The sequence below is a fragment of the Pseudoliparis swirei genome, chromosome 2 (assembly GCF_029220125.1).
Source record: "Pseudoliparis swirei isolate HS2019 ecotype Mariana Trench chromosome 2, NWPU_hadal_v1, whole genome shotgun sequence".
NCBI lineage: Eukaryota > Metazoa > Chordata > Actinopteri > Perciformes > Liparidae > Pseudoliparis > Pseudoliparis swirei.
Window position 1 is genome coordinate 17,245,743 of NC_079389.1, and position 121,896 is coordinate 17,367,638.

General features: G+C 41.8%; 4 protein-coding genes across 11 annotated transcripts; 3 read left to right on the plus strand and 1 right to left on the minus strand.

The window, feature by feature from the left end:
• Positions 1 to 19,732: 19,732 nt before the first annotated feature.
• Positions 19,733 to 29,698, plus strand: esd (esterase D/formylglutathione hydrolase). 3 transcript variants are annotated; one of them, XM_056436929.1, is made up of 9 exons: positions 19,733 to 19,820; positions 20,528 to 20,602; positions 20,730 to 20,818; positions 21,485 to 21,583; positions 21,874 to 21,998; positions 22,076 to 22,195; positions 22,624 to 22,722; positions 28,355 to 28,522; positions 29,341 to 29,698. In XM_056436929.1, exons 2-9 carry the CDS (start codon positions 20,535 to 20,537, stop codon positions 29,419 to 29,421), a joined length of 849 nt encoding a protein of 282 aa, XP_056292904.1. In that variant the 5' UTR covers positions 19,733 to 19,820; positions 20,528 to 20,534; the 3' UTR covers positions 29,422 to 29,698. The 3 variants fall into 3 exon arrangements, with proteins under 3 accessions (XP_056292904.1, XP_056292896.1, XP_056292888.1); XM_056436921.1 differs by having other exon boundaries at positions 19,739 to 19,820; positions 20,471 to 20,602; XM_056436913.1 differs by lacking the exons at positions 19,733 to 19,820; positions 20,528 to 20,602; positions 20,730 to 20,818; ... (2 more) ...; positions 22,076 to 22,195; positions 22,624 to 22,722 and adding exons at positions 25,355 to 25,496; positions 25,610 to 25,698; positions 26,367 to 26,465; ... (1 more) ...; positions 26,962 to 27,081; positions 27,512 to 27,610.
• Positions 29,699 to 31,232: 1,534 nt separating this feature from the next.
• lrch1 (leucine-rich repeats and calponin homology (CH) domain containing 1) lies at positions 31,233 to 96,869 on the minus strand. Of its 6 annotated transcripts, none has more exons than XM_056425169.1 (20): positions 96,485 to 96,869; positions 74,995 to 75,139; positions 70,740 to 70,866; positions 70,246 to 70,351; positions 66,111 to 66,247; positions 65,031 to 65,161; positions 61,590 to 61,677; positions 60,187 to 60,292; positions 59,333 to 59,445; positions 58,048 to 58,118; positions 57,661 to 57,747; positions 57,248 to 57,325; positions 57,025 to 57,061; positions 56,203 to 56,319; positions 53,913 to 53,985; positions 52,331 to 52,453; positions 45,964 to 46,073; positions 43,100 to 43,237; positions 42,887 to 42,964; positions 31,233 to 35,325 (listed from the first exon to the last, which is right to left on the minus strand). In XM_056425169.1, exons 1-20 carry the CDS (start codon positions 96,708 to 96,710, stop codon positions 35,212 to 35,214), a joined length of 2,205 nt encoding a protein of 734 aa, XP_056281144.1. In that variant the 5' UTR covers positions 96,711 to 96,869; the 3' UTR covers positions 31,233 to 35,211. The 6 variants fall into 6 exon arrangements, with proteins under 6 accessions (XP_056281144.1, XP_056281160.1, XP_056281116.1 ...); XM_056425141.1 differs by lacking the exon at positions 31,233 to 35,325 and adding an exon at positions 36,074 to 39,684; XM_056425185.1 differs by lacking the exon at positions 52,331 to 52,453.
• Positions 96,870 to 99,905: 3,036 nt separating this feature from the next.
• On the plus strand, positions 99,906 to 113,087 carry rubcnl (rubicon like autophagy enhancer). The gene is made up of 18 exons (XM_056427615.1): positions 99,906 to 99,926; positions 101,210 to 101,319; positions 101,391 to 101,554; positions 103,204 to 103,597; positions 104,190 to 104,465; positions 105,422 to 105,590; positions 106,418 to 106,799; positions 108,038 to 108,086; positions 108,191 to 108,296; positions 108,467 to 108,603; positions 108,705 to 108,769; positions 108,936 to 108,975; positions 109,156 to 109,233; positions 109,746 to 109,866; positions 110,390 to 110,451; positions 111,201 to 111,354; positions 112,200 to 112,290; positions 112,531 to 113,087. Coding segments are annotated over exons 2-18 (2,418 nt in total). The 5' UTR covers positions 99,906 to 99,926; positions 101,210 to 101,317; the 3' UTR covers positions 112,659 to 113,087.
• A 2,594-nt stretch (positions 113,088 to 115,681) lies between these two features.
• On the plus strand, positions 115,682 to 119,907 carry LOC130202254 (trace amine-associated receptor 13c-like). The gene is made up of 4 exons (XM_056427627.1): positions 115,682 to 115,851; positions 116,239 to 117,014; positions 118,999 to 119,022; positions 119,816 to 119,907. The coding sequence occupies exons 1-4, from the start codon at positions 115,682 to 115,684 to the stop codon at positions 119,905 to 119,907; spliced, it is 1,062 nt and encodes a 353-aa protein (XP_056283602.1).
• The last annotated feature ends 1,989 nt before the right edge of the window (positions 119,908 to 121,896 follow it).

Below are 121,896 nucleotides of genomic sequence, written 5' to 3' on the forward strand. Positions count from 1 at the left end.
CAAGGTGCATTGATGAAAACATGTGCGATGCCACACAGCGATCATACGTTCATTTCGAGAGAAAACAGGCGCTCCTGATCAGACCAGTTTGCCAGACCATTGAATCCATTTCTTCTAACTCCGTTGCGCAAGTCTATTTCATTTTAAATGTGCTAAATACCTCAATGTCAATGCAACACATGTGTATTGAAACGACACGGAGCTGACTGTCTCCATCTGTCCCCTACGTAGTGAATCATTTTCTCGTGACTGCACAGATCCCTGCTGAACAGCAACAGTCTGTCAGTACGGGCTGGGTAAAAAAAGTGAGAGCACAGTGGGGTCAACGTCGTCGGAGAGCTTTTCTCTCATCTTGTTCTCACTTATTGTGGCTGGAGCATTGAACTGACACATATATTTTTATTTATTTGTGTTCATTCTGAGAGCCTCATCCTTGAGTGGCACATAATCCATCTCTCTTTGGCACATAACGCACAAAGAGCTGCAGACACTAACATCACTGTTAGTTTAAACTGATGTCGACACGCCGCCCTCAGCTGCTGCACTTCGGTTCGCTGGTGTCACGCCATTATTCCTAAACCCAGGACTGAAGGCCCGAAACAAAGACGTTGCCAGTCACAATATGTTTTGTTTCTTATATGGCGAAGGCCTGAGCTGCCCGACTTTGCCTCTGATTGGCTAAAGGCCTTTTCAAGCCAGCTGTGAAAAAGGGGAACATTGTACATTTTTCGCATTCACATTTTTCTTACCAAGGCTGACACAATTATTCACTTTCTGTGCATTCCATCCAAAAAAAAAATCCCAACTGACAATTATCAAGTTGTTTTTACTCCAATAATCCCCATACGATCTGCCCCCTGGGGACAGACTTGTTGTTTCACGTGTGCAAGAGTCACATTGTCGTGGCATTTCCTGTATGAAGCATGCCATTGTAACTGGCCAGTCCCTTGATGTTGTAGCTTCCACCACTTTAGGCAGTTTGGTTGTATTCACTCCGTGTTTTGCACGATATTACTATAATTTGGAATTATTTTTTCTCATGTTAAATGAAAAATACACTTCATTAACCCGTTAACTGTTGGACAATAACAACACTTCTAACCTCTCTTTACTTGCTGTGCACTCACTTCTGTCCTTTTGTGCTTTTTCTGTTGTTGTTTTGCATTTGACAAGAGCTGTCAATAGAAGCAAAGCATCATGGGAATCTCAAAGACAAAGAACAAGCCAAATTGAGCTAATTATTATTGACCCGCTGTTGTTAAAAAAGCCTAAAATTGCTCTTGCCTGCCTTCTTTGACGCACTCCCAACACATTTGAACACACAGCTTTAATTGCCTTCCTGGCATTTGAAAACTTTACTTTTTGCAGCTTCTGGATTCAGAAAAATTAACATTTCTTAAAGGAAGAAACAATTTCAACAGCAGCCATACTCTTTGATAAATCAACTCATAACAGCTGTGACATTTCCAAACTCCAAGCAGCATTTAGGCTCTAAATCACAGACCCTCAACATTTTAGAGGGTCTGTGATATACGTTCATAAGAGATCACTATCTACTAATCATGTCTAAAACCATCTGAGGTCAACATCGGCAAGCTTCCTCATATTAAAATGAAGATATACTGTACTTTCCCAATATATTTTTTCTTTATAAAAAAAATGTCAGTTTCTTTCAATGAAATTCTCAATATTATGCATTTTACACAGGCGTGTCGTGGATAGCCTAACAATACAGTAACTTGGTGTTATGAGTATTAATTTCAATTATTTAAACCGCGTGTCTTTGTATCTTATTTGGTTTTATTGTCGCACCTTATTGGACCATCTTTTTAATTTTCACATTTCTCTAAGTATATGTTGTATTTTTTTAATGCTTTTAAATTTAATATTATGTCAATTACAGTACCGGAGGGAGAAAATAAGCCTGGTATGCTGAGTATGTGACAAATAAACTTGAAGAAGCCACACATGACTTATAGAGCTGAGTTCAAACTGCTACGTTACACAATGGGGGCAAAACATCGGGCCACATACATGGCAGGCTACTGAATCTTTTAAAACAGATTCACCAGGCGACCTAAGCTGAATGTTTAAATTGGATTATTGTTTTATTACATGTTTTATTACAACACACACACGCACACACACACACCGGGGACTTGGAGGCAAGATAACAACATAAAGTGTCTTTTAATAAAATGGATATGGAAAAGGGGGGATGGGTGTATAAAGTCAACAAATCATTCCTCCCGGTCGGAGTCTTTGGCCTTCGGTCTCAAGCCTGAGGTGAGAGGTGAGAGGTGAGAGGTGAGAGCAGAGAGCAGAGGGGAGAGGGGAGAGAGTGTTCGGTAACCTCCTGTCCGATGCGGCTCCTCTCCTGAGGTTCCACCGATCCTTGCCGTCTCCTGTTCAGTCTGCTCTTCTCTGATGCTTTCAGAGTGCAGAGAATATATGGTCCCTCTAATCACCTGATGGGCTGCAGGCAGTGCCGTGGGCCGTGGGCCTGGGCCTTCAGTGAGGTCCTACACAGTCCCACCCGAATTAATCCACCTCTTATTACTATCATTATGATGCCATAGCTCTAGACACTATACAGTTAGACAGAGACGCAGTATAACCAGGCGTTGCGTCACCTTAAAATTGACATTTTTATTCAGAGAATTGCAGGGGAAGAGTACAATACAGTCCAGTTCAACTAATAGGCAAGAACATAGTCGAGTGCAACAGACTTATATTAATATTCGTCTTCTATCCATTTCTGGTCCACAAACTTTAAACTTTAAGTCCAACTTTTTTTTACAGTGTGTTCACTAAACAGCGCATTGTCACCCAAAGCAGTTTCACCGTGATGATGAAGATGAAAGGTCCTGTTTACCCAAACACATGACACAATAATGAGTCTTTTCAATATGTCCCTCTTGTTCTTCACCTTTTCATTGTGCAGATCGGTTGCCCTGCGCGCTTGTTCGTTGATCTGTAGATCCACTCGGGTGTCCACAAAAGTTTTCAAAGCACCGATGCTTGTAAGTGCCGAGCCGTACTTTGGTGTCTCGTTGCTGCCTTGGTTAGACAACTCAAGTTTGCAAAGCCAGTGTGGCTCCCAACACCAAATCGATCACTTGCAAATAACAGGCATTCCCAGCAGTCCGGTGTGCAGAGCTTCTCGGAGCCTGAGCCGTTGATATCGCTCGTAGTTGGAACTTTGAAAGTGGCGAACGAACCTCTTCCCCGCCTGTGACGGGCTTTGTAGCGTCGGCGTCGGTCTTAAAGTTCGTCTTGAGAATGGCCTTATAATGATATCCTCGACCAAATGGATATCTTCTTCTCCTGCTTCCGCCATTGTGGGTTGAACAAACAGCTTAGTAGTACGCAAATTAATTCGTTTATCAAATTCAGTTTCCTAGTTCTGAGGTTCTGCATATACCTGCCCATAGGCCCCGCCTCTCAATATTGGTAATCCAATCAAAAGACGTGCACTCGGCCTGCTAGCTGGCTCCTGTGCCGGTTCCGGGGCCTTCTAGAAGGCCTACAGGAGCCAACTCTAAAGCTGATTGGTTGACACAACATTGTCATTCCCATTCACTTGAAGCTACCAGCGCCCGCAATGTTGATTCTGAAGGCCTAAGGGCAGATGTTAGCCCCCTGGCAACACACGATGGCTGAATATGATTGGATAAAAGATCTAACATAAAGACCAGCCCTCCAAATCTCAACCTGGGGCTGGAAGCAGTGCAACCAAGAGGAAAGCTATGAAATGAAGAGTATAACTCTTATTCTGGGGAATAATTTAATACATATTTGTGGGAACATTTATTTAAAAAAATTAATAGATTCTGATGATGTTTAGGCCAGCAGAGAAGGCCTTGCTGGCCCTGACGGCCCACCACTGGCTGCAGGTGTGACCACTCCATGTGCCCATTGGCACCGGGAAGTACAGGTGCTCCCGCAACCTGAGTTTATTAGGGATCCGCCCCGGCGCCCCCTGTCCTCTGTCTGCTCGGCTTTTTCCCCTAGTTTGACACACACACACACACACATACACACACATACACACACACACACACGCGTGCACACGCACACACACACTTTAAGAGTGATCTTAATAACTGCGTCATGCACTCTCTGTGCAGGCAATGTACCAAATGTTAACTTCAATAGGATCAAAACGTAGAAAAAAAGCCCAAAAAGAGAGAATAACTCAGACCCAACAGCTGGCCAGTCAATTTGCAACAAGAGAGACGAAGTGAAAAGGAGATCTTCTGCTTCTAGGTCGCTGAGCTTTTACCTCAAATGGCTGTCTGCGCCTGCTGTGTATGTCTGGACTGTTATGTCTGACTAATGGTTACACAGAGAGCAAAACTGTTTCCAAAGAAAAGACTGAACTTCTTACGAAACCGGTCTAAATAACACTGCCAGTAGGAGCAAGATTGTGCTGGGGATTAGCAGAACAGAAAAAAGCTCTTAATTTAAAATGGAAAAGGGGTCCAACTGGAGTTCTGTTTCATTAATCGATGTGCAGCACAACATCTAAACCTGCAAACTGACATTTAAAACACACGTGAAGGCGGGACACGCACGCAGCAGACATCTCGGGTGTCGGCGGTGGAGGACCATCGCACAGGTGGAGAGCCTCGGTCTGCTGGTGGAGGCTTGGTGTGCAGAGCGAGATGTGCGCCTCACAGACTCCTTCACGTTCTTCCAAGAGGTCGTTCATGCCTCGGGGCGGTCCTCCTCGCCGCCTGTCACATTTCTGGGGCAGCACACGAACACTCGCGCACAGTTTTAGGAGCGTACATGACATTAGAGACACTGTGGCCGGCCTCTCAGCTCCCACACATCGCACATCTGTTCCCGGATTAATTTACCGAAGCACCTCTCGTTGCTGGGTTACGAATTATGGCAGATATTGAAGAATATTTGATATCATTTTGTTTCTTTTAGACTGAGCCAGAGCCAAACTAACTCACAGCCCATCGTAGCTTCATATATTCCACCAAACGTGTGCTATTGATATTCTCATCCATCTGTAACTTCAAACTCTTTGAAAGACAAGTGTTGTTGCAGCTGTTCTTCACCCTCCATATTATTCTCTGTATCTCCTCATTCTCTCAATTACCTTCAAACACTGAAGCAACCTGCACCTGTATGGCATCATCTGCTGCACTGCTGGGAGAGAAAAAATGGCACGTTTCATGTGGAGGGGGAAGACATCAATATCAGTGCAGCAGAATAATCAGATTAATTTACACATGTGTAAACAAATGAGCCTTTTTATACGAGTGTGACCAACTGATTATTGTAATTAATGTGATCAGAGTTATCTACAGATCTGTAACAGTTTAGCTCCACGCCTTCCTTTTTGTAATAGTTGTTTTCATCCTGTCACACCATCTCGTCAGTCCAACTCCCCTCACCTGCCTCTGATCACTCCCTCGTTAGTCCCTCATTCCCTTCACCTGGTCCTCACGCCCTTCTCACCTGCAGCCCATCCCCTCATTAGTCCCTCACTATTTAGCTCCCTCACTTCCACTTGTCCTCTGCCAGATTGTCTTGTGTTTTCGTGCCAAGTTCTCAGCGTTATTAGAGTATATTCCTGACCTGCCTGTTCTGACCTCTGATTCTCTGCCCCGCCCCTTTTTGGACTTGTTTGCTTCTTCGACTGATCTCCCGGTTTTGACCCAGCCTGTTTCCAACCAAAGACAATATTCTTTGTTTGTTGTTTGTTGGGTCCACTCTAATAGCGTCGTGACAAGATCAGAATCAGAATCAGGTTTTATTGGCCAAGTAAGTTTACACAAACAAGGAATTTGGCTTGGTAAAGTGACTCTGTGTGCTTACACAAAATATACATTACAACACAATACAAAAACAAAACAGTGCAATGGTTTAAGAAAGTATATACAGGATACTATATACAATGACTGTATACAGTAGCTGTGAAACAGTAGTGCAAGAACAAGTGGAGAGTGCGAGAAGGATGTGTTGTTGGTATTCGTGGGTTAAGTAAGAATGACAAAGGGCTTCATGAAAAGAGAGTCCAGGCCAAGTTCACTGACATGAAATAAACTCTGAAAAATATACTGTAATCAAAAATATAATTATATTCATCAAGAGAGTTTTTAAAGCCTTTTTTTATCCGCTTTCTAAGGCCCCGGACCGTACGAGTCGACCTTTGCATTAATAAGCCCAGTGCTATCATTTTCATTTCCAAAGAACCTCTTGCCCCCCTTCATGCATCGTCATTCGTCACCGTGCAGTTCAGAAGATTACATCGGTGCATAAATAGATTTGGGATGAGACGGGAAACATTGAAAAATAATAACTGCCGTCTGATAACAACAGATTGCTACTTGCATTAAATGAGTAAATCAGTCGACTTCGCACAGGAGTTTAAAACACGAGTTAACACGAATCAAACACACCGTTGACTTTGGGGTCAAGTGTAATCAGGACTGCGGGGTCTTTGATGCATCCTTAAGAGGAGCATTTATGTACAGCCCCCAACATGTTTTGCAATCAGCACCCCATTGGTATCCCTACTCACCGTGAATATAAATACAACTTTATGTCACATGTAAATAGTCAGCAGCCTAAAGTACAGCACCACACACATTTGAAATAAACTCAACCTTGTAAGTTTATTTAGGACACAAATATTGAAATATTTAAAAAGAAGTGAAAGCATAACAACTCCGCGGTAGAGAGCCTGTGGCCCTCAGCAGCTGGACGTCAGTGTTGTTAATATTCACGCTACATCAGGTGAGCTTGAGCCTCTGAAGCTGAATGACACTCTGTGTGGCTGATGAACTATCTTTCAGTTCAGTGACATTTATTCCTGTCGCTTCAGTTTACATCTGCTACATTTCAGACTCGGTGTCGCCAGCCATAAATCTACCAGACTTCCCTGTAGCCTACAGTATGGGCTTTTTCCAAACGCACATTTTAATAAACAACCACCTCCTCAGTTCGCTTTTAAAGTGCCTCCTCAGTGCACACACACACACACACATCCAGTCACACACACACACACACTTTACAGCTACATCAAGGAACTTTAATTGTGAGTTTATTTTGCTGCAGTTCTGAAGGTGTGGTGTTTCTGAGTCCCTTTAGAAGACCTCTCATGTTACTGCAGCAGGGTCTGGCCCGCACAGTCCTGGTTCTGGATCTCATGGTCCTGGGCCTCCAGCGTTGTGGCGCTGGCCGCTGCTTCGGCTGCGAGACCCGATCCGGGTCCAACCGAGCCAAGCTGGTCGATGCTGCAGTCTGAGCTGACGGAGGTTCTGGTGAACCTGCAGGATTCCGTCAGCCTTGGAATGAACTATTTAGACGGTGACGATCGGGGGCGACGTCTAAATCACCTGGTAACCCATGCAACCCTTGGGGAGTCATTTGAGGCAGCCAGGGTTCAACTCTGACTCTCTCTCTCTCTTTCTCTCTCATGTGCTCTGACATTCTCTAGAAGCACTAAAATTAGAGGCAATAAAATCGCTAAAAATGTTCTGGAAAAAAAAGGAAATTGCCAATGTCCTTGCTGATGGTCTTATTTATTTATGAAGGTCGTCTCCACATTTAGAGAAAGTTCATCACACCTTGACAGGAGCCTAAGAAATCTGTAAGTTTTGTTCGTGATATATTTAAACATTTTGACCTAAATTGTTGTTCTCCATTAGTTTGTTTATTTCGCCTTGGAGCGACACACAGAGGGGACCACTGAAGGTATCCTCTTGTATCTGCTTAACTTTCCCCTCCGTGATCATCACATTACCAAATGACATCAATTAAATTAGTTCACACAGAAACATAAAGTATCCATCAAAACTGCCAATCAATTATAACAATAAACAAGTACTAACAATACTCTCTCTGAGTCACAGTTTATGGCAGCAGTTCACAGCATCAAACTTAATGAATTACCATTTTATTCTCTCCTGCTGTTCTGACAGACGGCGCACACTCTGAGCCAGAGAGGGAGCTGTCAATCAAGCAATTAGAGAAAGAGTGTGTGTGTGTGTGTGTGTGTGTGTGTTTGAGTGTGTAGCCATCTGCACTATCGACTGTGTATCCTAAATCCTCACTGTGTGTGTGTGTGTGTGGTACAGTGGATCTACAGATCTGCAGACACACTCGCTGCTATCTGGAAGTCGTGATGTGGCGTTGGGCTGCCATGGCAACACCTGCTGTCCCTCTGTTCCTGACTGACGTTGATTGGCGCTGATTGGCTGCCCAAATCCCATCAGACGAGCAGGAAGTCGCCGTAATTGGCTGCGACGCGAGAGCCGAGGGAGGCAGGTGGGGCTCTGCTTTCAGTGACCGACGCAAAGGTCAGCCTGCTTATTGGATGTGTGTGTGTTCTGTTGTATTTCTATCTCTGTGAGGACCGACAGTGAGGACATGTTGTGTGCTAAGAGGGGTTAGGACTTGTTTTAGGGCTACGGTTTGGAAACACATCATGTCTGAGGGTCCTGACAAGTACGTACATGCATGTGTGTCCATGCTCTCCGGACTCAAACTGAAATATCTCAACAGCTACTGGATGGATTGAGATGATATGTGGCTCAGACATTCACGTTCTCCTCAGGTTGAATTGTTTTAACCTTGCTGACTTTTTATATTTAGCCTTAAATGATACTATAATTATATTGCCTGTTGTGAATCAATCTATTGTCCCATAACGCCAGTGTTGCCAGGTCCGCGGTTTTCCCGCGGAATTAGGCTACTTTTGAAGTGTTGCCGCGGGTTGAATTTTGTGTCCGCTGGTTCGGGTAGACCTATTTTGCATGCAAATTACATGAATATCTTTAAATAAAAATCCATATTTAAAATGAAATAATTCATTTATACCCAAATCCTACCAAACTGACTCCAGATCAGCACGTACAGGCCGACACATCCGCGCACACAGTTGAGCACACTCTCACTAGCAGTGGGTCACTTTCCTATCTCAGGGGGGCATTATGAAGGAGTTATGGGCATATTTTGAGTTCTGATATTGGGCTGGTTTTTGGGCTGGTTTTATTGGCCATTGGGCTGGTTTTGGGCTGGTTTTGATTGGCCATTGGGCTTGTTTTGTCACACAGACCTGGCAACCCTGCATACGTCTCACCTGAACCAGCTTTCACATCCACTCTGTGGCAGATTTATACATCTATAACATATCATGCAATCCAACACAGCAGTTCAGCAATGAATTTGACCTTTACAAAGATAACAATATTCAGAAAGGTATTCATTTCACTATATGTTTAATATTGAGGCTGTAGTTAATTTGAACTCGACTACATGATATCCAGAGGAGATGAGTATTAGAAACATATTTCACCACACCACCTCCAATTACGGCTTCAGTAACAAACATATGGCGGAGCTTTGGTCTCCTAATCCTCTCCTCCGTAAACTCTCCAGCTGAAGCTAAATTAACCATCAGAAGCCATTTTGTTCTCCTCCCAAGAAGAATCCAGCTGAATATAAATGGGGAACGGCGAAAGGTCAGGAAAGGTCAGCGCTCTATTGATGATGCCATGTCCCAATTTTGCAGCGTGTCAGAGACTGCCTCCAGTCAGCTTTAAAATACGTGAGAGCTGGAAGCAGAAAAAGGGCGAAACAGGAGGAAATAATTCATAAAAGACGATGAAAAAAAGAAACACAGAAGCATTTAATAATGAAAAGGAGAAGACACACATTCAGACAATGGCTCCTGAAAATTCTGTTTTGATTGAATCTCTGTCACAAATCCTTTTTAAATCAGAAGCGAGTGACCACGTCAGTCACTCACGAGGCATGTTTCAGCCCAGCGTTGGGAGGAACAGACTGAGAAGCTGTCAGAGGCAGACTGGTGGAAACTTGAGTTAAATGATCCCCAGAAGTTAACAGACTTTTTCTTTCCCATTCCCACCTTGTCCACTGAAGCGTGGCGCCGCCCGGACGTTTATCTCCCCGCAGTGACTCCCTGGAATTCACGACCACCCCGGAGGAGGCTGGAAAACATCCACGTTAATGTACTTTGAAGCCACGGCGCTCTCTGATAACACTTTGTACTATGTTTACCTTCGCATTCAAAATGCGGAAGGTTATGTTTTGATCGCCGTGTATTTATTTATTTATTTGTATGCGTGTTATTCGCATAACAAAAAAAGTTTTAAACCGAATCGCATGAAATTTGGTGGGATGATTGGTTATTATCCGGGGACCATTTGATTAGATTTTGGGATCGATCGGGTCAAAGGTCAAGGTCATGAAAAGGTAAACATCTTCTGGAATCGCATGAAATTTGGTGGGATGATTGGTTATTATCCGGGGGCCATTTCATTAGATTTTGGGATCAATCGGGTCAAAGTCATGGAAAGGTCAAAATCTTCTTTTTACCATAGCGGTTAATTTCTATCCAATTGGCATGCAACTAATGCCAACATGTTCATAATTCAATGCCCAATCTTGTGATATGCGAAGGTATGCGCTCTACCGAGTGCCCATTCTAGTTAAAGGATGAGTTTGACATTTTGAGGTTCACTTTCTGGCCCGAGAGTTAGATGAGAGCATTTTAGTTTAGTGCTATCGAGCTTCTCGTGATCCAGCGTATTTCCCAAAATGTCAAACTATTCCTTTTCGATAACAACCGGTTTAAAATGAACACGACGGAGGTTGTTGATGAAGGGAATTCATCTGATGGAGGGACATCAACAGGTTTTCAGGGGAAGATTGAGGTTGTAAGGTTGAGGTACTTTGAATTGATCCTTTAAATGGATTAGGATTCTTATAATTGCACATTTAAAAACAAAATGATAATAAATAATAGTTTTTAAAAAACACCCTTGTTAATGAAATTCTAAATATCTATGCCATTTTTCTAAATAAAAGTAAAATCTAGGTTTAATAATTGATGCTTGAAGAACATCGTCTGTACAGTTTCAGATCAGCTTGTGTACTTTGACACATCATTCCCATAATGTCATGATAATGTTAATCTGCAGCAAAAGTCTTTCATCGTTGTAGAGGACGGCGGTGGCGGCAGCTGAATGCTCGACATTGAGTCCTGCTTCATCAGGACCTTGTTTGTATCTTCAAGATGAGTCAGAAGAAGGAAACCCTCCCAGCAAATAAGAGATGGCAAAGACCGGAGCCAAATGAGGTGGAAATTAACTTCTTTATTTACAGTCAGTATTTCTCTTCAGAATCTTCCACACTTCCCAGAAACCAGTCACACACTGCGAAGCTGGCGGTCACATGTGTTTTCACACCTGTGGCTCATAAACTTCAGAGACGATCTATTACACCGAGTGACAAGAAGGAATTTTCTCTGAGCCGATGTTCGGAAATAAACGTGGACCGAGGGCTTTTTATTTCACGTGAGGAAAACCACGTCCGCATGGACCGTTTCCAGCAAACTGATCCTGAACCCTGAAGCCTCCACCAGTTCAATGGCAGGGAGCCACCGCCGAGGCCTGGAGTGAGCATCTCTTCTGCAATAGTGCTGCAATTATAGAATACACAACTCATTGTTTAAATAGTTGTACTCTCAGAGCCAATACTCTGAATTACTGATATAACTCACAGGGACTGACACTTCCCGAGGATATCATTATATCTGATGTATCCAGAATAAATGTCTAACCTGTGGATAATACGTGTTTAGAGTTTTCCTCAGTTTTAAAGTAATCCAGTGATAGTTGTCTGTTCCATCCAACAAATAATTCAGCATAGTTTTAATAGTCTGTCAAAAATGTTCCCACTTCATCATTTCATCCTGCTAGATGTTTGAGAGAAATTGGCACAATTAGTATATGAATCCTTGAGCGGTGGACAAAGAGGCAGGTCGCAGTGACTTTGATGTTTGACCATCAGGGGCTCCGTCTCTAAAGTCTGTTTTAAGTGCAGATATATGTTCACGACCTCGTGAGACCACGTGGTCCTCCTGGCACGGAGACAACTGTGAGTGATGCTCTATGTGCATGGACTATTTATTTTTGTTACGAAGCAATAAAGACGGGTTCACTTTGCTTCAGGATCTGAAATTGGAAGCAAGAATACCAACTAGAAATCACCCTGTGATAAAATCCCACCAAGGGTAGAAAGTGGCTTTCATTTTGATCTCAACACACACGTTTGGTTTCGTGACTGCGTCTCGCGGTAATAACATCTGTCCATATACAGACAGAAATATATATACACCTGGCAAAGTACTCAGAAATCTAGCCGCCTCCACAGTGCTGTGCGTGCGTCTGTACTCATAATGACACACACACACACACACACACACAGGCTCTCAAGGGGAAAACCAGAGCGGCCACAATGTCACGGTTGTTAATAAATTCGAGAAAGCTGCGTCGCGAAACAAAACATTGCTTGTCTTTTACAGGAGAAAGTGCTCCCAGCTGGAGATCCCACATGCATGCTGATTTATTTATCAAACACTAACAACCTGGGATGTGAAGATGACTCGCTGTTGACTCAACATCTGTGTTTCACATGGAGGAAACAATCAATAGGGAAATGTCCCTTGTTCAACTCCACGGTGCAGATGTTTCATCATCTGTTGGAGTCGCTCCTTCCTTTCATTACTGTGAGAACCATCACACACTTCTACTTATTGAGTCCACGAGCTGGATAGCAATCTACTAACAGAGTGTTGTACCTCTTTTAGCCCCGACGACAGTTTTCTGTTGTGTTCCACATGTCGGAAGGAGAAAACTGCAGCGCCCAAATGATTTTCTGTGAAAACACACAAAGACGGACCGCAGATGTCTCTGCTCGGCTCGTGTGGTTCACCTCCAGCGACAACTCAGCATGGCTCTTAATATCCGAAGCAACAGAGGCTCTGAGTGTCTCAAAGGGTTGTAGGTGTGAGAAAACTTGAGTGATCTTGACATAAGAAAAGAGCATAATATGAGATGAAAATGAGATATTTCTCTCAATTTATATTTTTATGCTAAGCATGCAAATTATTGTCAAAATCTGATAGACATAGATATATATTGATATCTTTATATTGATGATGATCTAATATCCTTTTAAGACCCTTGGGCTTACGAGGATATCATTCGTATTAAATGGTTGAAAATGAATGAATGAATGAGTTTATTTCTTTCGATCAGCAAAATATACAACCACTAGTAATTTTGAAAAAGGAAGAAAGATAAATGTGGCTGACCGAAAGAGTTAAGGCTGAAGCTATCTCGCTCATAAGTGTATATAAAACAAAAACAAAACAAAACAAACAAACTAGAAATTCAAGCATTTGTCCCCATAATCCGTTACGTCTTATGCTTTATCAATACCGTCAAGTCTAAACTTTTTTTTGAATTGCATCAGATTTTTACTTTTTTTGATGCCATTAGTTCAATTATTCTGTTTAGAATCTATTGATCTAATAATTTATCTATAAACAAAATCTTTTCAGTTACTAAGAGGCACTTTTAACTGGTTATGAAGCTGTCTCAATGTAATACTCTTTGTGACCGACATAAGCAAACGAGTCCATCAGCAATGAGCTCGTCGCAGGAGAACCAGGACCAGGACTGAGCAGGGCACACTGGCAGATCCTGCTGCAGTCAAATTAGACTTTAAAGAGTTTTACCCAAAAAGGGACTGGAAGCTCGAGATCTCTTTGGACCGGCAACATCCTCAACATTAAAATTCCTCGCAGTAGCTTTAAACGTGTTATCTTTTCTTTATGAGGGATATCATTTTGGGATTGGACAGATATCGTCTGGCCAAAGTAATGAAGCAGTTTAAGATCGGCGGATCTTCAGTCACACTCATTTAGCTTTGACAGGAATAACATGGCGAGCTGCTGCGTGAGGCGGAGAAACCCTGACAGAATTATTTATGAACTCATACAAAAGCACGCTCTCCTTAGCAGAGCTCAGCCATTCACCCCAACTTATCCCTGTGCATGTGTGTGTGTGTGCGTGCGTGTGTGTGTGTGGTTGTTGCTTCACTAGACTCTGGGTAAGGAGTTAAAAATAATCAGTTGACTTTAATTGATGAAACTGTCATGAACTGGTGTTACACCACTTCATCATATGAACATATTTTACTTAAACCACACTTTACTTAATTCTAATTAAAAGTCCTGCTTGTGTGATCAAGGTGTCAAAAGTACAGCGGCGTAAGAAATATTCAGATCTTTTACAGAAGTTAAAGTAGCGATACCACACGATGGAAATGTTGAATTATTAGTGAAAGTCCTGCTTTCAAATTTCCACTCAAAGCAGAATCTGATGGTGATTGTAACAGTTCAGCTCCACATCTTCCTTTTTATTAGTTGTTTTACTATCATGTCATTCCAGATCCTGCTTCCCATCTTGTTAGTCCAACTCCCTTCACCTGTTCTCTCACCTGCCTCTGGTCACTCCCACCTCGTCAGTCCCTCATTCCCTTCACCTGGTCCTCATGCCCGTCTCACCTGTTGCCCATTCCCTCGTTAGTCTCTGTCTACTTAGGTCCCCCCCACTTGCGTTTGTCCTCTGCCATATTGTCTTGTGTTCTCCAGCCCAAGCCCTCGTGTGTTACTTGATTAACCAATATATTTCTTAGTGTTATGTTTTGGATTATATTCTGAGTAAAGATAATTATTTGCAGTGCTGTCGCCGGAGTTGTTCTTTTGGGTCCATCCTAATCCCCGTGACAGGTGAGAGTGAGAATTGACCAATCCAAAGAGGATCCTCAACACGCATCAGAACGCTGATGACTTATTGATTCCTCGGTATTGATCAGCACAGGCACATCTGATCCTGTTGGGTGTTAAATGCTCAGATAATTCTTTCTCAGTCTCCTGCTGATCAACCATCGCTACATTAGAAGCATCAATACTCTATGGTTAAAAGAGAGCTTAAATTGAGGGAGAAATGGAAGAAAGCTCATTAAGAGGGATCTCTCTCTGAGAAAAGAGATGTGACGAGATGAGTGTTCAGAGTAACACAATAATGAAACGACAACATAAACAATCCATGTTACAAAGTCATCTTTTGCCCCCAGCCAGCTCGCTGAGAATGGCAGTGAATTAGTGAGACCACGAGGTGTGGGAGCTCTCCTGAGAGGACGAGATCAACCAGCTGCACAGCCGGTTCAAACCTGTTCAATCTGACCTGAGTCGACTGAAGAGGGCCTGAAATGTCTTCCTTGGGTATTTAACGCCTGATTGCACCGTTGTGGTTCAATAATGATCGAGGATGAGTTCACTTTTCTGGACCAGAAATTAAATTCACCGTTAACAGAATTCTCTCCTGCCACGCAACACTGTGAGGATATCAAGTACACAGGAGTTTGAATAATTAAATTCTTGTATTTTGGGGGCCAAGACTATTATAGAGTGTAGATAAAACATTAGGTGATTTTTACTAAAATACCCATTGTTGAAGGAAAGATGAAAAGACATCCATATAACAGCTGATTCCATCCATTTGAATGGTTGTGTATAGGTTCATGCATCTTATTCCGTAAGCGATTTCTACCTCTGTGTTCCTCTTAATTAAAAAGTCTTCAGAGATCACAAAAGGGAAGAAAAGTGGAATTCAATTAGTGAACTGGCTGTAATTGCAATGTAAAAACCTGCAGGATTCATATTAGATGATACAAGGTGTACATTTATTCCAAAGCCAGATGAGAGGGCAAATGTAAAACTCTGGCTCCCGCTGGTAAAGTGATAGCATGTTATTTGATTAACATGGAAACATGTAATTAACAAGGCTGAGCTCAGAAAGGAGCAGCTATCCATTTACCATTCGCTCCGATCTGATGATGCACGCTGCATTAAAGGCTTCGTCACTTTATGAGACGCTACATCCTTCCCCAGGCCAGTAAATCATGGGGCGTATGCTCTCGCTCCAGTTCTGGGTTTATCTCAGCTTTCTCTTTCATTTTCTTCTGTGACTCAGAGCAGTCGTGGAACGATGCCAAAGCAGGTTCAGGTTCGAAACCAGATCCAAGAGTTCAGCCCGGCTGTGCCCCGGCAGCATTAATAATGGCCTTTTTACTCATGGAGGGGGCCACCGGAATAATGACTTAATTATTAGAATTAATAAATGGACTATTTTAGTAAGAAAAAGCCATTACGATTTGAATAATTAACTATTTTCTTAGACTAGTTGCGAAAAAGCTCAAATAACGTTTCCTTTCCCCCAGTCGCTTGTTGCACTGACACTGGATTAAAGGGATCTGATAATAAAATATTGATATTGTATAAAACAGAACAATGGCGGCTGTAGCTCAGTGGGGTAAGGGGGTCGTCCTGCAACCCCAATGTTGTCGGTTCGATCCCCGCTCTCCCCATTAGTTGCAAGTCGAAGTGCCCTTGAGCAAGGCACTGAACCCCCAGTTGCTTCCCCAATACATTTTGTTGCATGTATACCTGTACTCTGTGCAATAACAATAGATTGAATCCAATCCAATAACAGTCGTGTCCAAAGAGTGGGTCGGGACCCAGAGGAGGGACGCAGGAAATCTCATTGGGGTCGCTAAATTCAATTGAAGAATTTCTTTGAGTCTTTTATCTAACATTTATTTCACCGTTTGAGCCTCATGAAGGATGAAGGTCCATCTGTTATCCGTCTGGATAATATAAGGTGATTGTTGTACAAGTGGTGCGGAACATTAATTTACACACAACTCCGCCTAATATGAATTGTCACAAGAGTTTGCCATTATTTTTTTTAAATGATTCCCAGGAAATAAAGTTTGGGAGACAGTAATATACGCATGAATACTGTGTCCCCCAATGTCCATTAATGTCTGAGTTGCTCCAGCGTTTGCTCAGTTAATTAGAAAATGACCTTTAATAATTAATATTCTCATTAGACACCTGTGTCCACAGAGCTTGGTGTTCAGTGATGAGGCGCTGACTCCAGATGGCCTCGAGAAACCCAGACGGACATGTCAAACAGGAAAACTACATTTTAGTGATCGTAAAATAATCAACTCTTACTTTAAAAAGTCATTCTGTGGGGAAAATGCGAAATGTCTTCTGACAAACTGTTTTCAGAGAGACTTCTGGATTATGTGGCTGGCATTCAAAAAGAGAGGAATTCCTGTTAAAACATATTTAAAGTATTAGTGACTAATAACTGATGTCAGTTCCTCATTGATTATTAAAGGACACATTATCCCGAAATACTTCTCCTGCGTTTTCTCTCTCCTCACATACAAATTATCCATAAATATTTAAATAGGACATATGATCCTCGTGGGGAAAGACAATTATATCATATTTAATGCTGCTTATTTTATTTAAAGATGAAGCAACAAGTGATAATAGGACAATTGTTGAGATCGTAAGCACAGAAGTAATGTTCTGTGTGAGGGGAAATCATGTTATTCTTTTATAATAATTGTGGAACTTCTCAGACTCAGATTTGACTTTCATCCTGTTAAACTGTCAGCCGGAACATGAAGTTCTCAAAGAATCACTTATTTCCACATAAAGTGGAGGTCGACTGGGATAAATTTGACAAATCTGAGTCTTTTTCACTCTTTCAGCTCACTTGATACACGAATAAAATAAAATATGAATCACATAAGCCCCGCGTGTGCGTGTCCAGTGCCAACGCATGTCATGTCTGTCACACCCTCGGAGCATCGGCGGCAGTCGGCAGCTCAACTTGCTCGGATGAATAAATCTGCATTAACATTCACGAGAAACAGCGCTGTTAAATTACTGTGAAATATGTATTCGAAAGGGGGAAAGCCTCAAATCCCCAGAATGAACTGCAACAAATGATGTGGCAAAACATCTAAATGGTTGATTCTCTACAGAAAATTCATTCTGTCATAATATTAGAAGAAAAAAAAGGGATTGTGTGATGACAAATAAAGCATGATATCACAATAAAGTCCAAGCGTTACAAGAAAAGCTACGTTTTAGACTTGATACTCGACATATTATTAATTTATTCTCATTATTCCAACTTTATTAATGAAATAGGACTGTTTTAAAAATACTTCAACACTTGTATATTTTTTGAATACAATTATATTAATTCAATATTAATGAACCATCAATTATTGTAGAGCTTATTTGTCAGCAGCTCAGTCCCGCAGTCGGAGAGGTCAGAGGTCAGCTACAGACAAGCAATTGTAAATGTTGCTTAAAGGTAGAGCGTCTAGCATATAGGGTGATTTATTGGCAGAAAACGAATATAATATTAAAACGTATGTTATACTTTTTTGTATAGTTAACTGTAAACAAGAATCTTTGTGTTTTCATTACCCTAGAATGAGCCGTTCATATAAAGTGATTTTGTTTGGTGCACGGGAGAAGTTACAGTTAAAATCTGCAACCTCATCGCTCGACGCTGCCAAATCCTACACACTGCACCTTAAGTGCACCTCAGGGGTTGTTGATTTAAATGAGTACAGGAATGCACACACACACACACACACACACACACGTTGAGTTTGAGGACAGTGGCTTCAAACATTGAGGGCCTTCCACGGCTGCCTGAGAGATATAAATGATGAGCAGGAGAACAGTAATGTGTGACAAATTAATTTATAAATGGAAGCTTCCCAGCACACATGGGTGCATGGCTGCAGGCAGCATGAGCATAATCACGTTGAGAGCATGGAGAGTATTGAGGATGCTGAGTGAATTTAATCTCATTTTTTTTTTTTTGGAGTTTGTTGTGGTGGATGATTTGAAACGGTCTAATTTAGGAAGCAGCTGCAAAGACGGACAGGACACAAGTATTGGTGTGCTGTGTTTGTATTAATAATACATAATTTACAATCCAAGTTGTGTGTACACAGCGAAGGGGATGAAGACTGCTGAGGAGGCTGATAATATGGGGACCAACACACATAGATAAATGAAGACAGGCTTTATTTCAGAGAAATGGGGCTTTTTTAAAGAATGTAAACATACAGGAGGACATGTATTAAAAAATAGTGTGAATGTTTTGCTTGCTTTACTTCACACAAAGCTGGCTACTTCTTTTAAAAAGGGGTTGCCAATGGTTACGGGTGTCCATTTGTGAGGACAGACGGCTTCAAGCAAGGTTGATAAGAAATGGTAAACATGATGGCTAAATGGCAAATCTGATTTGCAAACCTTTTAGCAATTCAGTAAGACGTTTTACATTATGTATTTTACAGAGAATCTTATGCTCGGCTTCTGGTCATATTGAGGCTTGTCTTCTTTATTCTCTGTCATGCTCACACTGAGTGTTCGCAAGTCATGTTTTTGTTTTTCACTATAGTGGAAGAAGTTATCAGATCTTTTGCAGAGGTAAAAGTAGAAATACAAGAAAAATCCTGCTTTCAAAACATCTTCTTGAATAACATTATTTGCCTAATTATTTATTTAATGCTGATGGTAAATATTTGCGTCACGGTAATAGAAACAAAATCTGTCATCTGTATTTTGATTTATATATATATATATATATATCGGCATACCTACACACAGAGAGTGAAACAAATAGATGCCCTTTTTTTTCATAGAAATATATCATACAATTATTATCCACCTATTTGTTTTTCTATTTGTAACTTTTAACCCTATTCTAAATCAATCACTATTTTATAAATATAATAAATGACATGGTAATATTAATATTAATTTTAAATGCAATATGATATTATAATTGTCCAATTAATTAATTTAAAAAAAAGAAATATATAGCATCTTTCTACTAAACACCTCCGCCATCTATCGTCCGGACGTCCACGTTACGTCGAGACGTAAAGTGTGGAGGGGAGGCCCGCGTGACGTCATCACGTTCACCCTGACGTTGTTTGGACTCTTGTCACTTGACGCCGCTTCTGCGCCTGGTGGGGAGTTAGCTAACCAAAGCGAGCACACGCTTCAGCCCGACACTGGTTTAAAGGTACGCGCAGAATAAGTATGCTTCTAGTTTGAGTATTTGGTAAAAAGCTTTAACGTCTCGCAGACACTCGTAAATAAGCGCTAACAGGACGCGAGCTAACTTAACGTGCTAATCTGTGCACGCCCCCACCACCAACACCACCACTGAAAAGGGGCACGACGCCAAACTCCCCTTACGCTTAACTATTTTTAAAATGTCTACTTGTGAATAAGGTACAAAAGTGGTTACGATTAAAAAAAAACATGTTTTGGGTTATTCGGCATAAATGAATCTTGTGAAACGTTTTTTGAATTGATGGTTGTTTCTGTGGACGTCACCGTGGCTCAACGTCAATATCTCTAATCGATAAGTTTCTTTATTTGCAAGGTCCACTTCACTCTCACCAACTTAACTTTGCTATGTGTACATGTAGCTGTGTTACAGCTGCCGTGTGTCCATATGTATGGTGGTATTCAGCTGTGAAGAATAAACTAATTTACTCGCACAAGTACTGTTATTAAGTTACCTGTAAAGATCCCGTGTTTACAGTTATCTCAAAGTGTTTACACGTAATGAGTTGTTAAATAGGATGAAACAACTAAACTGCAAGACACGTGTTCTTGGTATTTTTAAACAAGATAAAATACTCAGTATTTGTTGTTTTATTCTAGGTCACAACATATGCACTGTGTCAAAAGAAGACTATTGCCATTCTGCTTTTACTACAGATCCAAAATGGCTCACACACAAGTGTCCTCCAACAAGTGCGCTGGTGGCTTCCAGAAGGTTTTCGAACATGACAGGTGAGATCTGTGTGCTAGAAGCTCAAAAGTCCAAGTTTACACACACACACGCACACACGCACACACACGCACACACACACTCCTATGAAGGTATGCATTCCTGTGTGTCTGTGTTCCCTCCATGCAGCACGGAGCTCAAGTGTAAGATGAAGTTCGCAGTCTATCTGCCTCCCAAGGCTGAGACCGACAAGTGTCCCGTCCTGTACTGGCTCTCTGGTGAGTGAGAAGCCTCCAGTCAGAGCTGCACTGGTATCACATGGCATCTTAAAGCCTGTTTTTAAATCCCATGAAAGAAAAGAAAAAACTCTTCGTCCAACTCGATACGCTCTAACTTCTTGAGTATCTCTAAAAACACATCACCAATATATAACAACACGGTTAAAAAAACAGCTCAGTTATTTCCCAAAACAGCTGGTCCCTGTAGGTTTTATCAAAAATGAGGGGGAAACTATTTTCAGTGTTGGATTATTCCGCATTTGGTGGTGTAGTGAGTCGTTGTTGCAGCATGACTGTATAAGATAAGATGGTCCTGCACTGGGGAAATGTTCCAGATCGCAGCAGCAAAGGGTTAAAGTGCACACGAGACATAGTCAAATAAAAATCAAGTGATATATATATAAAAAAACTAATGTGTTGAGTCGAAATACACAACTATGTGTGTGTGTGTGTGTTCATGGTCGCATGTGCAGCAGTGAGAATCATTGATGTTTTTAATATTTAACTTTTACAACAATTGATCAGTTAATCAATAATCTTGATTGTTGGTGTATTTGTCTTTTCATGAGATTTATTAACGATAGCAGATGATAGGAAATCACCAGACTCTGTATTTTATCTTTCTGTTGACTCCTCATCATCATCAGTTCTCCTGTGTTTCTGCAGGTCTGACGTGTACGGAGCAGAACTTCATCACCAAAGCGGGCGCTCAGGTGGCGGCTGCGGAGCACGGCATCATCATCGTGGCACCGGACACCAGTCCACGTACGAACACACACACACACTGGCCGTAAAACACACACACACACCGTTTGTTTGGACCCAAATAGGATATTTAAAAAGCTTGAATCTGCTCAGAGTATCAATATCCACCCCATAGATGATGGAATAGTGAACTAACTGAATTACTACATTGTGTTATTCTGCAGCCTTATGCTGAATAGTTCATGCATGTTTCCCTCCGGTTTAGAGAACATTATTCATCGCATGTTGCCGTACCTCAGAGGTTTCGGTGGTTTCCTGTCCACACGTCATTGTTTCCCAACATGCATCAGGGGGCTGTAACATCGAGGGCGAGGATGAAAGCTGGGATTTTGGCACCGGAGCTGGTTTCTACGTCGACGCCACGCAGGACCCCTGGAAGACCAACTACCGCATGTACTCCTACATCACCGAGGAGGTGCGTTGGCGTCACCGGGAAAACGGACGTCTCAATTTATCATTCCGCTCATTACTTTTCTTGATGATTTCTCTCAGCTCCCCAAATTAATCAACGCCAACTTCCCGACCGACCCAGACAAGATGTCCATCAGCGGTCACTCCATGGGCGGCCACGGGGCGCTCATCTGTGCCCTGAAGAACCCTGGGAAATACAAGGTATTGTATATATGGATCTGTGTACCACAAGATTACTGACTTCATTATTATCAACCGTCTTCCAACGAAACCTTTATTTACAGTAAACGTTTCAGGTAAAAATATCAACAGTATACGATTGTATTAGTCAGTGAATTAATTAAATACACTTTATACACACACCACTGTATTGATTCACTGCTACAGTTCATCCTCAGTGTGAACCTTTCTCCACAGCAGTTATCAATACACTATGTATTGATAAATATTACATAATAATAATAATTAAAAAAAAAAAAATATATATATATAAAACTAAAGCAATTTATTTTTTGGGAACAAAATATCTATTTCTGTCTTCTAGTAAATGTCTCTGTAAGTATCTTTCGAGCGATGCATGTATTTGTCCGTGTCCCGGTGCTCGGCCAGTGAAGCTGCTGTTCCCTCAGGCGGTGTCGGCCTTCGCTCCCATCTGTAACCCGGTGCAGTGTCCCTGGGGACAGAAGGCCTTCTCTGGGTACCTGGGCCCCGACAGGGCCGCCTGGGAGGTGAGAGCCCTGCAGACGGTATTAGTTTCTAAATCAAGTACCAAAAGTAAAAGGACTCATAGTGCAGATTATTCCAGTTCATATTGGATTATAATCATTGATGCATGTATGTGTCTATTACCTTCATGTTTACGACATGGACTGCACACATTTCACCAAGCGGTCAATGTTTTGTCTTTATACATAAAATTATTTTATAATTTCTTATTATTTAATTATTAATCTGAATCTGAAGGAACTAAGAGTGTAAAATAAATGTATTGAATCAGAATCAGAATCAGAAACAGGTTTATTGCCAAAGAATGAATGTTTTCACAAACAAACGAGGAATTTTTTTTGGTGGAAGGTGCAACATTTGGACATGACAAACAACAATCAACGCAAGGAGGGAGGGGGAGTGGGAGGAAGAGGGAGGAGGAGGAAGAGGAAGGAGCGGGAAGAAGGAGGAGAGAGGAAGGTGGAAGAAGAGGTGGTAGTCCTGGGGGTGACAGTCAGTCAGTCCCGGGGTCCATTGATGAGCCCGACCGCCGTCGGAAAAAGCTATTGGTGTGGCGGGAGGTCGGGTCATGATGGACTGCAGCCTCCTCCCGAGGAGGGACTCGAACAGGAGTGTCCAGGGTGGGAGGGTCACGACAATCTTTCTGGCCCGCTTCAGTGACCTGGAAGTGAACAGGACCTGGAGGAAGGCAGATTGCAACCGATAACCCTCTCGGCCGAGCCGGATGATGCTCTGCAGCCTGCGCTTGTCTTTGGCTGTGGCTGCAGGGTGCCAGGCGGTGATGGAGGAGCAGATGATGGACTCAACGATGGCCGTGTAGAACTGTACCATCATCTTCCTGGCAGGTTGAATTTCCTCAGCTGCCTCAGGAAGAACATCCTCTGCTGGGCCTTCTTGGAGATGGAGCCGATGTTCAGCTCCCACTTGAGGTCCTGGGAGATGATGGAGCCCAGGAAGCGGTAGGACTCCACAGCGTCGGGGAGTCACACAGGATGAGAGGGCGGGTGGGGCTGCATTCCTCCTGAAATCCACAACCATCTCCACTGTCTTCAGAGCGTTGAGCTCCAGGTTGTTCTGGCTGCACCAGGTCACCAGGTGGTCAGTCTCCCACCTGTAGGCGGTCTCGTCCCGCCAGAGATGAGTCCAATGAGGGTGGTGTCATCCGCGAACTTTAGGAGCTTGACGGACTGGTGACTGGAGGTGCAGCTGTTGGTGTACAGGAGAACAGCAGAGGAGAGAACACAGCCTTGGGGAACCCGTGCTGGTGGTCCGGGAGCCTGAGACGTGTTTCCCAGCCTCACGTGCTGCTTCCTGTCGGTCAGGAAGTCTGTGATCCACCTGCAGGTGGAGTCGGGCACGTGCAGCTGGGAGAGCTTGTCCTGCAGCAGGGACGGATGATGGAATTGAAGGCAGAGCTGAAGTCCACAAACAGGATCCTGCGTGGGTTCCTCGGGAGTCCAGATGCTGGAGGATGTAGTGAAGGGCCATGTTGACTGCATCGTCTGCAGACCTGTTGGCTCTGTGGCGAACTGCAGGGGTCCAGGAGTGGGTCGGTGATGGTCTTGAGGTGTGACAGGACCAAGCGTTCAAAGGACTTCATGACCACAGAGGTCAGGGCGACGGCCTGTAGTCATTGAGTCCTGTGATCTTGGGTTTTTGGGACGGGGATGATGGTGGAGGCCTTGAAGCAGGCTGGAACGTGGCATGTCTCCAGGGAGGTGTTGAAGATGTCGGTGAACACCGGAGACAGCTGGTCGGCACAGTGCTTCAGGGTGGAGGGGGAGACGGAGTCCGGGCCCGCTGCTTTGGGGTTCTGCTTTTTAAACAGCCTGTTGACGGATCTCTCCAGGATGACGAGGGGCGTCGCTGAGTTGATGGAGGGTGCTCCAGAGGTGTGAGCCCCTGATGGGCTGGGGGAGGTGGGCTGATGGTCTGTGGCTTGTTGGTGGGGCTGTGGGGGATGGTCTCAGGACTGCTCCATTGTCTTTCAAAGCGGCAGTAGAACTCATTTAGCTCATCTGCCAGAAGCACATTGTTCATGGAGTGGGGTGATTTGGGCTTGAAGTTGGTGATCTGCCTGAGCCCTCTCCAGACAGCAGCAGAGTCGTTTGCTGAGAGCCGCTGTTGCAGTTTCTCAGAGTACAGTCGCTTAGCATCTCTCACCGCCTTGCTAAACCTGTATTTGGAGTCTGTGTACAGTTATCTCAAAGTGTTTACACGTAATGAGTTGTTAACCCTTGTGTTGCCTTAGGGTCATTTTGATTGAATCAATTACACCCTCCCCCCGCCTTTGGGTCATTTTGACCCGATTCAATGTTTCACCCTCCTGTTACCTTTATATTTACTAACATATTTTACCCTTTGGGTTCAATTTGACGCCAGCAATTAAAACCTCCAGAAAATTATTAGAATTAATATTGTTTTCCAAGTTTAAGTGTGAGGCACTTTATGTTTGTTTGTTGACTACCGAAAGAACACCGACATTAAACATTGAATGGGGTCAAATTAATCCGAAGGCGGGGGGAGGGTGTAATATTGATTCGTCAAAATTAATTAAATAGGATGAAACAACTAAACTGCAAGACACGTGTTCTTGGTATTTTTAAATAAGATACAATACTCAGTATTTGTTGTTTTATTCTAGGTCACAACATATGCACTGTGTCAAAAGAAGACTATTGCCATTCTGCTTTTACTACAGATCCAAAATGGCTCACACACAAGTGTCCTCCAACAAGTGCGCTGGTGGCTTCCAGAAGGTTTTCGAACATGACAGGTGAGATCTGTGTGCTAGAAGCTCAAAAGTCCAAGTTTACACACACACACACACACACACACACACTCCTATGAAGGTATGCATTCCTGTGTGTCTGTGTTCCCTCCATGCAGCACGGAGCTCAAGTGTAAGATGAAGTTCGCAGTCTATCTGCCTCCCAAGGCTGAGACCGACAAGTGTCCCGTCCTGTACTGGCTCTCTGGTGAGTGAGAAGCCTCCAGTCAGAGCTGCACTGGTATCACATGGCATCTTAAAGCCTGTTTTTTTAATCCCATGAAAGGAAAGAAAAAGCTCTTAGTCCAACTCGATACGCTCTAACTTCTTGAGTCTATCTTTAAAAACACATCACCAATATATAACAACACGGTTAAAAAAACAGCTCAGTTATTTCCCAAAACAGCTGGTCCCTGTAGGTTTTATCAAAAATGAGGGGGAAACTATTTTCAGTGTTGGATTAATCCGCATTTGGTGTAGTGAGTCGTTGTTGCAGCATGACTGTATAAGATAAGATGGTCCTGCACTGGGGAAATGTTCCAGATCGCAGCAGCAAAGGGTTAAAGTGCACACGAGACAGTCAAATAAAAATCAAGTGATATATATATATAAAAAAACTAATGTGTTGAGTCGAAATACACAACTATGTGTGTGTGTGTGTGTTCATGGTTGCATGTTGTGCAGCAGTGAGAATCATTGATGTTTTTAATATTTAACTTTTACAACAATTGATCAGTTAGTCAATAATCTGATTGTTGGTGTATTTGTCTTTTCATGAGATTTATTAACGATAGCAGATGATAGGAAATCACCAGACTCTGTATTTTATCTTTCTGTTGACTCCTCATCATCATCAGTTCTCCTGTGTTTCTGCAGGTCTGACGTGTACGGAGCAGAACTTCATCACCAAAGCGGGCGCTCAGGTGGCGGCTGCGGAGCACGGCATCATCATCGTGGCACCGGACACCAGTCCACGTACGAACACACACACACACACGCTCTCCTTTACCTGAACACAGGTGCTGTTTGTTTGGACCCAAATAGGATATTTAAAAAGCTTGAATCTGCTCAGAGTATCAATATCCACCCCATAGATGATGGAATAGTGAACTAACTGAATTACTACATTGTGTTATTCTGCAGCCTTATGCTGAATAGTTCATGCATGTTTCCCTCAGGCTTAGAGAACATTTTTCATCGCATGTTGCCGTACCTCAGAGGTTTCGGTGGTTTCCTGTCCACACGTCATTGTTTCCCAACATGCATCAGGGGGCTGTAACATCGAGGGCGAGGATGAAAGCTGGGATTTTGGCACCGGAGCTGGTTTCTACGTCGACGCCACGCAGGACCCCTGGAAGACCAACTACCGCATGTACTCCTACATCACCGAGGAGGTGCGTTGGCGTCACCGGGAAAACGGACGTCTCAATTTATCATTCCGCTCATTACTTTTCTTGATGATTTCTCTCAGCTCCCCAAATTAATCAACGCCAACTTCCCGACCGACCCAGACAAGATGTCCATCAGCGGTCACTCCATGGGCGGCCACGGGGCGCTCATCTGTGCCCTGAAGAACCCTGGGAAATACAAGGTATTGCATACATGGATCTGTGTACCACAAGATTACTGACTTCATTATTATCAACCGTCTTCCAACGAAACCTTTATTTACAGTAAACGTTTCAGGTAAAAATATCAACAGTATACGATTGTATTAGTCAGTGAATTAATTAAATACACTTTATACACACACCACTGTATTGATTCACTGCTACAGTTCATCCTCAGTGTGAACCTTTCTCCACAGCAGTTATCAATACACTATGTATTGATAAATATTACATAAAAATAATAATTAAAAAAATATATATATATATATATAAAACTAAAGCAATTTATTTTTTGGGAACAAAATATCTATTTCTGTCTTCTAGTAAATGTCTGTGTGTAAGTTTCTTTCGAGCGATGCATGTATTTGTCCGTGTCCCGGTGCTCGGCCAGTGAAGCTGCTGTTCCCTCAGGCGGTGTCGGCCTTCGCTCCCATCTGTAACCCGGTGCAGTGTCCCTGGGGACAGAAGGCCTTCTCTGGGTACCTGGGCCCCGACAGGACCGCCTGGGAGGTGAGAGCCCTGCAGACGGTATTAGTTTCTAAATCAAGTACCAAAAGTAAAAGGACTCATAGTGCAGATTATTCCAGTTCATATTGGATTATAATCATTGATGCATGTATGTGTCTATTACCTTCATGTTTACGACATGGACTGCACACATTTCACCAAGCGGTCAATGTTTTGTCTTTATACATAAAATTATTTTATAATTTCTTATTATTTAATTATTAATCTGAATCTGAAGGAACTAAGAGTGTAAAATAAATGTATTGGAGTGAAACGCAGAGGAGAGGAGTAGAAGTATGATAAAATAGAAAGTACAATGTTGAGGTTATTTTACTTAAGTACAGTACTTGAGTACATCTTCTGTTACTTTCAACCAAAAAATAAGTATCTATATATATATATATAGATACATATTAATATATGTATATACATATATAAATATTATATATACTTATTTTTTCACATTTTTTTAACTTATCTTTAAGTCTATATCTGTGTTCACTACAAACTAAATGTTGTTTTCCATTATGTTCATAAATCTCAGCGACAGACTTTTCCAAAACTTGGACAAATACAACCAACTTTATAAAATACAATTTTATTTTCCTCAAGGGAATTTGTTGCGCCGCTGTTTTCGGTGCAAACAGTTGAAACGTTTCACTTTCTGTTTGTGAAAGTGTGAACGGGTTTCAAACCACGCGAGTGCTCCCGCTTCCTGTTCTCAGCGCCCCTCTCGCTCTCTTCTAGGCGTACGACGCGACCGCGCTGGCGTCGGCGTACTCCGGTCCTCCGCTCGACATCCTCATCGATCAGGGCCGTGACGACCAGTTCCTGTCGGCCAGCCAGCTGCTGCCCGACAACCTGATCGCCGTCTGCTCCGAGAAGAAGATCCCCGTCGTCTTCAGACTGCAGCCGGTCGGTTCCTTTAGTCGTCCACTCTCACACTTCATGACTCATTTAAACACGCGTCTGCTGCATGCCGGGTAAAGCAGGTAGTCATAGTTACGGCTGTCGCTTTATTTACCATATTAATCACAGTGGTTTAAACTTATAGGTGAATCATTTTTATTAATGTAAGTTAGGACAAAGTAATGTTTAAATCCTCAGTTGGTCTGCAGAATAAAGCGTATTCATTATTAGAAACATGACAGTTTAAACAATCTGAGAAATATGACCTACAAATAAACCTATAAAAGAAATGGTAGTTCCACAGGGTCTCGACATTATTTTTTATAGTAAATGTGCTTATAATCTGTTTATTCAGTACAAATACGTTTTACCTTTGACCTTAAACATTAATTCAATTGCAGATTGAAGAAGAAAAAATGTCTAATCGCAAAACAAAATAGAAGAAAAACTATATAAATAACTATACATAGCTCATCTAAAAGAATAGACTCTGAAAAGGTAATTAGGCTGAAGAAAATGAATAAAACAATCAGTCACAATGCAGATGAACTGTTGATTGTAGTTTTGTGAAGAACATATTTATCAGCTTTATGCAAGCTTTAACAAATATTGGGCAAGTAAAATCTGTATTTTGTCTAAAAGCAAACAATATGCAATTAACTATGAAATAAAAGCAACTATTCAAAGTACACCAGCTGCAAAATGTTTAATTATACCCCCCCCCAACAAATATGCTAATTTCCTTCTGATGTTTTTTGGTAGTTTGGTTGCGTTGTGACCTTGAAGTCGTGTTGTGACCTTGAAGTCGCGTGTCGCTCCCGCAGGGCTACGACCACAGCTTCTTCTTCATCTACTCCTTCATGAACGACCACATGAAGCACCACGCCAAGTTCCTCAACGCCTGAGGAGAGGAACGCCCGGCTCACGCTGACCCCGCTGACCTGACATCAACCACGAGCCGCGCTTCTCTCCCGGCAGAATTTAGTACAATGACGTCATCTAGTCCCTGGAAACGATTCTGATATTCGGATTCCTTTGTACCTTCTTGTCTGGACGGCACTGACCTAAAGTCTGTTGTGGATGATTGAGAAAGGTTTCCTACGACCCCCGACCGTCACATGTGGATTTTGTTCAGTTTGTTATCAGTCAGCTGTATTTTTAAGAATAAAGTCCTCAGTTATTCATGTTGGTGTTTTTTTCTTATTGAAGTTTGTCGACCTAAAAAAAAAATCTCCACATCACGTCCTCCATCAGAATAAATGTTTTATCATAATGCTGCATCAGCAGTTATTCAGGCACGTCTCCTATGAAGTCGTTCCAGGAACATAAAGTCATTCAGTGTTATACATTCCTGTTATGTTCGTTTCTTACATACAGCCGTGATGTTCCCGGGTCAATTTGACCCGGTTAATGTTGAATCATCCAAAAGTGGTCAGAAACCAAAAAACTCTAGTTTGTACCTCATCACCAACAACATTACTAACAATTAAATCAGTTTTTAATGGAATTGAGTTATTTACCCCTCCATAGATCAGAGTTCAATCAGGAGCACTCACTTGTTTTAATGAAAAATACATGTTCAAACTATTTTTTAGGTACATTGAAAAAATCTAAATCTAAATTGCATTAGTCTACCATAACATGTATTTTCTCCTAAATTTTATTTGCATTTTGTAAGTTTTTTTTTCTTCATGGGGGGGATGTAGATAGAGATGAGACACCTGTGCTGTTCAGGGTCATGACCCGCCCACTAAAAATCAAGCCAAATGAGTCATACAGGATTTGTATTGAAAGTAAACATTAGTTTTGTTTATTTTTAGTGTTAAGATGGGTGGGTTAGGGTTAGGGTGTGTGTCTCTCCCAGTCAGACAGACAGTCTATAAGAACTATACTACATATTTATTGGTTGAGACATGAAAGAAACCCTCACATTAGTGTCCCATGTCCAATAAAGGTGTATTGAGGGGGAAAGTTAGAAGATAAACATTATTTGTTCTGTAATGTGTGCTTCTCATGTCGGGTGATGGGCACACAGCAGGATAGAGATGGTTCCCATAACAACCACCTGATTCTTTTGTTTGAAGTTTGAAATGTGTACAACTTTATATATGGGGTTGTGAACGGGGTGTGTGTGTGTGTGTGCTGATATGTGTGTTTGTCTGCGCGTGTGTGTGTTGAAACTTGGTGGGAGGGAGTAAGAAAGACTGTCCTACAATTACAAAGAAATAAATAGTCTAAACGTGACTCTTTTGGTGACTTTTAGCCTTCACTTTCAAGCTGGGTCAAATTGACCCGGGAACATCATCTCTGTTATATAAACCTGCAGGGGGGGGTTGCAAATACATGATATTTTTTTTTATTTTTTTTAAATGTTGATTACACTAAATAAGGTAAGCAGAAGAAGTTTTATACAGAAAAAGTACTTAGAAGTATTTTTCCTAGATTTTCAAACGGGTCAATTTGACCCGCAACATAACAGGAGGGTTAAACATTCCTGTTTGTTCATCTTGTCTTGATAGCAAATTATATTTGTATGCTATGCTCTGACTTTGGAGGTGTGTGTGTGTGGCGCTTCATTGAAAGGTTTTCCTGGTTTTTAGTGGTCTGATGGAAATATTTGACTTAAATAATGAATAAATAAGTGAAAGTCAAATCATTTTAGTTTTGACATCCACATCCTTTGTGCATAAAGTATTTCCGGTCAGTGATTGCATGAGACAGTTGAGGTCTTTACTGATAGTGATGAGAAATACAGTGCATTATTTACAGTATTCACAGCAGTTAAGGCGACATTAAAGGGACAGTTCATGCATTTACATTTGAGTTGCTGTACAACAAATTACACAAAAGGTTCACAAAGAGTTACAAAAGGGTATGTTACATCAGCCACATAAAAAATAAAATGTCCTCCCAGTCAGAAAAGTACAAAAATGTGAGAATATTTATATACAAAATAAGAGACATTAAAAACAACACTGCTTCAGCAGGTTCAATTCACCATTTACACAATTTACACCAGCGTCACTTTTTTAATTCTCTGTTCTCTCATTTCAGATTTAAGGTGATTCAAGATTCTCCCAGTTGCCAAAACAAAGATATAAATATAGAAGTTTAAAGTGCAGATTCTGTCGGGGAAGCAGTTTTAATGCTTTCCCCCCCCAAAACGAATGTGATGTAATGAGTACAAAACTGTGCATATGAAATTTAATTATTATGAAGAAATGTGTCATTACGAACAAGCACATGCAAATCATGATTACTAAAATCATCCATGTTCTTTGACATTATACTCCTGACTTATGTTAGACTGTTTCCAGCAGGAGTTTTTCATTAAATCAAAATTATTTAACGTTGCGTATATTTAAGAAATATTAGGAAGACAGTTTGTTGCTCTACTTCTATACTACACGTTTTAGTCACGTGGCAAAAATAAATAAAAGCTGATATAATGTACATAAAACATTTGTATCATTAGATGATGATCATAGTGTAGAAATACGTGAACATTTATTCATTTTGTAATCATACATGTGATATTCTGGTTTAATCAGATGTTAATGTTAAAGTTTGCTCTTTTCTGGTGAAATATACATTACATAAGGAAATGGACAAATACATAACTGATCTTTTTTTTCTTCTTTTCTTTTTTACATTAAATCAACATCAGGAAATCCTTGTGATAAAAGAATATGTACACAGGCTATAGTACATTTAAATAAAAAAACATTTAGTTTTATCACGAGAGTAAATGTTTGTTTTGGCAACCGTCGAATCGATCCAGTGGAAACATTTATTTTTATAATTATTTTTTACTGCTGAATCTTCATGTCGCTCAAGCTTTGGGTAGAAAGCTGCAATCACATGTACGGACAACACAAGACTGGTATTCACTCATTCACACGGGCCTGCTGGTGCCAAGACACTGGTTGTGGTTTTATTATGGCATTTAGGAAGAAACACGATCTGATCCCAGACCTGCCGACAGGATTTAAAGGGGCAGTACGTGAATCCAGAACATCTCAAGGTGTCATTATGACACTGGTCCCAAAGTTTGGAATCAGTATTATATTGCTGTCCTTCTTCTTTCCTTCAATGACAACTCTTTAAAAATAATAGAAGATATATCATTAGAGCTGAGACATCAAATGTTTTATTTGCACTTGAAATGGTTTGGGACATAATTAAATGATTGAAGATAAAGTCCCCACACTGCTGCGTGACAGCGGAGAACAACAAATACTAATCTGCCGGTGATCACTATGGTAACAGAGGCAGCTCTTGGCCTTTGCCAGCGCCTACAACGCCATCCGGAATGAGGAAGTATGTCATATTAATATTTCTCAATGGGAGAAAGAGAGACCAAATAATGTAGGAGACATGCAACATTGTCGTTTTAAGTTATAGAAAGATATCTATATATTTTTTAAACCATGAAAGAAATACATTTAGAGTTCCGGATTCTCTCGCTCCATTGGTCAGCGAGCGTTTTGCCTGATGAACAGACCGGCTGCTCTCAGAAACCTAGTATGACTACGATCAACTTTATAATCCTGATAATCCTGCTATGTTTATTTCAAGCGAGTCTCAGTTCAACTAATTTTCATATTGTGAATCAACCAGCTTTCAGAGTCACTCAAATTAAAAGTGTCGTCTGAAGATGAAGCGGCATTTACTGCCCGCTAGCGGTCAACTCGGCGAACGCAGATTAAAGAAAGACCAAAACATCTGCCAGAGATTTACAGATGAAACATCTTCAGCTGTAGTTCCACAACCACGTACTGCCCCCCCAACAACTCTTGGTGTCGATCGTGATCCGCATGAACACACGAGCCACGACAACTAGCAACTACCACACACACACACACACACACAAGTGGACTGAAGCCTCAAGTGTCGTGAACCCGAACCGACTCGGAGTCACAGGACCTCTGATCTCCGGCAGCGGCAGCAGCAGCTCCGGCCTGACCCTCAGAGGTTTGGACCAACTCACAGGCGGTGAGAACAATAAAGACAAATTCATCCTCTGCATTAAAACTAATCGCTGATCAGTTGTTGTTTTTTCTCCATCTCCTTGAACCAATGCAGACGGTCTGAGCCGGAGGTGCGGCTGCATGAGATCTCATCCTCGCTGCCTAAAATTCTAACACACAACTCTGATATTTATCAAGTGTCTCGCTGTTTGGAAGCCGATCGATATTTAGATTTAGATGATTCGGGGGTTTCCGCTTGAGGAGCGTTTAGTGACTTTCTTTTCACGAGCGCCTCGTGCGTCTTGAACTGAATCTCACAAAATAAAGTAGTTTCACTGAATAACTTCTGGAGATGCGTTCAGTGAACACAGATTAACAACACGGTAAAAACAGAGAACATTAAATACAAATATCACCCTGTATTTGTGAGATCAGAGATACTTGATAAACACAGATTAGTGCCCCAGACTCAGACCTGGTTCAGGGACATGCAGAGAGCTCCACAGAGTCAGCAAAAACTTTTAGAAAACAGACAAAATTATACCTAAAATATATTAGAGAAAATATTTTTGGCATATTTCTTTTTTGAAAGTGTACAACAACTCAAACAACTTATCTCAGCTTCTCTTTATATTATAAATATCTTTATGTTTAAATACAAATTGTGATTAAAAGTTGCCTCGCTATCGTTAAAACTATAACATTTTGGTTTTACTCACACAAACCCTCCAAGAGATCCATAATCTGATAACTGATGTTTTGTAAAATCAGAGAAACCTGCGTGAACAGTTGGAGCAACTTTCAGATTGGCAGCTCCACCAACTGGAAATCTAATTTGTAATTAAATAACACATAAAAAAAAAAAAATGTCCCTGCACCTGTTTTTGTACAAACGTTTTAGGGCCACGGTTGCTCAGAAAATTATAAAATCACAATTTTTGTTCTGAAAATACTACGAGAATCAAGTCAGTTACAAAATAACAAAAATCCTACTGGGGAAGTCATAACTTGACAAGAATAAAGCCACATCTTGCAGTTCAGCTTTATTCTGAAAATAGTATGACTGTCCAATAAAATTAATAATGAATTCCTCTCTAAAAAATGTCTTAAAAGCAATTTCAAGAAAGAAAAAAAAGTATTATTTTGAGTCTTTACTTTTAAATAAGAATGTGTTTTCAATTATTTTACAAAATCTCAATATTTTAATTTCGAATCATCTTGTAATATTCTTTTACGCAAAATATTGTAACTTAATTCGATAAGTGTCCGGTCAATGTGGCCCTAATACTTTGTAATATGTGTTGGTACAACCAGTGGAAGAGAGAAAATACATTAGTCTTCTCCCTTTAAAAAAAACTAATCCTAGAGTTGTATTTATGCCCTTCAGTTGACTGTTAATCTAAAGAAATGGAGGAAATCAGTGTTAATTACAACAAATCTCCCGTGACACTAATCGGAAACAAACGGTGAGCGATCAGCTGGACCCAGTCAGGTGATGGTGCAGGTGGATTCCTCCACCAGTCTATCCGCGTGGCATCACACTGACTCCGCCCAGCAGTTCCCTCTCATGAATTAGTAAATAAATCTTTAGTTCCTGGAACACCATTTTGTATCCTTGAATCTAATAAAACCACTCTGTCACTGAGAAGGACCGCAGCTCAAAGTGAGGCTTTGATCCAGGGGAGCGCTTGATGTACGTGTCAGTCAGGGGAAGCTCCGGCCACCTCACGTCAGCAGGGTGTGTCTGGAGAACGGCTCCTCCAACAGAGCCTGCACCATTATGCACAGCCTCCCCAGGCCTTTCTCCTCCAGGATGTGGTGAGGGAGACACAGTTTGTCCTGGGAGACCAGAGGAGGACAGAGAGGAGGAGGCGCAGGAGCAGACGTAGGAGCAGAGAAGAGACACAAAGGATTTAGACACGGAACAGAAGCTACACACATTCTGTCAAAAACATGTACGATGGAGATCACAAGCCCACACTCAGTGGCTCCAGGAGGTAGCCAGAGCCCACTCAGTGGCTCCAGGAGGTAGGCATAGCCCACACTCATGCCTCCAGGAGGTAGTCATAGCCCACACTGGGTCTACCACTACCAGTTACTCAGCTTGTCCTGCATATTTGACTTTTATCGACCAAATGTATGTTTTACTTTCTAGATTACTGTCAGTTTTGGTTTATTTGGAGGATAAATAGCTCACACTTCAGACAGGTGTCATGACAGTGGACCGAAGTATGAATGAAGTTTCATATTTAGGCCTCGTGATAACAGAGGCCGTTTTATCACACGTAAAATAACCTGCAAATGTTTCAATGTTTAAACTTAAAGTTGATGTGCAGAGGTATTCAAAACCTAAGATTAAAGGAAAACTAATTATGCTTTAGAGTAAGAAGAGTTAGATAATTATGAATCTACAGTTAGCTTAGCATAAAGACAAATACAGAAATCTGTCCACCAGAACCTCTAAAGTTCCCTCATCATCTGGTTTCTTTGATCTGGAACTCGTAGTTTGGATTTTTCAGAATCGCTGCCGGACTTCTTCAGCTGGATCTCAGACAATGACTCCGTCGAACAGACAGCATCCCTAAACGGCATTTATTACCTTTATTTTAACAGTCAAATATACATTAAGTCATAAAAATAATCCTCCTCATACATGAAATCCATTCACATAATCAGCACAAAGGAAACCATAAACAAAGGAACCAGCAGCAACTGCCATAATTAATTCACAGAAAATGAAATGTAATAGCATAAAGTAACACTTTATGAGTTACTCATCTTACACGGGTTTATGTCGAATACTCATTTTATGATAAATATTAGGCATCAAAGACTAAAGGTCAACTACGTCTGCGATCGTTCAGTTTCTGTGAATTAATCCAGCAGCCAATCAGCTGCTCTCATGGCCAGGACCAGTTGGGTTTTCTATTAAGTTGCAGTGGGCGACAGCAAAAATCCACATTCCTCAGTTTTTAATTCCTCTAAACATCACAAACTGGCCTTAGATTGATAATCTACCCTCAAGATAAACTGCTTAAAACGATTAATATGCGCGTCTAACGTCATGGATCTCCTCGTGTCTGTAGCCCTTCACATGTTTCCACAAACAGTCACGTTGCATATCAGGATACAGAAGAGGTGGAAACTCAGAAAGCAGGAGAAGGATAAAGAAATGTAGAACATTAAATTCACATTTTTCTTAAGTTTCAAAACATCATATACTCAAATAGTGTTAAAATAACAATTCACATTCAAATTAAGACCCCAAATAACAACTAACTGATTTAAACAACCATTCATGAATATAATATGGCTTCCGTCAACTCAGATTAGTGCCAGACGCTCTTTGTGTCGCTCGACTTGTGAACCAATCAGAACCGTGTGCTGATGATGCAGCCCGGCCACTCTGACGCAGGAGAAACAGCCATGAAACACTAGTTCGAGGCATCAGATCTCGTTTTAGATGTCTCGTGTTCAAAGGTAAACAAGTGCTGTGGAGGCACAGAAACAGCAGAAACAACGTGTTTGGGGCCCGTCTTACAGAGCATTCTTATTCATGTTTAATTTCTGATTTAAAGGTTGCTGAACCACCTGACACGTTGAGTTTGTTTCTGCTGTGTCGGTGGATTTTTGTGGCCGAGTCGTGCAAACGTGCTTCTGGATAACTAGCAGATTTCTGCTGAGCTCAGCAGCTCCAGAACCGGAGTCAGATCCCCTCAGACCTCCTGAAGCTCTGAATCAGAGACCTGCTGTGCTCTCTGCTTTGTCCTAAAATACCTTTGTAGCATGTTTTCTGTCCTATGAAGCTATGGTAAAACTTTAATTGTGTTCTTTGTGCAAAATGTGTACAAATGCAAATAGATGCAATTCATCCGGGTTTTTTCTATTTTATGAAACCAGTGTTTGCCGATCTTTCTGCATAATGGGGAGAAACTGATCTTATTGACTTGAATAGATGATCCTGTGCATGTAAACATCGCCACTCTCCCCATAAACTTTGATGAAAATGCAGTGTGTTATATTTAAGGAACAGCTACACGAACCAGTTGCTTTATCAGACTTGCTTTTGGTGGTTGTGAAGAACACTTTCGGTCCTCATAATTTTCCACATTGCAGCGAACCGAAAGGGAAGTGAAGCGAAAAATAAGTCACGAAATCCTTCATGAACCCAAAAGATATCAGGCGCTCTGGTATTTTTTACGCGAGTGGTCTGGTCAAGACCTTTGTCCACTGGACCTCCGTGATGGTGCCAACTGGCTGACCACTGAGTTCCCTTTGTCACGGTTTTCTTCCAACATGGTGCTCAGCGGATAAGAAGAAGAGTTTTCCTGCTCCACCGAAACCCTCTCAGTGCGGCACAGATTAGAATAGCTTTGCCGTCCCGCCTCTGTCATAAGTTTCGGGTCAAATTTATTGCAAAGACAGAAGAAAAAAAAAGAGAGAGCTGATTTTAGTCAAGCAACAACAAACATCAAAGAAGGAGGAGCTGATGCTGCATTCGTATCACAGGGGATGTGGGATATGGTGGTTTAAAGATGTTATACGATTATAATATTGAATGGGATCATTCAAAGGGATGAAGTCATGACAGAAGTGTTGCTGTGGGCTTTAGTTTTGTTGTTGGTTTTGTGTTTATCGCCAAATGTCAAAGAGCAACAACAACAACCTCCCATGAGCAACGACTGTCTGGTGCGGCCTGTGTATATATGGGTGCCTGTGTATGTCTGTATATATATATACAGGACTGTCTCAGAAAATTAGAATATTGTGATGAAGTTCTTTATTTTCTGTAATGCAATTAAAAAAACAAAAATGTCATGCATTCTGGATTCATTACAAATCAACTGAAATATTGCAAGCCTTTTATTCTTTTAATATTGCCGATTATGGTTTACAGCTTAAGAAAACTAAAATATCCTATCTCTAAATATTAGAATATCATGAAAAAGTATACTAGTAGGGTATTAAACAAATCACTTGAATTGTCTAATTAACTCGAAACACCTGCAAGGGTTTCCTGAGCCTTGACAAACACTCAGCTGTTATAAATCTTTTTTTTTACTTGGTCTGAGGAAATATTAAAATTTTATGAGATAGGATTTTAGAGTTTTCTTAAGCTGTAAGCCATAATCAGCAATATTAAAAGAATAAAAGGCTTGCAATATTTCAGTTGATTTGTAATGAATCCAGAATGCATGACATTTTTGTTTTTTTAATTGCATTACAGAAAATAAAGAACTTTATCACAATATTCTAATTTTCTGAGACAGTCCTGTATATGGGTGCCTATGCCTGTGTATGTATGGGTGCCTGTGTCGTACATACAGAATACAGCACAATAATCGCACTGTCATGTCGAGTTTTTCAAGAGAAATACTGTTGATTGATATCATCGATGGATCAAACGGAGGTCTCTTCACTTCAGTTCAGAGTTCTCACAAAGTACAAGAACAAAAGCTCATCAAAACCTACAAGCAGTGTTAGATGTGAAGTTCACAGCTCAGTTAAAGTCACCTCTGCTGCTGACAGTCTAATCCTCCTCAGTGTGACCTTTCAAATGAAATCTGATTATAATCTGGTTTTGTTCTCACTGCAATTGTCATTCCGCACACAAACATTTCAAAATTACTCTTGAGAAAAATAAGCATTGTATTCAATCTGAGAAGAGTAACAAATATGTTTGCTACTCCAAACTTGCTTTTGGGTGTCGTAGCTGTATAACGCACGTGTGGACTTATAGGAAATGATGATGGGCTTTACTCCACGTAGTTTATTTATTTCTAGTTTATTTTGGGGCGTGATGTTTCCCATGTGACATGAATGCAGCAACAACAACAAAAACATAGGAGTAAGTGGCCTGGGCAGAAAGAGTGGCAGGTGACTGACAGGTGGCTGTTGTCACGGTTACGTTAGCTCGCTCCAACTATAGGCCACAAACAGCAGCACTAGGCAGAGGACGTGAAGCAGGCTCGAGCCAATAAGGTCCCAGATTTGCCAGGCGGGAGGCGGAGTTTGAGTGGTGACAGAAACAAATGAGGGAGTCTCTGACACCCCGAAGGAGGCGGGGCTTGGAGTTGAGATTGCCTCTTCCCGCTTCCTGTTTGGAGAGGTTGTGTCCAACGCAACGAGCGTCTGAACTGTGGCGCAAACTGGCTGCAGGCGGCACTGGATGATGTCATAGGGCGAACAGAGGGAAGACTAGCGTCCCCATTGGGAAGATGGAGGAAAGTAAATGTAGGAAAGGAAGGAGGGAGGGAAAAGGGTAGAAGGTGGGAATGAAACAAGGGAGGAGAGAAGGGAAGGAGGAATAGAAAGAGGTGGAAACAAGGGAATAAGAGATGAAGGTGATGAGGAGGAAAAAAGGAAAAAGAGAGAAAATTAAGTAGGGAAAAAAGTTGGAGGTGAAGAAAAGTTTAAATAAAAGTTACGGCAAGAGAGAAGAGGTGAAATGTTTACAAACAAATGAGACGTCAGGGAGAAAAAAAGATGAGAGACGGGTGAAATATTCTCCAAGGAAGAACCAAAAACCAAGTGGAGTAAAATGGAGATGGAAACAATAGAGGAGGCAATTCAAGGAGCAAAGAAGGAAACAATATTTAAAAAATGTATATGAGAGGTGAAAAAAAGAGAGGAATGCGTAAAAGAGAAACCATCATACCAGAAGTTCAGAGGCAAACAGTTATGTTAAAAACAAATTATGCGAAAGAGGGAAAGTCGACAAAGAGGAGGGAGGAGGGGGGGAGGGGGGGTGAGGAAGAGGATGTGGTGCGATCCAGCCGGAAAGTAAAAAAGAGAAAGAAAAGGCAGGAGGTTAACACAGAGGTCAAAGGTCACAGACAAGAGTGTGAGCTGGTGAGGCGGGAGCAGGCAGGGGTTACCGTGACAAGGAGCAGGGATGCTTACTGAGAGGATGGAGAACAGTTTGACCTCCCCTCCCGCCCAGTAAGCAGGCCATGGGGCAGAGTGGGTGAAGTGGCTGATGGGAGAGCCAGTGCAGCAGGCCAGCACAGAAGCTATAATTAGCACGTTAGCTTGCATAATTGTGGCAATTAAAAGCATTCGCTAGTTTGCAAACGTCCACACAGAGACAGGAGAGTCAGCAAGCAGCAGCAGCAGAGATGGAGGTCAAAGGTCAACAAGTCAGTTCAGATCAACAACTACAAAAAAAGGGACGACCAAAACAAAAACAGTTTGAAAACAAAGATTATAGACTGCGGTTTTAAAGATGAAACACAAAACTACAAACAAATATAATTCGATGATCACAATTAAAGCCACAAAACAACATGTAATTTGAAATCCCGATGATGTGGATCGTTCCATCACAGTCTGCCATTTACCAATAAAAATGCATTTTTTCTCTGTTGGCTGTAACACTAACTTTTACTACCTGTAAATGATATACTGTTGACAAATATATCGTGTTGTTTTTATATGAAGATACACTTGTTTATTGATCTCTTTATATCTGTACTTGTTGTTTTACCATTCAGCTCCTGTATGTCTATTTTTCTTTGAGAACATATATTTGGCCAATAAAGCAGATTCTGATTCTGTAAATACTTCCTTGTCAAAAAGCTGGACACTGAGATTATTACGTATTTTAGTCCCAGTTAAAACGGCATCTGTCCCAGAATACACCGGTCAGAGCATGTGGACGAAAACGGGACAAATGTGTTGCGTCAATGTTTTCCTTCGACGGTCTGCATGCTAAAACATCTCTAGTGTCGCTCTGACATTTAAAATCACAATGTTATATGTGCAGCTCCCCACTACACACACACGTTTACTTTCTCTCACACACACACACACACACACACACATACACACACTGGAGGAAGCTGAAGCCACAGGCAGCGATGACAGCGATGATGACAAAAGGAGGCAGATAGGAACACTAAACCAGTCATGGGAGAACTCCGAGTGGTTCTCGTGTTCTAATTCAGAGACGGAAACATAGTTTGGGGTGTAGAAGACATTTTGTAAAATTGTAGATTTTAAAATGAATGTAAATTAGGATTACATTTTTGTTGTTGTATTAGTAATATTTGAAATCAAGTCTTCAGGCTTCTGATCAGGTGACCAAATGTCTGCTGATAAAAACATGGAATCATCAGACTTCCTCCCAGATCTGGTTTAGTTTACTGTCGTCATCAGTGTCCTGCAACAATCCTCAAATTCAGTTTTCACCTCACTTTGAATGTGACGTCAATCACTGCCAACGTTAATTATTACTATGACTACTCATTTCCCCTCAGACTTAGACACTGTTCAAGAGCCTGAGGAGATTATATATATATATATAGATATATATCTATATCGATATATATCTATATATATACACTACCGTTCAAAAGTTTGGGGTCACTTAGAAATGTCTTTATTTTTCAAAGAAAAGCACTGTTTTTTCAATAAAGATAACATTAATCAAAAATACACACTATACATTGTTAATGTGGTAAATGACTATTCTAGGTGGAAGTGTCTGGTTTCTAATGAAATATCTCCAGAGGTGTATAGAGGCCCATTTCCATCAACTATCACTCCAGTGTTCTAATGGTACATTGTGTTTGCTAATCGCCTTAGAAGATTAATATCTGATTAGAAAACCCTTGTGCAATTATGTTAGCACAGCTGAAAACAGTTATGCTGGTGATATAAGCTATACAACTGGCCTTCCTTTGAGCTTGAAGTTTGAAGAACAAAATTAATACTTCAAATATTAATCATTATTTCTAACCTTGTCTATGTCTTGACTATATTTTCTATTCAATTTTCAATTCATTTGATAAATAAAAGTGAGTTTTCATGGAAGACACGAAATTGTCTGGATGACCCCAAACTTTTGAACGGTAGTGTATATATATCTATAGATATAGATATATATCAATGATCGGTCAACGGAAGCCAAAACATGTTGACGACGAAATGCAACTGTTGTATTACGGGGGAGGGGGAGGTTTCTCTGATGAACTGGGGGTGTTTTCAGGTCGGGGGTTGCTACTTCAAATCCCAGCACTGCCCAGTTTGTAAATAAATGATGACTAGGTGTGCCACAAGTCTCGATTGATCAATAAACTGGACAAACAACAACAAACTGGGTACAGACCAGTGTGTAACATCTGTGGCATTTATTCCTTAATTATCAACTCTGCTGCATCAAGCCTCCACAACGGGCCGTCGAAGGCCGACACTGTGTTGAATCAGCAGGGCAAACTCCACTAACTCACTTCCTGTTGCTTCTAGCACCATCGTGCACTTGTCATGCAACCGTCTCCAATAACACCAGCAGACAAGTTTTAAGAGAAGATCGGCCTGAAGTGAGCAGTAACTTGAAAGCGACCCCCAGTTCAGAGAGCACCAACGGAGTGGGAGCCTGGTTATTGTATAAATGTCTTACCTCTGACAGACCGATCTTTCTGCAGGCGTCCAGGAAGTTCTCCACATTTCTCCGACACTTGGCCATGCTGAGTTTGGGCTGGAAGTCATAAAGTCACACAAAGACACGCTGATAAAGAAGTTGAAATCAGAAGTAAGAAACCAGAAGATCCAGACTGTGATATGTTAAGAGTATCATGAATGTTCATCTCAGGGGTCAGAGGTCAGGACGCACCACTGCAGGCGAGGGGACGTGGATGCTGCCGACAGAGCGCGGGCGAATGTGATTGGCCAGATGGCAGAGCACGACTCCGTCCATCAGAGACGACCCGAGGTCTTCAGGGAGGACGACCTTCAGCCTGCTCTCGATGCTCTGAGGAGGAAACGACTGATGTGAGCAGGTGTGTGAGGGGTTAAAAACCCAAAGGACCGCTGCCTCCCCAGGGTGTCTACAGGAATAAACCAGTGAAATTTAAGACTTTTTTTTTTTTTTTAAAGTCCGTCTAAAATTAAAACCCTAAACTCACGGTCTGAAGATACATTAATCATTAATTAATTAATAAAGTAAACACACTGATGTGTGTGTTCAAAAAAAAGTATAAGTGTAATGCAAAAGATAACACAACACAAAATGTCATTGCTGTTGTAATATATTTATTAATACACATTTTTCAGAACATTTCCCATGAATGTCTATCTATAAAATCAAGTAAATATATTTTTTTACAAACACGTGCATAGTTCCTTTGAAAAAAAAAAAAATATAAAATAAATAAAAATAACATTTCCAGCTGCTTTAAAATGCAAACATATTAGAATATGTGTGTGTGTGTGTGTGTGAGAGTGTGGAGTGGAGTTTTCTCTCATGTCTCTATGTGGGATGTGTGTGTGTAGGTCATCTACCTCTCCTGAGAGCTTTTTGTCTATAAGAAAAAGGAAAATTTTTCAAAAACAATGAATATACAAACAAAACTTCCCACATTTTGTTCCCCCCTCTGGAAAAAAAAAAAAAAAAGGCAGAAAAAGCCAGACATTAGCCACCATCTCTCACCACTTCAGATTAATAAGACTTCATAATTATGAATGAAATAAAACTATTTTTTTAAAAAAATTTAACGTGAGCCATCCCTTGAGATGAACAACATGAGCACGTAGACATATTGACAGACTCACTCTATCCATACTAAAATATTCTTAATTTTTCTAATTAATGTATGACTACTAAGTGCCATCGCTGTTATTATTAACATATGACAGATAGCAACTATAGCAAACACATACTCATATACACAAGAGGTTAATATATATATATATATATATGTATGACTTACTTACTTTGGCCCTAGAGAAACATGTGTCATGCTGAGCTCCACAGGATCCTGGGACTGGGATGTCATTTCACCAAGAGCACATGAAGTCCAGCTGTCTGTCGGGGTGGTCTGTCAAGAGTCTCGTGGAACAGAAGAAGAAACGCACGCAGCATTGGACTTGGAGATGGCCTCTTTGAGCATGTTGCAAGGCGCTGGTCTCCCTCAGGTGTTGAAGCTGTGTTGTTGCTAGCGTGCCGCTTGACGGCGTGAGCTATGACGGCCCGCAGCGCTGGCAGCGCGGCTGGACTGTCTCAGTTCTGCGGCTGCTTGCTCTCTCTCGGAGATTCCAAGTGCTGGAAAATCTCCCCCGCTGACGCTTTGTCACCATCATTTCCACCAAGACCAAAGTCTCCTTCACTTCAGACCAGAAAAGAAGTTTGCATCCTGCCGTGTTTCTAAATAAGTCTTCTTCAAGTTCTTGTTGAACTCGGGCCGGGCGGGAGTGGAGCCTTGAGGGGCCCGTTTGGGCCGAGACAGGAGAGAGTGGCCCGCGACCAAGGCAAACACACCCAAAACACGGGGAAATAGAATGAATTTGATACAATGACCTGGCCTTAAAATCACATCACAATCAAAAATTATTCTTTTAAGACTTAATATTTTATTTTAATTTAATTAATTTTAAGAAAAGATTTTTACTTTTTTAAGTTTATTTTTCCCCTCCCTCTACGTGATCATCAGTTCTTGCTTTTAGTAACAGGAAGTGCACTCACGCACGTTAAGAAAATGTGTGACTTTGCTACAAAGCACTTCTCCATGTGTGCATTGCATTGTGGGGCGGCGCCAGGCACGTGCACAGATAGAGCCCTAGTGGTGCTCAAGCTCCTCCCCTTTTGCCCTGGATGAGAAAAGTGGCCTTTTTGCTGGAGCCCACTTTCTTCATTAATCAGTATTTAAGAATAAAAGTTACTCTCTCTGTCATCATCTCCCCCCAAATGTGTTTTAATATCCGACGGGGCATTTATTTGAGTTCTTGTGAGAATTTCGCCCCGACATGCTCCGCGGCGCTCACGACTGTGTCTGTGCACGTGCCTGGGCGGCGGCCATTATTAGTCCACTGAAATGTGTTTAAAAGGAGGCTAGTAGTAGTAGTAGTAGTGGTAGTAGTTAGTGGTGGAAAATAACCAAATATGTTTACCAAAGTAATCTGCTTAAGTAAAACGTTGAGGTATTTGTACTTGAGTACTGTATTTCCATTATATGCAACTTTATACATCTACTACATATAAATGTGTTAAATTGAGCTCCACCGTTACCAGCTGGAACATTAAAGTGACCAACACAATAATGCATCAACGGTTTAATTCAATAACATATATATATATATATATATATAAATATATAATTCTAATTTGGGCCACTCTGCATAATAAACACTTTTACTTTTGGAATTTTAACTTCAAATTGAATATTTTAAATCAAGTTTTGAATGCTGGACTTTTACTTTAGTATTGTTAATTTGTTACACTGTAGTTTTAACACTGGAGAGTCGAGTACTTCTTTCACCAATGTTGGTAGTGAAGACAAATAAACTGTTAAACATTAAAGTGGAGAATAGAATTGGGATGCAGTCAATGTTTACAACCTCCAGAGTGTGTAATCATTTGTGAGTGGTCTTCATAACTGATTGCAGTGGTGGACAGTGCTACACAATGAAGACCCGGCTAGTAAAAGACAACACAACTGCCCTTTAATCGCACACACTAACGATTGATAAACTGCGTCTCACATCTCGCAGCTGCTCCGTGAGCTCCAGCTCCTCTCGCAGCTGATCCATCTTTCTTCTCATGGTGAACTGAGGATCGACGGACTCCAGACTCTTGTGACTCCGCAGGAACACTGAAGCAAAGACAGGAAGAAGAAGACGGCAGCGTGAGTCTCGCACCGCAGCAACAAAGGACACATTCACACAGTAACGCAGCATCTCGGACCAACAGCAGATGCATCGAGCATTTGTGACATTTCATCTGCTTGTATTGATTGATGTAGGAAGCTTACGTAAGCGAAACATTCACACGCACTCATGCAGCTCAGTCCACCGGGAGCGGTCATGTGGAGGGAGTCCGTCTCCCCGAGAGAACACGCCGCACGCTCACGGACTGACCGTACGTTAAAAGCTCGGTGCCCAGACACTTGTCTTTGATGATAGCAGCTGTCAAATGATTCTGATGGTGTGTGTCCATCGATAAATCTGATGCTTTTAAGTGTGGCTAACACCAGCTCCTAAAACTCACATGGTGGTGGAGGATGTCTCCAGACATTATATTTGTAAACCAGTACAAACTTTAAGTGCAAGTATCTTCAGCAAAACGCATGAAAGTAGACTTTATGAAACCAATTTGTTTTCCTGCTCAGTGTAGTCAAGTATTACGTACAACATTCTCCTCTGAAGGAAAGTGGAAGTATAAAGTACCTAATGTACACAATACAGTACTTATGTAAATAAATGAAAAACACATCAAATGAACTTCAGTGCTTGAATCTTTCATCTCCTCCTCCTGTCCTGCATTCCAAACACACATCTTCCTTTTACAGCCGAACGCAGCTGAACACGGCTGGTATCTGTGCAGTTCCACTGACTGACCACCAGGGGGAGCTACCGGCTCTTTACTCCCAGCTCCGTCTGTTGTTGTGAAGAGCAGAAGACATGAAGTCTGCAGGATGTCTTAACACCACACGCCTGTCCGGCCCACACTACTCACAGCCCTGGGGCCGAATTTAGCACTTCACTAAACTACAGACGTCTTAAAACACGCACACTCTAAACATGATCTAAAGCCAGCAAAGAAAAGGAGAAAGATAAAGAAGGGCACATACTTGTATCTCTCGTTTTATCTGAGGTCAAGTCATTTTACAAGCTGCTGAAGTCCTCCTCTTCATATTTCCGTACTCCTCCCCGCTCTAAATGTCGCTCTCTCCCAGCACTCCAGTTTGAGGCTGCAGCATCTCGTTTCTGGGTCTCCTCCTCCGACGAGTTATTAAAAGATTTTTGGAGGATATTTTTAAAACCCTGCATGAAAGGGTGCAAGTCTTTTTGCTGTCTGTTGTGCAGATTATTCCTGGGCTTCTAAATGGGAGTCTGCTTCTTTCACAAGATCAGTCAGCCGGTAGTCAAACTAAATGTTCAGCTCGGGTCTGCATCCCCGCAGTTTGTTAAAAACTGCACTCAGGCGAAGCTTCTTTCTAGTGCTGCCAACGTGTGGTGACATGTGGCGTTCACGTTCTTTCCTCACATTCAGAGTACAACTGGCCACTACTGCCCACACCGGGCTGATGCCTCCGACTGGCTCTCTACAGCAATACCACTAAGACTTATGGGTATCGTAGTATTCAGAGCGAGTTCGTAAAAATCTGCATCCAGAGCAAAATGTTGCCACTGCTGAGGCCACGCACTGGAAGAAGCAGTTTTTTATTCAAGCAATTTAGAAATAATTTGAACTACACTGATTATTTATACAAAGATAGCACCAGCAGGTTAAACATCTTTAAATATATATATATATATATGTGTGAGTTTTGTGTGTCTATCGCACAAAATAAAATAATGAAAAAAAGTACTCAGAGCTGTAGCTGAGGGGATACTTTACAGCAGTGGTCACCAACCTTTTTGAGCCCAAGATCACTGACCTCCACCTTCATGACCGGCAAGATCTACCTATTGAGGCGTTGAGAGAAAACGACGGTCCAGACTGGACTTATGACTTGAGGCTTTTTATTTGGCCTAATTCTAATTGAATGAAATCAAAACACATTGGTCCAGCTTTCAAATTGATGAGACCAGGAACACAGAATTTAAGTGCAATATAAAAAGTAAGATATTTCACAATATGAACAAGAAAAAACACATTTCAATAAGCAGCTGGATGAACTACCAATATAAATGTTGTATTTATTTACATTACAACACGACACTGACAACATGATCAGTCAGTGCAACTCATGTAAGTTCAGCTCTCATCATAATGCCATCAAGTCATGTGACTCCAGTCAGTGTGATGGGAGTGACTGAACTCTGTCTGTGAGCTTGTAGTTAGTTCATAAGCACAGACAGACAGTCTGAGGCCGTCTGTGAGCTGCTGTCAGTAATCCAGCTCCTGGTCTTTGACAACTTCACTGACGAGTTTTTCGGGGCAAATGTGGTATTCATGAAAGTTTTATCATCTGGGACTGGTTCTGAAGTCAGCCATTTGGTGAATACATTCACATCAGCTCTAAAGACATCCTCAGATTTAAATAATTATAATAATAATAAATATGAGAATCACCATTTGTGACTCATGCATCTTTTTCAAATAATAGAATAAATATAATTGCAATCACTTTCAAGTAAACCAGATTGCTCCATCAGACAAGAAAAAAAGCTCAATGTTGAGCTTTTGTTTGAAAGGACAAAAAAGAAAAGCCAACTCACGGAGGTAAGAACTGGCAAGTCTCGAATCTCGGTGGTTCCGCATGCGCGTAACCGCTGTAACGTAAACATTTACAATAATAATTACAACATATATATATATATATGTGTGTCCTTGTACTTTGAACTGTGTAATATGTAAAATAATGAATAAAGGTCTTTCTGCATTTCCCGCTGCGCCTCACTGTGGTACGCTCCTTCTTTCGGGAGCACAGCTGACTACACGGCTGTCAGAGAACCCAGGCGTTCATTAAATTCAAAATGGTCTGGAATCTTTCGATCTTTTCCAGTCAGAGAAAAAAACAGAAGACAAAGACACAAAAATGTAGAACGAGGAACAATGTGGGCGATGCTTTACAGTAAACCATCAGATAAGATCTGACGAGTGATTTAATCGCTTTTAAAAGCTGCAGGGGAAAAACCTGCTTCAGATTCACATTTTTGTTTGTTTCTGCAGTTGGCATTAAATGCCGAAGGGGAAACACATATTTTCTTAACTGGCCTGCTGTTCTTCATATACGTTTGCAGCGGTTTGGCCCTCAATTCTGTGACTACAGTATTTTTGGGGGGCTTTTTTATTTTATTTGCAATGAATTGCAGTCAATTGTGACTCAATGAATTGCAAATACATTGATCAGCAGCTCGCTCCACCAGCTATTGGATTAAAAACATATGATATGTTGGTTGAAATATTCCATTAATGTTCCTGAAATCAACTAATGACTTCTGTTAAAAATGGAGCCCTTTTACAGAACTTGCAATCACCAGATGAATTGATAATCTACCGTTGCTGCACGCACACACAAACGCATGCATGCACACGCGCAGGGCCCTAACCCTGATTGGTTGTTAATGAGGTCAGCTGCAGTGATGATTTCACAGCCACACTAGCAGCCTTGTGAAACTGCAAAGCTTATTAAATACCGGAAATAAAAAATGCAGTATCCTTTAGATGTTTTAAATTTGTTTTAAATATAGTTAGTCCGAGTCTGGTGCCAGACAGGAGGCCATATTGTTCCCTAAATCTTAAGATTTAATCGTCTGTTCGGAGGCCATCAAAGACAAGTATTATACTGATATCTGAGTATATCATCCTAACATTAGCATGCTTAAGTTAGCATGAGCCTACTTAGCACACTCATTAGCAATCTGATGTTCGTTTGTCTGCATGCTTATCACAGCACTAATATTCAGCATGTGGGTAAAATAGGGGTCAAAGAAGATGTTTTTAATACTCAAGCATAGAAAGAAGCCACAGATGTAGATATATACTATTATGATTTAGTTTTATTGAACCTGTCGAAGTATTTACTGCGAGGAATAGTTTAAAGCTAGTCAGCAGTTGATGGTAGAATAAAACGACATGTTAGCTCTTACTCAACTAACTTGATGAGCAACTGATTCTAGCATAAATGCTAAAGCAAGTCATTGGTTAGCTCAACACATTTTGCTGAGTCACTTTCCGGACTGTTGACTCCGTCAAAGGCTACAGGACACACTTCAAGCCACGGTACTCGTCTCAAACAATTACACTGTAATTAGTAATCGCATAAACTACAGTGTTTAAATCAGATGTGAGTAATAAGCCCGCCTACGGGAGGTCGACATGACAATGAATCCTAGATTTCACATGTTGGGTTTTGGAAGTAAAGTAAAAGAGTTTCTCAAGGGCTTGTGAAAGATGTGTTAACATTCAGAAGTTCTCCCTGTGAGTGTGTGAACAGTTCAACAGTCGCTGCTAACTTCCTGCACGGTATGAGAGCCACACACACACACACACACACACACACACACACACACACACACACACACACACACACACACACACACACACACACACACACACACACACACACACACACACACACACACACACACACACACACACACACACACACACACACACACACAGCTGTGTAACATCTAACATCTAGGACTCCGCTTCAGTGGAAGTAGGATACTCCTTTAGGGACAATTATCTAACACTTAAAATATAGGAGCTAAAAATAGACACGCATGTGCACAGACAGACGAAACCCAGACTCATTCAAATTGCAGACCACACAGAGACACACACACAAACACACTGGCACACACACGGTATTTTCACGTTTGTAGCTCACACACCAGGCAGACGGACAAAGTCACGGACATGGGATGAAACCGTGACACCATACATAAGTGTGTTGCTGGTGTATGTTGTATTGTTTTTCTTAAATGGTCAAACTTAACTTTAATTTCTGAATTTAAAAAAAGTGCATTCAGAAAAACAACATTGTTAAGCTGCTGGTTACATTTAAAACAAACATGTTAGTCCAAACAAATGTACACATCCAGAGTTATCATTTAATACAAAGATGGGAAAACTCAAATGTCAAGGCAGCAGACTTCAGTCAAACTGTTGGTAAATCCCCAGTAAAGCCAAACTTATTTCCCCCCCTTCAAGACGGATAGTTTTTAGATTGCAGTTATAACAGATTGTGAAACGTATCCACGTCAACATATACAAGTTGGCTTTTCTTTTCTTTTTAACAGTGTTGAATTCATATAATTTCAGACCTCACAACAGCTCAACTTGCACACACCCTGTAGTTGCTCCTCTCCAGAATCCTACCTTCTGGTAAGCTTCAAAGTCTGTGTGTGAGCGTCTACAGCCGCCACATGCACACGCACACACACACGAACAGCTGGAGATGAAAGTAACATGTGGTAAAGCTCCTCTTTTATCAGTGTCTGCCACTACCACACACACTCATGCACACGCACACATAGCCAGCAGTAAAAACACACACTGACAGTCACCTCCGAATGAAATCAAACTTATCACCTCTTGCCAGATCATAGTGCAATAACTGCAATAATAACTTCATATCCACACTATGTTGATCTGCACTTCACACATTTCATTTACTTACACTACACACATATTGCATTTTGCACACTGTCTATATTTAATATTTTTATATTTAATTTAATTTGTCATTAGTATTGTATTGTGTATGCATATATGTTGTATAGATACATATATATTTTATTTTATATTTTACTTTGTATACTTCTTGTATACATCTTTATCTTTCATCCCTGTTTTTTATATTTTATTTTTTATTCTTGTGTGTTTAGTTTATTGGTGCTGCTACTGTTACGACAAATTTCCCCTTGGGGATTAATAAAGTACATATCTATCTATCTATCTTATCGCAATGTCAGTCCTCGCCAGAAGGAGGTGCTCATGAGTCAAACAGACACGAACACACATCCCTGTCAAGACTCTGGAAGCTTTCTATGTCTCTAAAGGATGATTAATGGAATATCATACAGGAGTTAAGAGGATAAAACCACTGAAATCATCCAACGACAAAATAAAGGACCTCCTTCCTTCCGTTTCCTCCTGCTTCCAGTCGCTATGCTAAGCTGAGCTAACTGTAAACTACCAAATTATTCCTTCAGTTCGTCAAAGTTCATCAAAGAAAAACAATCGTTAGGCGAACACAAAACCTACACAGCGGGTGGCTAACTTTTTTACCCGTCGGTCTAGGAAACAACGGAATTAGGAATAAACGATCAAAATTCCGAAACCACGAGACGAGAAGTTTGAAAGAGAGACTGTCAGCAGACACCTGAGTCCAGGTGTGTGATCTGACTCTGCAGCCTCCGAGGCTGGTTAGATAAAAGAAGTGTAACCTACCGCGGCTGTGCATGCCTCCGTCGTCATGGCTACGAGGGGTGTCTCTATGGCAGGGCGAGGCCTGTGAGAGGAGGAAGGGGGCGAGACAGGAAGGGGGGGGCGAGCAGGGCAGCGAGGGCGGAGCTACAACCAGGAATTGTGAGTGGTCAGGGAGACGCAGGATGTGGGCGTGGAGCGTGTAGTGCAGGGAGGTGGGGCACCAACGGTGAATCAAGTACAGCAAGGCAAAGGTCATTCCACAAAAACACCCCCCAAAAACACCAATACCACCAGGATAGAAGTCCCGAAAAAAGGGTTGTTACGGGTAAAAAGACAGGGAGATCAATGTGAGGAAGGTATTTAAACAAGTAACAGACATGCAGATTAGATCAGATGATTTTCACAATAAAAGTCATGCAACAAATCAGTGGAAGGAGAAATGAAAGAAGAAAAACAAACAAAACAACATGTAAATTAGATAAAGATGTCAAATTGAGATGATAAGATAAGAGATGAAAACACGTCACACAAAAACAGCACAAAAACAAAATAATTATTAGTGTCAGTTCACATAGAGATCACCATGACATGCTGTTAGCATCTTGTTTGCGTAATTGGCAGTTAGTAACATTTCGGTCACTGGTAACAGGTAGCAAACAAAGGCTGGATGGTTGCTAGCTCTATAGAAATAAAATAAAAGGGCATGGGACTGAGGTTTGCTATAATTCTACAGACACAGCGGACGTGCATTAGTATTCCCTTTCTGCCTGCAGCTTGAGTTCAAACTAGCCCTGATACAGGATCGTCACATTCATATTATGGTCCTGGATCGTCAAGGAAACACACTTCTCAGATGCCTCATTAAATGAGCAAAGAAATGCAAAAAGGTTGGTTGACAGAGAATTCTCTTAGTGTTGTTAAGGTGAGAAATATGACAATAGTCCAGAGGTGAAGAGTAACTGAGTACATTTACTTGAGTTGTGTAATTAAGGGCAAATCTGAGGTGTTTCCATTTTCTGTTGCTTTCTCCATCGACTCCCCGAGGCAAATATTTCACTTTTTACTGCACAACATTTAATTGATAACTTTAATTACTTTGCCGATTCAAATTAATAACAAAATAAAATCAACAGGTAAATCATGTTGTTTATTTCAAAACTTTACTGACTCCTCCCTCCTATTAGAGCCACCTTTACCAGCTTAAACATTAAGGTGAAGAACCCCTGAATTATCATCCAGTCATGAGCACAGGACTTTCCCTTGTTACGGAGTAACACTGTGGCATGACTACTTTTACTGAAGTAACAGATCTGGCCAACTCTTTCTCCAATGTGTCCATGGCAGGTATTCAGCAACAGATATGTGATCTATTCTGAGCAGCTTCCTTCCATTAAAGCTCCTGAAAACTACAACCTGTGTATGAATACAGTTCTTGGTCTCTGCAATGTCCAGGATGTTCATCATCATCAACACAACCAACAGATGAAGTGCACTTCATCAGCACGGAACCGTTTCCACAACCACTGTGCGAAACCCGTGAATCCACCTGTAAGTCTGGCAGCCCCGGCATCTGCTCCACCCTCTCAGCCCAGATCCAACTCACCTGAACGGGGCTTCAGTCCAAACGCCGGGCTGGAGAACGATGGAGGTCCGCTGGCATGAGATCTGTCATTCCGCTGCAGCAACAGAAATGGAAAGATCAGCGGTAAGTACTCCGGCTCATTAAGAAACAATGGGAGCATCATTTATTGAACAGATGCTGGGTATTCTGAGTCTGGTGCTTCGTGTGGGGGATGTTTGCAAAGACAGACACATACAAACGACTCCACGGAGATATAAAGTACATATAAACACATGTGATGAGTTCATGGACCTATAGTTAACCTTCACATTGGCTCAGACAGCAGCACTCTACGCCTCCCTCCTCTGTCTTTAACCATCATTAATTGTATTCCCAGCAGACTGACTCAGTGTCAGCACTCTTTAAGACACTCAAGATTACTTCAATTTAACAGAATTTAAGTGGATTTCCACATTGTCGTAACATCTGATGCGTAACCGTTTCTTAACTGGATCAGGGAACAACAATGCAGGCGTAAATGCACAGAATGGTATTGGACTGGAGAGACCACATGGGGAAGTGAGCTGTAATCCACTCAGTCTGACTCTCTTTGGGCTTCTCTGTTTTCTTGACTTGCTTTTTATTTTTATTTTCTCGGAATATGTTCATTGTCAAGCAATTTGGAAAGAACCTGATTTTGATATGCCATGAGATTTTCTTTCAATTAATGTCGTCAACACAGGATCTATAGAATAAGAGTGCAAAGGTATCGACACTGTCGGTGACGCTACTATTATTGTTCATATGCACAGGGTTTAGTTTGGTGATCTGCCCAACACGTTTAAGAGTCGCCAAACTCAGGTTTTAGAATAAGAAGAAACTATCACATCGGCATCACTTCCATCGACCCGTTAAATAATCCGGCAGCTCCGTCTCCCTCATTAGCATATTAAGATCTAATCACAACACATGCACAATCGAGATAACAAGAACGCTCATTAACCCCACGAGGAAAAGCAAAGGCCCGTGATAATGAATCCAGATACAGATCAGAGGTTCATATCAGATTGGGGAAGGAAGAGAACAAACTCAGAGGCATCCACAAAGGGCCATTTGTCAGCACTGAGGATGTTGTGGTTTTGTTACTTTAAAGCTACAAGTCAGTAGGTTCAGATACTCCATCGTGTGTGTGTGTGTGTGTGTGTGTGTTTGTTTATGTGAGTCTTGCTCATCTTTCCTTTTTTGTTTTTTCTGCCCGTCTGATACACACTCTGTCTGTGTGTTCACTCTTTTACTTGAGAGCATTGTTAGACCGATTTTGGGGGAACAAAGCCGTGTTGTTCTCTTTGTTTCTAAACCTGCACCCTTTGTTTCAGCAAAACACTGAAGACTCTCAGTTTGAAGGCGGTGAGCTGTAAAACGTCTAGGTCGGTTTCAAGGCTCATTTCCAAACGTCACACGAACAGACTGACATCTATCTGATGACGGTGTTATAATTACGGAGCTGGAGTTGGGACTGGGTTAGCCTAGCTTAGCATAACGACTGGAAGCAGGGGGAAAAAGCTAGCCTGTTGTCATAATTAGGGAATTATTTATAAAAAAATTCTTGAGAGTTATAAATGGAATTAAAAACGTATTAATATGGAAGCTGTATGTGGTAGTATATATAAATATATTTTGTTTTTTTATTTTGTTTATTGTTGTTTTTTTGTTGTTTGATTTTCTTCTTTATTTTATATTAATTTTCTGATTTATTTTGATTTCAATTTAGGATAGGAATTTATAAGCATTTTTTGCTTCTACCTATACCTTTTCAGTCTTTCTCTTTTGTATATTTTATAGGATAATATTGTATTGTATTTGATTTGATTGACTGAATAAAAAATACAAACAAACAAACAAATAATCAACACAAATCTCATTTGTAAATATAAATAAAATACTACTACTTTTCCGTCGCTTAATTCCATCGATTAGTTGACTAATCGTTGCAGCTTAAAACTTAATAAGCTTCTTAAAACATAATAAAACAAACATGACACTGATTGATATCACATCAGTCACAGCAGATGAGCTCTTCACACACCGACATGCAAGAGGGCAAAATAACGCTCGGACTCGTGTGCAGCAATAAACCAACACGTTCTCACCGTGTTCACATGCGTGACCTGCTGCCAGATGAAATGTGACGCATGCGATAGCTCAGTGTGGTTTATTCGCTCACGGCAGACAGACACACAAGGGGAACGGTCAGTTTGCTGGACGGCTGGGGACAGGTCAGTGTGAGAGGTGGGACAGAGCCTACATCCAGGGGCTCTGGTGCTACCTTTACCTTGATTGACATACGCCATTCATACTCCTGGCATGCAAGCTGGGCCTCAAACCTGGCCTTCTCTAGAATCATCTGTCTCTTCTTCTGGAACTCATAGACACCTTCCTCCCCGTGCAGCTACAGAACGCATCAAACGTTTAGGCTTTAAATGACCGTAAATGGCTCCTACATTACTTACCTACTTAAGAGGCTGACGTCGACAAGGACAAAGACACAAAAAGATCTGCTTGATCTCTAAAACGGAAGTAAACTTATCAAGTAAAACATATGAAAGTGCACTACAGTGACTACCTTTAAAGGCACTATGTGCTGCATTTCAAAATGTCCAACATCTGTCCAGTGGAAGCATCGGTAAAGATACTGAAACTGCTCTGACCGCTTCTCTCAGGCCTCGGCTCACTCAAGACGGACATTTGTGATTTTATTTGGGCAGTTTATGGACCGAGCAACAGAAACTGCGTCTCTGAAATCATTGTGCATATGACAATAAACAACTTTTGTACTTATGCAAACACAATAAACTCCTCGAAAACATTTGCAAACATTTATCCCAACTGACCACATTTGTTCTCTCACAGGACAACAAGCCGGAGAAAACATTAGTCATATCATCAAAGACAGAACTCGTTACAGTTACAAATTATTAGGGCTTTGTGATCTCTAATTTAGGTCCTCACGATCTGTAAGTTGTTCTACTAGAAACTTTCATGGCAGAAGTTTAATATAAAAGTCACATTGCAGTTATGTCTCAAATATCACCATCTATGTTAAATTTTGTTTTGTGCTGTGTTTCCACTGAACGTTTTAACGTTCTGCACATACCTTCGGTGTGGTGATGCCGTCATCGCTGTCCTGCCCACTGAGGAGGGGGTGGGGGGGAAAGGGAGAGAGTGTTAAAGCGCAGTTGGGTTCACTAGTAGCTACGGTTACACCAGTTTAACACACATCAAACGCTGAGACGACAGAACCACCTTTCAGGCGTCTTGAGACCACACTGGCCAAACAGAAATGATCACAACGTAAATGATCTAACACAAAGTCTTACTTGAGCGACTCTTCCACTGTGACCATCTCCACCGGGTAGAGCCGAACTCCAGACCGATCGTCCTGCTCCGTGTTCACTCTGATTAACAGAAGAAATACATTGTTCAAGGAATACATTGGATTTAGAAATACTAACATTCCTCTTCCACCATTGTCTACCGAATCTAATGGAGTGCGAGTCGTTGGCCATGGGAGATTTTAAGGATTCTGTTTTAAGATGATTCAAAGGATCAAAATGTATCCAATAGATTTTAATCACATTTGGTGCAAAGTGATAAACTATTAAATCAGACACGAAAACATAAAAGGTCGCAAAGCGTATTCAGAAAAGTAAAGTGTGGAATCAAGCGCGGTGTCGGCCTCATGTCGGCACCCAGCTCCAACTGAACTCCACTCGGATGTTGTAATTCTCACCTGCTGGGGTCCTGCAGCAGCTCCACGGCCTCCTGCAGCTGATTGATCATGTCAATGTGGAGCTCTGTGCCCCCTGTGACCTTTGACCTGTGACCCAAAAGCCATGCAATATTTTACAGTTACAATCGGAGTCTATCATGGAAGTTACGAGTCAGACTGCCGGGAGATTCCACATTCGATATGAAATAAACAACATACTGATTATTACCAACTTGCCTACAATGCTGAAGCTGAATTTACTTCCTGTTTACCTACTTTCTATTCCTCTCTAGATCCCTTTACATTCATTAATTGTTGTGATGTTGTACTCAACAATCATTTTAGACGCCCTCGGTCACGCTAAATAAATGTACGGTGAGCAAAAGAAAAACAAATAGATGAACTTACATTTGTTGTGTTGTCCAGAGCGAGTCTTCCTCTATCCTGAGGGGCTCGTCAAAGTCTGCTGCTGTCCGACCCTGCACACATAAGCACACACACACACACACACACACACACATTAACACCAGCTGCAGCGGTCACATGGTCCACATACTCATTCAGCCATTGGCTGAAATTCAGAGACGTTACCGTTATCCCCTGGTACACCAACTCAACAATAAGGACACTGACAAACCCGTCAGATATATTTTTGGTGATGTTACAGTTTTCCCTGATATCAGCTCAATAACTCACGAGACCATCGTCCGTCTTTCATACTTGGAAGTTCTGAAGTGTTTTAAATAGTCTTCCAAATTCAACGACAACATGTGTTGTGTGCCTCCGCTCTCTAGAGCGACACATGGAGGCATCTATGAGCAGAACGGCATCATATCTGTTTTTCTGACTCTTCACAGCGATGGTTCAAGCTTGGCTGAGTGAGGCGCGTTAGATTTAGCGACGTCGTCATAGTTACTGTAGTGGCACTCCGTCTAGTTCTGGTTCTTCTGTACCACACTATTGAGATCAGTCTTTAAAAAGCTATTAATTGACACGCGAGTGACACAAGTAGTTCTTTCATACAAAATGATGTTTACTAAAAAACGTATAGTACATGGTCACACGGTCAAAAAACTATGTCGCTTCCAACAACTCTGAGCTCAAACACGACAGTCCAACACACAGCTGTTATACTGACGTGACGTCATCTGATTGGAAGCTTACATTCAGACAAATTATTAAGCTTTCAAATACAATACTAAATTATATATGTTAAACTAAACATTCTTTCAAATCATAATGAAAAGGCTTCATATTCAGTTACCTTTTTAAATCTTTTAAAACTAAATTATTATTACAAATGAAATCATGCATTTGGCTCTTACAGTTACACTAACGACCACTTCACGGGCGCAAAGTTACTGAACCTCGACACGCGGCTGAACTGAATGATTCATCACAGGGCTCCAAAGCTCTTTGTGTTGAAGTCCACTTTGTTTGAAGTGTGGGCCTTATTTGGTCACGGCTGAGTCTCCGCGGTGACTCACAGGCTCACTGTGACGTAGCCAGCTCCGACAGGACCGGCTCTCTCACTGCTGCACAACTTTCAACGCGAAAAAGTAACTGACTGACATAAAGCGACGGTTCAGGCTCCATGAGAACCAACCGCCGTGGAACCAACACTGGAACAAACAGTGTTGCGTAACTCCACTCTAAAACAAAGTGACTGGGGAGCCACAGCATGAAGTCTTGCCTTGATGTAGTTGACGAAGCGAGTGCTGAGAGCAGCGCCTCTGTAGCTGAACTGGTCCTTCAGGGCTTCCGTAGGACTCTCCTCGATCAGACGGACCGAGTCGGAGTTTGGGTCTGCTGGGATGAAGGAGACATGAGCTGTGAGCGTCCTGAACACAGGTGTTGGCGTTGCGGGGTTTGGACTCTCACATGAAATGGCGGACAGTAAATATATCGCGAGTTACGTAGTAAATAAATCCACGATGGTGTCGACAAAAATGCCCTTCAATGGAAAGTAAACAGTCGTCGATGGCTTATTATATTTCTGGTGAACCGTTGAGGAGCTTCATCTACACTGTTGAGAGATCGTCAGAGCGACCGACGCAGACGACTCGTCTTCTCCCTCGTCTCCGTTCAGGAAAGTTGACCTTCCATCAGCCCCGACCTGATTGCGGCTGATTGAAGTCTATTTAAACTGTTATCTGGGGAGCTGCTGCTGTTCTCGAATGTAGTTCAACAGCCCAGATACTTACACACACTCTGCACCTATACAGCCAACAGCTTGTGGTTGTGAGTGAAAAGTATAATCGGTTTGTTAAATTGTGAAACAAAAAGGGCAAAAATATTTCTCTTGGTGCTATTTTTGTGTTTTGTACTTTGAATTGAAAGGAACTGAATTGCCGATTGAAGACATCTGACAGTTTCCTAATGTTGGGAAAATGTAAAGAGTAAAAATAGATTTGTGAATGTTTTTTCCAATTTAAAAAATATCACCCCACAGAAAGGTCTCTGTGCTGCCTGGTTTCCTCTGTGTGACAGCAGAGTGTGAGTGTGACTGACGTGTGTGTGTGTGTGTGTGTGTGTGCTTGTGTTGACCTGTCAGGGAGCTGATGTGTTCACTTGAGTCGTCTTTACTCATCCCCTCCTCCTCTGTGATGTGGCTCATCGGTATGTTGAGACTCAGACTGTCTTCATCGGACGGCTGCAACACAAATGAATGAACAGAAATCATCGATTAATAGTTTGAAGATATTTTTCAAGCAAAAACACCAAACATTCTCCGGTCCAGCTCCTGTAACGTGTCTGCTGCTTTTCTCAGTTTTACACCCATGTAAACTGAATTTTTGGATTGTTAGTCGGACAAAACGAGACATTTTAAGATATCCCTTTGGGCTGTGGGAAACTATGACATTTAAGCAATTATAAGCATTTTTCTACATTATTTAATTGAATTTTATAGGATCAATGTATTATTATTGATTCATCAATGATTAAACTAACAGTTCCTGATGTAAATGAGTGAAAAAAACCTCCAGATTTCGTGAACTCCATCACTCCATATCAGATGATTTCTATGCAGCCATTTAACAAATAAAGACGAATGCACAAGACAACTAGAATGGGCACTCGGTAGAGCGCATACCTTCGCATATCACAAGATTGGGCATTGAATTATGAACATTTTGGCATTAGTTGCATGCCAATTGGACAAAAATGTATCGTGCTATGGTAAAAAAAGAGTTTGACCTTTCCATGACCTTGACCTTGACCTTTGACCCAATTGAGCCCAAAATCTAGTCAACTGGTCCCCGGATAATAAACAATCATCCCACCAAATTTCATGCGATTCGGTTCAATACTTTTTGAGTTCTGCGAAAGATTTTGACCTGTTCATGACCTTTGACCTTTGACCCGATCGATCCCAAAATCTAATCAACTGGTCCCCGGATAATAAACAATCATTCCACCAAATTTCATGCGATTCGGTTCAATACTTTTTGAGATTTGCGAATAACACGCATACAAACAAACAAATAAATAAATAAATAAATACACGGCGATCAAAACATAACCTTCCGGCATTTTCAATGCGAAGGTAATCAATGCTTTGAGATCTTCTAGTTGTTGTTAGTTGTATTATAAAATAAAATGTGCTTTTCTGCTGCATTTCACTCAAGAGATAAGAAGTATAATTTTACTCTGCAAAACCTCCTGATCTAAATGTTACTTTTAATGGAAACAATATGGTTCATAGTCTATTTGCAGGATGTTTATTTAAATGACAGAATGTTTGCTGAAATGTTGTTGATCAAATTTGGAAAGTTTACCAGAAACCAATAAAGGATTAAAGAATCAAAAATAGAAAAAAGGTACCGCGTAATAACGGTGACCTCTAAAATAATTAAGCTTTTAAGGTGAAGTAATATGATGGAATACATATGCCAGTACACAAACCGTTATTACAGACACACACACACACACACACACACACTCAGTACCTCGGTAGCAGACAGTCTCTTGTCTCCGTTGTCACTGCCGACTCCCGAGTCGCTGTCCTGCTTCTTCTGCTGCTCCATGTCCTCCACACTGCAGACACACAACACAGGTCACACACACACAAATGAGATGTGTGCATGTGTGGAGGGGGACGAGATAAAGAGTATGAGAGAGAGAGAGAGAGAGAGACTCTCTTCCTTACTCCCCCCCTCAGGCTTTGTTCACCGTTTCAGACTTCCTGCTCAGATTGGATTTTATTTTTACTGCCGACCGCTCGCATCGTGCTTCTCAGTTTGACGAAAGAAGAAAACGGACGAGAAAAAGAAAGAAAACTAAAAAAACGTTTCCATCTGTTTGATTCACATTTCACTGCAAAACAAACAGGAAATATATTTTTAAATACATTAAAGAATCATACATTCATTAATAAAAAAAAGGGTAAAATGTTTACAGTTTGCGTGATTAAACGATGATACTTTAGGTCAATAAGTTCATTTGACAACTAAAACGCTTACACAACTATATTGTTTACGCCGCTCGCAGCGGCTCAGTAAGAAATGAGAAACTTGATTAAATTTCTCTTCACAATTAATTAAATATAAGAGAGATACATTTGAAGACATCAAACATTTGGGAAACTTTTAGCAGCTGTGTGAACACAGCTCTGTGGCACAGTCTCTAAGCAACGGAGCAGTAATGTGTGACACACACACACGCGCGTCTTGTGGCTCATTTAAATTGATTAAATTAATGTATACGTTAAAGTCTACTGAGGTGCACGGACCAAACTTAGAGAAATTTCAGAAAGAATAGAGCAAGAAAACTAGAAATGGGAAAAGTATAACAAGTTAAAGAAATAAGAATAAAGACAGCAATAAAAATAGAAGTGCAAATAGGGATACATATTTTAAAAGCAAGCAAATAAAAAAAGAAGACAGAATAATGGAAATTAATGAAGAGAGAGGGAGGAGGAATTGGAGGAAATAAGAGAACGAATGCCCAAGAAAATAAAAGCATACATTAAGCATTAGGTGTGTGTGTGTGTGTGTATATGTGTGTGTGTGTGTGTATATGTGCATGCATTTGTGTGTGTGCTAGAGAAGAGGAAACATCTTTCCTGCCCACATGTTGGGAATGCTCTATATGGGCGACATTACAGAGCTCAACATCCTCTGAGAGCTCAGGCTCAGCTTCAGCTCGATGATGGAGGCCTTTCTTTTCTTTCTGTGCTTCATTTGTTTCAGCTCATCCTTTAGTGCTTCATCGCTTCTGTCATTTCTAAAAAGGCCCATTTTCTCTTCTCTTTCAAGGCTCATTCCTTCCCTCAGTCTTACAATCCTTTACTCCCCGGTCATCCCACCTCCGTCACCCGGCCTGCCTTCTTGTCTGGACTCCAATAGCCAAATAAACACTCCGAAAGCCTAAAGAGTTCTTGCTTATCTCATGCGGTGCTGTGATATGGCGTATATATATATTGTATATATATATACATAATATATTCTATTACACTGTTTTATATATATAACTGCTGTCGGGTGTTTTGCACATAAGAATTTCACGAACCGATTATACTTGTATAAAAGGGGATGTGACAATAAAAACTTGAAACTTGAAACTTGAAACTAGCTGATTTTATTATGAGACAACTCCACAACGGTTTTTAGTTTCCATCTACAACTCTAATTTAACCGACACTTTAACCAAAATGTGTGCGTATATGCAGGTTAACATCAGTGTGATTTAAGGAGATTTTTTATTGTATGTTTTGTACGTTAATAAATATAATTATTAAATCCCTGTTGATTATATTTATTATATATTCACATAGCATCAATTCAATTCAATTCAGTTTATTTGTATAGCCCAATTTCACAAATTACAAATTTGTCTCGAGTGAGTTTTTTACATCTGTATAGAGATCCCCTGCCCCAAAACCTCACATCGGACCAGGAAAAACTCCCAAATAACCCTAAAACTCCCAAATAACCCTAAAAGGGGCAAAAATAAGTAGCGATTGAGTCTATAAATATGTGGAACTGCTTCAGTCATCTGTCAGAGGCCAGATTGTAGTTCAGTCCATTCTCTCACTTTTAGCTTTGTTTAGGAATTTTCTCTCTTCATCTGCATTCCTCCCATCCTTCTCACACTTCTACAAGTGTCCCTTTGTTCTGACAATCATGCTCCTACATTATTCCTCCATCTCGTACTTTGAGCAGCTGGATTCGCTCCTTCACTCTGTTCTTATGCCTACATTTCCTCCTTTGTTTATTTCCATGTGCTCCTTCCTTTGCATGTTTCGTTGCTTCATTTTCTTCTCATTTCCTCCGTCGTTTACATCTTCATTTATTCCTCCATCCAGCAATCAAAAATAATACGTCATCCAGCAGTGCGATTAAGGCCTAAATCACTTCAGGCAGACAGTCTGCGACCCAGCAGGGAGTCGGAGGACGGATCCCTTTCAGCTGACTAATGGAGGAGTTGGCTCCAGCCTGAGAAACTCAGGAAGTTTAGATCAGAGACAGCGGAGACACTTAGCATCCCTCCACATTGTGTAATGTCATAAAACCAAACTTAATAAACAGCTTGGATATGACGCAACACATATTAAAGAACTGACAGTGTTTATAAGCAAAGAACACAGAAGTCAATTTAAGACCACGTCACCACTGGGACACGTGGTAATGCATCTTGGGAATTGTAGATGACTTGAAGGGATTTGATATTTTGGGAAGTAAGTTTCTCTGCTTCATGGTGAGAGTTGGATCAGATCGATACCACCGTCATATGTGTACGTTAAATATGAAGCCACAGACAGTTAGCTTAGCTTAGCATAAAGACTGGAAACAGAGGGAAACCGCTAGCCTAGTTTGTCTGAAAGCAACTAAACCCACCTAGCAGCACCTCCAATGTTCACAAATAAACATGTTATTATTATTCTATGTTACGGTCCCTTTACATTGTCGATGCAGACAATTAACTGGATCTCTACTTGCTGAACTCTGAATGCATGAATAATTCCATTTTACGTAAAACTGTATTTTGGGTATTTATTCAAGCTTTTTGTATAATTTACGTGAAATAAAAGTGATATTTGTTTTGAAAGATTTGCTTAATCGACTCTGTGTGAAAAATACAGCAATCATGTTAGTGTGTGTTTACTCTGCAGTCGTTCTTTTTGACTGAGAACATTTAAACGGAGCTCCGGTTTCCTTTGCCTGTGGGCTCAGAAGACGGATGAGGCCATTATTAGTCTTCCGTGTACCAGAACTGACTTCTAGAGCGTTCCCATTAAGTGTTGATGGTTTAACAGTTAATACCAGCATAAAAACAAACGATGGAAGAGAGATTTCCCATTAGGGTAACCACCGCAGCAGTGACGCAGAGGAGAGGGAGGAGCCGGCGTCTTCCCATGGGGGGATATTTAAGTTGCCGCAGTAACTGACCTGCCGGTGGTGGGCCGTGATTGGCTGAGTCGCTCTATGACGGGCAGGTAGAGAGAGTCGGGCATCTTCTCACTGCGACACGCCTCGATGCTCAGGTACTTGAATATGTGAACTTTTCCTTTGATACAGATCTGAAAAGGAAAAGAAAGATTAAACTATTTCCTCTTGTTGTACCACCTGGACATCAACTGCTGAGTCACTGAACTCCTGCAGCAGCCTTTGTTTACATTCCCAGAGTCTTCAGTCCTTCAGCCGCTGAGACGATGCAGGTTGTTGCCCACAGTCTCATATCAGCTCTCTACGAAACTATGATGCAGTGCATGATTGATATCTCACCAGGTGTTACAGGATTGCCTGCTGAACAAATCATATGTTTTTATGCGATTCCCATCACAATGGGAGCATGTATGAGATGGTGAAAATTAGTCTCAATATTTACAAGGATATTTCTCATATCAATTTATGTATTAATTGGTTCACTTATAATAATCCTGGTTATGTGTTACATGTCGACATCTCCTCCTTGTTTCTGATACCAGGATACAGAACATCGTGAGTGAAATGGTGATATTTAAAGAGACAACTGCAGGCAGACGATCAGAAACCACAATACCATAAAGCATAATATCCTGAAAAAGACTCTAATTATTCCAACTTATATTATAAGTAAAATGCATTCTATAGTACATAGTTCGGTATAAAATGTGTTTTTAACTCATGTTAATAAATCAGAAGAGTTGGACAATGCAAATAATGTGAATACATTCATTAGTTGTATCCTCACACTGATTAACTGAAGCATCAGTTTTCCACCATAGAAACACAGAGCAGCTGCTGAGGCAGTGAGCTTGTGAACCGATGTTCTTTTTAACCTGATTTTTATTTATTTGTTTATTTATTTTACAGGGACAAAGCACACACCAATCCACAGTAAAACTGTATCAGTGGTGGATATGCAAGGTCACATGACCATCTCATACATTTAGACATGCGTTTCCAGGTTTGAGAAATGTATAGAAGGCTGAGTGAACCAATGACAAAACAGGAAGAGAGAGAGTATGTGTGTGTGTGTGTGTATACCTGTGCAGGTGGACTTTGAAGGGGGTTGTTTTCTAACTGGAGGGACTGGAGCTGTTTCATCTTCCTATAACACACCGGGATGGTCGACACCTTGTTACAGGAGAAGTCAAACTTCACCAGAGGAAGGCCAGCCAAGTCTGCAGGAAGAAAGAACACACACACGCACACACACACACACACACACACACACACACACACACACACACACACACACACACACACACACACACACACACACACACACAGGTAAACACCTTTGTCTCCTTTATGAGAGTTCTTTAGATTTACAGATTCTGAGTCATTTTCCGCTGTTAAAACCGGTATAATCTGCCATCACAAAGAGGAATATAGCTATGTACAGCTTGAGGAACAAAGCTGTACATAGCATGGGTACAGGGCGTCGAGTCATGTTGAGGCGCTACCACGCAGGTCGAAGCAAGTACAATAATCTTATTGTTACTTACTTTAAAACAGTCAGGGAGTCAGGAAACACACTAAGCTATGAGTCTAGTAAGAGTTCAAATCCACACAAATACACACACACCTTAAACTGCCGACACGTTTCCCATCACGCAGAACAATGTAGCTGTTGTTATTTTCAGAGGTGGAAGTAATTGTTAGCAGACGAAAGTCTCAGTTTCTCTTTGTGTGAACTTTATTCCTGATTAGACCAAATACAAGTGGGAATAAAAGCCTCTTTTAAGCTGTTCTTGACTGGAGTCCCTGAGCTGTAATATCACAAGTTTAATGTTCAATGTGAATGCAGCCGGTGAGTTGTAGTGAAACTAGAAGGTAGTTTCATTGGGTTAAACAATGACCATGAATGTCTAATTCAGTGGGCAGACAATGCATGACTCGGCGTGTGCACGGTTCACTAACGTGCTGCTGACCCCCGTGAACCCTCTGAGCTCTCTCTTGATCTTCTCTTCAAAAGTGTTATAAATAATCCTGAGTGGAGTGAACCACAGTGACCCGGCGAGGCCGGGCGGAGAGCCGGAGAGAGAGAGTATGTATGTTCATACACACGACGGTTCAAGGGGTCGGAGTCTCCTGCCACAACAACGTGATGACAGTCAGATGGTTGAGGGACTCGTCTTTACTTCTGAATGCTCTCGATTGCTATTCAGCTGGAGAAAGTCTTCTTTACAAATACATATTATTTTGTATGGAGGGATTGTTCTGTACGTGAAAAGGATAAAACGGATCAATAAGAACAGAAGAACGCACCAGTCATTTATAAAAGAAACTAAAAACTCCCAGCATCAAAATGTGTGCAGATTAAAAAGGGAACCGCTTCCTGTTTTACAATAATGAGAATTAACAGGCTTGTTTCTTTAGAAAAACTATGAATCAAATTTCACAATAGGAATAAGAAGGTTAGTGTAGGCTGAGCACTATTGGAATATCAGCTTAAACAAATCAGAGTTTAACCTCATCCAATGTTAGACGTCTGTGGGGAAATCCAAATGACACTTTGAGTCATTCAATTCTTCTTTTTTTGAGGACAAAAGTATTTTAAACTAGAACGGGCACTCGGTAGAGCACATACCTTCGCATATCACAAGATTGGGCATTGAATTATGAACATTTTGGCATTAGTTACATGCCAATTGGATAGAAATTGACCGCGCTATGGTAAAAAGAAGATTTTGACCTTTTCATGACCTTGACCTTTGACCCGATCGATCCCAAGATCTGATCAAATGGTCCCCGGATAATAACCAATCGTCCCACCAAATTTCATGCGATTCGGTTTAAAACTTTTTGACTCATGCGAATAACACGCACGCACGCATACAAATACACGGCGATCAAAACATTACCTTCCACGTTTTCAATGCGAAGGTAATGAAAGTAATAAATGTGGTATCTAAATTATAGACGCACACAAACACAGTGTGTGTTTCTATAAACCACTGTGTGAATTCAAGAGGACGTGACAAGATGGAAACGTTAATGCAGCAGCATTAAATCGGACATTTTAATAATGCCACCCATTCTGTGTTTTCTTCCTTCAGAATGAATGGGATCGTCTCTTCTGATCCACGGGGACGTCGTGGCGTTTGCACATCATAAAAAAGGACGCTCTTTCAGCCACGCCTCTGTCTGTGCTTCACTTCTCCTTTTATTGTTCTTTCTGGCAGCGTGGCTGGAACAATGAGTGGCAGCTGAACATGAGGATGTTTTGTCGACAGTAGAAAAAGAAACATATGCTAAGGTGTGTGTGTGTGTGAATAATCCGTTTCTGTTAGCTTTTACATGGAATAAGGATCAAACGACTCCTTGTGCGTAAACCAACATTAAGAACAGCCACACTATTGCCTACATATGTCAAAATAAACCAAATCTGTTGCTACTAGCACAGTTGGACTTTACATCTGTCCCTCACGATCAACAGAAGCAAACACAGTTGGGAGAACCCATTGTAATTGTTCCAGCTACAGCAGGAGGGAGGACGAATCTGAAACCTAAATGTAGCGCTTACATTAGTCTTTTACAATTTTTTAAGATTATCAAATGAGAAAATTTGCAGTTTTTCTAAATCCAATACCTTTGAAGTTTTGAGATGTCACTTCTGATATTGAACACAACGACATGACTGATTCAAAGTAATTGGCAGAGTTGTATAAACGTGTAACTGTGTCCTTTCTTTGATGTAAAACATCTTGAGGTTCTCATTCCTGGTGGTTTCTGGCACTCTATAAATAAACTCCAGTTTGCTGGGTATGCGTGTGTGAGTGTGTGTTTTACATGAATCTTTATACAAACGTGAAAGATGGTCATAACAGACTGATTTGTTGGAAGAAACCATTCAGGGAGTCTGATCCTGCAGACTGCCACGAATGCCACCTCAGAGGAGCCCATCAATTATGACACAGAGATCATTACAGACTCCTCCCGACTGCGGCGCGTCATTAAAACCTTTTGGAAGCGGTAATAATGTCAGCTGAGATGCTTTCATGGAAGGAGGATCGACACCCGGCTGCAGGATTTAAATACGTCCTGGCTCGTATTATATATATATATAACTGGATACTGAATAGAATGAACAAAAAATAAATAACACAATATTCCAGCCGCACTAGCAGCTCTTTGAGGCTGTGTTGCAGTGGTGGAATGTAACGAAGTGCATTTGATGAAGCACAAATTCAAGGTACTTATACTATACTTGGATATTTCTCTTTTATGCAACTTCATACTTGTCACTCTTTTCACAGCTTTAGTTCCTTTCCAGAACTAAAGCTGAAAACGGGGCTGTTTTAGTGAGCTCATAAAAAGTGTACTTTTGAAAGGAACGGGGAAAAGCATGAGATATAATTGTAAAACGTTTGATGAAGCAAGGAGTACTTTTACTTTAAGTACAGTTTGCAGGCCCACTGTTCTTCCCCACATCGTGGTACTTTTAACTGAAGGAGAGGATCTGAAGACTTCTGCCAACACTTGTGTATGGATGCTTTTTCCATCAGCTCTGCCAATCTGATCTTCAGATTTAAGCTTTGACAAACCTCCCCGAGCTTAGCAGGCCGTTAAAAACAAAAACCTCTCGAACCGTCATGGTGGTCTTTCCTCAGGAGTTCTCCGGAGCGCCGATGAAGTCTGCTCGAGTTCAACAGATGTTAAATCAAAAACAACATCCCTCCCTCCGTCAGGCAGCCATCCAGTCTGCTCGCTCCAAGCCTCCCTGTCGCTGTCGGAGCTCATCCATCAGCGCAGGAGACGGTCACAACAGTGAGCGACAAGCATACGTCGAGACGGGACAACACAGCGGTGAAGCCAAACAGACCGGACGGGTCGAGGTGCAGGAGGGGATGAATCATCCAGACGAGCGTCAGAGATATTTTCCTTTCATGTGGAATATTTCCTTTTTTTAATCCATGGAAACGAAATGATTCATACTAAATGTTCTAAATAACAGGACAAATAATCCAAGAGTTGAATGTGTGATTTGTGCTAAAGAGAATGTGAACGGCAGCTTCGTCTACATCGCTCTCTGAAGGAAAGCAACATCTTTTGCAACCAGACGTCTCCGATGTTTTCGGGGACCGAGTAAGAATCGCCCCCGCACGTCATTTTGTTTTAGAAGAGGGACAAACGGGCTCAAACGTAACCCGGAGGGGGAGAGCGAAAAACTCACCTTCTGGCAGGACGCAAAGAAGGTTCCTGCGAACGTTTAGTTCCCGTAAAGCTTTGAGTCTGCCGATGTAGCGAGGAAGAGCCGTGATCTCATTGCAGCTGACGTCCTGCAGCAAAACAAAAAAGGCACAAAGCTTTTGGATGCATTTAATTCTCCTGTATTATACATTCATTTCAAATATGACTCCAGTGAAAATGATGATATTTTTCTAAATTCAATTTCCTTGAATATCTTTGGATTTGGACAGAAAAATAGTGTCACTGAAAACACACTTTAATACAGAAATATGTTGGTAGATTTTAAATCCCAGTGACTTTAAGTCCCACGGACTGGTTCACGGAAGCCGTCGCCATGTTGAGAGCTGTGTGGAGGCAACAGATCTGCACCGAGTGTCGAACTCAGCCCCTTTCATCTGAATGTTTTAGTGACATTTGGACCACAATTCCTTTTCCAAACACACAATACAATACACGATAGAGTATAAAGAGGCTCACCAGCTCCATGAGGCAATGCAGCTGTCCGATGGTCTCCGGCAGGCTGACCAGCTTGTTGTTGCTGGCGTTGAGGACTCTCAGAGGTAAACCACACAGACAGGCCGGCAGAGAACCCAGCTGGTTACGACTGAAACACAAACATCACTCACTCCGTTAATCACGACCATGTGACTTCATTTACATCACACAACTTAAAAAACACTTATTTTTTGCACTACTGGTGCTAAACAAAACATCAAGGTATTTATATTGGCATTTTTAAACTGTCAGTGTTTTTTTTTTTTTTAAATAAACTAATTTTAACAAATTCAGCCAGAAAGTAAATTCTAATGGGAACTGATGATTCAAAGACGCAAGGAAGAAAATGAATGAGAAATCCATATGAATATTTGAACACTAAATCTTTCAACGCCGCATTAAGATGAAATGAAGGGATGTGAACAGTGAATGTCGGGCTGCAACAACGAATCGTTAAAACCAATTATTAAAATAGCTGGCAACGAGTTTCATTATCGATTCGTCGTGTCGCGCGATTTTTAACCCACTCAATGAGTCGCGGAGATGTTTGAGTATAAAAAAAGTTGAGTTGAGCGCAGAGCGGAGGGAGAGGACAGACCAGAACGCTCCGTTGCGAACGCCAATCAGCGTTGAGCTGCTCCTCCGTTGGTGAATCAAACTGGCGTAGTGGATGACATTCACTGAGCCGTGTGCACCTGCTGACGATGTTATGAACCCGAACACAAGGGCGTTAAATGTTACGACGTGTGTGGGATTTCCACAAGAAGTATAATGTAGAAATAGTGGTTAATTCTTCCGTGGTGGATGAAGGAAATGATTTTTCCACAGAGCAAAGCAACGGAGATACGCCACGCCTCCTCACCGACGCGAATTACGCAATTTAGCAACAAATAGTCGGGCGAGTAAACTCATGCCAGTAAAGCGTTGTCAGTTCCGTTTAAAATCAAAAAAATAATCAACAGATTAATCGATTATTAAAATAGTCTTTAGTTGCAGCCCTATGTGAATGCATTAGATAAGAATAATGCATTTTCATAATTCACACTCCAGAAGAGATGCTGTTTGTTTTGCAACACAGAGACAGCAGAAAGTCTCTTCGGGGGGAGGGGGGGTGGACTGACAACAACAAAACTTCCCTTGTTCCATGTGTAAAGACATCATTAATTATGATACAACAGTATCAGATCTTTAACGACATGTTATTTAAAATACAAATTTTAAATACACACGCAGCAGGATGCTGATGCGGACGACCATCTGCATGTCGTAGCTGCGCTGCAGTGACACTCCCCTTGAATCAAGCAGACCTCCGTCACATTGTATTTGAAATGAAAACCCACTGATATTCAAAAAAAATTCTTCCTCGATCTCCGCATTGCTTTATTAGCGACTACGATCCACAAGCAGTGAAGAGCACTTTTAAGTGACCAATGTGGCTCATTTGATTTTATCTCCAAATTCTGACCACCTGAGGGCAACCCGAGTGCAGGACGAGGCTTCAAACGTATAAAACCATCCGACAGAAGTAAAAAAAAAAAAATGTTTAAATGGATTTGATGAGAATTTTGACAAGGGATCAAAACTGTGAACATGTATTTTCATTAGACTACGATACGACTCTTTCTCACCTGTCAGCTGTCGTACTGAGAGCAAAAAAAAACAAAAGAATGAACCAAACTTCATAAATAAATAAAAAAGTGCCTGGATCAGACTTGATCCCGATCCCACTGATCCGCTTCAGGATGTTGGACTATTTTTAGGCACAATTCTTACTTTGATGTTCCTAAGGAAGGTCTGATGCAAGGCAGACGGTTTATGTTTATGCTGCGTAACAATGAAGGAAACATGGATCACTTCCAGCACTAATGCTGAAAATATGCAAAGTAGAGAAACTAGACTTTTACTTCTGTTATTTATCTGTGATTGTCAAATGTCTGCAATCTAGTGGGCTTTTCCTTCTGTTGACTCGTCCTCTTAGCTGCATATAAACAGCTCTGATGCTTCCTCTGCGAGCCACACACTTCTGCTTTGAATAAAGTCTCAACTGCAAATTGCACTGCTGAGGGTGCACAACGCATAAAACATCCCCAAAAAACCCCAAATACATTCTCACAATAACAAGAGCAGCTCAGTGTTGCCTCTTCTTTCAGTTAATTTTAGTGTCACTAACAACTTGATATTAAATTAAGCAAACGGCGTGTTTAATCTCTGACCAGTAAAAGAGAGACACGACACACACACACACACACACACACAAAACCCACTCTGACTCAGCTCTGAAAATAACATTCAGGAAACATATAAGTGAGTGTGTCCAGCTGTTCACACACATTTGAGGAGGCACTGGAGAAAATAACAAGACGAAGAGTCTTCAGGGCTGCCAGCGGCACGGTGAGGCCGTACAGCTGTGCCCTGAGTTTAAATTTAAATCTAGATCTGATGGCGCCGCTGGTAACGTTGCACGGTGTATCGATACTAAAAAGGTCCCGCGGTACCCGTACGTTAAAAACTAATTTAGGATCGATACTTTGTTAAAATAGCAGGCGATCAGAGCCCACGGACTGCTCAGCCCCCCGTCGTGCTGTCTGCACGCAAGGGGGCGGGTCTTCCGAGCGCTCACTCACAGGGAGCGATCGCAGGGGAGACACGGCATCGAGCGCAGGAGCTGTATGGAAGAAAAGATGCCAGAACCATATCAGTATACCTGATAACTATTACTTTAATTTATATTAATTTAATTTAATCTTTAGAGCTGGAGCTAATTATTATTTTATCAAGAAATCAATTAAACCAACCAATGAATCATTCAGTCTTTAGCAAAAAATATGATAATTTCCCTTGGTGGCGCCCTCAAACATGTATTATTCCATTCTAAAACCCAAAGATATTCATACAATAATATTTGATGGGAAAAGCAGCAAATATTCAAATTGGAGAAGCTCAAACTATGTAAGTATGAACAAACGACAACAAACGGATCCGAGTCACATATCGGGAGCAGTGAGAGTCTCAGAGATGACAGCGTGGAGACAGCAGCTAACACCTCGACCTTTAAACACAACAGACAGAGTGCAGCGCAGCGTGTTTCTGTGTGGGAGTGAATGTCATCAACAGGAGTGTGTGAGCGTGTGTGTGTGAGAGAGGCTTTTTAATTGAACCAACAGTCCACTGAACACCAGCTTTGTGCATTGACACAGTTCACCCTTCTGCAACGATGGTATCACACACACACGCAATAAGGGAAGAAAATGATCAAAAATGTGTGTTTGTTTTGTTGTCGGATAATTCACTCATTCACACTGCGGAAAACGGCATTCGCCGCTCGACCCCATTTCCTGCTGCCTTGGAAGCGAAAGTAGGACGAGAGAAGAAGAACATCCAGAAAGATCAGCGAGCCTCTTCATCACACACACACTAATTGGCTAATTACATTTGTCTCAGAGATATTATGATACCACACATGGAGCTAAAGTCACTGTGACTGAAGTGCTGCAAATTAGTAACACTGACAAAGCAGCAGTCTGAGGACATGTGAATATAAATCACACCTGATGCTCGAGATTATTACATAACTCTCACTCCTCATGACAACTATTGTTCCATTAGCTCAACGTGTTATGTCTTATTCTCTCCCTCTCACTCGCCTGATGTCAAGGCAGTGTGAATCTAAATCACACACACACCCCAGTGAAAGCACTGTGACAGCAGGCAACACAGTCCGCTAACATTAAAAGGACAATAAAATGTTTTTGCTTCATCACTTGTATTTGGTTGTGTTCAGAGTGTCTGACACACACACACACCCAGGTTTATTGTCAAAGGTTTGCCCACAATTCCTATTAGTCATTATAACACCAAGTTAATTAAAAGTTTTTTTTAAAAGGACGGTGGGTCTCTGGGCGTGCAATAGAAACCCTGCTTTAAATTAAAAGAAATATTTTTACAATGACAATATTCTGTATTCATGTGTATATTATTTTATATGTACGACAGCCACGATAGGTGAGAAAGCTCATTCTGCTTTCAACCCCAAACTAAAAATTAGAATTATATAAAACCATTATTTGTGTCCTTGTTTTACCGACTATCCTACGCACAAAATCAACTGTTTGGAAAGAACTGCTTCCGAGATACTGCATCGTACCCAGAATGCAACACTCTCAAAAGTCCCATAAGAGAAGAAAAGCAACTCGGCTTCGGTTCTCTCCCTGTAAGACAGACAAGTAAATGTGTGTACCTGAGATTTAAGGAGGTGAGTGACTGCAGGCCGATGATGATGTCTGGGATGGTCCTGATGCAGTTATGATACAGGGTCAAGGTCTCCAAGGCGACCAGGTGGCAGACCTCTGAGGGGATGTCGGCCAGTCTGTTCTTTGAGAGGTCTGCAGAGAGAAGAGTTCAAAAGAGAGGAGGATGAGTCAACAAACAGTCTTTCTTGGTCTTTTCTCCATCTACTGTGAAGAACTATTGATAAGCAGAGTTCACAAACAGGTCAAAAGGTCGAGCTGACAGTGAGTGTTAAGAGCGCGTCCTATTGGACAACGAAGCAAACCACTTCATGCTTCTTGTGCTTATAGATTGTAAATGTTAAATTTCAACCGGTCAATACCAGTGTATTTCATTTTCTCCACGTCTCACCGAAAATTGGAATTTAAAATGTCAAGTGTGGCCTGTATGAAACCTACAAATACTCTTTCAATGGGGACAAAAAAACGAAGTAGCTTTTAAAAAAAAACTGATTCAGAGAAGTGTTGATGAAATGTAATTTGTTATTCTACCTTTATTGATATGAATCAGAACATTGTGAAGGATGTATTTCAGGACCTAATAAACTGGCAACTGAGTGTATTTCAAGATGGGAAAACTAAGCTTGTTCATGTCGTTATGGTAACTTACTGAGGATGAGTCAGAATATTAACCTGCCGTACCACTTCTATCTGACGGACATCGCGTCAAATGAAGTCGGTCTTTGGAAGCGGGGCAGAAGTTGGCTATTCAAGGCCAGGATTGGTGACATCACATCCTGCTGTAGCTCGACAACAACAATATCAACTTGAGTTATCAGCGGCAGCCAAAAAAGGCCAAGAAACGTCAGGCCAATTATTGTTCGAGCAAAGCTGCACACTTAAAAACAAATTGTGTTTTGTTAGCAGGAGCGACAACTCACCGAGAGTTCATTTCCTCTGCAGGCAACAATCACGGAAACGTTGTGTTGTTCTCGGTGTTTAAAATATAATGAGGCATCACGAGGAAAAAGCTACGTCTCACTCGAGTCCTATTCGTGTAGAATATCCCGTCCGAACTTCTGCGTGTAATAAACTGGATGGTGGAGTCACTTCCTGCGCTTGATGTAGATTTACATTGTTGACGATCAACACTCAGGTTCTCTTGGAGGAATCGCCACGTTCTTATTTTCAGGCACCTTCTTTCTCAGCGAGAAACAAAACGAGTCGTTGAACAGGAAGTCAGAAGATCAACAACAGGATTAAACCAGTGCAGTTTAACGGCTTAACAGGTGAACCGCTCCTAAAAAGGTGTGTACTTGCTGACTTTCATTCAGATTAGAACATGGATATCAATTCACTGCGTAGAGTACAGAGAAAGGTCCAGGAAGTGGTTAGCCTATCTTAGCACAAATACTAGAAGCAGTGGGAAACTGTGAGCCTGAAGCTGAATCATGTATTTTCTCGATCACTTGTTATGGCCCCAACAAGTTCAGAGCGGATGGGCGATGGCGTTTGTTTTCTTTAACAAATAGTTTGAAAGATATTCATATTTACTGTAATATGAAACTGATAGAAGCAGCAAATTGTTACATTTCAGAATCTGGAACAAGAGGATATGTGTGTTTTTTGGCTGTTGATGTACGGTTCGGTACTGCTTTACTAAACAGCAGCAGCAGCGGTTCCGTCGCTAAACATTACAACGTGGATGTTCAATCACTGCGCATCAACAGCCTCGGCAGTGTTGCATCATGGGTCACAGAGTCACAGGAAGTGCTATTTAAAACAACGTGATTGAGGAACAAAGAGCTCGTCAGTGCTGCTTTCATCCTCCGAGCAAACAACTGCAGTCTGACGCAACGACCGGCTGCAAACACAGTGCTGGTACTGGCAGAGAGTGAGTGTGTGTGTGTGTGTGTGTGTCTGGACATTTAGCCTCTAAAATATTGCAGTGTACATCATTACTAGGGATGGGTATCGTTTGGGTTTTTTCCGATACCGGTGCTAAACCGGTACTTTTAAAATGATACCGGTGCCTAAACGGTGCCTGAACCGATACTTTTTTTTTATTTTACGCACAATGAGGACATTAAAAACCTCTTTGGCCATAATCCCTGTAGAAGCCGTTATCATGGAGCACTGACACACAACGGATATCAGACTGTTAACAAACACAATATATGTTCTCCATTATATGATGTGATATGTATTGTCATGTGCAGACTTTATAGGGTTAATCCTGTCACTGTGTTGATGGGCAAAGAGAACAACCAATCAGAGGGACTGAAGATGACACGTGACAAATAAAGTGTTGCTTCTGACAGCGAGTTACACTGAAACAAAGTGACGCCCCACGGTCTTTATTCCTCCGTCATTATATTCCCGGTAACACCGGGTATACAGCCGGGACCGCTGGACACCAACACATCTGCGAGCAGACTGTCACGCTCGTAGCTAGCGCTAGCTACGAGCTACGAGCTAGCTTAAACATGGATACAATGGCTAATTTATTATTTCTTGGGCTACTTTTATGAATGCAAGACTTGCAATCAACGATACGGTACTAATCTGAGTTCAGGCTGCTCGTCATCATCGGTCTCCACGTGTTCAGGGGACCGGTGACGGTCTCCCCATCGCGTCCAGCCTGACGCTGGTGTGCTCCACAGGGCTCACGTAGTCACACACGGCGCAGCCTCCGCTGTCAGAGTTAAATATGAGAGGCTATCGCAACCTGCTGACAGGGTGGAGTCACCAGAGAAGTTCACAACAATAGTTTTTTTCAATTTCAATCGGCTCAGGCACCGGAAAGAAGCACCGAAATGTGCGTTGCGTTTCGGTCCGGGTAATACCGGTTGTATTGGAACCGGTACCACATTGGCACCGGGTTTCGGTACCCAACCCTAATCATTACACAGTATTTACTGCAGGGACCTGAATAAAAAGATTGTTTCCCACACACACACACGTAGAGATGCTTGGAGGACACATCTGTCAGGTTACATTTGAATGTGTCTCCACATGATGCCATGTGAGGTGACACAATTGATAATCCAGGCTTACGGTCATGTGACCCGTGACGCACTTTGCACACACTACTGTTACTACTACTGACTAAGCTGGACTGATCAGCATGTCCAACGTGGAACATTGTGTTGTATTGTTAAGCCATGCTTAATACAGCAGAGAAGTTAGTTTCTATTTACAGTTTTCAAAGAATCACAACAAATTATGATGTTGTTGTTTATCTATCAGAGATTATGTAGATACTAAAACGAGTCACAGCGATGTGACAGTGGCATAATGTCATCACGCATATTATCCACGCCGTTGCTGCTCTAAATAACAGGAAGTGCCAAATGGTGAAATGAAAACGAATGAAACATCCAAAAATGCACTAAGTTCAGACGGTAGAAGTCCAATAGGGTGAATAAATGTGACAAGAACAGCCGCTGCATTTCCTGTCGAGACCGCCAAGTCTGTCGGGGATCCCTCCAATAACTCGTCACTAAATCTCAGCTTTCGGAGCACAGGAGCCGAGTTGAGGGCCAAAGTCAACTTGTGTCGAACTTGCAGCGTCGACCGAAGCGCCGAGGGGTCGAAGAAGAAGAAGAAGAAGAAGAAGAAGCTTTTTAGACTCATGACTAAGTGTCCCTTCCTAACTTCTTAACAACAACTAGCAAGTTGTCCTCGTGAAGAAGTGGGAGCATTCTGTCAATCTGTCAACTAGTTTGTGTGACGCAGCGAGCCTTACTGTAGTTATGCATTTTATTTATTGATCACGGACATTAGAACTCTAGGTAATAAACTCTAGAAGTGTCCCAGATGTGATATTTTAGTGCAGAGTGACACAGAAAACCAGCAAAGAAAATGTTACGTTGCGTTTAAGGCTTTTGTTATGATCATATGTTTTTATTTAATTCACTCTTTCAATATTTGTTTTCAGGTCCTTCTTATGTTGAAGCGTTTGTAAAGCACTTTGAACAACCTCCAACGTCTCTGCCTGCAGGCAATAACAAGACAGGAACTGCAATTAAACAACAACATTGTTTGTTAATGAGTTTTCGTCACACCTGCAGGCAACCGAGCAGATCAACGTGAGAGAAGTTAATCTTCTGTACGATGCCGTGAATACAAAACACAGCAAGAGAAGCAGGCGTGGGGCTTCCTGCGTTAATGACACTCTCCCCGGCACGGGACAGGAAGTGATCTCATCGAGGTGGCTCAGTGCATTGTTGATGATGTGCAACCTTTGACCTCCAGAAGAGGAACGCTATGAAGAAGACCTTGGGGAGTCTTCCTCAGCTGAAACTTGAGTGAGCATCATTATGTTTAGAAGCAAATCAGGAGAACAAGAAATAAATAGATGAACATAAAGTTCAGTCACATACATACAAAGTTACATCATTCGTATCCATTACATCAGAGGTTTACAAACTGTGAAGCGCCACTCCCACAGACGTTAGGTGTGTTAAGGTGAAAAGGACCGCTGCATGAAGATTAGGGTTGGGTACCGGAAACCGGTGCCAATACAACCGGTATTACCCGGACCGAAACGCAACGCACATTTCGGTGCTTCTTTCCGGTGCCTGAGCCGATTGAAATTGAAAAAAAATAGTGTTGTGAACTTCTCTGGTAACTCCGCCCTGTCAGCAGGTTACGATAGCCTATCGTATAATAACTTTGAGATTTGAGAGCGGAGGCGTGGCCGTGTGTGACTGCATGAACCGTGTCGAGCACACCAGCGTCAGGCTGGGCGCGACCGTCACCGGTCCCCCTGAACACGTGGAGACCGATTATGACGAGCAGCCTTAACTCAGATTAGTACCGTATCGTTGATTGCAAGTCTTGCATTCATAAAAGTAGCCCAAGAAATAATAAATTAGCCATTATAACCATGCTTAAGCTCACTTGTAGCTAGCGTTAGCTCGTAGCTAGCGCTAGCTATGAGCTACGAGCGTGACAGTCTGCTAGCAGATGTGTTGATGTACAGCGGTCCCGGCTGTATACCCGGTGTTACCGGGAATATAATGACGGAGGAATAAAGACCGTGGGGCGTCACTTTGTTTCAGTGGACCTCTCGCTGTCAGAAGCAACACTTTATTTGTCACGTGTCATCTTCAGTCCCTCTGATTGGTTGTTCTCTTTGCCCATCAAAACAGTGACAGGATTAACCCTATAAAGTCTGCACATGACAATACATATCACCTCATATAATGGAGAACATATATTGTGTATGTTAACAGTCTGATATCCGTTGTTTGTCAGTGCTCCATGATAACGGCTTCTACAGGGAATATGGAATATGGTTTTTAATGTCCTCATTGTGCGTTTAAAAAAAAAAGTATCTGTTCAGGCACCGTTTAGGCACCGGTATCGTTTTAAAAGTACCGGTTTAGCACCGGTATCGGAAAAAGAAAAAAAAACGATACCCATCCCTAATGAAGATGTTCTGGAGACAACAGGAAGTCAGGAGTAGCGGTTTTGAACGCTCAAAACCACGATCAGCAGCAGTGGCAGCTGTAACATGCAGCTCATGGAGATTAACATTCAAGCTCTCAAAGTAAATCATTATCCAAGATGTCCAGTGCAATAAACATCCATCAATGGATGATGGGTTGAAATTATATTTATATGTACCTTTAATTCTTCTTAGGAGCCGTCCCTTTTAGTGATAAGCTCCTATTTCAACTTGTAATCATGTCAACTCAACACTTTCTCCACATTTACTCGTCTATAAAAATCCAATAATGTACATTTTCAGTTTGTATTTCAGTGTGACCGTCATGTCCGACTCACTTTCAGAGTTTCTCAACACAAATAGTTCCCATTCACTTCTTATTTCCAGTTGCATCCATTTTATGTATTTTGAATTGCTGTTACCATAAATGAACCCGCCACCTCCCGCACAGATGTTTCACCTCAAATGGCATCGTTTTTTTCAACATCTGGGAGGAAGCATGTTGACAGTAGCTTGGAAGTTGAAGCAACTGGACATTATTTTAGTTGAGTATGAGTTGAGAGTATGGCGTGACTCAGTTGTTTAACCGTCTTACGTCATTCTTTCTTGAACAAAATGTCACATCAGTGCTTCAAGATGACATTTTGCATTAAAAACACAAAACGCAGCGTTGGGGCTGTGACATGACTGTCCTGAAGCCAGGATGCTCTCGTTCTCACCTCTGTGACCCAGAATCAAACAACACGAGTAAAAATCTGTCCACTCTGATCCAATTACAAACCGGTGAAGTGGTTTCCATGACCGCCAAGCGGGCGTCGTGAATGCTCACCGCGTTGTTAAGCGCCTCGTTGAAGTGCAGAGACGACGTGCGAGCGGCGACGTGAGCTACAACCACACGAGGTGCACACACGAGGAGCGGGAATGTGGAGGCTGAGCAGCTGAGGATTACCACCTCAACCAACGACTTCCTGCCGTAAAACTCAGAGGACACGTGAACCGTTTACTTAGATAGATAGATGGATAGATATATACTTTATTAATCCCCAAGGGGAAATTTGTCGTCACAGTAGCAGCACCAATAAACTAAACACACGAGAATAAAATATAAAAAACAGGGATGAAAGATATAGATGTATACAAGTAAAATATAAAATAAAGTATATATATGTATATAAAATGAAACATGTATATATATATATACAACATATATGCATACACAATACTAATACTATACTTGGTATAAAAGAACTGCTCATTGCAATCGAGTTGGGACTTCTTGGATGGAATGAAGTCTGCACTGCATGTCTGTCATTCTTAAGTACACCGGCTAGTCATCATGGTCGTCGTTAGAGTGGCCATCTGCCTTAGAGTTTAAGTTGTTTCTCTTAAAAGTACATGAAAAAAAAAGGTGTGTCGTGAAACTAACTTCTGGCTCCGGTTCATGACAGTAAGTTGTAGCATCGTGATTGGCTGAAGATGTTTCCCGTCCGTATGGCTCAGATCTAAATTCAGCAGAGTCAGCTCGTCTAGTGTCTGCCTGAAGATCGTGTGTGTGTGTGTGTGTGTGTGTGTGTGTGTGTGTGTGTGTGTGTGTGTGTGTGTGTGTGTGTGTGTGTGTGTGTGTGTGTGTTGTGGCTGCATGCTGTGGCTGTGCAGGGAGAGACTCCTCCCTGCAGTACGGTAATGACAGGCTTCATTACGTGCACGCTTGCAGAATGATGAGAAAAGACAGAAAAATAGAGGGAATAGTCAGGAAAGGAAAGGAAGACATTCAGGTACTGGAACACAGCTTTTGTAAATCACACTTCACTTACTTTGCTTTTACATAACAGGCATAAAGGCTCTTGAGGAAAACAGAGTTACCGTAACCAAGTTATAACAAAGTCTATTTTAAGGTTTTTGTGGCCGTAGGAGCGAAAAGCAAACCTCCCGGACCAGAGGGCGGATGTGGGATCAGAGCCACGGCGCTGAACGACAGCGGGGCGGTGTGGAGTCCTCACCACTTGCTGACTCCAAAGGAAACAGGATGCTGAAGGTGCTGTTAGGAGGAAAACCTGCTGCCTCAGACTCCAGTTTGTGCTGATGGTGAGGACGACGACGATGGCGATCTGCTTTGTTTGTAGAAAAGCTGCCGCTGTCAGCAATCGGCTCCGACATAAAATACTGAAATAATAAAGTTACAACAACACCAAGAGTACGGAAGCTGTTTGATAACCAGTTTTTACTTTTCTGACGCCACTTCAAGGAGACAAGTCCGATCCAAATGTTACGGGTTTTTTTAAGTGACGGAGAAGCAAAAGGCTCAAACTGCAACATGAAACCATGAGAAATATCTGGCTGTATGACATCTTTTTTAGTCCATTTGCAAGTCACTATTTATGTATGTTCATTTATTTTTCCGTCACCGACTGATCCGCTGATAGTTGGTTGGCCCCTTTGTGTGGAGAATTTGGACTGATAACATCATCTTCCTCGTTGTTGACACAGACGATCTTCTCAGGGTGAAAGAATGGATGACGACGGGAGCTGAAGTCCCCATGACGACCATGTGAGGCTTTCTGCATGGATGCAGTCGCATGTCTGTGCATACATGCGCGTGTGCGTTGCTGTACGCATCAGCGGCTGCACACACACGTGTGGGCATCAGTGAGAGTGTGTTTCATGCTTAAATGGGGGCAAAAATGCATATTTGCAGATTGTCCAAATGTTTCTAGTCCTAAATATGTACAGCGTGTGCGTGGCAGATGGACGTGGGTCAAGAATTAGGTCAACTAGAAATCCCGTGGGACAATCAGCTATTCCTACACGGTCACAAAAAACATTAAAAACACGCAAGATGTGCTTTATAAGGACTGTTTATAGGAGTGCAGACAGACACACAAACACACACACTTTCCTGTGCTACTGGAACATTCCTCATCCACCAGAAGGAGATGTATTTAACCTCAGAAAAAGAATCTCAGGTCCACTTTATTTTTCTACTGTATAATTCTTAGTGAGTGACACACATTTTAAAATGTATATTATGTGTGTGTGTGTGTGTGTGTTGTGTGTGTAGCTGATGCATCCAAAGTTACTTCCAGAGAAGTGCACAGATGAAAAGACAGAGAACCCCGACCTCGATCATCATTCTGCCAAACATTTCCTCAAGTCAAAGTAAACGTACACAACCAAAACACTGAAGACTCTCATTTACATCAAAAACCATACTCCTCCTTCAGTTTACTCTCAAACTCTATGCAACATGAACAAATGTCTTCACTCCCTACAACTTGTTGGAGAGTCATCCAGTTTTCTTAAGAGACTGTACTTCAATGGCTAGTAAGAAAACACAGATTTGCCAAAAAGAAAACAAAGAAAGAGGCAAAAGAAAAGCGCAGCTGTAACAACTCTTGCTCTTGCATCATGGGAACTGTATTTCTAAAAGATATCATGCATTATTACACAACATATTTCAAAGTAGGTATTTATGGACTGACACACTGTTTGTTCTGGGCTTTTTTAGTTAGATTTGTTGACAGAAAGGAAAAAATATACATAGCAGCCCGATCCTTTCAGAAGCGAATCAGAGTGTGTGTGGCGGATTCCTCCCCCTCGCTCACCTCGCTCCATTCGCCTGCTGAATCTCTAGGTTTTGTTCTCAAGAGCAACAGACACAAACGGACTGTTGCATAACGGAGAGCGAGTAGTTCCAAGTGAACATCCACCCACACACACACACACACACACAGCCTCCAGCAGCATCCTGACACACACGGTCACGTGAGGGGGTTCGAATCCCTTAAGAGACAAAACAATGAGGGAAGAAAATGATCAAAAATGTGTGTTTGTTTTGTTGTCGGATAAATCACTCATTCACACCGCGCGGAGAACGACGTTCGCCGCTCGACCCCATTTCCTGCTGCCTTGGAAGCTAAAGTAGGACGAGAGAAGAAGAACATCCAGAAAGATCAGCGAGCCTCTTCATCACACACACACGAATTGGCTAATGACGTTTGTCTCAGAGATATTATGAGACCGCACATGGAGCTAAAGTCACTGTGACTGAAGTGCTGCACATTAGTAACACTGACAAAGCAGCAGTCTGAGGACATGTGAATATAAATCACACCTTATTACATAACTCTCACTCCTCCTATTGTTCCATTAGCTCAACGTGTGATGTCTTATTCTCTCCCTCTCACTCGCCTGATGTCAACAGTCCTCATTCCAGTGGTGAAAAACAAGTGGATCGACAGTCAATATGAATTATTAAAGACACACGTATGCATGGTTGTATTTGCCTCAATCATTCCTTTACAAGTGTAAACAGAGTATAATCTGTACCGTCGTGTTGGTCATCGTGAAACTGAAACTATTCGAGAGCTTCATCTCAACAACTCCAATGGAAACTGGAGGAAGTCGTGATGCGTCGTCTTCTGTCTGATCAACTATCAAACCCACCAAAAAACGATCAACGTTGATACTCAACTTAACACACATGACTGGATATGCAGGATTATCACTTTTGTAATAACTGTACACTTGTCTGGCACAAATATAGCTATTATATTCCATCTATTTCATAGACGTTATGATCCATACCTATATTCTGGAGGGATCTTCATTGCCGACACTTCACCAATCTACGGCTGAAACAGTTAACACCAGGTTGTGTGTTTGAGTGAGTAAAGGTCACAGGTGTCAATCAGGTTAACGGCAAAGTGTGTGTGTGTGTGTTTTAAAGGTCATCAGCAGTGTGTCCCACAGGAAAACATTGGACAAAAATAAATAAACAAAGTACCAATATATTAGAGCATATGTAGATCTTTATTGTGTGTTTATTTCCCAGCTGTTCCATGATGTTCCAAAATGTCCTGAACCTCCGCAGCAAAGTGTCGGCTTCAAATAGATGTGTCTATGAGAAACAGCCCGACAGATCTCAACTCGCTCTGCCATTCCTGGCAGGGCAACAAACCAAAAAGTCTTTCCATTCTTTACCGTTTGTGTGGCGTTTACTACACACGACTGCATTTAAAATGTGAGGCTGCAGGTCGTAGAGCCACTTAAAGAAACGATAAAATACTGTCCGTCATGCTCGTCTATGACATGCAGTGTACTCCCTGTTTATCAGCTGTATTCCATCTGGAACGTGTGTGTGTGTGTGTGTGGGTGTGTGTGTGTGTGTGTGTGTGACCCAGTGACCAGCAGACAGTCATGGATTAGTAGTACTGTAGAGGGTTTGGGGTGATTATTGTGGGGGCTCACACAGATACATACTGATTCTACAAAAAAAATGTTTGGTTTCAGATGGACATTGTGCTTTATTTGGAAATTAAATATATACAAAATAAAGAAAACACATTGAGTTTCTATTCCACACCACCAAAATACTTTTTACGAGAAAAGAAAGGCGAGTTTGATTGTACTGTGTTTTGCACAAAGACATAAATAATCGAAACAATACTCGAGATAATATGCAACAGAATAAACAAAGGAAATACAGATGTCAAAAAAGGTTTTCCTGAAAACAGAAGTGTCAGCCTTACTTTAAAAAGGGGGGGGGGGAGAGAGACAGACAATGCTGATGTTATAATGAAGACAGGATGGGAACAGACAGACACAGAAAGAGAAAAACAGGGTTTAAAAATAGAAAGACAGAAGACAGAGGAAGAGGAAGAGGAGGAGGAGGAGGAGGAGGGGTTCTAGCAGGCAGAGATATTAGCAGGATTGGAGAGGGGGAGTTTCCTCAAACTGGCAGCCCATAAGACCCTGCTACAGTCACACACACACATCATCATCAAATACAACAACAAGACCCCCACCACTAATCCACATCTTTCTCTGCTGTCAGCATATCACTAAACTGTCCCTGTGTGTGTGTGTGTGTGTGTGTGTGTGTGTGTGTGTGTGTGTGTGTGTGTGTGCCCACTGGGCTGCGGGGGGTGGCGTGCCCTCAAAACAGAAACCCGCCACCCACCCATCTAAATTTCAAACATCATTTCTGGCACGGTGCTAAAGCAATTCAGGCTAATGACATCTTTAAAATTAAAAACATTGCAGGGGGAGTCGGGGGAGGGGCGCAGAATAATGTGATTGGTTCATTAAAGCCAAACAAGAACGTCCTCGTTCAGAGCATTGATGTCCTACAGTGTTTTAGAGTAGACGTCATGCTGGCTATTATAAACACATTGTCATGACCTTGAAGAAAATGTGATTCTCCAGGCCGTTCATCTCAAACTGTCAAGCGGGATTAGGCTGCGTTAAGAATGAGGGACGACCTTTGATCTCAGTTGGTTCGTAAAAAGCTGCTCCCTTGAAAATAAAACCAAATGTGCCACAGACATGGACAATAATCATGGATGAGATTGACGCAGGTATACAGGTTGTTAAATATAAGTTAGACAAAAACAACACAAGTCACATAACTTGATCGTTGATAAAAACTAAAAACACACACACACACACACTTATGAGGGATCAATTGCTTAACGTTAGCATTGAACGAACAGACACAAATACGATTCATTACAGCTACACCAGACTTCAAATATCTCATCATTATCCATGTTAAATTACATCGCCACACACACACACACACACTAAAATATCACTCGAGTGACTTAATCTCACACCTGAGCAAGTGAGGCTGCAAGACTCTGAATGTTGAGACTAAATGTGAACAGATTTTACTGAATGCCCTCTCATTTGTGTGGATGTGGATTTATCTTGCGTTATGTGCGTGTGCGTTTGTATGAGCATATGTGAACACTTATTTATGTATGATGGCATGTGCTTCATGGTGTATTAGGATAAGCCTGAAGGAGAGGGGTATGGAAAGTGGGTGTGCTCGTCATGGTGAACCAGTTATGTGTGTGTGTGAGATGTTTGGATGCCAGTATGATGCAAGTCGGATTTAGGTGGGACATAGAGATGTGTGTGTGTGTGTGTGTGTGTGTGTGTGTGTTGGGGGTAGAATGTGGCCTACATTTGGAGGATGAGAGACTGCTCCTGTTTATTTATTCAAAGGGGTTGGGCGTCTGTCGGGACAGACTCCGGCTGCATAGCGGAGATTTAGAAACACTCTCGCTGCAGGACGAGACAACATCATCGTGGAGCTGGTGTGTCACACAATGGTTATTGCATTTATTGATTTAATATTCTCTTGAAATGCAACGGATGCACACCCACTAGTGTGATTGTTCACCAAATACATTTGCTGTTGTTATATTGTAGTTTTTCTTTTGTTTAACTATTGTGCATTTTGAACGACGTCATTTGTGCTTCATACATACATGAGGATGAGACTTCTGAGAAGAGATAAAGTGTCAGTCATCACAAGTAACAACACGATCCAAATCAAAAGGGATTATGGGTAGAAGGAGACGGATGCAGATTCTATAGCATAAAGAACAAAATGAGGACTTTTTTACTGACGCTCATGTTCACATAATAGTTTTCTTCAACGGTCTGAGGAGGTAAATTGATTGAGCCTTGACTAGTTTGTAGATACTGGGTTATTACTGTTTACCAGAACTCTGAGTCAGGTGGGCGGTGTGTAAAAAAACTCACTTAAAAGTATACTTCTCTACTCGAGTTTGGAGAACCTTTTGGAAAACTGACTGTTTGCGTGATGTCACAACAGAACCGACTGGAAGTTCTCCAATAGCCACATTCACAAGGTATTGTTTTTTTTAAACTAGTGTTGGTATGATACCAACATATCCATGTTTTGGTATTAACACCAACATTATGATTTTCTTATACCAGCTGCCACTAACAGCCAAATAGCTGGTGAACTATTTACCACCAAATCACAGATCCTGAGGCGGTAAACTGATAGAGCGGCACACGCTCACTACAGCTCTTGTTTTCACTCAACTCTGGAGTCAACAGTCAACAGGACTGTGAAATATCATGTTTAACTAAGTGTTTTATACAGTTGAGGTTTGTTCCTTAAATTCAAAGTCCCAGAATGATTTGATAATAAACAGATCTAGTCAACAGGCATAGCTGTGAGGCTATACCTCAGCTAAATGCTAATCTCACGAGGTTAAGCATGTCGTTGGCTTGGTGCAGCAGAAAGGTAACATGAGTTAATTGGCAATAAACATGGCAGACGATGTGACACCATGAATATCTGCACTGTGGTTCATTAACTACCGGTCTCGACTCGAGAGTCCGACGAGTCCGTGTGCTGCTGCTGCAGGTTCACGTCACCAGAGAGAAGTCTTTTCTGTCGTCTGTGAACGCGTTTGTATTTTCTGCTCCCGATAGCCGCTGAGAGAGCAGAATCAGCTGAGAAACACCGATAGAAAAGAAGAAATAAAGTCTCAAAAGACCTAATTTGGGCACAAAGACCCATGCGCGCACACAAGATATGACCTCATCGCATCACAAGTCCACACAAGTTCACATTTGAATCTGGAGTGAATGATTCTTTTGAGGGTAAAAGGGAAGCTTGCGACGGTATGATGCGACGTTTGACATGGTTTTAGTGTGCGGAGCGGCGTCACGGCCCGCGGTCAGTCGAGCTCACCGGTGTCAGGTATCCAAAGAAAAGACCACTTCCTGCTAGGCTCAGTTATCGGGTGTCACACTGTAAGGTCATGACCTCCTCTGATGCACAAAGGATCCTTTCTGAGGAGAGCGCTCATCTTGAAAAGATGGATGAAAACATGTCCAGTTTCAAGTTGGGTTCTAAAATGTTTTTAAAAATAAATATATATATATATATATATATAATATATATAAACAAGTAAATAGTCAAATGTCTTATTTTTCAAAGAAAATTTTAAATTTTCAAGAAAAGAAAATAAATCAAATAAAAATACATTACATTGGGTAAATTCTGTGGTTATTCAATGTGTAAGTCTAGTGGGATGTAATGAAATATCTCCAGGAGGTATTTCCATCAACTATCACTCCGTGTTCTAATGGTACATTGTGTTTGCTCACCGGTGTCAGGTATCCAAAGAAAAGACCACTTCCTGCTAGGCTCAGTTATCGGGTGTCACACTGTAAGGTCATGACCTCCTCTGATGCACAAAGGATCCTTTCTGAGGAGACAACCTTGTCAATGCTGACTATTCAATTTTCAATTTATTGGACTGGAAACAGTCCAGTTCTGGAAGACACGATTCATGTCTGGATTTAAAACTTTTGAATATATATATATATGTATGACCACCTGTGTTTCATGAATGCGGCCATTTATAAAATACCTGTAAAAATGTCTAATGTTTGGGGGCCATGAAATGGAAATGTTGCCGGCTGTTGGTCATCTGTAGCTGCATTTCATAGTTGTGTGGGTGTCCTTGGTCTCCGACAGGAAACGGACTGAGCTGTTGCCTCCTGAAAACAATGAGTTGGGGAGCGGTCATTTCCCGTCTCTGTGCTGGTGAAAGCACCACCTCGCCGTGTCATTAAGGAGATTCACAAACCCCACCCATCCTCAGGTTGGCCTCTGCCTTCAATCAAGCTCACAGATGTGATGGTGTTACTGCAAAGGAATTGTCCTCAAAATGGACCACGAAAGAAATAAACATTTCTTTGGCATTTTATTGGTGGTCAAAAAGCAACAAATATAAAAAAATATATTTAACAGTTAGCATGAGAGGTAAAGCCCTGATTGTCTCTATTGTGATCTATAATATTTAGATCATTATTCATGACATCGTAGCCTGTCTCCCACTAATCCAAGCTGACGGGAGTCGACCTTCATTATGTTCCGTTGGACTGTATTCTGTTCTTTCCCATCTCAGTCCTGTGTGCTCTTCTCTGATCCGCTGTCTCTCTTTCCTCTGGGGCTGTTCGCTCCTCTGGGAGAAACCATTAACGGCTCCATTAACTACTTCATTAAGTGCTTCATTCACTATGCATGAGGCCCTTCAGCCCTCCGTGAACTCAACCTCCATCAATGCAAAGAGGTTTAACGTCAAGATTAGGGGGAGATTACGGGAAGGGTTCGTGTTTGAGCACGAATTTATTCACGAGGTTAGAGGTCAGGGTTAGTTTGAGCAAATAAGCCTATTTTGACCAATTGTGTCATTGAACAATAAACGATTAAGTAGTGCTTCTTAAACTGTCAGAATGTGTCAATTAAAAGCAGTCGTTTGACACAATCAAAGAAAATGCTCCGCTATAGATGATGTCATTCTTTGAATCTCCTCACAAGTACAAATAAGAAGGTGCGAGTGTGTTCTTTGAGCCCAGCTGTCATTACGTTCAGGTGTGGTGGGAACAGCGGATGGACCCTCCTCTAACCCAACAGCACGCCACATTCCTGGGAAACCAAAGCTTCCTCTTTGTCTGTGTGTGAGTGTGAGTGTGAGTGTGTGTGTGAGTGTGATGCAAGGAAGAGCACTGAGGTAGAGGAAGTGAGGGTGTTAAAACTCTGGGTGGTGAATCATGCCTGAGGCAATCATCTTGCATCCATCACATCACATTCAAAACAAGCTCGATTCACATTAATGCAACAACAAAAAATTTAACGTCCCAAAATTACAAAAAGGAAGTCGAGTTATTTTTGAAAAAACTCAGAAGTTACAGAACTGAAGGAAAAGCTTGTTTGGTCCTTCCAACTCTTTAATCCTGCACAACACATCTTTGACAACTGCTGGCGACAGAAGCATGACATCATGGCGGCGCCATTGTTATGCCTCGCGTGGACTTACTAATATTTTGACGAAAATAGCTATGTGCAAGTTGTACGGCAATCTGAGCGTATAATCATTTAGGGGTTGGTACGAAACGGAAATGGATAGCGCAAGGAAGATTATAATTTCAGTACACGGACACAAATTAGCAATCCTTTATCATAAACTGTTAATATTGAAAATAACTGGGTAACGTTTGCTTTTTCAGTCAACTGTGGCGCCGAGTTGTACTCTGGTTTAGAGATGGGCAAAGTCAGCAGCTTTTGCAGAAAGTTGGTCAGTCTGAAAGTGATGTGGAGTGAAAGAATTATGAAATGCATAACGTGTGGGTAATAAATAGCAATGTATGTTATCACAATATGTTATACAAAACTCAACATATAGTAAAAATGTATACAATCGCAATAAGATTGTATCGTACCTTAAATGCCAGGATGATATCGTACCGTGGAGCTTCTGGTGATTCCCACCCCCCTCATGTACACGTGAATCGTAATCGGATCAAAACACGGTCACTTTGGGACAAACCGTGAGGTACGTCAGACATTTCATCGGTCAAAAGAAAACAGAGATACCAGTGAAGCACAGGAAGTATAGCGAGTGAGCGGGAGGATGAAGATGCGTCTGTTTGAGAGGCAGAATCTGGTCTAAAAGTTTAGAGCAGATCTATTTTAATCTGGATTTGCGTGACTGACGTGAGAAGAGAGTGATGTCGGTATGATTTGAAAAAAAAACTACAGTTGGTTATAATGCGAATCAAACATTAATCTTATGTAATCTCTCTGCATCGTTGAAACACACACACACACACACAGCTAATACCCAGCAGGCAGTCATTTGTAGTAGAGTAAAGTAGAATAGAGTCGGTCAGCGTGCTGCTGTATCTTTCCACCAGTCAGCAGTATCAGGAGAAAGGAAAGTAAAAGCGTCCTGCAGTTAGGAACAAAACGATAGAATCACTCAAATACACATTTAGATTCATCCGACGAGAACATAGTCGATTCAGATTAATCTGCAACCATTTAAATCAATTATTAATAAAATGTTGCATTGGAAATGAAAATATAGATGACAAAGAACAGAGTGAGTCACTGAAACACACACACACACGCACACGTTAACCTGATTGACACTTGTGACCTTTACTCACACAATCACAACCTGGTGTAAACGGTTTCAGCACTGAGGATCCCGAGATAGAATAGCTATATTTGTGCCAGACAAGTGTACAGAAATTACAAAATGAATACGTCATGATGCAATACAAGTGTATGAGTTATGAGGGGGAAAGTAATCCTGCATATCCAGTCATGTGTGGTAAATTGAGTATCAACGTTGATCGTTTTTTGGTGGGTTTGATAGTTGATCAGACAGAAGACGACGCATCACGACTTCCTCCAGTTTCCATTTGAGTTGTTGACATGAAGCTCTCGAATAGTTTCAGTTTCACGATCACCAAGACGACGGTACAGATTATACTCTGCTTACACTTGTAAAGGAATGATTTAGGCAAATAAAACCATGCATACGTGTGTCTTTAATAATTCATATTGTCTGTCGATCCACTTGTTTTTCACCACTGGAATGAGGACTGTTGACATCAGGCGAGTGAGAGGGAGAGAATAAGACATCACACGTTGAGCTAATGGAACAAGAGGAGGAGTGAGGAGTTATGTAATAATCTAGAGGATCCAGTCGGAGCCAAAGTTCAGCTCACTCTGAAGTGGTTTTAATTCAGTAGAGTTTACAGCTCTCGTTGTTCTGTTCCTTTGGCCACTGGATAAATAATTTTGCGATAGGACTTTTTTTTATGGCGGACTGTGACGTGAACTGTACAGGAACGTGAGAATCTGTGTTCTCACAGGATTCCAGCAACTAAATGCATAGTGCACCTGCCTTTGAGTTTAATTAGTTGTTCAAACGTTCCATTTGTTGGCTGGAAAAGATAAATCCGGAACAACTCTGATGTCTGTTTGGCGAAAGCCGTTCTGTCTTCACCAGACTCAGGACAATCTGAAATGTAAAGTGATAAAGGAGACAGAGAAATAACAAATGGGATGTGGAATGTCAGAAAATGCCTTTAACTATCAAACTGTCTGCTAACTGAGGTCGCCCCAGCTTTGCTAACCTACATACTGTATAACTGTAGTGTGTGTGTGTGTGTGTTTGATTCACATGTCCTCAGACTGTTGCTTTGTCAGTGTTACTAATTTGCAGCACTTCAATCACAGTGACTTTAGCTCCGTGTGCGGTATCATAATATCTCTGTGACAAATGTAATTAGCCAATTAGTGTGTGTGACAGATTATAGGGCCATTTAATTAATAAAAAAGAAAGTTAAACATTAAGATATTAATGAACTAGAACGGGGACTCGTTAGAGCGCATACCTTCGCATTTCACAAGATTGGGCATTGAATTATGAACATGTTGACATTAGTTGCATGCCAATTGGATAAAAATTGACCGTGCTATGGTAAAAAGAAGATTTTGACCTTTCCATGACCTTGACCTTTGACCCGATTGATCCCAAAATCTAATCAAATGGTCCCCGGATAATAACCAATCATCCCACCAAATTTCATGCGATTCGGTTTAATACTTTTTGAGTTAGGCGAATAACACGCATACAAATAAATACGCGGCGATCAAAACATAACCTTCCGCATTTTGCTGTCAAACTTACAGCAGGTCAAACTAAGTTCACACCTCAGGACTGAACCCCCCCCCCCCCCCAAGCTACATCTCTCGCTCTCGCTCTCTCTCGCTCTCTCCCCCTCTTCCAGCACAACCCAAACTTTATTCACAAGAAGACGTTCAAGGAAACCAGCTCCAGGTTGTGTGCAAGTTGAGACTTGTATGGCTTCCGATATGAAACTAGGCTGACCCGCAGTGTGTGTGTGTGTGTGTGTGTGTGTGTGTTTCAGTGACTCACTGTTCTCTCTCATCTATATTTTCATTTCGAGGGGGCTGATTACGGCCCTCGTGTGATCAGAGATCACTCCCTCTTCAACACTAATGAACCATCACACACACGTCAACGATTTGATCGATGAAACAGGAGGTTTAATGACATGTTCTCTCTCCCCGGCTCGTTGGCATTTCTTCGGTCCATTTGTCGAATACTAAAACCGAAACAGCCGAACATGCAAAGGTCGTAGCTCACGTTCACAAAAACCTCAAATTCGCCCTCGGAGCGGCACAATTCTGCATCGCTGCATGTCTTTTATTTCCGAGGGCCGCGCAGCTACTCCCGCTGCTCGTTCAGACCCGGCGCTGGTTAGGATGCACGCCGCGACGCAGAGGAAACCTATTAATACACGTCGCACCTGCAGCCGTGCAGAAGGAGGACGGCTTCGTGGGAGGGAACGGCACTTTGCTGTTTGCCCTGTGCGATCAAACGGTTTGGCCTTTAATAGAGAGCCGTGTCCTACACTTTACTGAAGGTAAAAAAAAGAAAGTACAATTTGGAACCACGCTCTCCTTTTTGACGACACCTCCAACGTTCGGTCAGTCACTAAAAATCCTTTTCGGCAGCCGTTTGCATATATTTACATTCCTCCAACGGAAATGCGTGTTCCCGACTCGGAGCGGCTCGATCGACATATTGCATTTCTCTAAACAGAATAATAAGCGGTGTCTTTTGCCGGGGGAAAACGTCGACCTCGCCAAATGCTATCCGACTCATCCGCGCCTGAACAAGTGCCACAAACTCTCAGGAGATCAATATTTGGGTCTCCGGTCGAGACAAACGTGACAGCCCCCCATAAGGCAAGGCATGATGGGTAAGCGGGAGACAAACGGGAGATTCAATTCGACATGTTTTGAAAGTGTAAATTACTAATCTTCCATCCAAACCCCGATGGAACAAAAGTACAATAATCCACCAAAACCACAACTGACAAAATACTGTCACACTGCAGGCTTAAGCTAAGTGCCCGTTGAGCAAGGCAGCACTGAAGTACGATGCTGTGTGTGTGTGTATGTATATAATGTGTGTGTGGACCTGACCCACTGCTCTTATGCAAGCCACATTTCTTTTTTTGTGGACATAAACAAAGTCACAGCAACATCACGTCACTGAGACTTTCCAGACCAGCGGTCACACGGCTGACCTCGACGTCCACGCCGCTGCGAACAGAACAGACCCGGCACAGAAAAGTGATGTTTCAGTTTCGAGTCGTCTTGCCCTCAGTAACCCAAAACAATGGAGGTTTTATTTTAGAATCTTAACCATTCACTTAAATAGTTGTAACTTATCTTAGCCATGTCCCTGCTACACTGGATAATCCACAACCTGATTCTGGATACCTGAAATACTTCCTTGTTTCTTTTCTTTTTAACGCGACGTCGTCCCATTATGAAGACAGTCCTTGAAAATGTATTGATTTACATTTTTCATAAATACCCCTTATTGACTGAAGAAATAGTCCTCTTGACATCAGTTCAAAGAGGTGTTAGCAGCAGAACTTCAACCAGAACTGTCTGCATGGACAGATAACAAAAAGAGACGAATCAGTTACTAAATAAAAAAAGTATTCTCCTTTTTCCAAAAGTTTTGGGGACATCAAACCACTCCGAGCTCACGTTGTCATGGTTTCCCGTCTTGTACAGCATCTGTCGGAGCATCTGCAGAGTTTACACCTCAGAGTATACTGTATATATTTTTACGATACAAAAAAAACCATCTACCAGTGATAGAAGACACACAGAGATTGTTACTACGGTGTAATTACAAAGAGTCCAGTAAAAAAGTTATTGGTATATCAAAATATACATAAAGTACCAAAGTAAAAGTACTCATACTGCAAAATGTCCCATTGCAGATTAATATACATCACATTACTGGAATATAATTATTGATGTATTAATGTGTTAAATATTGCAGCTGTTAAAGGTGGTATTACTTTATAAACTGCTGTCCAGCTTGTGAATTTTCACCTAGGAATAAATCAAGCTTATTCTTAACCTCAAATCTATTCTAGTAAACAAAGCAGCAGACAGTCATGCCTGTTTACTCCTCTAAACGGATTAAAAGGGAAGTGGTGGGGAATTCCGCGGAAGGCCCAGTGACAAGTCAGATCCTGCACCCAGCCACCGAACCGGTCCACTTCCAGCTGTGCACCGGACCAGGTGGAGCTCCAGGGGATGAATGTGGAGCCTCGTTGGAGATGCACGCGCACACACGATGAGCGTGCGTAACACCGCCAGGGTTGCGAGTTCGACTCCCCCGTGCGGCTCAATACATAAACACGATCTTTGGATCGTTAACGGTGAACGGAAATTCCTCAACGGTGAGTGAGGGCCACGCTGCTGCACAGAGAGTCGTTACCGCCCAGGGCCGGTGTGTCCCACCCCCCTCCCCCTCCTCCTCCAACCCCCGCACCCCACCCCGGGGAGACAAGCCTACCTGCGTCCACTGTATCCGTCAGGTCGTGGTTGGCGGCTGTCCGGGGAAACTCCTTGAGTTTGCGGGCGCTGAGGTTAAGGACGCCGCTGGCCGCCGCCTCCTCCAGCGCCCGCTCCAAACCCCGGTTGGGCGGCAGGTTAGCGCCCCCGATGTGAGACTGGATCGACGGGGAAGAACCGAGCTGGGAATGAGGAGCACGAGCCGACTCCGGTCCCAACGTCGCCATAATGCTCCCGCCTCTCCGCGGTTCTCCGGGATGTGTGCGTGCGTCGGTTGTATCCGAGGGCGAGAGGGTCGCGTGGAGGGGCTAGCTAACGGTCAAGCGGCCGTCCACCGACTTCTTCAGGCGTGCCGAGCCGTACCGCGTTTCCTCCTCGATTGTAGCCGCCGCGTCCGCCTCTCTGTCTGCGCGATGCGAAAAAGCTTCAAAGATGGAGCTGCGGTGCCACATCCGGTTGTGGTATTTCAAAATAAGATCCACCCAGCGCTATTACACGATGGAAGAAACTCAATCCGTTTGTTAATAATAATTATGTAATATTAATATCAATAATGGCTGGAAATACAGTGTGGGGAAGGATATGTATTAAAAAATGCATCAGCTCTAGAGATAGTGGGATTGTACAATTACCTGCAAAACTTTATATTTATTATTTATTCTCTAATTAATAATTACAGTCAAGTTAAAACTGTATATTTATTATTTACAGTCAAGTTTTAGACATACGGCCTAATTCATGTATTAGTTTACCCTTTTGAGCTGATTTTAATTTGAATCGATTTCAGCTCCAGGACTTTGTTGTATATTTTATTTTTTGCGCTTCCGCTTTCCACGTGCATTTCTATGACTTGACACAGCTCACTCACTGCGGCTGCGCAATAGAGTGTGCAGCTTGGAAACAGCACAGGAATGAAAACAGCAGTGGAAACGCAACTAAACAGCGACATCTGCCGGACAGACTGAGACATGCTCCGTTTGAGTAGAAAATAAAGTTTTACAGAAGCATTTCCCAGTGATTCATACCTTGGTGATACTGTCGGTGGCTGTGATAACCGTATATTTCTACGGACTAGACCTCGGTTTATGTTACTGTTAGAGGCACATACACCCACAAAAACGGAGTCATAACATAAATGTAAAAAATCCTATTAGTTAGACATGAATTGCTTAATGTTGGCTGTTAAACATTTGGGAGATCTCTTCATCAGTAATTGTACATTCACACTATCCCAAGAAGTTTAAGGCTGCCATAGACGTGATCCCTTCAACCAGAGAGGCCTGGTTCAAACCTCCTTAACCATTCAGATCAGGAACAAAGCAAGTTTCATGAAAATCAGGCCAGATTTTCTTTCTGTAATCCTGGAAACAAATAAACTGAACGGAAAACAAAACTTCCTTTGCCGGTGATATTAAAAAGACGTGGAGTCACAGAAGGTGACTTTATGTGCTGCAGCAGTCAAATGTTGCACACATTTCACCTTTTTTTGGCTGATCAAAGCTCTCCTCAACACTTGGTCATTAAAATATATAATACAATGCAAACAGATAAAAGATGGAATGTTTAACAAAAGGTGATACTTTTAAGTTAAAAAAAGCTCTTATTCACTACTATGTGAGGTTGTGTGTGTGTGTGGGGGCGGCGTATGTATGTGTTCGTTTATGCGTGTATGCATGATAGTGAGAAAGCTCCAGTGCCGAGTCAACCGATTGCATAACAAGCTTGTATCAGCAGATACACAGTGTGGATCACTGATTACAGTATGTGTGCCAACACAGGATTCTACTTGCATAGTCATACTTGTTTTATTGACAAAAGGTACAATTCATCCCACAGACCATGGCTATAATTGCCTTTATCCCAAACCCAATCGTATCCGTAAAACAACTCTGCGCAAATGTGAAGACTGGACAGAACTTTCCCGTAAAAATGTAATACTTTCCAAAAATCTCCACTTCCTCTATTCACAATGTATTTCCAGACATACTCTCTACATTAAAAGTACATGCAGGAACGGTCCAAGAAGTCTTTGTGCCCCGAGTTTCCTGACGCTTTGTTTGTAACAAAAATAAAATAACTACAAAGATGTGTCTGCCGTGACCACTGCTGTGATGTTTGACTGAATGAACCCGACGACTGGCTGACCAAGAGAGGCGGGTCAGGTGTGGGTGGCCGTATCGATCTGGCAATAAAAAGTCTTTCAAGAAAGTGTGAGTCACTGCAACCACGAGAGGTCCTTCAGCCTGGAGCCAAAAACAAGAACCCAAAATATTATGCAGTTTGATGTGAGATTAGCCGTGGAAGGACAGAGAGATAGAGATAGAGACATGCACACGCACACACACACACACACACAACTCATTATCTCCTGGCAGAGATAGAAAACATCAAAGCATTTTAAAACAGAGAACACTCTTCGTATATATTGTATGCGTTTAAGTTTTCTAATGTAAGCACATATACTTTCAGTGTTTGGTGCCTGGACGTCATGTCCTGTCAACGTGAAAATAAAAACAACAACTGATACTTTGACTCTGAGTAAAACTTCCTCTTTCTCTTTACACCAGCGGCCAGCTGTCGTGACAGCCATCAGTCTGCTGAGATTAGACACTTTAATATCTCTGCTCAATAACCTCTTTGCACTGTGGTTACTGTAGATTGAGGAAGATGCATTACATTTCACATTACATGTCCTTTAGCTGACGCTTTTATCCAAAGTGACTTACAATCCTACATACACCGTAGCGTAGACGCAGCTACAGGGAGCAATTCAGGGTTAAGTGTCTTGCTCAAGGACACATTGACTAGGGTGGGGATTGAACCTCCAACCCCCTGATTGAAAGACAGACCTGCTAACCACTGACCCATAGTCATCCTGTCAGATGCACCATTATAACCTATAATTAGTATTCATTGTAACTCCTGCTGCGGTATATTCTGTTGTTGGCTCACATCATTTCCCTGAAATGTCAGAGTTATGCAACGCCACTATTGATCTGATTATATGCTTCTTTACTTTCTTTATGTTCTTCAGCAATATTACACTTGCTTGGAAAATCATCAATCCAAAGTTAAGCAACACGTTTACAAAATGAAAACATGGGTTGTTGCAGAATGAATAAACTGCCTGCCATTCAAAAATAGATTCCAGATTAAAGAGGAGGCCTAAACATTGCAAGTGACAGTATATATTAGAGTCTCACAAAACCTCCACTCTTTAGGGCGTGAATGATCATGTTGGGGTTTAATCACTTGAGGAGATCTCACTCTTTGACCTCTGTGTCTTCAGAATAAAGACTGCTGCCCGCTGAGCCGTGGAAAGTACAAACCACGGTTAAATACAGGAAGTGTCGCCAACCAACCGCCTCGCTTCCTTTCACGACTCGTACCAGTCCCCTCGGCCTCTGACAGGCCGCTGCTTCATTCTGGACGATCGCAAAATGGTGAGTAGCTGGTTTAATTTTTCGGTTGGTAAGATGAGTTGTACGTGTGTTTCTGGGCACCGTGTTGGTGCTTCACAATCACAGTCTGGACTCACAGGAAGCTTTCAGCGGATCAGCCTCTTGGAGTGAGACCGATAACATGTTTCACCCAACTTGATTTGTTTTTGAACACTGAGTAGAACTGGTGCTTTTGGGAGAAAGAATAAAAATATTATTGTTATTTCTCATTGTTAAAAGAACACAGAGGGCTTTATCTACAATTAATAAAGGCTGCATGTTCACTGTTTCCCAGCCACTGAGCCAGACTGTTTATATTTTATGAAGTGAAACCAGCTGATGTTTCTGAAGTGCGTGTGTGCGTGTGTACCGGCGAGAAACATTTTCAATTTAGAAACATTCACATTAAAGGAATTTTTAAAAAGCCAATCTATCATGTTCTCAGGTGTAAGGGGTCAAATCTTTTTATATTTGTTAAATAAAACCAAATAAGTATGAAAATGAATGAATGAAATGAGGCTCCAAAAAGATTCAAACAAGACAACTTTTATGTTCTGCAAACTGAAATTCACACTTTTTTAAGTCGATACAAACCTCTCCAAGATTCAGGTCAGACTGCTGCTATCAGGCCTCCTGTGACAGGACAGTGCACGCATCCCCAAATTTAACAAGTTGTCTTCTCTCGGGAGTTTTACTGTCCAGCTTTCACAAGGCAGTTGTTCCAAGGTTGAGGATAAAAAGAAAAAAATATGAAGATTACAATCAGGGTCTCCCCCAAACTCTGCATCGACCTGTCAGAGGAGGTTTTGGACATCACACACTCTTTCATACAATTTCCTGAAATGTCAGAAGGGCATTTGGGAATTCGTGAAAATAATATCGAAGGCAGTAGCAAATACTAATATTGTAGGCTCTTGTTTGAAGTAAAAATATTTAAAAAATGTCACAATTCTTACTTGCACCAGGGCAGATCCTATGTGACACCACATGTTATGACAAACGTCTGTGATTGTGTGTTGCTCCACACTGATGGTTTTGAAATGGTGTGATAGCTAAAATGTCCACACGCTGTTTACGCCACAAAGAAGAAGAAAAAAAGTCTCCTTTTTTTCCAGTGTGTGATTATTCTCTACAATATCTTCATACTAATCTCCACCACCACCATGCTGCCTGATCTCATCTGATGTGTTAAGGTGGAGGTGAGGGAGGGCAGCAATGTTCAGACTTGAGACTTTGACTTTTAAGAGCCTTTGAGTGTTTTTATGATCCTGATGAACGACTGGCAGGAACTGCAGCAGCGCCGGAAAAACGTCCTGCTCCCGTTTCCATACAGGAAAAAACAACGACAGTTTGGAAAGCCATGAACGTCATCATCAGTGATCAACTGCCTGAAGATGTAAGTGTTTGGGTAACTTTGGGTTCTTCCACTCAGGTGTTCTCATCACTCAGAAAGCAATGTCCCACTAGGAAGTGTCCACCCAAAGCTGATGTCGCTGGGACACGTCGTCTCTCCTCTCCTGTGCAGATGGGGAGCTGCGAGGGCATTTCCTCGACCCTGCACCGATCCAGATATATCAGCTGGTGTGTGGACTCCGCAGAGCCACCTGCACCTGCAGCTCTGAGGGAAACAGGTGAGACCCACCGCACTCTCAAACTAGAATGGGCACTCGGTAGAGCGCATACCTTCGCATATCACAAGATTGGGCATTGAATTATGAACGTGTTGGCATTAGTTGCATGCCAATTGGATAAAAATTGACCGCGCTATGGTAAAAAGAAGATGTTGACCTTTCCATGACCTTGACCTTTGACCCGATCGATCCCAAAATCTAATCAAATGGCCCCAGGATAATAAGCAATCATCCCACCAAATTTCATGCGATTCAAGAAGATTTGTACCTTTTCATGACCTTGACCTTTGACCCGATCGATCCCAAAATCTAATCAAATGGTCCCCGGATAATAACCAATCAACCCACCAAATTTCATGCGATTCTGTTTTTCACTTTTTTTGTTATGCGAATAACACGCATACAAATAAATGAATAAATACACGGCGATCAAAACCAACCTTCCGCATTTTCAATGCGAATGTAATTAGGCTTCCGTAGCTTTGAAGCACCTCGAGGGCTTCTTGAGACTGCGATTACACACAGGTGTTACAGGACTGATGACTAATCCACACACAATACCTTTTCCCTGTATAACCCTTAATTTGAATTATCCGGAATTGTTATTTAATTTGGTTCAAACATCAAACACCAGCTTAAAATAAACTCCCTCTCACCCTCAGCAATGAAAGTCTATGTGCATTTGAAAAAACAAAGTCACTGCCAGACTGAGTACAAAGTTTGTTTTAAATACATGAGTGTAAGAATGATTTGAGAGATGTTTGTAAATTTACTGTACACAAGGCTAAAAAAGGGATTAAAAGAAGATTTATTTTTATTGTTGGAGTCCAATTATGGAATAACGTTAAAATGATTTTCAAAAGGATTATTTATAAAACAATTTGTGAGGGTTATAAGTGTGATTGAAACGTATGTATATGGAAGATGTATGTGGATATATATTTAATTTTTTATTTTCTTTATTATATTTCTTTATTTTATATACATTTTCTGATTTATTTGATTATAATAATTTAGGATAGGAATATATAAGCATGTTTTGCTTCTACCTTTACCTTTTCAGTCTTTCTGTTTTGTATATTATATATTGTATTGTATTGCGATGATTGACTGAATAAAATACACAACAACAACAACAGTGTATTAACTAGAATGGGCACTCGGTAGAGCGCATACCTTCGCATATCACAAGATTGGGCATTGAATTATGAACATGTTGGCATTAGTTGCATGCCAATTGGACAAAAATGTATCGTGCTATGGTAAAAAAAAGATGTTGACCTTTCCATGACCTTGACCTTGACACGATTGATCCCACAATCTAATCAAATGGACCCCGGATAATAACCAATCATCCCACCAAATTGCATGTGATTCAAGAAGATTTGACCCGTTCATGACCTTTGACCATGACCTTTGACCCGATTGATCCCAAAATCTAATCAACTGGTCCCCGGATAATAACCAATCATCCCACCAAATTACATGCGATTCGGTTCAATACTTTTTGAGTTCTGCGAATAACACGCATACAAATAAAAAAATAAAAATAAAAATAAATAAATAAATACACGGCGATCAAAACATAACCTTCCACATTTTCAATGCGAAGGTAATAACACGCATGTCTGTCTCCTCTTTCTCTCTAGAAGTCGCTCCGGAAGAATCTTTCCACGAGAACTCAGTCCCGCTTCTCCTCCTGTCGCCACCAGAAACCAGTGGAGGAGAAGCGAACACAGCATGTTCCCATCGACGCCCAGAGCCAACTCTCACCGAGAGGACGCGTCCCAAGGCCTGCACACATTCCCCGCCATCCCAGTTGAGCCCACAGTGCAGCTCTGCTGTGCACAGCACTGACAGAACCCCCAATCCTCCGGCTGATGATGGCGAGGAGGATGATGCTGGTGAGGAAGGAATAAAGGGGATCAGTGAGGAGCTGGAGGACATGTGCTTCTTCCTTCCCAGGAGCAGTCCGGTCATCTCCAGACGCCACAGGCCCGGCTCCTGGCATGGAGAGGGCACCGGCATGTCGGCACCATCAAGGTAACTGAAAACATTAAAAACTGGGTTTTTGCTATTTGAGTGTTTTTATCTGACCTGTCTCTATTTGCACTACAACCGGGTGCTTCCTTAAAAATATATATAATTAGATGACGGTTTGCTCTTCATTCATGAATCCTTTTTTTTGTGCCTCCCCTTTTTTATATTCTGTTTTAAATCCTAATGGCAAAATAATGACAATGTAAATGAAACAAAAACAGCCTTTTCATTGTCCGTTGCAATTCCCGTTGCCTCATTAACTGGAATCATTTAAGCAGACAGATAAAAGGTATTGTTGTGGTCTTAGTGTTGGAGAATAATTAGATGTAGTGTTCATTGACCCATGTACACTTGTAAACTCTTTTTAAAATATGTTAACTTTTTACCTGGATTTGTTTAGATTTTTTAAAGGTAATATGTTGACGTTTTTAATGAACTTTCACATGTTTGTCCAAGCTTTAGTGGAATACAACATAATGTTTTTTCTTTCATGGGAGATATTATGTTTTCAAATGTTCTCTTTTTGAATTTGTGGAAGTGCATATTAGGATTGTCACGTGGCCGTCATGTGCTTCTTGTTTTTGTTTTTTGACAGCAACATAGACTCCCGGTCTCCTGCTTCTGGTCCGCTGTCTCTGGACCCGGGTGGGTGCCCAGCTGTCCCCAGCATGGTGGATGTGGGATCCAGACAGAGCTCCTGTCCACACCTGTCCCCCCTTCAGAAGGACAAGAAACCGCTCTGCGTCTCTGCCTCATCGCATCTGAACCGACTCCTCGGCCCCTGGGTCAACTGTCGTTTCAGCGGACAGCAGGGATTGGCTAAGGAGGACAGGGGGCGGGGTCTAACCAGCTGTGACGCCTCACTCATCAGGTAGGATAGGTGTAATCATTACGGGTGTATCTACAGAGCCTGTATACATGCACAGAGTCCACCTGCTATGTCCCAGTGGTGGTTATGATCTGATTAAGATCAGTTAGATAGTCTGAAACCAATAAACCTGCTAACTTGTGTTTCCTGTGTTTGAGGAAATGAGAACGTTAACACGCTCCCATTGTTGCGAATACCCTTTTGCAGTTATTTGGTCTCAAAAAATTAAAGTATTGGACAAGCTTGAGGTCAGGAGATCAACATTCAAATTCATCATCTAGGGACCACGATCATGTGAAATAAATTGCAGCATAATCCATACTATTGTCACGGAGCATTTAGTATGAACCCAATAGCATGACTCAGGAGACAGAACTGCAAATAATGATAATAAGAATCAGAATCAGGAACAAAATATGTACCGCACAAGGGCTTGGGCTGGAAACACAAGACAATCTGGCAGAGGACAAAAGCAAGTGGGGGGACCTAAGTAGACAGAGACTAACGAGGGAATGGGCAACAGGTGAGACGGGCATGAGGCCCAGGTGAAGGGAATGAGGGACTGACGAGGTGGGAGTGATCAGAGGCAGGTGAGACAACAGGTGAAGGGAGTTGGACTAACGAGATGGGAAGCAGGATCTGGAATGACATGATAGTTAGTGAGGCAGACAGGATGAAAACAACTAATAAAAAGAAGGTGGGGAGTTGAACTGTGACAATTATACTTTTTTGAACATTTCAATAAGAAAACTAAACTGTCACCCTCATGGTGATGCCATGAAAAAAAGTTAGGGGATCACCGAAGTCAGTATGATGCTTCCTCTGGGAGCATGAATGTTTGTACAAAGTTCAACATTTCATGGATAAAAAAAAGTACTTCATGGTTCTGGTGAGGTTCACCTGAGCCATTTGTTTTTGTACTTTCTCCCCTCCAATTTATTAAAGACCTCAACATAGAGGGATGTGGTCATTCCACTGGAATCTTCTTTCGTACCATTTACCTACACTACAGAAACAACACGTGTATTTGTTTTGTCAGGCCTCTCTTCCGCAACACTGCAGAATGAAGAGAGAATACGCTGCAGGGGCATCCCAGACTTCTTCAAGACCAGTTGTGATCTGGAAAAGGTGCGTTACATGCCAGAGCGGTACAGTTACAGTTAGGTAGTACTTTTGGTACGTTATAAATGACACAAATTATAATCTGATTCAAAGGTATTACCACGTCTCTTGAAACACACACCTCACTGCACCCGCTTCAACCCCTCAAAGAAATCAGAAGACTTCTCTCTTTTATTTGAGCATGAGACGAGGCTAAGATCCTAAAATTCTCTTTGTTCGCCCGTTGTCGTGCGTCCGCGTTGTTTCAAAGCGTTCAACGTTTTGGGTTTTAATCGACGTTTTGTAGAAATCTCGTCTCGATTGACTTCGAGCTTCTAAAGCGACTTTGAAACGGTTCAAATAAAACATCAGAGCTACCACCTTTGACTTTTCAACGTGTGATTTATAAACGTGGAGACTGAGGACGGATCAGCGTGACGTTGTTTGAGCCTGAGAGGACCAGAAATACCAGGAAGGTCAAGAGGAAGTTTCTAGTTGCAACGAAAAGTTTAAAATCCACGTTAAATTAAGATTTCAGAGGATTAATCGTACGTTTAAATAAATCTCAAAGTCGTCATCTTTGGGGCAGCAACAGATAAACTTCACTGTGAGCTAACTACTGAAACAGGAAGGACTCAAGCAAGTTATGCCGAGTTCAATATGTCGAGTTAAGAGTGCTTTTTAACACAGATGAATATTTTGCCGTGGGATAGATCCGTGTTTGCTATCAGACTGTCATCTCTGAAAGAATAAAATGGGCTTTTCCTCTGCGTGTGGATGCATACCACACCGTCAGTAGGTCACTGATGATGACGGTGCTGCTTCACCATGTGTCTCTTTGAATGGCTGCGCAGGAGAATGCTCATTTCATTGTGGTGGACATGATGCTGGAGGTGCTGGAGGGCGTCAAATGGACCCTGAGCTCTGACCGATGGACGTCCAAGATGGACACGCGGCGGCAACGCTCGCGCTGCAACGTGTTCACGCGCAGAGACGCCAGCTCGGCGGAGGACATGCCGCCACGTGGACACAAAGACAGATGTAGAGCAGCAAGAGGCACACGGGCCGGCAGGGCGAGTGATCCTCGACAAGAGACTGACAACACATCAAACACACACACACGCCACCACACGCAGGATGAAGAGGAGGAGGAGGAGAAGGAGGAACCAGTGAATCACGAGGCTGAACATCCGCCGGAGACTTTCTCCATCCTCTCCTCGGACAGTGGATTTGAAGGTAAAATTACTCTCACTGTCCACTTAGAAATAAAAGGATATAAAAAGAGAGACAGGATTAAAATGTTATATGTTGTGTGTGATAGAGAAAAATATATGTCTTAATAGTTTTAATTCATTTTTACTCTGTACTTACACACCTTGATTGAATGTAAATGCTCTTTATTGTATTTAATCTATTTGACAACATTGATATGATGCCTCCTGGTGAGGCACTGCAAACATTACTGTGTATCATTATTACCTTCGCATTGAAAATGCGGAAGGTTATGTTTTGATCGCCGTGTATTTATTTATTTATTTATATGCGTGTTATTCGCAAAACTCAAAAAGTATTGAACCGAATCGCATGACATTTGGTGGGATGATTGGTTATTATCCGGGGACCATTTGATTAGATTTTGGGATCGATCGGGTCAAAGTTCAAGGTCAAAGGTCATGAACAGGTCAAAATCTTCTTGAATCGCATGAAATTTGGTGGGATGATTGGTTATTATCCGGGGACCATTTGATTAGATTTTGGGATCAATCGGGTCAAAGGTCAAGGTCATGGAAAGGTCAACGTCTTTTTTTTTTACCATAGCACGATACATTTTTGTCTAATTGGCATGCAACTAATGTCAAAGTGTTCATAATTCAATGCCCAATCTTGTGATATGCGAAGGTATGCGCTCTACCGAGTGCCCATTCTAGTTAGGTTATGTGTCACATATTTCTCTTGATATTTTGTGAATATTTAAAATGAAATAAGATGGATGGAAACACACTGTAGCTAAGGTCAGAAGTAAGTCCAGAAACTCTTTTTGAGGTAAATTTCCTGCCACTTCACTGAACTACAACTCAGAGAGAAATGTTATATTACTTCCTGCTCTACAATTAATTGATACCATTAGTTGCTGGATACTTTGTCGATTATTAATACAAAGTATAATTAACCAAATTAAGGTTTGGACAAGAGGCGAGTGAGGAATTGCACCTTTCTTTGAGCTGCAATATTGAACTGATAATCACATTAATAATTATCATCCAATTATATAATATTAATTATTCCTAAATTATTCATGATGTAAAGTGAGTACTATAACTTTAAGCTAGTAGACAGCCTTCTTATTTATTACCAACACTGTTCTACAGCTGTTAAAAAGAATGTTAGTGTTGTCATATTATGGGATGCACTACAACTCACTGTAGAAATGACAACACTGCATCACATCTGATGACAAAGGTCCTACATTTCAGAGTCATGTGGAGTCGACCCTACGCTGACACCGAGAAAGTCTCTCCCAAAGTAAGAAAAGAAAGCACCCTGAATGACTCCGTGTCAGTCTAAATATATTCGTGGTGGTCAGATTCTGTGAGTCCTGAGTCAAACTGTGGTTTCCCATGATGCAGTGCAGAGTGGCTGGCCCAGCAGTTGGTGCTGGGGTTCAGGAGGAGCTGGCTTCCTTCCCATGAGCCTCGGCGTGCTCGGCAAAGCCTCCGCAGCTCGCTGCAGGAGGTGAGAACACATTACGACAAGAACCAGAAAACATTACTGAAAAACATGCATTTCCACAAACAAAAGGTTGTTTTATATGTTCTACCTTTTGCTTTCAGGCTATCCTTTTGAGTCCCAAAAGCAATATTACTGTTGATATTTCCGTTCTGTTCGCTCTCTCTCTTTGCCAGTTGCCAGGTACTGGAGATGTGGCGGTGAGCAGCGGCAGCCTGGCAGAGGAGATCAGACTGAGGACCAGGATGAGAGGATCCCTGAGCTGGGCCCCGCCGCGCTTCCAGATCATCTTCACCGTTCAGCCGACCAACAGGTAGTTCCACCCGACCCGGCTCAACCACACCGAATACCTACGCAAAGAAATAGAAACCAGGTGGATGGGTGGATGTGGACATTCACAGTCTCCTCCTGCAGACGCAGTGAGGTCGTGGCTCTGCAGCACTTCCTGTGTGCAGGCTGTGGGACCGAGGTGGAGCCTCGTGAGTATTCACACTCGCAGCATTTATTCAGCTTTAGCTGCAGAGGAGTGAAAACTGTGTAGTTCACCCAGAAGGAAACTAAAATATATATATGACCACTATGAGGCGCGAGATGCTTTGATCTCTCTCTCTCTCTCTCTTTCTTTCTTTCACACTCTTTCTCCAGGGTACATCAAGAAACTGCGGTACTGTGAATATCTTGGCCGGTACGTACCTGTACAACATTTTATGGTAATCATTATTCAACACTGTGAACCAAAGAGGAGCCAGAAATGTCGTCACTCTGCTCCTAGTGTGAAAAGCAACTCTCTCTCCCATGAAATGGTCTCCAACAAACGAGAATCCAATTGTTGTGCTTGGATCATTTATTCATTGTCATTTATTAGGTATTTCTGTGACTGCTGCCACGGCGGCTCTGAAGCTGTGATTCCTGGTCGGCTTCTGACCTGCTGGGACTTCGGCAGGTCGTAAAACACTCACAAAACTCCTGCTAGGACTTGTATTAATGCAAAGGGTCTAATACTATCACCCCCAATGTCTTATACAGGCTAATATCATTATTGATTTGACTACAGTTTTAAACATGGTAAATATTAATGCAGCTGCTTTTGCTGAAACCAGTCAGCCTATTGTTTTACCAGTTATTTATATCAGTGTTTGGGCCTTTTATTAACAACAACAATAATACATCAACATTTTTCCCCAAAAACATTTTCACAAAAATAGATGAAAAAAAATATAATAATTAAACTTGAAGTTAAAATAATGAGAGAACAAGTCACGATACCATCATCATTCATTCCAAGACAAATTAATATGACTATCAATCCACTCGAAGCATTATTATTCATACATCATTCAATAAACTAATGAGCTCATGTTTTCATAAAGATCTGACATAAAAAATAAAAATAAATTAAAATAAATAAATAAATAAATAATAATAATAATAATAATAATAAAAGTAATATTGCAGGTACCCTGTGAGTGATTTCTCCAAACAGCTGCTGGATTCAGTTTGGCATCAGCCTCTGTTTGACCTGAGCTGCGTCGGTAAGACGCTCTACAGCAGCGTGAAGGAGCTGGACAAGTTCAGGGTGAGTCCAAGGCCCAATTATTGTAAGTATTGTTGTTATTATTATCATTATGTCATGTCCTGTTCAAAGAGACCTAGATAAGCCGTACATTTATGATTTAGTAATCCATTAACGGTAAAACCAGTGATTCTTGTCCCGTTCCACTTGTCTCCACCAAAGAGACATTTATCCTCTAAACTGGTAAAAAGAATCAAACTGAAAACAACTGTGTTTCAATGTCTTCGTCTTGCTTCTCCATCAATTATCTTACGACCCCTCGGTTTTATCTGGTGACCCGTTGGAAGGGTGCGACCCCTATGTTGGGAACCACTAGAATAAACGTGCTAACTATTAAAAAGTGAAAACTAGCTCCACTGTGGTAACAAACTAATGTCACAGGAGTCTTTTTGTTTTGTTTTTTAAGGAGTACTTTTCTTTGACACATTGATTACGAAGCACTATATGATTGTAATGCAAGATTTTTGACTTACCTTTCTTCCTTCTTTATTTCCTTCCTTCCTCCCCCTCTTCCTGTCTCCTTCAGGAGCTCCAGGAGCAGCTGATGGGCATCAAAAAGCTGCTGTCAGCCTGCAGATTATCTGGAAGGTAGACAGAATATTTACAACACAACCATTGGATTAAATATTATCATTATTATATTATTAAGAATGTGATAAAGCCACTGTGGGGGATTTGAAAACATTGTAGTCTGGCGCCATCTAGTGGCAAAGACAAGACTGTGGCAGAGAGTTAACGTTTAACACGTGATGCAGCGACTTTCATGGATATGTTTTCTGCTATGAATTACGACCATTACCTGGTGGTAGGTTTAAATATAAAAGTGGATCCCCATTTAGCCAATGAATATTTATTCATGAAATATATTGAGATGCATCTGCTAGGAGGATAAGCAGCAGCATGTACACATTTAAAGGGCCTATAAGTCTAAGCAGCCATATTATGTATTTAAGTTATAGTTCCAGTTATCTTTCATTTCCGTGTGCAGCTCCAGAGGAATAATCAAACTAAGTATTGCACAGTCCAGTCAGACAATGAGCAAGAAACAAAGAAGGGAAGGAGGGGCGATGAGAAGAAGCACGTCTGGGTCATGCACTCTAACACATACAAATAGTGAAGGAAATCAATAAAAAGTTCAACATTAAAGGTGCAATAATATAGGGAGAATCATGCTGAGGCGACCAGTGAGAGAGAGTTTTACCTGTGAGCTCAGCAAATGGTTTCCTGGGACATTTTATGGAGTCTGCAGGTCATGTTTTGCTGACCTGTTGTGGCAGAAAGGACTCAGACTCTCCTGTGTGTGTGTGTGTGTGTGTGTGTGTGTGTGTGTGTCTCAGGGCGATGTCCGAGTTTGACCAGCTCCCTGCTCACCTGATGGAGCAGCCTCCCCTGTTCTCCATGGAGGACCTGTGGAGGGTGAAGAAGGGTCTGCTGGTGGTGCAGGCCCGGGCGCTGCTGCACTCTGCCATCGAGCATGTCGAAAACTGTGAGGTCAGTGTTGGCATCATTCTCCTTTAAATCTATAGACAATACATATAGTATATTTAGAAGGTAGCACATGTTTGCTGTTCCTCAATCTTTATGACATGAGGTGTTTAATATCTGCGGGTATTTAATTACCGCTGGTCCAAATATTGGATGACCGTTTCATCCGGACAAAACCAAAGCAACGCAGGACGGGCTTAAAAACCGCAATGGTAACGTCAAGGTGTCCAGATGTTGGGATTAACATTAAAGGGGAAGGGGAATAAAATAGTGTGTTTATTAATCCGGCAGCAATTTGACCATCAAAGGAGAATAACGTCTGTAGCAGACATTCAGCAGGAGAAAGCTGATGGCTTGAATCTCTTTTTTGAATGTCATTATTTAGGTTTGCATCTATATGTTGTTATCATATTACCATACATCACTTTTTACTTCCTCCATTCTCACAAAAAAGTAAAATTTCCCACTGAGCTGCTAACAAGTATAAGTTAGAAGAAGTTTGGGGTGAAAAAGGACTCGGACGCAGCAGCACTGAAGCCAAAAGGCCGACTCAGCGAACTCGAGCAGCTGAATGAGTCAAACAAGTGTAGTTTTATATTTGTCGTGTTTTGGAGGGATCCGTTTTCACTTTGACATTAAAGGCGTTGAAACCCTTTTCTTGCATGAGAGATTTACAAGATTTGTTCAACTTTTGTTATTAAGTGGTCAATTTGGACTGAAAAGAAATGCAGAATCAAACCCTGAGGACACAGATGGTGCAATGTTATTGACTGTTAAAGGGTGTGTTCATGCTTTAAGAAAAAGAAAACAAAATTCAATTCTTAACAATTTCTCTGACTTCTTCCTCACAGTTGTGTCTGGCCCGAGGTTTTATCTGCGAGTTCTGCAGAGAAAGAGACGTCATCTTTCCTTTTCAGGCGGACATATGTCGGCGATGTCCAGGTAAGCACTGACACGTGATTCATTTTTAAATAAATGATGTATGCAGGATAAAAAGTGGATGATATAAAAGATGCTGAATATGTAATATATCTTAATGCTGACAAGTTCACCCTATCAACTTAACGTGAGGCTTCGACGGTCTGAGTTTGTGTGTTTTTTGAAACAAAATGACCTAATTTCAGACATACATGTCGGATGATAGTATGATAACCTGTATTTATGTCGCTTCTCTTTTCACAGCGTGCAGGGCGTGCTTTCACAAACACTGTTTTGTGCAAAAAAAGTGTCCAAAATGTGCACGGATCCAATCACGGAAAAAACGTCCAGACGGATCCCACGAAGAGACGACTCGGCACGAACCTTTATGACTGATGCGTTACATGTGCCACAGGTTCATGTCTTTACTCCTTCCCTTTAAGTGCATGATAATATCTTCATTTCTATAATCAGGGAATACAAACTCACAATGTCTTTCTAATTCAATTAGCATGAGAGGGATTCTTGACCTGGAGCCCTGAAACACCTCTGAGAGTCTGGGCTGTCTGCTGTTTCTCACCGGAAACTGATGAAGTAAACATTTAAATGTTGAATCGGCAAACTTCCAGAAATCTTTTTCAGGAACACCGTTAGTTTTTTATACATTGTGTATATATATCATGATGTTGTAATTTGTGACATGAGATTGATTTTTATCTACGTTTTATTTGTTTTTCTCCGTTGTTGCATTTTTTGGCCAGGTCGTAACTGTAAATGAGAACTGGTTCTCGATTGACTTATTTGGTGGAATAAAGTTAAAATAAAAAAAGTGTATGCTAACTTGAGAAACCAAACATAAGGAATAGCGAACAGCCCCAGTGATATCCATAATACATTCAACCATATGGAAGCCAAAAGAGCGACAGGATGTGAACGCTGTGCCGTGATGACCACAAGATCTCTGCAGATCGGGGTTTGTTGGGGTGAATGTCCGTTTTACTCCGTTCAGTCCCAAGAGTTTTGACTACCCCTCTGTGAGCAGCTTTTTGCAGCCCATTAAGTTGCTCCTAATTGGAAGTGTGTCGAGACGGGAAGCAGTTCACACCTGCATGGAGCTCAACCTCTAAAGGTGTCACTGCAATCAGAGGTGTGAAGAAAAACAAGCTTCAGCATCAACACATGATGCAACAACCGCATGATCAACACATGATGCAATTGTTATTGAACAGCGATGTTTTTTTATTTGATTGTGTATCAATCTTTTGAACAGTGGAAGAAATGACTGTGTGTAATGATGGACAGGTCTTCGTATAGCTCTCACTGCTTTTCTTTCAGAAATGTGCTGAGGCTGCTTTTCTGTGTTTGTGGCCGTGCTCAACGATGAAACACCTGAGGGTTACGAGGTTGTGACCCTCCATACGCACAGGTGTATGTGTGTAACGGATGTGAAACGGGCATGGAAGAACTTGACTCCGGTGGTGGATTTTCCCAGCACTTATTCATACTGCAGAAGACAATAGAACACACTTATTGCCTTCTGATCCGTCTTTGCACCTCCACTTCCCTCAGCAATACAAAACCAGTGTGCATGGAAGACAGGACCACACTAAATCCAAATAACAACAATTATCAAAAACCATACAAGGGGAAAACAGCGACCCCCAATGGACAAAACAAATAACTGCATGAGCTAGAGTAATTTCAACGGAAACAGCGAAAATTCCAACCTTGAACAAAAGGGAAACACATACCTGCACAAGACAACAGAACACACTTATTGCCTTCTGATCCGTCTTTGTACCTCCACTTCATATACAAGCAAAACAACTAAATGTACACAAGGAAAACATACGCCGGGGCGACCGGATGGCGCCAAAGTGGCTCAATGAGACAGCCACAAAACGTTTACTTTGACCGTCCAAATCACACAACAGCTGGACACCGTGATCGTATCAGCGACCATTACCGTGTGTAACATAAACGGTTACTTTCCATTAAAGAACAGAGCCAAAACAGTGCGACATAATTTTCCACTCAACTCACCCTCAGCAATACAAAACCATTGTGAGGGAAAGACGCTTCACAGCGGTCCTGTATCGTTCCGAACAGACGACGCCTTGACGATGACGGCGCTGTAGGTACGCGCTTCGACCCCGGCCGAAGCCACCCTGCTGAGAGCGAGCGGCCCGCGGTGGTTGTCTCTTCGTTGGCAAAGCAGATGTGACTTTGCCTCCCTGTCCGCCGCATGAGGGGGGAAACAAAAGGCGTCCATCTTGCATAACCCTTTGAACCTGAAAGAACTCTGTATTAAGTTCTTGTGATCAAAGGAGGGATTTGGTCTGAATGAATCACCACCAACGAACAACTGGGTTGCACCTACGGGGCGACCGGCTCACACGCTCTCTTAGCTGAGATCAGAGAGAAGCCCTCCGTGCTTCAGGCTCCGGGCTCCCGGCTCAAAGGGACCTTTCACCAAGGTCTCGAGCACTCAGGGCACTTCCCTTTGCGTGGAGGGAGCACGTCTCGCCCGGGGCCGACTCCTGACCACGGCCGAGGTCTGCCACTGAAGATCGGTCAGTTGCAAAAAACGACTGACTCCATTCATCAAACACTGCAAAAGGGAGAACACAGAACCGATTGCTACGACATGTGTCGTGAAATATGTTGAGTAAAAGTTGCGTAGCGCTTGTGTTTTGATATGGCTCTACCGCGTTCAGCTGCGGGACGGCGGCTGCATGTTTGCGGACTTGTTGGCTCTGAAGTGGAGGAACATGGTGCGGGAAGGTTCGGATCCACCACTAGGATGGATTATTAGACACCAGAACATCTCAGGTAGCAGCGTGCAATGCATACAAGAAGCATTTTATAACACTCTGTCAAGTTCTCAGAACAATCACATCATCATGTTACGATCCCCCCTCCCCCGCGTGGAGCCGCTTCAGTGAAATGAATGAGTGAGCTGTCTGTTCCACGCCGTCCTGGTGACTGTCGCCTTAAATGACTTACTGCTGCGTTCCAGCCGTCAGGGCTACTGCTCAGTTCAAGTAATTGTCTGGTAAATTGCACGTGTCAGGAGGCACACAACAACACTACAACACACAACATCAACTTTATTACAATCGTCGTATTCAGACGATCAAATGTTGAACGATTATTTAGCACGGCAACCGATACATACACCAAAATCAAAAACACGTCGTTCAGCGACCAGGATACGAAACGCACGTTACATTCAGGAATATTCTGCTGGGAGAGTTAATTGCAAAGTGATGAAGATGATGGTGCGATTTGTAGTCCACTGAGGAGGGACGTCATCTGAGTCCAACAGAGACCGGGAGAAGGCCACGGGGAAAGGTTATGAGGATGTGAGGGAGGTGTATCTGGTATATTCAGACGGACGCAGCTGGAGCTGCAGATGGAGGCTGAGGACGGATCGGAGCTCTGCTTTCCACAACTCCAGAACACCTCGTGCAGGAAGCCCGCCGTGCTTTGGCACGAAGCCGTACTCCCTTTCTTTCTGATGTCCCTCTCGACGCTCACTGTGGCTCTCAACCTGCTCGTCATCATCTCCGTCTCCTACTTCAGGCAAAGTTTACATTCTCAGCAGAATCTACAATTGAAGTTTCTGAAAGATTAAGCGAGTTATTGCAGACAACATTCCTGGGTTTACGATGACACCCGTGCTGTTCCAGTCAAACTGCCCGCTCAGGAAAAGTGTTGTTGGTATAACGGCTTAGAAACGGGTGCACAGCAGTAGATTGGAAAAAGAATTGTCCCTGAAAAGTCGAAGAGCTGAATAATTATTGCACTTTTGTACATTAGACTTTGGACTAGAATGTGATGTTGAATTATCCACACGTGTGAACTAGAGATGTGGCCCATCATAAAACACGTAACAGGTTCTTATTTGTTCTCTTGTGTACATATGAAATACTGTTGTTGGTTTGATGACTCTTGTCTTTTTCCCGGCAGGCAGCTCCACACACCCACCAACATCCTCATCCTCTCTCTGGCCGTCTCAGACTTCATTGTGGGCCTCCTGTTGTTGCCGGTGGAAATCATCCTCAAACTATCCTGCTGGTTTCTCGGTGACCTGGCGTGTTCTCTGTTTAATTACATGGCCTTCATCGTCACCTCGGCCTCAGTGGGCAACATGGTGCTCATATCCATGGACCGCTACGTGTCCATTTGTGACCCTATGCATTACACTGCCAGAGTCACGGTGAACAGAGTCCGACTGTGTGTGTGCATGTGTTGGCTCGGTTCCGTCTCCTACAGCGGCATCTTCGCGAGGGACCGCCTGTCTCAACCGGGGAAGTATAACTCTTGCCACGGAGAGTGTGTGGTTTTCATCGACTACGTCTCGGGGACCGTCGACCTCGTCTTGACGTGTGTTCTTCCGGTTACCGTCATCATAGTTCTGTACGTGAGAGTGTTTTCCGTGGCTGCCACTCAGGCCCGCGCCATGCGCTCTCAGATCTCTGTCGTCACACACCGCCTGGCAGCAGGCTCAAAGACGATGAGGTCGGAGCTGAAAGCAGCCAGAACTCTTGGCTTGGTGGTGGTTTTGTTTCTGCTTTGTTTCTGCCCGTATTACGCCGTTTCCCTTGCAGGTGACAACACGCTGAGCAGTTCATACGTGTCCTTTGTGCTGTATCTGTTCTATCTCAACTCATGTCTGAACCCTTTGATCTATGCATTGTTTTACCCCTGGTTTAGAAAAGCAGTCAAAAGTATTTTGACCCTACAGGCCGGATTCTGAGCGACTGAAATGATGTCTGCTTCAAAATCTTTCATTAAAGGGGACATATTATGAAAATTCCACTTTTTTAGTGCTTCTATACGTTAATTTGGGTATCTGGCATGTCCCCAAACACAAAAAAAAAAAAAAAAAAAACACACCTTGTTGTGGTTGTTTCCTCTGTCAAAAAATATTGCTGAGTTGAGTGCAATGGATCACACCCACACGTACAGATTTTTTGAGAACGCCCATGAGAGCCTCTGGCCATGGGGCCTGGGCCACTAAAAAAAACAAAATGGGGAGGTGTTTTGAGGGGGGTTAGAAAAGGGTGTTGTTGATGATTTTGAACCATTTTTGACCAAAATATATTACACATTTCATTAAGAGAATCCAGACCATATCAACTTGTGGAAAAATGGGCATACGATGGGTCCTTTAACTAAAAATCAGTGAACTACAAAATGTATCATAAACATTATGAATCTCTGTGCATCAAAATGTGATTTCAATGTGATTTAAGGACTATAAATTATTGTTGGAGAAATATTAACATGAATAATTATAACAAGTGCATATTTTTCTCTCTTGTACTTTTTTTTCATTTTTAACATTAAAGATGGCAGAAAACCTCAGAGTCACGACTAAGTATGGTGGCAACATGTCGGGCATAAAAAGGAGCAGTTTTACTGGTGAAGTCACACCGATGTGAAAGTGCAGACAACTATGATAATGTTCTTTAAATCATAATTTTGAGGTTTTCAGATTAATAATTCACATGGAGTAGTCTGGAAGTATTACGAGATACTGAAAAAATATTTACTACTAAAATACAAACTACAACAAATGAAAAGCCGTGTTTTCACATTTTTTCTGGGATTTTTTGAGAGAAAATATATAAATACCGTAGAGGAGTTTCAATGTTTATTTAAAAAATACATTACGTTAACTGGTTATTGTGTTTTGAACAAAGGAATTGTAGTAAGCAGTCAAATGTTATACTTGAATGAATTTTAGAGTAAAGTACAGTTACATTCAAAATGATGTTAGCCCAGTATTAGAATAATTATAAGTACAGATATATGTACATTCTGCAGCTGTCAGTTATTTAACAATATAACAGAAGATGAAGTTGTTGACTTATTTTTTCCAGGACAACCAGGGGCATCAGTTTGGTGGGAAACTTTTAACCAGCATCCCAAAAAGTTCAACAATAGATTCCATTTTTCTCACATTTCAGGCTGACACGAGATATCTGATTAAGTTTACAATAAAATAGGAATAAATGCCTCTCAGCTGCTGATAGACATACATTTTCAACAACCGTTTCTACCACTAGAGGCCGTAGTTTTCTCTCTGTGAACAAAGACATCCCACACTTGCATCGCCACTCATTCGTTTACTTGAAGGCCTGTTTTGTCTGTCCGCTCTGGGGCAGGTTGTCTCCTGTTGGGGTGCATCATCTGGACTTTGAAGCACACGCCCCCATCCTGGCACAAGATGAACAGAAATGCAGAGCGGTTTTGATATATTTTTGACAGAGACAGTTACAAAATGTATACATATAAAGAAATTAACAAAGCAACACAATGCTGTTTTGTAGAATGATTCATCCTTTCTAAAAACATATTATGGCTTCGTACCGCACTTATACCAGTGTCTGTCTGAGTCATGACTGTCTGAGTTATCCTCATGAACAGCAACAAATACAAAAATCAGAAGATTTTTTTTTGTTTGTTTGTTTTTTGTTTCCATCCTTTGTGGTTCAGGAGTTATGAGGTCAAAGGTGAACTTCGCTATTTCATTAATCACTGTGATGGTTTGCTATGGGATCTTTCAGGGATCAACATCTGATATGACCGTGGGGTTGGGGGTCAAATTTGTTTATTGTTATTGTTGTGAACCTGTCAGGGTTAAAAGGATATATGCAGCAGAGCCAAGTTACATGTAGCTGATAAAGGTATAACAGGTTTATTCATGAATCATATTGTATTGTTTATTGTTTCCTCACAGCCAAGGTTGGCAAATATTCATGGTTTGACATTTCAAGCATGTTAATGAACCCTAATGAAGGTTTTTAAGATACCCTCCTCACAAACAAAGAGCTGTTGTCCTCATTGCTGATGTACTTCCATTAAATAATGTCCAAACACGACAGCATGGTCAACCCACTCTCCACATAATCCTCTCCGGCCTCACAGGTTGTGTGTAACTCGACGTGTCTGGAGCTGCTGCACATTCCTCCGTCTGCCGGCGTGAGGCCTGCTGCCGACCAGAATCCAGCTGTTTAACAGGCTGGAGGCTCAGCAGGCGGAGCAGAGTGTGGACAGATAGACACCGTCCTCTCTCCGGGATGCACGCCACCTACTGACATGCTGTTGCTCGCTGGAGGGAAATATGAACAGTAACAGTAACAAGAAAACATTGTTTTGCCTGTCCCCACAATTTGCAGAGTCCATTAACACACGTAAGTAAAAAAAAATTGTAACCCTAGTTCTAGCAAAGGTCTGGAGCCCTCTCCTGGACTCTATAGGGGAATAATCTCCAATCACAAGCACACATTTACCCACAGACACTTAGCAAAAGCACCGCCAGCCAATCAGGACGTGCCGATAGCCCCACAGTGTATGAAGGCAGCTCGCTGTCTGCCATCCTGCGCCCTCTTCAACAAGCGGTGTTCAGAACCTGTGCTTTTTCAACTTGAGTTACAATATCAAAACCCTCATTCATACTCACGAAGGCTCCAATAAATGCAGACCTTCTGTTGCCACGTAACATAACAGCATAACATGCCAATGCGTCCGTCCCCAGGGTCGGATCTTCCTGCTGTGCCAGGGAGAACCATAGCGGACGATGGGTGTAACATGTGCAGCATCGCCAAGCTGTCTTCTGCAGGGCGCTGACACAGTGCTGAGAGGAAAGGCCTCGCCAATGCAGAGGGATATTCGACAATGGATAACATCGGTCTGAAATCACTCCCTGGTTCATTTACTCACGACTCCAAATGAAAGACACACTTAATAGTAAACAGTACGTTGATATTTTAGCCCCTTGTGACTCATTTTGCATCGTGTTTTTCAGATTTAAAGTCGCAATAGCAATTTTCGCATGTGTCAAATGAGCAACATTGTCAGATTATGAGCATAAAGTAGTGTAAGAACCACAAAAAAAACCTTGTTGAGGGAACATCATAGTCCATACATTAAATGTGTAAATTCAGAACACTCAAAATGGCAGAATGAATTACATTTTTTCTGCTATTACAAAGACAAATCCTACATAACACCAGCATTAGTGACCATCCATTTATACACAGTTAAAACAAGCTGGCCTTCTGTTATGTGTGGAAACTGGTCCAGAATATGTTCAAAAACTCCAGATTACGAAAAAAACAGAACAAAAGAAAAATAATTGAAAAGCTGAACAACAGGAAATCTTAATGAAGTGTCATTTCTGCCTTGACGCCTCCGACCAGATCCAGATCGACTTCGTCCCGACTGCCTCACCAACTCTGTGCTCGCTGCTCCTCACGTCATTACAACGACGAGGCCAAATATGTTAGTGAACTCAGGGCTTCATTTTCAGGTCAGGAAGAGAGCTGAGAGGGAAATGTGTCAGACTGATGGTTTGGACGAAGATCAGTGTGTTTTGTTCATGCCAGGGGGTGTCTACACACACACACACACACACACACACTCCCCACCACCTCACCCTCAAATGAGAGCTGACGTCTCTCTGAGGGGAAGCCGTCTCTGACCTTGTCTCCCTCGGCAAAGACGAAGTCCATTTTGAAACGAATCAGGCCTACTTGTGATTCTAAACCACTCCTGTCTTATTGTGATTGTTGTTATTTCATATAACGTCTGACGTCTGTCGACGAACAGGGCCGTGCCGTCGAGACGTGTCTCAGCCAACGTGTGAGGAAGATCACGCTGTCAATCAAACCGATGAATGAGTTGAAGGCCAAAGACACAAAGACCGTGAATATGGGGTGGAGCCTCCTGGTCGTATGTGGGGCTGCTGTGTATGTGCATTTGCATTAGAGCCCATTTGTCACAACGATACAGAAAGTTCAGGCTTCTGATTGGCTTGCAAAGATATGCTCAAATAATAATTCTGCATAGCTGTGGAGATTCATGAGGGTTCACGTGACCAACGTATCCACACAACGGTTCGGTATCGTATGAAAAGTTATTTTTCGTGCGCTTTAGTATTAGTATTAGTATTTATCTGTATCATCATATAAATACCTGGGATTCTTGATTGATGATTCTCTCTCTTTTAAACCTCATATTCAGCAACTTGTGAAGAAGTTGAAAGTGAGGCTAGGTTTCTATTTCCGAAATAAGTCTTGCTTTTCTTTTAATGCTAAAAAGAGACTTGTTGCTGCTACTTTTATGCCTGTGATTGATTATGGTGATGTCTTATATATGCATGCATCTTCTCAATGTCTCCACTCCTTAGATACTGTCTACCATGGAGCATTGAGGTTCATCACTAACCTTAAGGCTCTGACTCACCATTGCTCCCTGTATGTATAGGGTTGGTTGGACTCCTCTGTCCATCCGTAGACAAAATCATTGGCATGTCCTTATTTATAAGGCTATTCTCCACGTACTTCCATCATATCTTTGGACGCTAATTCATCTGAAAAACCCTGGAAGCTACCATCTTCGCTCTGTGACCTCTGCTCAAGGCCTCCTCTTGCTCTCCGTCCCTCACGTCCGTTTGGAAATGGGAAAAATAGGTTTTAAGTTTGCTGCTCCTGCGGCTTGGAATTTGCTGCAGACAGACCTGGGTCTCCGGGAGCCGATCTCCTTAGGTGTTTTTAAAAATAGATTGAAAATATTGGAGGGAAATTCATCTAGCTGTAGATGTTTTATATGACGGAG

Coding starts and splice junctions, on each gene's coding strand:
- esd (XM_056436921.1), top strand. CDS start 20,481: ATGCACTGTGTCAAAAGAAGACTATTGCCATTCTGCTTTTACTACAGA. Junction 20,819..21,484: donor CGTCCTGTACTGGCTCTCTG/GTGAGTGAGAAG, acceptor GTGTTTCTGCAG/GTCTGACGTGTACGGAGCAG. Junction 22,723..28,354: donor CCGACAGGGCCGCCTGGGAG/GTGAGAGCCCTG, acceptor GCTCTCTTCTAG/GCGTACGACGCGACCGCGCT.
- lrch1 (XM_056425141.1), bottom strand. CDS start 96,710: ATGGCGACGTTGGGACCGGAGTCGGCTCGTGCTCCTCATTCCCAGCTC. Junction 70,867..74,994: donor CTCACCTCCTTAAATCTCAG/GTACACACATTT, acceptor TTTGTGTTTCAG/TCGTAACCAGCTGGGTTCTC. Junction 57,326..57,660: donor CTGCTGCAGGACCCCAGCAG/GTGAGAATTACA, acceptor TCTGTTAATCAG/AGTGAACACGGAGCAGGACG.
- rubcnl (XM_056427615.1), top strand. Junction 101,555..103,203: donor TGCAGCTCTGAGGGAAACAG/GTGAGACCCACC, acceptor CTTTCTCTCTAG/AAGTCGCTCCGGAAGAATCT. Junction 108,770..108,935: donor TGGGACCGAGGTGGAGCCTC/GTGAGTATTCAC, acceptor CTCTTTCTCCAG/GGTACATCAAGAAACTGCGG.
- LOC130202254 (XM_056427627.1), top strand. CDS start 115,682: ATGGAGGCTGAGGACGGATCGGAGCTCTGCTTTCCACAACTCCAGAAC. Junction 115,852..116,238: donor ATCTCCGTCTCCTACTTCAG/GCAAAGTTTACA, acceptor TTTTCCCGGCAG/GCAGCTCCACACACCCACCA. Junction 119,023..119,815: donor ATTGTTTCCTCACAGCCAAG/GTTGGCAAATAT, acceptor GTCCGTCCCCAG/GGTCGGATCTTCCTGCTGTG.